Source organism: Nelumbo nucifera, chromosome 1 (assembly GCF_055504915.1).
Source record: "Nelumbo nucifera cultivar China Antique chromosome 1, China Antique-T2T, whole genome shotgun sequence".
NCBI lineage: Eukaryota > Viridiplantae > Streptophyta > Magnoliopsida > Proteales > Nelumbonaceae > Nelumbo > Nelumbo nucifera.
This window is the reverse complement of record NC_142649.1, coordinates 60,998,429-61,122,018: the sequence shown is the minus strand read 5'-3', so window position 1 is coordinate 61,122,018 and position 123,590 is coordinate 60,998,429. Positions and strand designations below refer to the sequence as shown.

General features: G+C 37.8%; 5 protein-coding genes and 1 non-coding gene across 14 annotated transcripts; 2 read left to right on the top strand and 4 right to left on the bottom strand.

Moving 5' to 3' along the window:
- The first annotated feature begins 7,295 nt into the window (after positions 1 to 7,295).
- Positions 7,296 to 33,840, top strand: LOC104594357 (alpha/beta-Hydrolases superfamily protein). Of its 2 annotated transcripts, none has more exons than XM_010254623.3 (13): positions 7,296 to 8,194; positions 15,639 to 15,720; positions 15,846 to 15,949; positions 16,185 to 16,311; positions 16,528 to 16,622; positions 21,818 to 21,941; positions 25,100 to 25,180; positions 25,437 to 25,535; positions 25,702 to 25,887; positions 31,326 to 31,466; positions 31,551 to 31,631; positions 32,426 to 32,569; positions 33,276 to 33,840. In XM_010254623.3, exons 1-13 carry the CDS (start codon positions 8,154 to 8,156, stop codon positions 33,468 to 33,470), a joined length of 1,500 nt encoding a protein of 499 aa, XP_010252925.1. In that variant the 5' UTR covers positions 7,296 to 8,153; the 3' UTR covers positions 33,471 to 33,840. The 2 variants fall into 2 exon arrangements, with proteins under 2 accessions (XP_010252925.1, XP_010252924.1); XM_010254622.3 differs by having other exon boundaries at positions 8,021 to 8,194; positions 15,843 to 15,949.
- On the top strand, positions 26,045 to 26,132 carry LOC148803334 (small nucleolar RNA U36a). Its single transcript, XR_016081802.1, has one exon. It is a non-coding gene; the product is annotated as a small nucleolar RNA U36a (small nucleolar RNA).
- Positions 33,841 to 35,679: 1,839 nt separating the features above from the next.
- On the bottom strand, positions 35,680 to 43,200 carry LOC104594358 (myb family transcription factor PHL6-like). 2 transcript variants are annotated; one of them, XM_010254624.3, is made up of 7 exons: positions 43,044 to 43,200; positions 40,245 to 40,493; positions 39,413 to 39,489; positions 39,274 to 39,310; positions 39,053 to 39,104; positions 38,681 to 38,750; positions 35,680 to 36,398 (listed from the first exon to the last, which is right to left on the bottom strand). In XM_010254624.3, exons 2-7 carry the CDS (start codon positions 40,480 to 40,482, stop codon positions 36,045 to 36,047), a joined length of 828 nt encoding a protein of 275 aa, XP_010252926.1. In that variant the 5' UTR covers positions 40,483 to 40,493; positions 43,044 to 43,200; the 3' UTR covers positions 35,680 to 36,044. The 2 variants fall into 2 exon arrangements, with proteins under 2 accessions (XP_010252926.1, XP_010252928.1); XM_010254626.3 differs by having other exon boundaries at positions 40,245 to 40,489; positions 43,044 to 43,199.
- Positions 43,201 to 60,621: 17,421 nt separating this feature from the next.
- LOC104594359 (myb family transcription factor PHL7-like) lies at positions 60,622 to 90,243 on the bottom strand. Of its 6 annotated transcripts, none has more exons than XM_088891711.1 (8): positions 90,070 to 90,209; positions 67,996 to 68,175; positions 67,508 to 67,747; positions 64,743 to 64,819; positions 64,600 to 64,642; positions 64,031 to 64,088; positions 62,939 to 63,008; positions 60,622 to 61,302 (listed from the first exon to the last, which is right to left on the bottom strand). In XM_088891711.1, the coding sequence occupies exons 3-8, from the start codon at positions 67,734 to 67,736 to the stop codon at positions 60,763 to 60,765; spliced, it is 1,017 nt and encodes a 338-aa protein (XP_088747837.1). In that variant the 5' UTR covers positions 67,737 to 67,747; positions 67,996 to 68,175; positions 90,070 to 90,209; the 3' UTR covers positions 60,622 to 60,762. The 6 variants fall into 6 exon arrangements, with proteins under 6 accessions (XP_088747837.1, XP_088747759.1, XP_010252934.1 ...); XM_088891633.1 differs by lacking the exon at positions 90,070 to 90,209 and adding an exon at positions 89,869 to 90,051; XM_010254632.3 differs by lacking the exon at positions 90,070 to 90,209 and adding an exon at positions 89,869 to 90,049 and having other exon boundaries at positions 67,915 to 68,175.
- Positions 86,696 to 87,106, bottom strand: LOC148803333 (uncharacterized). Its single transcript, XM_088895138.1, has one exon. It carries the CDS (start codon positions 87,104 to 87,106, stop codon positions 86,696 to 86,698), a length of 411 nt encoding a protein of 136 aa, XP_088751264.1.
- An 18,433-nt stretch (positions 90,244 to 108,676) lies between the features above and the next one.
- LOC104594360 (protein PHR1-LIKE 2-like) lies at positions 108,677 to 112,202 on the bottom strand. 2 transcript variants are annotated; one of them, XM_010254634.2, is made up of 6 exons: positions 111,774 to 112,202; positions 110,586 to 110,662; positions 110,439 to 110,493; positions 110,041 to 110,110; positions 109,847 to 109,916; positions 108,677 to 109,377 (listed from the first exon to the last, which is right to left on the bottom strand). In XM_010254634.2, the coding sequence occupies exons 1-6, from the start codon at positions 111,952 to 111,954 to the stop codon at positions 108,898 to 108,900; spliced, it is 933 nt and encodes a 310-aa protein (XP_010252936.1). In that variant the 5' UTR covers positions 111,955 to 112,202; the 3' UTR covers positions 108,677 to 108,897. The 2 variants fall into 2 exon arrangements, with proteins under 2 accessions (XP_010252936.1, XP_010252935.1); XM_010254633.3 differs by having other exon boundaries at positions 110,041 to 110,119; positions 111,774 to 112,191.
- Positions 112,203 to 123,590: the final 11,388 nt, after the last annotated feature.

The following is a 123,590-nucleotide window of genomic DNA, read 5'->3' as shown; positions in this document are numbered from 1 at the left end:
AGTTGCAGAAAAACAAGATTCCGATGTAATTATTGACACTGGAGATGTTTTTATATCTTGTGTTATGGATGAAAGAATTGGATTTTTTTTTTTTCATTTTCTCTTCACTAGGCTAAAATACCATCTGTCTACTTCCTCTAAGCCAAGCTAGTCAAACATACTTGGTTGTTGCAAATAAAATTGAAATTCACTAAATGAGGAACTTGATGAAGAGGTGGTAGTTGATTGTTGCCTCCCTCCCCTTATTATTGACCAAATTTTATTTCTACTATCACTTTCACGTGGTGTGGGTGTTGAACTTCTCTTATTTCTTACTAAACTTTTAGATTCTACATTGCATACATTTGAAATGATAAAGTATTAACATCATCTTTTTTTTTTTGTTCCAATTTGATTTATCATAATAAAGATTAAGTAAAACATCTAAACCTGATCTTTTAGATCTAGGGTAAAAAGTTGTAGCTAAACAATATAAATAAGAAATATTTTTTCCAATATAAAGTTTTATTTCTATAATTTCAACATCTAATACTAATCTTTTATATTTTTTCCATATTGGTGACATAAATTTTTTAATTTTTTTTTAACCCCTAAAGTTCTAATATACACAATACATTTCTATCTTTATTAATATGGGGTGAAAAAAAATCCCATGCATCGTGTACACATAAATTTAATATGTGACATGCACAGATTAATTTTCCATTAAAAATTGGTTTAACTGATTTTTAACATTTTTATTGTACAATCATTACTAGCATTATAAAAAATAAAAGAAAAGATTATTTTTAATTTCATATTCATATAAAGAATTTAAAATACTCCTAGAGATTGCAGTGCTAGTGTGTGGCCATTCTAGTATAGTAAAACTTAAAATTCTTTTTTGCAAATTCCACTCTTGATCAATAAAATGTGCAATGACACAAATATAACTAATGTTATATTTATATGTCCATATATCAGATGTAAGAGAAATTTTAGAATTTAAATTAGAAAGAGTTTAAATTAAATCTTGTTCATATAACTGAAAATTTTTTAAAGCATCATTTCTAATTGTATTCCTAGAAACTTTCCTAAATTGAGGATTAACAACATGTTGCAAAAAAATTTTCTTATCAAAGATCTTCAAAAAATATAAAGGGTTACATAGCATGTACAATATATATATTTTTTCTAATTATTGCCTTATTTTCTCTTGAGAATATTGGAAATTCCCAAATACCCCACAAGAAATCTGTATTTGCTTTGAGTTGTCATCTCTTTATCTTAAGTGAGATGCCATGTGTTTGTGGTAACTGAAATCATGTCTGCATTTTTTGCAAACTTATCTTCTTCCCTTTCTAGGGATTCCCCCCAATTTCAAACATATTCCAAACATTGCTAGTCCATCTCTTACTTGAGTGGGACTTGGCATTACTAGTAGTAGCACCAATCGGAGAAGCCATATTTGGAGCAACATTATTGTTATTGACACCAATATTTTCGGTGTTGTCATATTGAGATTGGACTTGAAAAGGATTTTGGGAAGAGCCAACCATTGTAATGAAAATTAAAATTTAGAAAAAAAATAAATTTAATCTACCACTTACTCAGTCCAATTGTCGGTATTTTTAATTTCAACTAATGAAGCTTTCTAAGCATCTCGGGCTCCCAAATTGCAATATTTGGTTTGCAGACTTGAGGCACTTGAAGCATGTTCCTCCTTGTTGAAACTTGGAAATTGGAATAAAAAATAAAATTGAGAAAATTAAAAAGAGTATGAGAGTATGTTGATTGTAGAGAGAGTGATAGAGTATGAGAGTATGTAGAGTTGTTGTGGTGAGAATGAGGAAGGGTAGGGGCATTTATAAGAAATAGGAAATTAATTTGACAAAATACCCCTTAAAAATAACTGTTTTATAACTGTTAGGAGGGATATTTTGGTCATTTTAAGAATTATATGTTATTTGACTTAAATACCCCTTAAACTAGCTGTTATATAACTGTTAGGGGGCATTTAAGTCATTTTGTTCATGATTTAAAATACATAAATACCCCCTAATGATGGTTTATAACTGTTAAGGAGGTATATTTTAATCAAATTACTCGTATCGGCAATGTTGAGTTGTGCCTTGGAGGCCCGGTCCCCTCTATAGCCTAGGCCCGACCCGGTCCAGATTCCCGTGCCATGCCTTGGCCCGGCATGGAACCGTAGCGGCCATGTCATGCCAGGCACAACCCTTGTTGTGCTAGGCCATGCCAACCTACCACCACCTCGACCCACATTATGGCTTTACCTCACAACACGTTGCAGACTTGACATCTCCCATATGTATGCTTTTATTCACAAGGAAATAAATATTCATAATACATGGCTGCAAGTGCTGTGAGGAGGAAATCGAATTTCTGTTGGTCATCAATGAAAAAGGAAGTCTCTTTTTTAATATATATTTTGTGTTTACATGAATAACATACTTTGAACCTGCTATGAATAAGAGGTGTATAACAGACTATGAAATTCAGTCATAAATAAACATGCAATTCAATGATACATTTGGTAATCAAACAAATTATTGATTTACTAATAGCTAATTATATTTTTTATAAGAGACAAGGAGTGGGGAGATAGCACGTCCCCAAATCACAAGCACAAATATATGAAGGGACCATGAAAGTAGGGGTGGATTCGAGCCGAGCCGAGCCGAATACTATCAGGTTCAAGCTTGGCTTGAGATTGTTTTACAGGGTTTGAGTTCTATTCGAGCCAGAACCTTGAGCTCGAACTCGGCTCGAGTAAAAAATTTATAAGCTTGAGCTCGATTTTGAGAAAAAATATTTTATAAAAATAAAAAATTATATATAAAAATATTTTTTATTTGATATTTAAAAAATTTAAGAATTATAATAATGAATAATTATAATATTTTTATTATATATATTATTTTCTATAATTTTATTATATTATATATATATATATATATATATATATATATATATATATATATATATATATTCGAGCCGGCTCGTGAGGCTCACGAGCCGAGCTCAAGCAGCTCGTGAAAAGCTCAGCTCGTTGCCACCCCTACATGGAAGGTCATGAATGTTAAGATAGCACTTCCTCAACGATATTTTTTAGTCTCCACCAATGTTTAAAAAATGACCCAAAATTAAAACCGCTTTGGCCACTGGTTTCTCAGTCGATGGTTCGAATGGATGGCCCATTCTGATGAAAAATTAAAAATAATTATAATAAAAGATGGCTAAAAATCATTAAACATGTCAAACAAGTCAACAGTTTGACCGTTCAATAGATCATTGATCAATTTAATGGTTTTTGGTCAGGGACCAGGTTTGGAATAAAACATAACTGTTTGCCTGAATGATTCCCAGACTGAACGGTCCAACCATCCCGATCAACGACGGTTCAAAAACATTGGTTTAAAAGAAAGGATTTTTTTTAACGGTTCGATCCAAGAGACACCATAAGGTTATAAGGTTCCTACTTACCCTGTATTATTGAGGTTGTATTTCGCGCCATTGGTTTTTCAACCTAAAAAGTGTTTTGAGTCAAAAACACAAATATATACCACCATTTCGCTTGAATCTCTTGTTTGGTGTGGATGCTGTTGTATTTAACAGAATGCATTAATAACTCTTGATTGTAGGTGGGAATAGCGGGATTTATATATGCATATCCACTGGAAGTCTGGAACTATCCAACTACCAGTAAACTTGTTCACAGGCCAGGCTTCGGGTTTAACTTACACTATGTCGAGCTCAGGTTTTGAGCTGGGCCCATTCAAATTTTGGCAAAAACCAAGTCCCAACCCGACCCATGAACAGATTTATTAGCTAGGGCCACCAGTCAGTTGATAAAAAAGAAAAAATAAAATAAAATACTTGGTCAAGGATGCTTCACGGATAGGTACGTAATACATTCCCCACACTAAAATAGTAATGCAAGTAATTAATTAACCAGTTACGACTTTTCATAGGAATGGATTTTCTAGTAATTAGATGGCTATGAGAAGCCTAAGGTCTTATACTTCGATCTTGAAATCTTCTCTATAGGCTCAGTTGGGAAAGAGTAGAAATACAAATATATAGAGTATAAAACTTGTATTTTGTATATATTTATATTATGGCCCTATTTTTTTTTGGAAAACTATTTATCAAGATAACTGCATATATCAATGTTCTTTTGTTTTTCAAGTAAATAAAATGATTGTTCTAGACAAAAAACTATTAATAAAAGGGACAATTTTGTTCTATCAAGTGTTGACAACTTTCCCTCTCTCAAAATCCAAAAAAACAATATATATATATATATATATATATATATATATATATATATATATATATATATATATTCTTTCTAAACTGAACCATACTTCGATGGCAAGGTTTTTAAAACTGACCCGGATAACGAATCGTTCAAGGGTCTAGTTCCCAGGTACAAAAAAATAAAAAAAATAAAAAAATGGTCAAAACCATTGAACAGTTTAAACAGTTCAACCGTTTGGGCCAACGGCTTGTTGACCAAATCAATATTTTTTTTTGACAAAAATTGGTTTTGGTGAAAAATGGAACCAATCACCTGACCGACTCCCAGTTTTTCCGATTTGACCGTCCGGTCAAGTCCGGTTTTGAAAACCATGTTCGATGGTGTAAGATGGTGATGGTCTAACGTCTAAGGGATTAGAATTGGCTTGGGCGAGGATTTTTGATAGATGAATACTAGGCGAGTGGAATACTGTCGGAACTGAAATTGAAGAAGATGGAATTAATTAAGTTATGGTTGAAGCCCAAGGGGATGAAGTTGGAGGAATTGATGTCTATGAGGCTCAACTCGGTGTGAAGTCCGCTCATGGGAGATCAAGATATCTTTATACAATGTTTTTATCCAAGTTAAAAGATTAAATATAAGCAATGATTAACATATATCGGGCACATTATATCTATATCGGTGTATTTAGATACGTATGATTACACTTACACTGATACACAACTATTTTAGAACATTTGAAATTTTGGGAAAGTTTTTCCAATCTTTTTGATTAAGGTTTAAAATTTTGATATGATATGTTTCATATCGAGCGTATTGTATTGTATTGGTGGTTTTAAGATACGTTTTTTTAAAGGGGTTTCGAAAACCACTCAAAAAATATAATTAAAAATATGCCCAAAAATCAAATTAAAAAACTAAAAAAATATAAAAGCGGGTTAATTTAAGTTCTGATAAGCCCCTGCCAATACACGGGGACAAACCAATATTTTGAACATACTTGAAAAAAAAAAATTAAAGAAAATGATAAAAAAAATCAGACTATCAGTCATATTGATACATCCTGAATATCGATATCCAATTTTGAATAGGTATGTCTATATTTTAAACTGCCTTTAACATTCTTTATTTTAAGGACTTATCTCCTTTTTGTGGTTAAAAAAGTCTCAATCATTGAATATATGTAGAGCACCTTTTAAAATCTTTTGTGCTTTGTTTAGAAGGCAATTATGCCACGTCAGAACAAGTTGACAACTTATTTTACCAGCTGGTTACCATTAACAAAAGGTCAATAATTCATCAAACATATGCGGCATTTTAATCACTGATTGTTATTTTGTGATCAGGGGACTTCGGTTTGATTTTTCATTTTTATTATAAACATACCTTGAGTTTTCATAAATTGATTAAATGGCTGATCTTATTGGACTTTACCGTACCCTCCATTCATTGAAACCTCAAATGTGTGAACTCATTTAAATTTTTTAAAACTCTATTTTGCTCATCTATGCTTTATAATGTATGAGACGGAGTTTAACATTCACATCTCTTCCCTATGGATGGCCAAAGTGATGTGGGCTTATGATTATGGATGGAAAAGATAATTCTGGGGTTTTTATCGTCCTTTCAAGAGGGGGGAGTATACCTAGAAGTTACAAAAATATTTTTTGTGACAATTTTGTCAAAAAATAAAGCACCTAAAAAAACACCCACTATCTAGTTATTGTGTAGTCCCATCACTTAAAATAAGTACTTATTTGATGCACATCTGCATCTGTTTGGTGAGTCTTAGGAGTTCAAATTTCCTCCTCACATGTCAGCACGTTGTAGCTACACATCAAAAACATCTCGTATGTTTGTATATTTTCATTCATGGCTAGATGCATACGACTATACGTGCATCGGTCTCATGGCGAGATATGTAAAGTGCAGACTCATAAGGGTGTTGGGAGGAGAATGCTGATGCAATCTAGAGAGATGCCCCGAGTGAAAGATAAAAAAGTTAAAAGGGAAAATTCTCAATTAGTACCCTGTATTTTGGCTCGAGTGAGAATTTGGTTCCCAAACTTTAAAATGCGTCAATCCAGTACTTAAACTTTCAAAATGTGACAATCTAGTACCTGTCGTTAACCAATCCATTAGTCAGCCGTTAAGTGACATTTGAAAAATAAAAAATGTCCTTCGAATGCCATTTAATTCTCTTTAACAGCCACCAAAAAGTTGACAAAAAACTGAACAATCCCAAATCCGAGCCTCTTCTATTCGAAAAAAGTTGGTGTCTGTTTAGAAGAATCTAAAATTTGGGACTGTTCATTTTATTGTCAATGTTTGAATGGTTGATAAAGAGAATTAGATGGCATTCTTGACTTTTCAAATGTCACTTAACAGCTGATTAACAGACTGGTTAATGACAGGTACTGGATTGTCACATTTTGAAAGTTTGAGTACTTAATTGTCACATTTTTGAAAGTTTGAATACTGAATTATGTATTTTAAAATCTGGAGACCAAATTATCACTCGAACCGAAATACATCGATCTCATAGCTAGATGCATACGACTATACGTGCATCGATCTCATGGCGAGATATGTAAAGTGCAGACATAGAAGGGTGTTGGGATAGTTTTTATTGGGAGGAGAATGCTGATGCAATCTAGAGAGATGCCTGAGTGAAAGATAAAAAAGTTAAAAGCACATGCCATGGTCCCATGGATATCCAGATTCACCAAACCGGGAATCCATATCTGCTCTTCACAGCATGACCTGCCCGTACATTATGAACATCTCCCTCCTTAAATTTTATTATTCATGGGAGATGTTCTCAGAGTGAGATGTAGCTGTGAGGTTGGTGTGAGGCGAGCTATGTCAGTAACAGATTCCAATTCACAAACCGGCACGACGGCACTTACGTTGCAAGAAATAGGATATATGCCCCGTCGAGAGAAGTATCCTACTCGACCCACCTAGGAAAAATATGTTTTCGGCGAAAAAAGAAAAAGAAAAACAAAAATGCTAAACAACTAAACAAGTTGCTGAGTTAAAATAATCCGCTGGTTTTCTTTCAAGAGGTTTTTGGATTTTGTGGTGTCGAAGCTCAGCTGTTCGTGTCTCCCTCTCTCCTCTCTCTCTCTCTCTGACATTTCCACAAACTACATTAAAGCAGTCACGGAGGATTTTAATTTTCTCTTCGCATTTCGTTTTCGTCACACGAACTTGTCGTTTCTCCCAAGTTCTTATTCTCATTTCGTCTGATTCTCGTATGGACCTTCCTTCACTGGACCGTTAAAGACCAGCAACAGACGATCTCGACTCAATTTCTAGGGTTTCTACTTTTCGGAGGCTTTTAGCTACTGCGGTCTTCGTTGGAGTTCTTCGAGCTCGATAACCCAAAAGATGGAGGGCAAGTTGGTGGTTTTTTTTTGACGACATCTATTCAGCTCTGAGATCTTAAAGTCTGACCATTCGGATGCTGAAAGGTCTGGATCTGGTAATGCCTTGAAATTAAGTGGAAATGTGATGCCTTGTTTGATATTGATTCTCTGACCCAGACTGAGGGTTTTAGATGGTGAGAACTCGAAATGTTGGGAGGTTAAGTGGCTGAGCTGGGAATTCAAGTTCTACTCTGGTTTTTAGAGGGATTTTGTGTAATTTCGCAGGTTACAGATCTGTAAATGGTGAAAAGTTAAGATGGAATTGGTTTTGAGAAGTTTTCCGGTTGAAATTTGCTTTTTCTCAAGGGAGGGTGGTTTTGTTAGTATTTGGAAGGGCCTTTAGATCTGAAAATGGTGGAGGATTGAATTTCTGGGTGTCTCAGAGACTCCGCGACTTTGTTATAGTTCTACTTTAAAGAGGTGGAGTTACTCTGAGGGATATATATGTTAAAAGGGAGATGATTGATCAATTCATCAATTTTGTCATTCGACCTCCAAGGTACTTATCTTGGCCACTCCTCATTTGAACCCTTTCTTTTATATTTCTTTCCTTTTTCTTTCATTTAGTGTAAACTAAAATCCATTTCAATACTGCAATATCTTCATGCTTCATAAGGAAATTGTAAGGTCTATGTGTTGTTTAACATGGCTGCTTCTTTAGTGACCCCGTAATTCATTTTCATTAGAACCCATTATGTTAAAAGTCTAAAACCCACCCGACTGGTGCTTTATCTACATGCTTCTCATCTCTTGTTTAACTTAGTTTCTTGATTTAGAGTGCACTATTTATTTCAATAAATTTACCATAAAAGTATGTCCACAGAAGGGTTCTTTGATTGGTTCCGAATTACTATAGAGTTATAGAGCTGTACTATACTAATATATGAACATTCTTTCCAAATTCCCATAGAGGCGTGCTATATTATTATATGAACATTTAACCTAAGTCAGTGTTTGGTTCCATTGCCGTTTCTCAAAACATTGGTGTCAGGTCAGCACCAATTAGGCATTTCTTGAAATGGAGCCTAAATTTTTGTTTTCTTGAGCCGATTATCAGAAAAATGTGTATCTCAGGTTATGTGAGAGCTGTTTATCAGAAAAATGTCAAAAATTCTGTTTCCTACATTCCCCTAGCGTTTTTATACTGCTTGGCTTGTGTGGCGCCTAATGGTGCTTAGCTGAAAAAAAACGCTAATAAATGTTTTCAACCACTTTTCTTGTTTTCCAAGACTAGAGCTGTACAAAACATTTATTCAAAAAACGGAAATGGAACCAAACATCCTCTAACCTAGTATTTTAATATATTAAACCAATTAAAAAGCATTGTAGTGTAAAATAATTCAGCATAAGAAGTGCCTGAGTATGAATGGAAAGGGACGGATGGGACTCTAAGTTTCTGGACAGTGTGCAGTGATACCTAGAAGAAATAGATAGTGTTATCTCTCTCCCTTTTGACATCGCTTAGCCCCTGCTTCAGGGAGTCTTTGGTTCTGCCAATGAAGTCTTGTAAAGATAGCACCAGGTTCTGAATTAGGACTTAGGAGTTTCATTTGATTGATGATTGAGTGAAAGCACTGACACTGGATAAACTGTATGATGAAACCTGATGTATTCATCACTCATGGCTTGAAACTTAGATGCTAAAAGATGTATTAACCCTTTTTAATTTTCAATCCAATGAGTGATGAATATATTAGAACTAATTGTGTTTTCTCAAGTGTGAATGCTCCTGTTGACTCATCACCTTTTGTTTTGCTTTCTAGTACAACAGTACCAAGTGATTGTCCTGTCACTTTATTTCAACTGTATTTGAACCACAAAACTTCATATTGGAATTTGGAACTTTCATGAATTGTGGATAAGGCTTAATATGTGGCATCCAAAAGAAACATAGTTTATATAACATATGAATATTGGATCATCCAATTATGTGCATACTGAACAGGTGATGAAACCTGAATATTCTTTTTCTTCTTTATCATATATACTTCAAGCTGCATAAATCTTATCTAGAAGTTACAATGTGTGATTATGAAACCCGACAATTTTGTGCTGGTGGTGTCAAATACCTTATTGTGGATTGGGATTTAGTTCTCAAGGAATTTAACTCTTTTGGTAGGATAGGTTTTGTATTTAATTGGGGATCTATTTTGGTGCAGAGAGTGTCATACTGTAAAGCTCTTTTTTCTCTTGATCTTTTGTATGTCTTAAACTTACAATGATCAAATTTTTAGTGACTTGCCAAAAAAAAAAAAATCTTATCCAGAAGTTACTAGGATGTTGTTCCACAATCATGTCTTATATGTTAGTTAACTTAAAAGAGAAAACATGCTATGATGGTAAGGCATGTTTGTGTTGACATAACATGTATGCCAAAAAAAGAAATTGGTGCACCACTTGCTTGGATCCAAGGTCCAGACTCCAGAGTCTGGTGACTCTGGGCTTCATCAAACATTCCTAGTGTACTTGAAAAGAAATAAAAAAAAGAGAAACAATCATGTTTACTTTCGCGTTCCAGTTATTAGGTAACAAGGTTTTAAATTTTGTCATTTTTTTTTGGAATTCTAACATTTTGTTCTGATTTTGACTCCCAGCAGAATGAAGATAAGCACAATTATGAGGAACATTAGAGGACTTTTTTTAGTCAATGGACAAGTAGGAATTTGGGATTGCTGAGTAGATTATACTGAAAGCTATAACTTACACAGTTATATGGTGCATTTAGGAAGAATAACAGAAGAATATTTGAGAACAAGTTATACTATCTTTGAATTCCTTAGGGGTGGGTTTTATCAATGCTGAATTTGTAAATGCTTGCCTGTGAATTGTTTAAAGACATTGCCTATGGAGACCTTAACAGTAACCTTCTAGAAATCCTCTAATCCTCAAATTATGATTCCCCCCTTCCCCTACAAGATCAGTGCTTAATCCCAGTCCTTGTATGGATTTCAAACTTTTTGATGGTAGCTGAATGGGGATCCCTGGCTGTCCAAGTGCAGCAGGAATTATCCTCAAGGCAGACCATGCTACTTCATGGGCTTTCATTTGACCAATAGGACAAACTAATTTCACAGAAAAGTTAGAACCCTGTTGGTTGGTCTTGGAACATCCAAGGCTCTAGAAGTCACTTCCTTAAATATTGAAGGAGGCTTGAGAAATTCTTTTTCATGGTCTCAATGTGCCAAAGTGGTTGTTGAAGATTATATTACTTTCTTAATGAAATTAGAAAAATCCTATCCCAGCTGAATGGTCAGATTAGATGGATTCCAAGGGAATTAAATATAGTGGCTGACAGATTAGATAAATCAGGTGTGGGGGGCCATTTTTATATAGTGGCAACCAGTGATTTAAAAGGCGCGCCTAGGCGCTCAGGTGAGGCACATTTTAGGGTAGGCGCCTCGCCCAGGTCCTAGGCGCAGCCCATTCAAAAGGCTCACGCCTGGTGCGCCTTGCGCCTTGCGCCTTAGCCCAGGCGTGCACCTTTTGAAAATTTGCTGCTTTTTCCCTTTTTTGATTCTGGCCGCTGGGCCGGGACTTGTTTGGGCTTGCCTCGAGGGGCGTGGCACAAAGACGGTTTGTAGAATTAGGAATGTAATCACATTAGCTACTTGATGCAATTGAGAAAAAAAAGAGATTGTGGGTTTTATATGCTTGAAAATGTTTTATATGTTTGATTTCATTTTTAAATTCTCATTTGAATATGCTTTACATATTATATTTATGTATTTTAATTTTAGATAATAGGTTTTTTAAAACATTTATTTTAAAACTTAAGTTAATATTTTTATTAATATTATGTTTTATAAATTTTTTGATTTTTTTAAATTATGCACCTTGCCTCAAAAAGGCGCGCGCCTCGCCTTGCGCTTTTAAAACACTGGTGGCAACACTATGCTTGTCTAGGTTTTTTGGTTGGGAATTGTGTTCTTTGATCTTTTTATCTGTCTTGTACATCCTCTCATGTATGACCCTTCTATTGGCCGTTGTTTATAATGAAAATTACTCTTTCTCAAAAATAAAAAAAAAGCATGTCTAAGGGATCTTGCATGAGATTGTAATCCTGAATCAGTTTCTGTTTTAATAAAATTGCACTATTACTCATAACAAAAAAGCATATGTAATTCCATACACAGATTTAAATGAATCAAGGAAGTTACTGCAAAGATATGGATAAGGATGAAAAAAATACTCTGTTTTTCTAAGAGAAGAGATTCCTCCAAAATGGGGAAATGGGAGATAGTTTCTGGCAGGGGGGACCCGTTATTTCCTTTTCTCTTCATTTGTGTTGCTGAAGCTTTAAGCAGATTGGTCCAGAGAGCTATGGTGGGGTGCTCTAAGATGTTTCCATGTGGATAATGGTGTTGAGGATGTGGCTTTGCTACAGTTTGTTGAGAAGGCCTTTTTTTGTAGGTTAATAGGGAGAACATAAAATCTCTAAAATACATCCTTACTTGGTTTGAAGTTGTATCAGGGTTGAAGATAAGTTTACAGAAGAGTGCTTGCTGTTGGATAGTTCAGAGGTGGCAGATGTTTGGGCTGTAATTTGGGGCAATTGGGGTACTGCCTACTAGATAGTTGGCCTTACCTCTAGGTGCCAGATGCAACTCAGTGTTTGGGATCCCATGCTAAAAAGATTTGACAAGAAACTGGCCTCGTGGAAAGCAAGGCACTTATCAAAAGGAGGAAAAGTGGTTTTTTTAAAGAATGTTCTCATTGCACTCACCACTTACCATTTATCTCTATTTCCAATTCCTTTTGGGGCGGCTAGTCAGTTGGAAAGGAAGATGGGGGAGTTTCTGTGGAAGGGGTGGAATGATGAATTCAAGTTCTACCTAGTTGATTGGGATGGGGTATGCAAACCTTTGGAGGTTGGGAATTAGAAAGCTCACGGCTTTTAATCTAGCCCTATTAGGGAAGTGAGGAGCCAGACATTCTTTGGAGGGAGTGATAACAGCCAAGTTTGAGTCCAAGGAACTGGGTTGGGAAACAGGTAACGATGTGAAATCTTATGGTACATCAGTATGAAAAGGCATTGAAAAAATCTACCTCAAATTTCCCAAGGAATCAGCTATAAGATGGGGGACGACCAGAAGGTTAAATTCTGGATGGATGGGTGGTGTGGGGAGCAACCGTTGATGGAGGTGTACCACTCTTTGTTTATAGCAGCTCAAAACAGGAAGGCTATGGTGGAGGAATACTACCAAATTCTTTGGTGTTGTTACTTGGAATCCAATTTTGAGGAGAAATCTAAATAATTGGGAGGTAGATCAGGTGGTGGAGATGCTTCAATCTCTTCAGCAAATCTGCCCACAGGTGGGGCAATCCGATTGCAGGCAATGGAGTTATGGAGGTGGGAAAACAAAGGCTGTTTGCCAGTCAAATCTTTTTATAAGAGGCTAAATCATTGGCGGGTTGTGATTTCCCTGCTAACAGGATATGGCAGTCTGCTACTCTGTCTAAGATTAAGTTTTTGGTGTGGACTGCAGCTCTTGAAAAGTGCCTGACTAGAGATAAGCTGATCATTAGAGACATGGTTTTGGATAATGTGGGCTGTATTAAGCTGATCATTGAGACATGTTGTTGAGTCTACTGTAGATCAGGCTGAAAAAAATGCAGAAGATAGTCTGTATTTTGAGGAGGTCGAGATTGGAAGGCTGGGTGTTGATTTGGGCTGAAGGAGTAATCTGGAAGAGAATGAGGATCAGAGTAATGGGTTAATAAGCAAGAAACTGTGTAATCTGAGATCTCTCAACACAGTTCATGTGACAAAGATATTTTCAAGACTAAAACTAGGCTTGGTAGGGGCAGGACCTACAAAAAAATACAAATGGGTATATAGAAGGGAGTGAAAGGTAATGGGACTCCTGAAACTGGTCAGAGGGGGGTGACATTGCAAGTTCAGTCACAGCTTCCCCCTACTTTGAAGAATCAACAGGAAAACAAGGTGGGTGGTGTTGATTCTGAATCTAGTGGAATCAAGCTGCCACAGGATACTGCCGTTGATGGAGAAGACTCAAGTGATGTGGCTATCCGGAAATTAGTTGATAGAGAGGTGGTGGTTGGGAAAAGCTCGGGTCTGTTTTTCTGGGGTGGTGAGGAATTTGCCAGGAGGGCCTTTGAGAAATTTGAAAGAACAAAAAAGGAAGAGAAAAAGAAAAAGAAAGCTTTTAATCAAGGGAGCAAGGATTGGGATGAGGATTACTCAATTCAAGAGGATGAGCTTACAGATGAAGACTGATGTGGGCTTCAGAAAGGCTTGCAGCTTTGGTTCTGTGGTGGGCTGGTGGTCATAGTTTTATTGGGTCTTGTAGTGGGCTTGTTCTGTTCTTCCTCTTAGGCCTTTGGGGGTTTATTTGGGGCTGCTAACATACTTGTGGTGATATCTTATCACCCTATGTTATACATATTTATTTTAATGAAAATTTCTCTTTATTCTTCAAAAAGATAAGTATAGACGACAGGCAAGGGTAGTATATTCAATTCATAATGATTTATGATATTATTATATTACTATTATGTCCAGGTTTAAGTTGCTGTCCCCACACCAAGTAGGGACAGTATTGTTATTGAATCTTAAAGAGGAATGTGTCTATTAGCAGATCTGCTGTTTGGAGAGAGTCTATTCAATTCCTCTCCTTGTTCTGCCACTCTATTCTCTCTTCTTTTCAATTTCTCTGTTTCTTTCTTTTTAACCCTAGAAGCAACCAACTTGATTATCTTCTTTTGGGTGTAAATTTGAGGAAAACAATTTATGGCTTGAAGCAGTTTCTTAGGGCTTGGTTTGGTGATTTTGTGAAGTAGTTTGGGCTGAAGCAGTGCAGAGTTGATCATTTTGTTTTCAATTGTGATACAGAGTTTGGTAAGATCATATTGGTAGTTTATGTTGATGACATATTGTGATTACAGGGAGTGAGACTTAATAGATTTCTTTAGCAATACTTCTAGACAAAGGACCTAGGAACTTTACTCTATTTTTTGGGCATTGAAGTAGCAAGGTCACACCATGGAATCAGCCTATGTCAGTGGAAGTATGTATTGGACATTTTTGAGGAGACTGGATTGTTGGGTGCTTGACTTGTTGACATTCCTATGGATCCTAACGTTAAATTGAGTGCTAAACAAGGAGATAACAAGATGACTTCCAGAGGTCTAAAATCAACTATTCTGAATTTGACTTCCAGTTATCTGTCCCTCTTCTATGGAGATAACAAAATGAAGCCAGGAATCTTTACTTACTAGTTGTCACTTGTTTTTTCTGTGTTGTGTTTTTAATCTGTCAAAATTATCTATTAAGTGGTCTAATACTTCATGTTTGAACCTTATTTCTTATCAAACACAACACTGTTCTGGGATGGAGTTGGATCTTTGGTGTGCTTTCTTGGGTTACTTCTGGTCACCTTTTTTGTAATCTCTTTTTCTTTTAATAAATTTTGTTTTACTACCCAAAAACCTTTTGTTATAATGTGACAAGTTCTCTAACTGTTGAAGACGACTTTCTCAGTGCATCCGTGTTTGTTTTCTTCAAATTCATAATCATTGAGAAGCTAAAAGATATGGTTTATCCTTTCCAAGGGAAGTCATGAGATAATCTGCTCTTTACTAATTGGATGGAGCTCTAGACATTCCTTGACAAGTGGGGTTTTCCATGCGTATATATTTTGCAAATTTATTGGTTTCTCTCCTTATAACTGAACATTTGTATATCTATATAGAAAACAAATGCAAAACTGCACCTTGATCTCATCATCATCATCATCCATGCTGTATCTCAACTATATGGGATTGGCTAAAACTGCACCTTGATATGCTTTACTATAATTCTACATTTACAACTATGCAGTATATCATCTCTCTCTTCTTGCAATTTTAAGGTGAAAGTTGTTAGGCAAAACCTTTCTTTGTCTCATTTGTTCTCTTATGATATCCTGTCTTGGCATATACAGGGCAGAGTATAATCCAGATCAGTACTTATGGGAAGCAGATTTCACTCTTGCAGGCAGAAAATACAAGAGACAAGACTTGGAGGCAAGTATGGAGTTCAATTACTTGGGCAGTTCTGGCTTTTATACTCGTGAATGAGTTTCTATGCCATTGATATATTTTTTATGGTTGCTAACTTTTCTGTACTATTTATTATTGAACCTTAGCAGCTCGTGAATGGAAGGGGTCATACATTGCAATGCAGTCATTATGTGCCATCACCTTTCCCAGAAGATACACCTCTTCCTTGTGTTATATACTGCCATGGAAATAGGTCATTTCAGGCTCTCTTGGATTGTTTTCTTCCTGAAATTTTAAGTTAATTTTTTTGAGAAATGATAACTATTTCATTTTCATTCAAACGAGAGATGTAATTTTAAGTTCATTGCTTGTTTATATAAAATTTCTCTTGTTCTATTTTTTTTTTTCTGTTTTTCTTCCCTTTATAAAAGCATATCACATATGAAGGGGCTGATATTATCTTCATTTCATTCCTGTTGATTAATCAGTGGATGCCGAGCTGATGCAAATGAGGCTGCTGTTATCCTTCTTCCTTCAAATATTACTGTCTTCACTCTTGATTTTTCGGGTTCAGGCTTGTCTGGTGGTGAATATGTCAGCCTTGGTTGGCATGAGGTTTGTTGATTTTTCTTTCTTGGAAAATACTAGGCTGGCCTCTAGCATCTAAGATTAAGCTGCATTCAACCAATCTCTGTGGTTGGTGTATGACAGTCCAATCTGAAGGCATATTGTGGGCAGTTTAGATGCTAGGGCTTGGCCTAGCACTACTATGGATTTCTCACTTCAAGAGCTTCTGGAATTTTAATGTGTTTCAAACTATCTACCTGTCAGAAAGATGATCTTAAAGTTGTTGTGTCTTACCTAAGAAGCAACAAGCAGATTTCATGTATAGGTCTTTGGGGACGATCAATGGGTGCAGTCACAAGGTATTATTTGTTCTAATATTGTTTTGAGTATGTATTTTTGCTGTGTTCTTTTCTATTCTATTTTTTGTTTCATTTCTTGCCCTGATGTTCCTCAGATTTGATTTCTCTGTTACTCTCGGGAGTATTTTACACCAAGTGTCGGAGATGCTTATTGTAGGATAACAAGTGTCAGTTATTTGCTTTGAATAAAGAACTGATGCGCTCTTTACCTAATCGTAGTACTACTCACAGAAATGATAAAAATGACACTATCAGCCCAAACAAGAAGAAAAATGCTAATAACTCAACTACTAGCTCAACTCTGAAGAAACTTAAGTTGACATTAGTTAGGATCTAATGGATACTTGGATATGCTTGGACACCACAAACAACTTGTGCAATGACTGAAGTATAAGAGGAACTTTTTCTCATATGTCATGGTTATAATTGATGAAGAAGGTAATTGACTATTGTCAGTGATGCGGGAAAACTTTCAGGTCGAATAAAAATTTTGGGATCAAGTCTAGTTGGACGGTTCGTCAATGTGGACCCTGTAGAGGAAGAGGTTACGAAATGTACTTGTTTGAAAGGAAAGCTTCAGGTTAGCAAACTAAACACAAGATTTTTTTTTTTTTTTTTTCATTTTGAGTTGCAAAGAGGAAGCAGAGGAGGTACTTTGGCAGGAATGAAATAGTCTGTTCGCATGAGCTTATGTTGAGGAATGGGGAGATGGAATCCTCTCGTGGGTGCCATTAGAAATGTTGGAGAGGGTGCTAGAAGCCTGGTGAGGATCGTGGTCTATGGTATCACTTTTTTTTTTTTTGTTTTTTGATAAATGAGAATAGTTTTATTAACTCAAGTAACAACAATACAGTCAGCCTAGGAGGAGGCACGAGGTGTTACCACCCCCTAGGACTGAACCATAACCACTGAACATACACCAGCCTGAAGCACAATTATAAATTGGCCCAAAACAGATCTCCCCTTGACACCCCTTGCTTGGACAGAGAATCAGCCATTGCATTTGCTGATTTGCTGACCCACTGAAACCTGACTGACATATTTATTGTCAGCCATTTAACTTTCTTTAACAGATCCCTGTAGCCCCAACAAGCTGTTTCTGGACATGTCAACCAGCCCACTACTACCTTGGAATCCCCTTCTACTATCAAATTATTCACTCCAAGATGACTAGCCATCTGTATACCTTGTACCACTGCTAGTATCTCTGCCCTTACAGAATCACCAACACCCACTGGTCTTGAAAATAAAGACAACATGTTATTGTCTTTGTCTCAGGATCCCTGCTATTCTGGATGTCCCTGGGTTACCTTGTCAACTACCATTAAAATTCAATTTTACCCCTCCATCCGGTGGGGATTTCCATTCAGCTTGTGATTTGTTGTTTGTGGAGACTGTAGAAGCCACTGCTGCCCAATTTCTCCTGAAGTCGTCAAAGGAGTAATCTGCCAACAAGTGTGAAGATTTCAGCCACGAGACTGTCCTTGTCAATACGCATTCCTTAATTTCAGCAAGACTTTCCTTTTTTTGAAATATTCTAGCATTTCACTCCTCCCATAACGTCCATAAGGTAGTGGCTCTGAGACATTTCCACATTAGCTTCCCTCTTTTTGTCAATCTCCCAAAGGTAGCTGGAGTGAACAACAACTTTACTTCGGAAGGCAAGTTCCACCTGCACCCAAATAATTTTTTTTTGATCAATAACACTTCCATTAAATCATCAATAGAAGATTTACAAGAGGAAGACAAACACACTTATCTTCCAAGAGCAACAAAGGACCTCAAGAAAAGGAAAAAGCACTAAAGTTACAGCTTAGCCCAAAACGGTGAATCCCTTTCTACCCCTTGTTTAGCTAAACCATCAGCTAGGGAATTAGCCGATCTTTTAACCCAACATATCTTAACTTCCATCTCCTGCACCAGCCACTTAAATTTCCTCTTCTCATTACTGTACTTCCATAAGCCATTGTTATCTTTATTCAGCCACCCTATCACCACCTCTGAATCCCCTTCAATTATTAGTTTCCTGATGTTCAACTCCTTAGTTTTCTGGACTCCTTTCAATACTGCAAAGATCTCAGCTCTAAGGGAGTCACCCACTCCAATTGGGCCTGAGAATATGGTAGAAATGACCCCATTCTCATCCCTAAAAACACCCCCAATCCCCGGTTGTTCTGGATTTCCCCTACTACACCCATCAAAGTTTAATTTCAAGAATCCAACAGGTGGAGGGGTCTAAGACACATTCATTACTGACTTGGTCTGTGTGCAATTTGCAATTTCAGCCCACTTTCTCAACATGTCATCCACAGTGTAATCTGTGAATAGCTCCAAAGATTTCAGCCACTGTACAACCCTAATATGTATGATAGCCCTCAGATCTGTTGCTCCTCTCTCAACTTCTGAGAATATCCTGGAATTTCTTTCTTCCCAAAGTGTCCAACATACTGCAGCCCTTAGTCCTCTCCACATAGTCCTTCCTCTTTTTATCCGTCACTTGAAAAAAAGAAGGGGGAAAAAAGGCCCTGCAAGTCTGAAGGAGGATTCCAGCTACATCCAAATAGGGAGAAAGCCCAATCCCAAATTGACCTCGCAAGATAGCAAGATACCAGTAGGTGAAAACCAGTCTCCCCATCCGCTTTACAAAGAATACACCAATGAGGTGACAAGCAAGTATTGGGTCTCTTCTTTTGGAGTAGATCACTAATGTTGATTCTTTCTAGATAGGCTTCCCAACAAAAACTACCAACCCTATGAGGTATTGCTCTGCACCAAACTTCATCAACAAGGAAAGGGGGGAAAGTAGGACTGGTGGACTGACTTAAGACTTTGAAGAAGGAAACACAAGAAAAGATGCCATTAGGGGTAGGTATCCAAATTCTAGAATCCGCCCTAGTGGGGTCTAAGACAATGTTTTCAAGAAGTGCAGTAAGGCTTGAAATACTGTCGAAGTTTGAGTCCCTCAAATCCCTTCTTAGACCCAAGTTCCACCCAATCCTAGAAGTGGAAGAGGATGGGGTGGTGAAAGATGAGATTGGCTCATTTTTCAAATCAGATAGAGCATACAAAGAAGGAAACTGATCCTTTAGAGGGGCACTCCCCACCTAGGTTTGTTCCCAAAATTTTATGGAGTTACCGGAATTCAAATCATACCTGCACCCAAATAATGATACAGCCCAGTTCCAAAATGACAGCAAAAGAGCACGATATCAGCAAATGGTTACAGTCCTCACCCTTCACTTTACACATAAAGCACCAATTTGGTATCCCTCTTCATGCCCAATGTTTGTAAACATTTTGAGAAGTAGAAGATGCATGTGGAAGATTTAAGAATATCAATTTTAGAAATCAAACCTAGAAAAATTTAGTTGCAGTAAGAATTCTAATTGAAGTGGATGAAGTTCATTTGATTCCAACAGTGCTGGTTTTGAAATTTGCGGGAGAACAGTTCAGTTTGAGGATAGTGGTGGAAGTGTTCCTTTCAGATGGTTCTATTTTGGTTCTTCTCTGGATTTTGCACCAGGCCTAGAAATGGAGTGGGATTTGGAGAAACGGAAGATGAAAGGTCAGTGTCGAGAGATGGAAGATGAGGGTATTTTTGGAATTTTAAATTCATCGGGTTTGGAGGTGGATGATGTTATTAAGAGACATGTTGGGAATTGTTTTAATAGGGGGTATATGAAGAGTTGGGGATCGGGAAACTAACATTGTTGGGCTGAATCAGGCTTGTGCAGGGTCAGTAAATGGGCCTCTTTCTGAACCCCTTGATAACATTGGGATTCTGTTGCTGAATGGTGGAATGGGGAAGGATAAGAAGAGTTTACAAGAGATTCTGAACCCCGTAATAACGTTGGGATTCTGTTTCTCAATAGTCAGGGATCAGGCTTGCTTAAAAACAATCAGTTTTTGATGCAGTGATGTGGGGAGTTTGGGATGAAAGAAATAAACACATCTTTGAAAATAAATTTAGGCCCCTTGGAGAATTAATTTCTGATATAACTTACCTTTGTAACCTCTGGACAGTCAATTCAGATTTGTTTGAAGGAATCTCAATCACTGATCTCAACAGAGAGGTTCACTGCTTTCTCTTTCTTCCTCACCCTCATCAAACAATCCCGAGACAACTGGTTGTTCTCAGTGATGGAAAGAAGACTCTAAACTTTGATGGGAGTGCTCTAGGTAGTCCTGGTTTAGCTGGCATTGGAGACACAGTAAGGGATGAAAGGGGCAACATATGCTGGACTTTCAGTGGTCCAATTGGATTGGCTGGCTCCACAAAGGCTGAGGTGATGACTGCTCTCACTGGAATCAAAATAGTAAAAAATCTGGGAATTCAGAACCTAACAATTGCTGGTGACTCAGCAAATACCATAAAGTGGCCAAGAAACAAGGAGGGGGGACCTTGGAGACTGAGCCACTATTTGGCAGAGGCTAGGGGCTCTTTGGACTGCTTAAGTGCTACTTTAGTTTGGATTCCAAGGGAACAAAATCATATAGCAGATGGCTTAGCCAAGTGTGGGGTGTTTTTGGATCATTTGTATAGTGACAAGCTTCCTCCTCTGTAATCTCTTGGGGATCCTCCCCTTTTCTTTTGTACATCTTCTCATGTACTTGTTCTTTCCTTAATGAAATCTGGTTACCTTTCTCTCAAAAAAAAGTTTTAAGTTCAAAAGTATAGGGGAGTTTGTGGGTTTTGTTGTTTGAAGGTTGTTATTGGGGGTAGTTTTTTATTTTTTTATTTTGATCAGCAGTAGTTTTTTCTTTTCTTTGGGGTGATGTCTTACCACCTCTGTTGTATTTCTTCTTTCCTCTTAATGAGTTTTCGTTTTTATTGTCAAAAATTTGAGGAACTAGTCAATGTTTTATGGAACATAAATCTCTTGCAGATTTACTTGTTGCTTAAGAAATTCAATAATCAGAAAACATTGTCATTCAACAGTCTGTGCCCTAGTTTCTATTGCTATCTTGGTAGATTATCTGTGTTTTTGTTATAATTGTATACCATGTTGAAACTTTCTTTAGAATAATGCTTGAATGCCATGTCTGGTAAAATATTGAGTCTGGAGAAATCTAATCTTTTACCTGGTTACTATTACATAATTTTCTTTCCCTTCTTATACAAATGAAAGGCTTGCCTGATATTCTATCTGCAGAAATTTTACTTCCACTAACTCCTTGTTACAAATGAAATGCAGCCTTCTTTATGGTGCTGAAGACCCCTCCATAGCTGGAATGGTGTTGGACAGTGCCTTCTCCAACTTGTTTGATCTGATGATGGAACTTGTAGATGTTTACAAAATCAGGCTTCCTAAGTTCACAGTATGTCTCTCTCTCTCTCTCTCTCACACACACACACACATTTGAGAAAAACTTTTTTTTCTTTTGTTTTCATGCTTTTTTGTCTATTTTGTTATTGAAAAAAAGGTTGGGACTAAATGGATATTCATTGATAACTATTCTTTTTATGGTACACTGATGTAAAGGTGTCGTGTTGGCCATATAATATAATAACTGTGATAGGTTGAAAATATGTCTTGCTGGGTATCCCTTATTTCATAAGGTTATAATGTAGGTCATAATTTACTCATGCATGGCTGGTAACAAGACTGCTATAAGAGCAGAAATTCTAGCTTCATTACAGAGATTGAGATGTGTATTCATTATAATTCCAAAGGTTATGGGTGGAGGGAGAATCACGGGTTGCTATCAGCTAGATGAATGGAGAATGTGAGGGTCCATGGCTGATGTGACATTTTATAGGAGAATCTAAAGCACTTGCAGCTGGGGTGAATACCTCATTCACCTGGACCAGAGGATTGACTGGTTAACTGGTGCAGATAGTTTGGGAGGACAGACATATATTAATATTGGGTGTTCCCATTCCTTACGGGCTGATTATGATGTTCTGTTAAGGGGTTATTTTTGTTTTTTGGGGGGGACTTTTCAATGAAGACTGCATACAGCCTATTTTTATCTTCTATCCTTTTGCCACCTGTATCTTTTTCTATTATACTTCAAGGACTTCTGTTACTAATAATAATGGTGTTAAGTCATAGTTTACCTTTGGGTTTTGTAATCATTCATGGAGAGAGAGAGACGAGAGACGAGAGAGAGAGAGAGAGAGAGAGAGAGAGAGAGAGAGAGAAGAAGAAGAAGAAGAAGAAGAAGAGGAAGATATGATTGAGAGACAAAAACCAACCCCCTTCTGGCTGCCGCCAGTTTAATTATTTATATTAACTTAATATAAAAGGAATGGGAGATTACAAGTATGCCCCTGGTGGCACTCCCTAGAAACAAACTAATAAGAAAGAAAGAAACTAACTGACTGATAGCATCTTAACACTAACAGCAACTATAAAATAACAATTAAATAATCCTCACAACACTCCCCCTCAAGTTGGGCTGAATATGTTTATCATGCCCAGCTTGTCACATAACTCATTGTGCCGCGAGTATGGAAGCCCTTTTGTGAGGACATCAGCGAGTTGTTCCTTGGAGTTGACATAAGGGATGCAAATTTCCCTTTTTTCCAATTTTTCCCTTATGAAGTGTTTGTCCACCTCAATGTGCTTGGTTCTCTCATGTAGGATAGGGTTGCTGGCGATGTTTATGGCTGCCTTGTTGTCACAGTAAAGAGACATAGGATTATGAACAACAACTCCAAGCTCTCCTAGAAGATTTTTTAGCCAAAGAACTTCAGCCACCCCATGTGCCATAGCTCTATATTCAGCTTAACACTTGATTTACTACCACACTTTGTTTCTTGCTTTTCTAGGTCACTAGGTTTCCTCCCACAAATGTGCAATACCCACTCGTGGGCTTTCTATCACCCACAACACCTGCCCAATCAGCATCTATAAAGACTTCCACCTTTAGGTGATTATGTTTACTGAATAGTAGACCTGTTCCGGGATACTTTTTCAAGTATCTAAGAACTCTCTCTGCTGCCTCCATGTGTGATTTCTTAGGAGAGTGCATAAATTGGCTTAGAACCCCAACTGAATAGGCAATGTCTGGACGAGTCATGGACAAATAGATCAGCTTTCCCATTAACCTTTGGAATTGTTTCACATCTTTCAGAGGTTCACCATCATAGTCACCCAACTTGTGGTCAACATCCATGGGAGTATCTGCTGGCCTTGCACCTAATTTGCTTGTGTCTTGTAATAGATCAAGGGAGTATCTTCATTTCATTCTTGTAACGCCACATAGCCTCTTCGGGATTTTTCAACCAACCCACCACCACTTTGGAATCCCCCTCGATTGTTAGGTGTTGTACCCCCAGCTGGTTTGCAAATTGCACCCCTTGTACAACAGCTAATAGTTCTGCCCTGATGGAGTCCCCAATTCCTAAGGGACCTGAGTAGAGCAACAAAATCTCTCCCTTCTCATTTCTCAAAGCACCCCCCATTGCGGATAATCTTGGATTACCCTTGCTACTTCCATCAAAGTTCAACTTCAGTGAGCCTTCGGATGGAGGAGACCAGCTTGTAATTGATTTGTCCTTTAGGGATGAACACCTCGCTACTGCTGACCAATTTCTCCAAAGGTCATTAAAGGAGAATTGATGAAAGATTTACAAGGTCTTCAACCAAGGTATTGCCCTATTCAGCACAGTCTTTCAATTCCTGACTGCTCTTTTCCTTTTCTTGAAAAATTCTAGCATTGCTTTCTTCCCAAAGAGTCCAAATCAAGGCAGCACGAGCACATCTCCACATAATTCTCCCTATTTTTGTAGACCAATAAAAGGTAGAATGGTTGAAGAACAATGTGAACTTCTGCTGGTAGACTCCAACTACTCCCAAACAACGAAAGTAGCCAAGCCCAAAGGTCTGCAGAAAAGAGACAAGATATTAATAGGTGGTAACAATCCTCACTGTGAGATCTACAGAGGATACACCAATCAGGAGAAATACAGAGGAAAGGTCTTCTCTTTTGTAGGTTATCTAGAGTGTTTACTTTCCCATGGAATACTTCCCAACAGAACGCCAAAATTTTTGGGGGAATTGGCCTGCACCAAATTTCTTCTGATGGAAAGGGTTGGTGAGTAGAAAGTTGAGAGATGGACTTGAAGAAAGAAGCACAAGTGAAGGTTCCATTGGGTCTAGGAATCCATACCCTCTTATCTGGCTCCTAGAATATTTTCTATTATTACATTTTGAAGTTGTTTTGACTATATGAATTCTTAAGCCCCAATGTATTCCATGACTTATTCACATTTTAGCTATCCATAGATGTTTTTCCCCTGTATAATTGGACTGTGCTTGTACCACATTTAATTAATCTACTGATGTTTCTGAATTGGAATCACTTTTAAGTGTTTTAATCCTGATAACATGGAATTCTTACTTCTCAAGCACAAGAAGTTCATAATTCTTGCTGATTACGAGGAGATTTTGTTTAGATTTAGTGAAATAGGTGTTTATGTTTCTCAATTCTCTTGGTGGCAATTGTAAAACTTGTTTTTGTCTTATCAGGTTAAAATGGCTGTCCAGTATATGCGACGTGTCATTCAAAAGAAGGCAAAGTTTGACATCATGGACCTTAACTGTACAAAGGTTTGTGTATGCATAGAACTGTTGATATAGACCCTTCTTCCCTCTTTTGTGAATAAATAATTTGGTTTTGGTAATTTTTAACCTTTTTCGTAAACATATAATTCCATTTTAATAATACAATAAGGTCCTTTCTGGACATGAACCTTACTAATGTGCAGTGCTTGGTTTTCTTCTATTTCCTGCGTAACTGCTTGAAATTTGACACAACGAGGTCTGATTATTGAGTAAATTTGTCAATGCTCCCTCACACATGCAGGTGGGACCTAAAACTTATATACCAGCTCTATTTGGCCATGCTGCTGAGGATGTATTTATTCAGCCCCACCATTCTGAAATCATCTTCAAATCCTATGCGGTATTAGTTTATTCTGTATGAGGCATTATTAATCCTATGCGATATTGTTAAATGAATTTATATTCACTTCAACTGCTCATTGATCTATTACTAAATTTGTAGTTTTGCAGCATACTCTATATCAAGAATGTGATTCTCTTTACCTCTGACTTTACTCTATGTGCAGGGAGATAAAAATATTATTAAATTTGATGGTGATCATAACTCTCCACGACCACAATTTTACTATGATTCAGTCTCCATTTTCTTCTACAATGTCCTTCATCCGCCTCAAGTTTCTTCTGCATATTCAAGCAAGCTTGAGAAGTACTATGATTTGGGGGACCTGAAGGTTGGTGCTGGTATGGATGAGGTAATGCCTTTTTTTGATCAGTAACAGAATTCACATTCTATTAATTGTGTAGAAAGAAAAAGGCATCCCCAGCCTTTTGAAGGTGTTCAAAATTGAGGGTAAGTACCGGCTAAATACCAAAAATCAATATCATCCACAAGCTGACACATAGAAACCCTGTCTATGGTTATATATTATCCATGCTTCTGAGAGAAATCCATGAAGCATAGAAGGAAAAAAATGTAGACTTCCTTGAAAAAATGACACATAGAAACCCATAAGATCATCCAGTGTTTACAGATCAGTTCCATACCTCCATACATCCCATACCAGTTCTTCCCTGTTAACTCCTTGCTTGTTGTATTGTCTCTTTCATTTGCTTTTCTTGGGGTCCATAATGCGCAGTTCATATTTCCTGCTAGAATTTTTACTTCTCTTAAAAGAAATCTAAGAGGCCAAGGACCATCCCCTCTAGTAATGAACCAGTCAATCACTACTTGGCAATCACTTTCAACCAACAATTTCTACCAACCACCTGAGGAAGCTATTTTTGAGACCATTCAGCAATTTTATTAGCTCTGTCCTCGAGGACTTGCTAATTCTCACTGGACCTGAATAGCTTAATAATGCTTCACCACTGTGGTCTCTAAATAGACTACCTATCCCAGTGTTTTAAAGGCATGGTGTGCCTTGTGCCTCAGCCAAGGCATGTGTTTTAACTATTCAGTTTTTATTATTTTTTGTAGAATCTTTCTGTGTTTTTACACCTTAGTAATGGTTTATCAACTCCTAAATTATCTTTTATTGCTGTTCGTATACTAGTAATGGTTTATAAACTTTTAAATAAGCAATATAAATACCTTTTAAATACTTGAAGCCTTAACTCTTGCAAATAGAATATCAAATAGCAAAATTTCCACTAAAGAAGCAACAAGACAGCTAATATCTTATATAATGCGCTGCAGTTGGAATAACAAAACCAATCCCTTTGCATATATGGGCCGAAAATTTGGGTTGGAGGTGCTGCTTCAAGTCCTTGCATGGACTTGTTTGGGCTTGCCTCAAGGGGCCATTATGAAGGCAGGGTGTGAATCTCTTAGGATTAGGACTGCAAAATGTTTTTGTTTTTTTTTTTTTTTCTGGAAAAGGTAAGGTAAGATTTTATTAATAAAGGAAATACAAGATACAACAGAAAAACTAGCCACAGGACTAGCCAAGGCACAAAACCAGATTACAGACTCCAAATGGACTGCTTGCTGCACTAACTCATCAGTGCTCTTTGACTTGTTACAAAAGACTACTGTTTCTTTCTGACCAGATTACCCAAAGAACAGCCGCAGGGATTGTCTTCCATACTAATTTTCCTATTTTCTTCCAGCTGAACAGAAGGTCTTTGACTGATCTTGGCATGACCCAGCATATTCCAGCTGCCCTGAGAAAATGTTCCCACTCTAGAGGAGATAGGGCAGTGGATGCTCAGGTGGTCTGTGGATTCAGGAAAGAGTCCACAAAGCCCACACAAGAGAGAAGAGAGCTGTAGGACCCTCCTTTCCAAGCTGATTTTAGAGAGGCACTTGTTCAGCACCATAGTCCAAACAAGGAAGTTGGATTTGGAGGGAGAAACAGAGTTCCAAATTTGTTTAAAAGGGAACTTATCAGAACCAATGCTGCTGAGTTTAGATGTCAGGGACTTAACTGAGAAGCAGCCATCTCCACTCCATTTCCAGTTCCATTCATCCTCATTATTAGTATCAATATTCTGACCCTGTAAAAGATCCAGCAGCTCCAAAACCCCATTCAATTCCCAGTCAAACAGGTCTCTTCTGAACTGAGGGTTTCAGACTACTGTGCTGTTGTAGAAGACATGAATCAGCCACTGAGACTTCTTGATTTGCAGCACACTGGAAAAGAAGGGGAAAGGCCTTGGATAAAGGGCTATCCAGACACCAGGGATCTTTCCAAAACTTCAGCCTATCACCTCTACCCAACTTGAATCTCACACCTTCAGGACCATTGGCAGGCTTTTAAGAATGCCTTTCCAAACTGAGCATCCCCAATTTGGGAATGGGTCCTGCGATTTCCAGTTACCCCAGTCCACCCCATATTTAGAGGCAATTAAACTTCTCCACCAGGAATTTCTTTCAGAGGCAAACCTCCAGCACCACTTACTAAGTAAGTGGGGCAGAATTTATCACCTTCAATTTCCTTAAACTCAGACCCCCCTCCTCCCCAAGCAAACAGACTTGATCCCAGTTCACAAGATGAATTTTTCTTTTCTCTTCCCATCCCTTCCAAAGGAAATTCCTCTGCAGATTTTCAAGCTTCTTAGCTACTTCAGCTGGGATAGGAAAGAGGGACAGGAAATAGGTGGGAAGGTTGGATGAGGATAGTTTTTTCTCCATTCTCTCAATAACTGGACCCCAGATAGCAGAAGAGGAGCATTTTGCCCCAAGAGGAAGCCCCAGGTACTTCATGGGAAAGAAGTCCACCTGACAGGCCAACACCCTAGCACAATCCTCCAAGTGTGAAACATGACCCACCGGAAATATCTCATCAAGCTAACTAACTGGATTCCTTTTACAAAAAGGTTGTAACTAGTGGTGACGTGTCCTTGTGTAGACATAACGGATAGCTCATGGGAGTGCTGTAGTGACTGAGATGCTTCAGCTGCTTGCCCTGGACTTGTTCGTGGGCCTGACTGCTGGGCTTGATCTGCGGACTCTGCTGGATCCCATCAACTGCCCCATCCTCGGCAGCAACCTTGACCTCAAGGTTGAAGCCTGGGTATTACTCCTTAAGCTTCTCATAAATCTCCCATGTAACATCATCTATGGGTAACCTGGCCCGTGCAATTAGGACCAAGGTTCAAAGTACTGACACACTTCTATATTTCTGTGTATCGGTACTTAAAAACATGCACTTTTATATTTCTCTTAGTTTTTTTTTTTCAAAAGTTGGTTTTTATATACATTTTTGTATTTATTTTTTATTAGAAAAGGGATTGCTGAAAACACCTGTAAACAGTTTCAGAATCCAAAAGATATGATATGATACGGCCGATACGTGGCGTATCATATTGATACTTTGAACCTTGATTAGGACTTCTTCAATGATTTTTCTTTCCTTGTTTAACCCATCGATGATCAAGCACCTTAATGGGTTGGGTTTGCAGTGTGGGGCTTATAGGGGTTGCTGAATTGAGGCACTTCTTAAGCATGGCGACGTGGAACACTTGGTGGAGTTTGGAAGTGGAAGGAAGGTCAAGACATAGGCCACTTCTCCTACTGGTTGTAGCACCTTGAAGGGCCCATAATTTTTAGGAGATAGCTTCTGATACGCTCTCTTCGCAATGGTGGACTGACTATATAGCCACTTCATCTGTGCTTGGGCCTTATGCAAATGGGCCTTTAAGGCCTTGAGGATTTCATCTCGTTCTGTCAAATAGGTATCCACTTTGGCTACCACTGTTGACCCTCCTCATAAGGTAGAAATAGAATACTTAGAGGTGGGCGTCCATAGAGAGCTTGAAAATTGGTCATGTCGGCTGAAGCATGGTATGAGGTATTGTACCACAGCTTGGCCCATGACAGCCATTTGGCCCACTGTTTGGACCGGTCACTTGTGAAGCACCTTAAGGTAGGTTTCCAGAGACCGGTTCACCACCTCAGTTTGACTGTCAGTCTGAGGGTGGTAATTGGTTGAATGGTACTCCATCTCCATAGCCTTGAAGTATTCTCCCCAGAATCTACTCGTGAATGTAGGATCCCTGTCAATGACTATGACCAATGGTGTTCAATGAATTTTGGCCACATCATTTACAAATACCCTGACCACTAGGGCAGCTGTGTGAGGATGAGACAGTGCTGAAAAATGCACGTACTTGGTGAAGTGGTCTACAATGACCAAGATGACCGATTTTCCTCCAGAGACGGGAAGCCCCATTATGAAGTCCATGGAGATCTCCCACACTTGTGGAGGAACTGGGAATGGTTGTAACAGTCCTGCTGGGGATTGGCTGTTATACTTGTGCTACGTAATGTGTAGGGAGCCTCTTATAAGTTCGAAAAACACCGGAGTGCCCCTCCCCCCCCTTCTGACTCATGAAATAAGCACATCAGTTCTGGAATATAGGTGGAAGTTGGAAGCAACACCATTCACCCCTTGTAAAAAAGAAAAAAAGAGTGGAGTTGATCACCTGGTATCCAGGAACAGAATTAGGATCCACGGCCCATGTTCTGGAATATAGGTGGAAGTTGGAAGCAACACCAGTCACCCCTTGTAAAAAAGAAAAAAAGAGTGGAGTTGATCACCTGGTATCCAGGAACAGAATTAGGATCCACGGCCCATGAGTCTTTGATGTGCATGAGGCCTTCGTCTTGCTGGGCTTCCTGTCGAATTGAATCTAACAGAGGGTACACCTGTTTAGGTAGGCCCATGTATTTCAGTTCTAAGAGCCAGGATAGAGCATCCGCGACCCAGTTTGTGGGTCCAAGCCGGTACTCGATCTGGTAGGCAAAGCCCATTATTTTATAGGCCCACTTTTGTTGATCCGGGTTTAAAGCCTATTGATCCAAGAGGTGCTTCAAACTCCGTTGATCAGTATGAATGGTGAACCTCTGGCCCAATAAGTAAGGCCTCCACTTGAGGACTGCTAACATGACTGCCATGAGCTAGTTCTTGTAGGTGGACTTGGTTTGGGCCTGGGCTGATAGTGCCTTACACAGCTCCCAATCCTGTTCCTGATGGTCAGCCTCAACAACAAACATTTTTGTGAAGTCTGGTAATGCCAAAGTAGGGGGCTTAGTCACCGTAGCTTTGAGGTCTTCAAAGGCCTGTTGGGCCAAGTCATTCCGATGGAAAGCCTCCTTGAGGTCTTTCTGTTGTATGTAATAAGCCTTCTAATTTAGCCTTTCAGTTTGTGGTTCTGAAATTATGGAATCAAACAGTGATCCATATTTTTATTCATGTAGTGTGGTTTATACTATGGGGGCAATAAGTTCTATTTGTTATCCTTAATTTCTATCGTTGCATCATTTTGTAATTATAGAGTCTTGATTGGTGGGGTGTCAAATGATTGACGTCCACCCTTAAAAGGTCATGGTATTGGTACAATTGCTGATTAGCCCTCTTAGGGACTGAATGGCATCAGATAAAGAAATAAAAAAGAACCTAGCTATTGTACATCAAGATAAATGTATTATGATACACCCTCATCTATTTTACGTCAACCATGTTTACTGATAATTGAGTTGAGTTGAGCATGAAGGTCCAACTAGCTTGCTGGTAAGGTCTCTGGCTGGTTGTAGTAATGACTTGGGATCAAACCCCACCTTTACGGGATTTTGGTGGACGGGGGTATTTACATTTGGGGGAGGGCCAACTCCTATTATGTAGTTTGAATAATGCTTAGTTAAGTTGAGTATGCGACTAATATATAGTCATGTTTCTTTTGTTTGTAGAGCCTCCTATATGAGATTATTGCTGGTCTTCGTAATGTGGGTACTGAGGCTGCCAGCTCATCATCAGCTCCTCCTAGTATTTCTACTACAAAATCTATAGGAGAATTTCTTTCTGAAATTGCACCGGTTGCAAATGTCTTGGTATGTTATGCAATTTCTGTTCATTAGTTTAATTTTACTATTATAATTTCTTTTCTTTCTTTTAAATGTTTTTTCCATTAACAGATTCAGGATTCCCTGCTGGTTGAAGATAATATGACTAATGATTTTGATAGGGTCAATGATGATGAATCACGACACTTGCAGGTGATTGTACATTTGATGCACCTTTTTTTTGTCTTCAATTGTTTCTTTTTGGTCCCATGTCTTCTGAAATTGATGTCCCACTTCCCCAATACAAATGCATTTGTTTGTACCTTAAGTTGTCTAGATTACAATATGATTTTTATTCCAGGTCTAGCTAAATCAAGGTCTCACTTCCGAATAGAAATCTGTGCTTCTTCATTCTTAAGTAGTTCGGAAAATTTGATACACATCAACCTTAAGCTCATGCCTTCGTTCTTTTTCTGTGATGCATTACAACTTAACAAGCCAAGTTGAAGCCATTTTGTTATTTCACTGACTTCCATACAGTTTTCAACAGTTTCTTATTGCATTACTAGTGTAGCTATATGTTCTATGATATCATAGTAATGTGGACTTCCCACAGTGCCTTTGTGGCTTCTCTAAACAGTGTAAAGAAAACCTCGTTTTTTATTGCATCATGATCTATAGGTATTGAGAATTTTTACTGTTTCTTGTTAGTATCTTATCTTTAGGTTGATGGTCATTTCTACTGTGGGTTCACCTTTTTTATTAGTAATAGGTCTCACATTACTTGAAAGGTGAGTAAGCTGTCTCTTTTATGGTAAGAGGACTCTGCTGGACTTTTTAGTGGTTCATATGCATGTTGACCTATCCTGTGAGAATTTTAATTCCTATGCGATGACAGGAAACATGAAATTTACAAAAGAAGTCAGTAAAGTACCTTCTATTCTATGAAGGCTAACCTTAAGTGTAAGTCTGCTTTTGAAAAGTTTTTGCCATTGCACATTTCCCAGGATAAGACAAGTGGGCAGAATGAGGAATGCTGCTCATATTCAAGTTCAAATCGAGAAAGTTGGGGAAGATGCTCTTCTCTAGGAGGCAGTGAAGAGGAATCGTCTTCCGCAGATTGCACCGGGAATGCTAACAACAAACATCTGGTATTTTCCTTTCTTCCATTCTACTGCTTTGTTCTCTATGAATAGCATATCCCCCAACACCCTCAGAAAAAGACGAAAAAGGAAAAAAAAACGGAGAAGGAAAAAAGAAATTGAATGCTTGGAACTTGTTGAAGATTTCTTCTTTCTCATAATCTTTTCCCCTGATCTTAACAGTGTGATGCTTATGCATCTTAGCTTTCAAAACAAGCATATAAATTGGAGTTGGAGTTTACATTCTTGTTTACAACGAAAGCTGGCATTGATTGGTCAGAAAAATAGAAACATAGTCTGTTGTTTATAGAAAGGATGCAAACCCTTAAATCAAGGCAAGAAACCTTAATGGAAGTTGGCATTGATTGGTCAGAATCAGAAATATAGAAAACTCTTGTTATGGTTCTCTATCCTGAGAAGTCCTGGTAAATTTTTGTAGGGATTAGACTTACGGACTGTGCATCTTATTTGAGTCTTGATACAGACCATGCAAGTTTTTGTACATGGGGCAAGCCTCCTTTATTTCATTATTGTCTTTGGTTACAAAGAAAGGGAAAAAGAAGAATCATCAAACATGTAACTGATAATTTTTGCTATCATAGTATGTGGATGTGCATTTCATCCCTAAATTGTAAGTTTGTATCTGAATGAAGTTATTCCATTTCACTGGTTTGTGTTTCATTAGGATTTTTTTTTCCTTGTGATTATTTCACAGATGACCTTGAAAGCACTTGCAACACCTCTTAGAAGAATACAAAGAAAATCATCAGAAATGCGGAAGGAGAAGAAGGTTCAAACCGCTCCAAAGAAGCCCAAGCGTGAGAAGTTTGAGAAGTTGGAGGCTTTAAGCCAGCGTATACGGCTTTGCATTCTAAGGCGGGTTAAGCATAGAAGGCATCGTTCCTCGTGACTGCCTTTGTACCATAAAATTTGTAACTGTAATTGTTTTCATTTTTCTTGTCTCTACCTCTTGTAACCCCCTCCCCCTCTCATTCTTGAAGGAAACAATAGGGATTGCTTTTGATTGTATTCAAGGGGGAACCCATGGTGCTGTGTATGTGTTTCTCAATATTTACTTGTGTTAAGGGAAAATGTTGGCATTTCCTATGCCGTTAAAGGAAGTGTTTGACATGCGGCTGTATTGGCATTGTATTTGCCTGGTAGGGCCCTGATTGCGTTAAAACATGTCCAAAAACATTGCCACTACTAGAATTAGTGATTGTCGTTTAGTGGTTGTAATATACAATGAATGCTGCGGGACTGATCTTTGGTTTCTTTGATATGTTTTTCATGTTCCATTTTCATTAGAGTTATAATGGTCAGATGGTATGCTGAAGTTATCCACAAAATGAGCAAGAGCATTTCCTTTTCCCCGTCTTCCATCTTTCATCCATAGTTTTCTTGACCAAGATGTTTAATTACTTGGCCCGTTTACTTTTTAGGAATTTACTTATCCGGGTAAATATTCATTCGGGTAACCATTTCTTGGCCTGGGTCTTTTTCCTCAAGTAAATAAAAAATGATTTTTAGGTTTTAGTCATAAAAACCATTATTAAAATGGGCAATTTTGTATCATCAAAGTGTTGACAACCCCCCTCCCGAGGTGGGAAAGTTATCCCACTAGGCACTAATCCACATGGGAGATGGATCACTTACCTGAGTAAATGATATTCAGGGAAAATATTTTCGTGAATTCCACATAAATCTGGAAAAAATGAGTATTTTGGTGACCGACTTTACCCTTTCCCAAAATCAAAAAGAAAAAGGGCCCTTAGATGTTTGACCACCATTGGATGAGTCAGGTGGTGTCACATTTTTAATGTAATACCAAATAGCAAACCAAATCGACTGAGATGAAACCGAAAATTTTGGTTAACCAAATCAGTCGGTTTAGTTTCAGTTCAGTATTTCTAAAAAATTGAAGATACCAGTTTGGTTTTGGTTAACCAATATAAAAAAATCGACAGTTAACTGAACCAATTGGTATACATGCATTTCTTATTTCTACATATATGTATATTATATATTTTTTTATTTTTAGTTTTTTATTATATATTTATATATTAATTTATAATACATATTATAAATATAAAAAAGTAAAAAAAAAAAACAAACTGGTCAATTGGTTACCGGTTTTTCAAAAACCGATAGTACTAACTTGGTTTCAAATATAAGCCCATGGTTCGGTTATCCAAATTGTGAGCACCCCTAATCCCAAGTTGTTTTGCCCTTGGCCCTTGACAGCTTACCCACTAAATTTCACTATTTAAGACGGTCAGACCATACAAGTTTTTTTTTTTTTGCTAAAACGACCATACAAGTTCTAATAGGTGTATAATTATTGCATTTTATGAATTGGATGCTCTTGAAAGAAGAAAGGCACGGAAATAGAACAATTCCTCTGCCAAGCAATGTTTTAACCATCCCGGAGGCAAAAACAGTTACAGGAAAACGGTTTGATCATCTAGGTTGAACGGGTGAACGTGAAACCATGTCATATTAGCAATATGAATATACATATATTTGTAAACATGTATTTTATCAATAAATAACGTATAATATAATTATGTTCATGTAATACATGTATTATTTTATATTTATGCTTTCTAATTCAATTTTTATATTTTTATTTATAAAAATATTAAAAAATATGATTTGAAACCATAAGAGTTTTTGTTTTACAAAATTAACAGGACAAAGCACGTACATCTTAAAACACAAATCTCTATAAATTACCCAAAAATAAAAAAAATCATCACAATCAGACGTGAGTGCAAAATTATGACCTACAGAAATTTGCACACATTTAGTGTACAACCTGTGATCCAATCACTGGGTCAAACTAATCAATGGTCCAACCACCCAAGGGCCAGGTCAGACGGTTTATAACCAGATCAACAATTTTTTACCAGCTTCTGGATTTTTCCAAAACCAAACCCAAAATCTTAGCAGGTGTCACTTCAAACGATTCAACAACCGGGTCTCATACACGAATCTGGGAGATAGCGAACTTGGATCTACCGCATAAAGCTGTCAAATTCCCCGTTCGGGAGTTTAATTTGACGCAAAATTCTGAAATGGTTGAGTATAAACGGACGGCATAACTTGGATCCATCGCATAACCTGTCAAATTCCCGTTAGGGTTCTATTTCTATTGATGTATGCATCTATAGTATGTGATGGAGAGAAAGAACAGTTGGAAGGTCAAAATGGCCTTCTTCAACCCAAGTATGAAAATAGCATAAAAAACGAACACCCAATTCTTTGACACGATTATCACACTAATCCATAGACTACATTAAAAAACTAAAGCAGCCCTGAAGTGCAAATACCCGACACACAAATTAGTCTCATGGAACACTGCCCGAAATGTTTTCAGATGCTCCTCATCATCAAGGATGCCCTGGAATAAAGATCAAAATGCTCTGTATTGCAGATGCGCAGAGCCCAAGCTTGAAACAATGTGTTTGAGAACCAACCCCAACTAAGCACATTCTGGGCCTTCACTGACTCGCTGCTTCTTCACTACCCTCTCACCTGAGCTCTCACCTGGGGATGAACTCTTGCTGGCAGAGGCATTCTTGGCTTGGGGATGTTCCTTGGAAGCATCAACTTGGGCAGGGGTCTCAAGTTCTTGATTGGGGGAGTTGGAGGTGGGAGCAGAATCTGATGCAGTGGGAGAAGGGGTACATGCTTCAGTCTTCTCAGATTCTAACAAAGGGACAGAAGTGACTGCACCAGATGCTTCTGCAAGAACATCACTAGAGCTCTTTTGTTCTTCAGTTATCTTTGGGGGTTTACTATTGTCTTCTTTTCCTACCTCCAGTTGCCTCTGGACCTGTTGTACTTTGAACATAAAAAAATAATAAATCAACGGACAGGTGCTCTACATGTCCAGACATGATTCAACAGCGTCAAGGTTGAAATTGAATACTCGAACACCACACAAACACCACATGCAGAGGCTCAAAGCTTGAAATTGAAGCAAATGAATTTTCTCTAAAATCTGAATGTAAAAATTTATATTATGCAATGAGGGAATATTCGAATATTTTTAACTACCACCAACGGAATACGACAAAATCAAGAACAGTGTTGTTGAAAATGGTTCCCTAATTTAAGTACATAATCCCCCCCTATTTCTGCCACATGATCCAAAACCACTGATAAGGAACCCTCTGGATTGACCACCTGTTCAATCCTCCAGTCAAAGTCAAAGTCAACCCATTAGAGAGACCAGAAGAACATGCGGAGCCCCAAACTTACCATATGAAAGATTTCTGTCCCGACTGGCAAAACCAGTTTCCATTGTAACGCAGACTCTTCATAGATACATTGTCTCACGACGATGGCAACAGGGCAGGTTTGGGGAGGGCTTAGTAAATTCTAGACCCCACCCACCTCCCTAAACCTCCCAACCCATACCTTCCCAAAACCCGTAGCAGTTGGATTTTGAGAATCCAAACCCTACCCGCACATGAAAATGCAAAACCCTCCCTGCATTCAATGGTAGGGCGGGTCGGGTTTAGACCCACATCTAATTTCCTATTATTTGCTGTTATACATAAGCAATAAATAAGTAAAATAACACAAATAAAAAACAAAGTTTCCAATTATTTGATTAAAACATGTAAAAAAACACAAATTATCAATTATCCTTCACTTAAAATTCAAGATATTATTAAATTCGGCACCTAATACATAAATTTTATATGCTTTCCAAAAGTATGTGGGTTGGGGAGGTTGGATTTAGCCTATATTGTACCCTACCTGTACCCCATACAGATTGTAGAATCCCAAAATCTGTCCCCACCCCAAAACCCATCGTTCAAGCAAAAACACCTACCCTGCTAGGGCGAGTACCCACTGGGTAGGGTAGAAATTGCCATCCCTACTCGCAAGGAATAGTATACTCAGTGATTTAAAAGGCGCACCTCAGGCACACAGGCGAGGCACATTTTAGGGTAAGCACCTCGCCCAGGTCCTAGGTACAGCCCATTCACAAGGTGCACGCCTGGTGTGCCTTTTGAAATTTTGCCACTTTTTCCTTTTTTGAGTTTGGCGGCTGGGTTGGGGTCTCCGCCCCCGGACCCCTGTGCCACGCCCCTCGAGGCCAGTTCGCTTGCTCACCGAAGCTTCGAGAACCCCCTATTTGGTAATGTTGTCCATTCATTCATCCTAATAAAATATCTTCTTAACAACAATTAAAACTATAAAATCATTATTTTTTGTGTGAAAGCTAAGAATTTAAGGCCCTAACATGGACTTGTTTGGGCTTGCCTCGAGGGGCATGGCACAAAGGCGGCTCGTAGAATTAGGAATGTAATATGTCACATTAGCTACTTGATGCAATTGAGAAAAAAGAGATTGTGGGTTTTATATGCTTGAAAATGTTTTATATGTTTGATTTCATTTTTAAATTCTCAATTGAATATGCTTTACATATTATGTTTATGTATTTTAATTTTAGATAATAGGTTTTTTAAAACATTTATTTTAAAACTTAAGTTTATATTTTTATTAATATTATATTTTATAATTTTTTTTTATTTTTTAGCTTTTTTTAATTGTGTGCCTTGCCTCAAAAAGGCGCGTGCCACTCCTTGCACCTTTTGCTTTTAAAACACTGGTTATACCTACCATATAGTCTAACCCTAAGGGTATCTTGAATGCCATATCAATTGTCCATATACCCGAGGGCATCTGGAACACCATCACATCTCAATTCTCAAGGTCTTCAAGGCCAAGGTACCTTAGTCCCAAGTCAAGCACATCATAGATGTATCAACTCCCCCCTCACCCTCTTTCATGCAGAAAAATTAAAGAATTCTTGAAAGCCTTCTGTTTGACTATTTGTGAATGCTACATGGCTTCCTTGTGGCTTAGGTTTTGGATCTCAAAGATGAGAGGGATTTTGAATTCAATTTGGATTTTGTCATGGGTGTAGAGGGGGGTAGAATGCAAGTTTGCTTTGTCTTTCCTTTTTCATTTTCCTTTTTGGAGACTTCAGATCATTCTTTTGTGCACCCTTATATTTAATGGTGTACTTTGATTACTTACAAAAGGGAAAAGAGAAAATTTGACTTTGAAAATGCCGGTAACAAATTTAAAGAGACTTGCCTCCAACTGCTCGTGCAGACGCTTTTGCACCTCAGCCTGCAGCTTGAGAGTGTCCATTTTTTGGATCTGACTGCCAAAAAATCCCCACATCATCTCAGACATGTCTCTTTAACAAGCAAAAAAGCAGTAAATGTGTTGACAAACTACAACCATCCAACCCTTTGTTCTACTTGATAATTTGGGATGTTATGAAGAACACAAAAGGTAACGGGAAACATCTCATGATCAATACAGTAGTACCTGGATGTGCACCAATGTAGAGCCATGGTAGGGACTTTCAAGGTGTCAGTTTTCCTAAACTTTAAAGTATTTTAAGATCATTTGCTCACAGAAATGTATGTTACACAAAAAAGAAAATACACTTCTACTTACGAGGAGCCTTCTGTTAGTTGAACCAAAGCACGTGCTTCTCTCCCCATTTTTCCTACATTTACAATACAAAATTAATTCTTCCACAAGTTTTTCATGTGAACACATACTTGAGATACTACTATTACTATGGAAAGAGCTACCTAATTCACTTTCAAATAACTTTTTTAATCAGTAATTTACTTCAAATTAATAAAAGAATGTTCTAGGTCAGAGATACATACCATGAAGTTCTGGATGGTGTGTTGCAAGACGATATTTCTGGATGCAATATAAAATAGAGTTCAAACACAGGTAGAAATATAATGTAAGTAATAAACACATGAAAGAAAGGATGTTTCAAGGATGGTTGTGTATAATTACCTGTAAGTGGCTTTTGACATGGAATGTAGTCAAACCTAATACACCCATTGCCCTGAGAACACCTTTAGGAGTGGCCTCTGTGAGTATGAAAAAGATAAAAATGAGAATATGAAAAATGGCTAAATAAAAGTCCTCATAGTTAGACTCCTTCTGATAACATGGTTGGAATTCTTTTCTTTCTTTCTTGAAAAGCTTGTTCATCCATGTTATTAAAGAATTACCACAATCCCCTTCCCCACCAGAAATCTACATTTTTGGGTACTATGTACTACCAGAAAATCTATTTGGTAATTCCATAAAGTAAATAATTCACAAAACTATCTAATCATTTCTCAGATTCAAGTTGCAGTAAATTGACTCACAAAATGAAAGGAAAGAAAACCATGAACAGGACTTCTCAAAAAGAAAACCATAATGGAGTCTGGACACCAAATTCCAGATTCTGAGATGTTGTCCTCTGAAACAGAAGGTGGGCTATGGTGCAACAGTTGGGTTGCTCCATTGCAACCTTTGTGACCAGGGTTCAAATCTTGGAAACAGCCTTTTTTATGTGCAGGGGTAAGGCTGTGTATATCTGTCCCTCCCCAGACCCCACATTGGTGAGAACCTTGTGCAATGGGCTATCGAGATCTCATCTCAAGATGTCTTCTAAAACACCTTTCTAGTCCACCATTGGGATTTCTATGCCATGCATCTAGACTTTTGAAAAAATACAATTTTGTACTGATTGACTTCACGATCACTTCCAACATCTACCAAGCATCACACATGGGACATCACATTCACAATATACCAAACTCAAATCAGATGGGCTTTGGTTGAGATAACTCACTGTCTGGACCACCAAGTTTTGCCACAGCATCCACAAAGCGTTCGTGGAGCTCATGTGTCCAACGCAACCGTTGCCTGGTGCTCAGAATTGGGCTGTTCTTGCTACTGTTGCTAGTTTCAATAATGCTCCCTCTGCTGCTAGATCCCATCGCACTGTCAGTGCTATTTAGATGCTGGCGAGGAAGTAGCGCATTGCTGCGAACAAGACTTGAACTAGAAGTAGACTTTGGTTGATGCATTTACCATCTACCTATGAATAAGGAACTTAGATTTATCACATCCATGAAGATATATTGTACAATAAACTGTCAATAGCTATTGTATATTGTATGTATGCATACAGAGACACCCACACAGAAACACTGTCACCTTTCCCCAATGGCATCTAACCGCATCGACCATATTTTTATGCATCAGTATATGTTTGCAGAAATATAATATCAGATGAAGAATACCCAGCTGCTGTATCCCAGTGACATCAGATTTTTCTGAAGCTATGTTACATTAACACTTCAAAGTGAGCGCTTTATACATATTGATAAGTGATGACACTGATATTTACATTGAAGCTGAAGCAAGTCTCAAACATGGTAAAGTTTAATATAAATGAATTTACAATACTTGGTAGTTTAGTATGTGTATAACTAATTATGAATTATTTTCATTGTCTAGTATTGTCTGCATTGACATATGCTTCTAGGTTTAATCTGTTTTCTTTTCTAACAGATAATCCATTACATAAATAAAATAAAACTAAATTATTATTTTTTATTATAAAGATAAACAATTAAAATTAACAGATTTAATCTGCATTGACATATGCTTCTAGGTTTAATCTGTTTGAAATATTGAAATTAATGGATTTAATATGCTGTTGATTTTTTTGAGGGTAGAATAATGTTTATTTTTAGGAATAATGAACTGTCATGCTTAATTCCTTCAGAGGAAAATTAATGTAAAGATCAGTGCTATTATATGCATGCTGATTAGTATATAAAGCTATGGAACTAACCAAGAATTTTTTTTATTGTAAAATTCTATAGCCTAGACAGGTGCCTGGGTGACTACATAAACCGCTATCACTTAGAATTGGCTATATGCCTTGATAACTATGAGTTTGACACCTCAGAACCATCAGTTATCTTGACATAATCCCAATATCCTTGTCAGGTTGGTCGGAAGTGACGAACAAAATAAAGGGAAGGCCTGGTGCTATTAAACATAAGAGAATCTCAGGGAGTTTGGTTTTGTTTTGAGCTCTTTCATACTGTTTAATACTAAACAAATTCACAGGTATCGATCCTCCTTATGTCCCATGGCGAATTCATTTGTGCAAATGCCCTGGGCTTGTGTTCCATGCTCATAATAACACTAGTTATTTCCAGATTCTCTAACTCAAGCCCAAACTGGAGAACTAGCACCACCATGACCACTGGACAACAAGAGCATGCATCATGGAGAGTTATGATCAGTACATCTTGGCAAAATCGAGGAAATTCATAAGTTTATGCGATCTAAGACTAATGACACATAAAAATCTAGCCCAAAATAAAAAAAAAAAACACTAAATGGCTTTAAACTCATCAAATGCCTGGGACCAAGAAAACAAAATCCAAGAATAAAGCGTTTCATCAATATACAATTCCCAAAAACAACTTTCTGAAAAGCAAAGAGAAAAGAAAAATATTAAAAAAAACAAAGGCCTATAGTACATAGGACAAATGCACGTGTACATTCATTTTCAGCTTTGGTTCCTTGATTAACCCTCAAGTAGGTTTTTCCTTGATGAACTATACACACACAATAATAATAATAATAATAATAATAATAATAATAATAATAATAAATAATTAATTAAATAGCTCACATGTTTGGTGTCTCCATTCCCAAATATGCATGGAAATGAAAACAGAAAAGAATCTGTAGAAGAAACCTAATATTTCTAAAACTAAAGGGAAGAGCAAAATCCTATTTCCTAGAACATCATAGACCAAAGCCCCTTTGGAATTACAATCTAATGTTTTTTCCACTAAAACAAGCTCATAGTAAACCATGTCACTAACAGTTGAAATTTACAAATTGGCGTCATGAGTTGGTAGGAATAGGATTCCAAAGCGAATAAGAGAAGATCCAAAAGTACTTAATATAAATCTTCCACCAAAAACCCACTGAGAGTCTTCCAGGAAAGAAATCCCACTTTCTGGATTCAAAGTTTAGCCCAGGCATGCAATTTCCGATTAAAACGACAAAAAACCATATTACAAACAGATTAGTCACACAAAGTTGCCTCATAAATTGATATTACTAGGGTTTCAAAACCAGAGGTAAATGATAATCCCCAAACTACATCAGCAAATGTATATAATAAGTAAATAAGACTCAATAATCTTCTGAGGTAAAGAAAAACCAAACTTATAAATTTCAAAGAAAAAAAAAAATTTCCTATCAAAACAACAAATAATCCACGACACTATCTCTAACAGCAGAAATCTACAAGTTCATTTCATAGATTGATACTACTAGGGTTTCAGAAAAAACGAAAATTCGCAAACTTCATTAACACTTACCACAGGCAAACAACTTTTCAACCAAACCCAAATCATCTATTCTCGGGAACCAAAAACCTAGATGCGAATTCAAACACACACACGACCTTCCACTCAAATGCAGAGAATCTAAACTCTAAAGATCAACCAATTCAAACACGAAGAAAACGCAGATCAAGAAACAAAGAACAACTGGGAAAACAATAGAGAGAGGAGAAGGGAAAAGAAGAAGAAGAAAGTAAAAGAATCGTTACCCAGATCGAGAATCCTGGAATTCGTCGGATGATAGAGGTGCTCGGAGAACCAAAACCTGAGTTTCAGAGGTTTTGCCAAGACGGGTAGCCGAGATTCGGTGCGAAAAAGGGCTCCCCGGAAAGAAGCTTAATTTATTTAACACGCGTAAGAATATAGCTGTATCTACAGTGTTCGTGTAGATTCCGTACGCTCACCGTCAGATTTTGATCTTGTTCCCCATGAATGGGTCCAGATTTTGTGTAACGTGGATCCAAAGAGTCCTGAGCCTTTGATCGAGGGTTAGTTACATGGACCACCATAATGAGGTGGTTCTTATTTGCTGTGCCATTCAAGAATCGTACGTGTCATTAAAAAGCGGGTTCAGAATCAACGGTCGGGGTGAACAGTCCACAACACATGAAGTGATCTGAGTCATCTGACAATCTAGGGATCCGATGCTTCGTCGGTCCTACCGGAGGATGCAAATCCCTAGGACGTTTCAGATCAACGGTTCAATTGTCAGAGATAAATGTTATTAGGCAAAATCCCTTTGTCCTCTTGTGATTCGGCATCTCCGTGACGGACACGGCTCGTTATGCTAGCAGTGCACAAGGACAAATTATCCTTGGCGGAGTACAAGGTGGGCCCGTATTTGCCGAGGCATTACAACTGTTGGATGAGAACTTTTGGTTTTTGAGATGGCAATTTTCCCCCCTCCCCACGGAGACCCAATGGAGATTGTTTTGACGAGGCGAAGACAAAGACGGGGATTAATAAGAATTTTCTATCAAAGTTGGGGCGGGCAGGGAGGGGATGGAGATTGAGGTCCCCGCCCGCCCCGACTTTATTTTAAAGTAAACTTATTTTTTAACAGTGTTCAAACCACAACAGAACGAGGACTGTGGATTTTAATGGCAACAACAATGGTGTTGACGGAAAGTTTCAAGCATCGAGTATTCAGAGGAAAGTTGATATCTATGTCTAGGGCTTTTCATCTTTCCTTCTTGAATGCCGATGACAGAATCGCTTTTTATTTTCTTTTTAATTCCAACAAATAGTAATGTTGTATGGATGTTTGGAAGTCTTTTCCTCTGTATCCATTGAGTATTTCTTTTTCTTTTTTATTATTTTTTTGTGCTATTTTACATTTGTTGTTTGAGTTAACTTATATTCGTTGTTCAAAAAACTCCAACCATTAATGGGAAGATAAAGTCTTCTTGCGGTTGTGGCTTTGGATTTGCAAGACAAACCCAAGACACGAGGCTATCTTCTTCTTCTCTTCCATGTGAATCTTTTTCTTCATACAAACAAAAAATCTAAAGCTATTAACTCAAATCACAATCCCATTCTCTTGGACACCCTACCCACTTGTATGCCTGGGAAAAAAACCTTCCATTTTCTCCCTATGTGGGCAGACCATGCAGCATGCGAAGAAATCATAGTTAGAAATTGGAACAAACAACCCCCTCGCTCTACAACTTTCAAAATTACAAAAATACTAAAGTTCATCAAAAGCGAGCTAAAATCTTAGAACAAAATAACTTTTGGTGACATCTCCCAAAGCAGCAAGACCAATCTGGTACCTTACAAGAAGAACTTCAAGGTTTGGAAAGTCGGTACAATTGTTGGTTAGCCTATGAGGAGGAATTATGGAGATTGAAATCAAGAGAATTATAGCTCAAAGAAGGAGACAGGAACGCCTAATACTTCCATCTCCAAACAAAACACAAGAGAAGATGGAATAACATCGAATGGTTAAAATTAGGAGCCCAATCTTGGATCTTCGGGAGAGAACAGATAGGGAAGGCTTTCCAAGAGCACACCCTTAAAATAAGTGGACAGTCCGGGGACTTCAATCCTAACTCTCTGGACAGGCTGATCCAACCGGTCATCTCAGCATCAGAGGGAGATCAACTTATTCACACACCAACAGAAGAAGAGGTCAAAAAACTCTCTTTCAAATGAACCCTCAAAAGGTGTCCGGGCTTGATGGTTTCACTCCCTTCTTCTTCCAAAAGTACTGGCACATACTAGGAAGCGACCTAACACAACTCATTGTAAATTTTTTTCACAGCCAACACCTACTTACAGAGCTAAACCATACCCACCTAGTCTTCATACCAAAAAAAGTAGGGGCAGGATCAGTAGATCAATACCGTCCAATTAGCCTCTACAATGTGGTCTACAGGGTGCTAGCAAAAGTAATGGCTAACAGGCTCGGACATCTTATTCCCAAGATATTGCCCCAAACCAGGCACTCTTCATCAAAGGCAGAAACATTGCCGATAATGTAATCTTAGCCAAGGAGATAACCCACAAAATCAAGCACTAGAAGGGGAAAACCAGATGGGCAATGTTAAAAGTCGATATGGCCAAAGCTTTTGATAGAATGGGGTGGGAATTCCTCATCCAAACCCTAAGAAAGTTGGGGTTCCCAGAGAAATGGTGCAACCTTGTCAATCAGTGCATCACCACTATCACCTACTCAATAAAACTAAAAGGGAGCCCTCTTGAATTATTACATACTAACAAGGGACTCCAGTAGGGGGACCCCCTATCACCCTATCTATTCATAATTGGAATGCAGGTGTTAACAAAACTTTTGGAGAAGGAGGCTACGAAAGGCAGGCTGCAAGGCATAAAGTTAGCCAGGCATTCAAAACCCCTTTCCCATCTCCTGTTTGTTGATGATTGCCTCATTGTCAGTAAAGCTACTCTAGATTCCCTCCTTGTCAAACCAACGCTTCTCTAATTTGACCAAATAGTTGGCCAACAAATAAACTTCAACAAGTCAGGCATTATTTTTAGCAGGAACACGCATAGAACTCATCAGAGGCTCATGGGCCGTCTAGTAGGCATGAAATTAATGCAACCTAGAATAAAGTACTTGGGCGCTTGGATGGATGAAGCAAGAGGAAGCACTGGCCCTCATGCAAAAATTCTTACAAAAACAGAAAGCCAATTGGACACTTGGAAAACTAAAGTGCTCTCTCAAGCAGGCAGAACTACCATGCTAAAAGCAGTCGCCCAGAATATACCTATCTATCAAATGTCCACATTGTTATTCCCAAAGAAGACTTTGAAGAGACTGGACCAACTCCAAAGAAATTTCTAGTGGTAGGGTGAAACAAGCAAGCAAGGAAGCCACAATATCCCTTGGAGCAGGATTTGAAAACCTAAATCTAAAGGGGGGCTAGGCCTCGGGAAAGCAGAACCAATGAACAAGGCATTTTTTGCAAAACAATTTTGGCGGCTGCTAACAGGAGAGCGAAACCTGTGGGAGGAACAAATTCAAGCAGAATACTTAAGGAACAAGTCCATCTTTAAAGTCCAACCAGGGAGATCTCACTTGTATTGGTGGCGAAACATCCTATGTATCAGAAATAGTCTCACACCACATCTTTGTTGGAAATTGGGGAATGGAACTCGCATAAACTCTCATGATGATCCTTGGATCTCAAGTCTTCCCTCCAATAAACCCCAACCCCGACAACTACAGGACCCTAGTATTAGAAATTGGGTGGTTAAAGACTTCATCACTTCTTAGGGGGTTTGGAACTCCCAATTGTTATACCATGTCTTCATAGATCCATCAGCTGAAGCTATCCTAAACATCCCTCTGACCCCACAAAGCCAAGAGGACAAGCTTCTTTGGAAAAGATCAAAGGATAGGGAGTACTTGGTTCGATCGGTTTACAGGAGTTTCTCAAATTCTGAAACCGTGGGTCCCTCTCTAGAACAAATCAGGTGGTCAAAATTATGGACCACAAAAGCCCCCCTTCAATGTCAACTCTTTGGATGGAAAGTTTTAATGAGCGGCGTAAAAATGAAGCAGTCAATTTGGTTCCTAAGACACTCAGGGGACTCCTTTTGTGTCCTTTGTGGCATTGCACTGGAAACACAGGTGCATCTCTTCTTCGAATGTCCCCTAGCAAGGGCAGTCTAGCTGTCAGCGTAAATTGGCTTTAACCTAGAAGCTTTCACCCTCTCAGGAACACCAGACTTCCTATCTTGGTGGATTGAAAGGAACCCTGAAAAGAAAAGCCTCACAGACTTCTCCTTGGCTAGACTGTTAGCCATCTTGAGGGCTATGTGGGATCACAAAAATGAAGCAACCTTCAAAGGAAAGTCCCCGGACCCCCTTGAAGTTATAAGAAAAGCCAACATGTATGTTCTAGATACAAAAGTTCAAAAATGGTTTCAGTTTCACCACCAATTTGAACAAAATGACATACTCACCCACAATCTACCCCTCGCATCTCACTCCATTGTGATAGTTGCTGGATCCTAGAATCCAACAACGACTTCAGCCTTCATAGGTTTATATATAGTCTCCTACACACACAATGTTTGCTTTGCAGAAGGACAATAATGCAATGCCATTAACTCCTTAGAAGCTGAGCTCTGGGCAATCATCCGAGGCCTGAGAAGACTTATCTTGTTGGGTATCAACCATGCTATCATTTTGTCGGATGCGAAAGAGATCTTGCAGAAACTCAAGGAAACCAGAGTAGACACAAGGTGCAATGAATAGGCGCTGAACGAGCATATCAAATTCCTTCTCCCTTTTTTTGTGGAACTTAAAAAAAATTATGTAAACATGAATGATGTAGGCCCAACTCACGATATAGCAAAAAGGGCCAATATAAATAGATCTTACATTCTAACTCCTAAACCCCTCCCCCCAAGACACAACTCATACCTCAACATGAGGGGTCTTCTTTTGTATCCTTAGCTTTCTTTCTGTGCAATGGATCTCTTTGGTTACAAAAAAAAATGCTTCCTGAAGAACTTTCTGTACATCCAATCAAAGAGTGCCATGTAAGCACTCTCTTGTGTTAAATTTTCACATGTGTGAGTTAGAGTAACAGACATTTCAAACGTATTCATTATTTTTAGTATATTAAAATTTTAAAACAATTAAAAATTATGGCTAAATTTTTTTTCCTATTTGATTCAAATATAAAACAAGAAACTTAAACAATGGAGAATAAGACTTCCGCCTTGACTTTTGATTCCAGGAATTAAATGCTAAAAGGCTGAGACGATTCTCCGACTGATAAACTAACTGGAATCAATAATCAAACAATGGAGAATAAGAGTTCTGCCTTGACTTCCGATTTCCAGGAATTAAACGCGTGAACACTGAGACGATTCTCCAACTGATAAACACGTTCTTCTTCAGCACCCCTCTTTAGAGGCTTTCTTTCTCTTTTCTCCTTCAGTTGCATTTTATACAGAGCATCATTGACTGGTTTCTGTTTTAACTCCAAAAGGATTTCTCCTTGGTTTTCTTTCATGGGAAGGAAGAGTAGGAATAGAAGAGTCAGATCTTTCTCGAAGCTCGACGATCGGTGGTTTTACTTTGAGTAGAATTAGGAAAAGCAGAGGTAAGTCATTAAGCGTCTTTTCTTCGACATATTTGCAAAAATATATTTCAGATTATTTTCTGTAATCTTAACTTTCGATGGTTGATCACGGTTAAGATCGGTTTTACTTGTTGTTTCTATGAACTTATACTAAAAGTAGGGAAGACGTTTGAAACGTCTGTTACTCTAACTCACACATGTGAAATTTTAACACAAGAGAGTGCTTACATGGCACTCTTTGATTGGATGTAAAGGTCTTCAGGAAGCATTGTGTAGGAAATCCGGACTCATTAAATCAGGGGAAACGATAAGCGAGAACCATATTTTAGCATCCGCAGGAGGTGCCTTGGCCTTGGGCTTCTTCAGTCCAGGCAATTATACCAAGCGGTATCTCGGTAGATGATACAATAACATTTTCGTGTCCGTTCTGCAAGTACTTGGCTTGGGAGCAGATCCTGAGCAAAGTCAAGTGGTTGATGCATTAGTACCCAGATGAGGAACTGAGCATAAACATGATGCATCAGTACCCGACTAAGTGCTTATGACATAGCAGAGACGAGTGTGAATGTGACGAAGGACGACCAAGCAGTTCCGGTGATGATTTTCTTATTCTCGGGACCGAGAGTTGGGATTATGAGCTTCAAGATTAGAGGTGTAAATCGCCCGGCACGAACTTGGACCAGCCCGGCATGGCCTAACACGATGGTCCACGGGCCATGCTAGGCCTAGGGTTTAAGGTCCATGGGCCAGCATGACACAGCACGACCGAGCGGTCCGTGCTGGCCCGCAAGCCGCGGGCGACACGACCCATATATATATATTTATATATTATATAGTTATATAATATTATATAAATTATAATTATATAATAATATATTAATAAAAAAATATATATTTTTTATTTTATTATACTAATTTATTTAATTATTGTATATATAAGCAATTGTATACACAAAATTCATATAAAATTAAAATTTTAAGATTTTTTGTCAATTTTTTTTAAATAAATAGCTTTGGTCCAATGCTTGGCCTGACCTAACCCAAGGCTCGGCCCACGGAACGACACGGGCCTGGGCCGTGGGCCGTGCTGGGAGGACCCCCAAAGTTTTCACCAGGGAGGGGGCACGGCCCTTAACGGCCCGCGGACCAGCACAACACAGCTTGCACTTTGCGTAGGCCTCCTGCGGGCCATGTCGTGCCAGCTCGACATGTCCCACTTTACTCCTCTATTCAAGGTGCGGGTGGAGAGGTTGGGAGGTGAACGTTCATGACCGGTGCCAAAGGTTTCAGGTATACTGTTCAACGAGTACATGTCGGAGTTGGTTCACAATTGGCACAGTGGTTGTCGTGGTGTTACTCATACGTCGAAGTAGAGCTCATACTGGACCACAAACACTCTCTCTTTCTCAATTTTTATATTTAAAAATATTTTATTAGTCATAAAGCTTCAACCGGTTGTAGGTGATGGCCTATTGAGCATCGTTTGACATGTCAAAATTTTAGTGGACTCGGAAAGAAAGTCCCTCCGAGTCCAAATGCACTGGATCCAGAGTCCCACCAGTGGGGGTGCGGGGGCAAAGCCCTCTACAGTAGTATGAATCCGATTCATATTCAGCTTATGGATTTAACCCAAATGCTAAGAGTTATGTATTTTGGGGTTTTTCTCTTGTAGCCTTTAGCTTGTGAGAGAAGTCGAATGACTTTGGGTGTATTTGGGGTTTTAGGCTTTTTTTGTGAATGAGGTGATGAATGCACAACTTTGTGTTTTTCTCCATTGTTGATTTTATAGTGAATTTTTGCTCCTCCTTTGCCCTTAAATTTGATTAACCAATACATTTGATTTTTTAAAACTGAATCGATCAATTTAATTAATTGAATTTTACGATTTTTTATTAACACTTCTAGCTACAATGCTAGACTGATAGGATGGATCACATGTATTAAAGTGAAATTCTAGCATCAACTATAAAAAAACTAGCAGGGACCCATGCAATGTACGGGAAAATCTGAATTGGTTACCGAGAAACACTGGGATGAGAAAGGAAAATTTTATATTCTCAATTTGGGTACCTGTGTTTGTTTGTTGAGACATTATCCCATAGAAATTACTTTCCAGTGTTTGGTTGATAAGAAAATTTTGCAGGATGTTTGATTTTAGTGAACTTAGTATCCAACTCACAACACAACCCTACCCTATTTATGGGATGACATGGAAAAATATTATTTGATTCTTGCCACATGGCATGCTGGCATGGTTATATTAAAAACATGTGCATTGAGAAGATTTGATGCTAATTGAGTTTTATGTTACGGGGTTAGAATAATACATTAAAGCAACAAAAAACACACATAAACCAAACATATTAAAGCAACAAAACACATTAAATAAACAATATTCAATAAATAACATGACAAGCTTAACACAGGCTGATTGAGGTTCAACAATATGTTTTTCCTCTATTTTAAATGGGGAAATTGACACACAAACTTGGAATGGGTAGTGTTAATGGGTGGAAAACGATCGAAACTATGGTCAATCCAAGGAAACAGTGGGAGATACATCAGATCTTGAATGAATACCTGTATTCACGTCATATCTAGAACACCAGTTAAATAGCAACGGATTTGGATCGAGCACATGGATTTTCTTGATCTGTAACACTAGGGTTAAACTAGGCACTAACACACCAGATTAGGATAAGGGATGACTTCTTTCTACTTGTTGACGGTGAAAAAAATCATCCGACTGACCATGATTAAAGGTGCAAGATTTTGAGAGGCCAATGGAGAGGAAATCAACGAAAGTGAATGAAAATGGTACAAAAATAAATGGAAAATGTGAGAGAAAGTTGGATCTATACTTACCGTCGCAAGAAATTGTCGAAAGTGTCGTTGGAGAGCTTGTTGTTGGAGGATGCACAATAGAAGACGAGTGCCTAAGTGTTGGTGGTCTAACAGTCTCGATAGATTTTCTTAGTATACTCGATCTATTTTTCTCTTCTCAACAAGGTCTCACCTTTTGGTATGACCCCGTGTTCTCACTTTTGGCAACCCGTGTCCCTTTATTTTCTTGGGTTTCTATCAAAACAAATATGAGAAAGGTGGAATATTCCACCAATATTCTTCCCATCCCTTTCCTTTCTCACAAACCAAATGTACCAAAAAGGAAGAAGAAGAAAGGAAAGAAAGAAAGAAAGGAAAGGAGGGAAGGAGGAGGAGGAGGAGGAGGAGGGAAGAAGAATGAAGAGGAGGAATCGACCTTCACCGACGATGATGATAGCAATGACAACTATAGCGATGATAGAAACATAGATCTTATATCTATCTCGGATTTGAGATTTGATTTCTCTCTAGCCTCCAACCTCTGCAATCTTCTTCTTCTTCTTCTTCTTCTTCTTCTCTCCTGTACCTGGATCTCATATTTGTGATCGTTCTTGTCTCAGATCAGAGATGTTCTTCTCTTTTTTTGCTTACCCATGAACCACTATTCGAGTCGAATGGGTTGGGGATTCAACCGCCCGGGTCAGTGGTTCTTTGACCAAGTCAACAGGTTTTGCCCGAGGAACGGGTTAAGGATGAAACGAAACCAATTACTTGGACAGTTTTGGGGTTGAACGGTATGACCGTCTGGGTCAACGATGGTTCAAAAACACTAGTCTACACATACTTCACATCCAATATACTTTCAGGTGGGGGCGTGTTAGAGAATAAAAACCTATTGAAGAACCTCACCTAGGAGTTTATGCTTTTAGGTTAAATGAATGAATGGTTCCTTGATACTCCATGTTCATATAGTATGGTTATTGAATATTACTATATATATGTATGCTTTTTTCTTTATGCCATTTTTGTTGAAAACAAACACTTGAATGTTTTATTAGGTCCCCGCTACTTATGGGGTTCACATGATAGGTTGTCCAACCCATTTTCTATGATTTTTTTCTTCAGCCAATGGTAACAAAACAGCAAAGGTAGAGCACTGGGAGAAATCGAGTGCTCCATCAAGGTTTGATTGTTTTGGGCTCCTAGCATCCCTCCAGGAGTGCTAGATAAAAGATGGCCCAGTCTGAATTTTGAACAACAGAGGTTATGATGTGGAAGCTTCCAATATTCCAATTTCAATTGTCACCATCTCGACTACTCTTTCAAAAACCAACATTGACATTAAAAAGGCTCAGTTTGGAAAGAATACAAATATAAATATGTAGAGTGCAAATACAGGTTTAATAATACAAAACATAAGATTTTGCACTATATATATTTGTATTTGCACTCATTCCAAATTGTTGGGGCCTCACAACAACCACCCACAGTACAAAATCACAAGGTATTTGAAATAACAACCATGGAAAATCTAATAGAAGCAAAAGACAAAATCCAAGCAAAGGCAAATAAAACAGGTGCCACAAAGAACACAATGATTTATGTGGGTCGGCCTTACCGCCTATGTCCACGGGAGAAATGAAATCTATTCTTCACTATGAAAGAAAACTGAGAACAATACAAGTACCTTGCGGCTTGCAGCCCAAACCAACCCTTAACCCTTGTATACCCGTTTTCCCTTTTCTTTCAACTCGAAGAACAAAACAAGAGAAAAACCACTCTCACACCAAGAGTACTCTGTATTTTTCTTTCACACATTTTCTCCAAAAAACCTTAACCCTACATACAAAAGAAAGCTTTTATAAGTAAAACCTCTTTAACTTAAAGAGAGACCACACCAATCGTTAGATTAAAATTAATCCAGTGGTTGTAAAATAAGACACAATTCCAATAATCTCCACCTTAGCTTATTTTTCAACCACCTTAAAGATATACTATTTGTGCCTCCAGCTGTATGCAAATACCGCAAACCACCATTGGCCTTGTAAAACATCACCAGCTACACATAATCTGAATCATTCGGTCCTGACTCTACTTGTAACTATACCCAAGCTAACAATCCTAGTTAACCTCAGAGAAGGACCTCGATCCTTCCTCTCTTCCAACAGGAATCTTCCTCTCACCATCATCTATACCTTGAAAACTTGCAACACTTGTCTCCACTCTATCTGTAAAAGAGACCCTCCGTGTGGCCACGCTACCTTGCGCATTTCGTTTTCAACATTACGTCGAGGTCTTGGGAACCACTATTCTCCCAACCAGATGATACAAACGCCTGCATTTTTCTCCCTTCATTAGGACTATACCGCTATGTGTGATTTTGATGGCTCCACCTGCAGCAAAAACCTTGCATCCCTTGGAGTCTAACTGGCTAAGTGATATTAGATTCCTGCACATTTTTGGGACATATGCCACACCACCCAAAGTGCGAACCACTCCATCAAACATTTTGATTCTCATTGTCCCAACACCCGTGATGTTACATGTAGATCCATCACCCAAGGAGACAACACCTGTCTTCCTCTCTTGGAATGTGTCAAAATATTCCTTCCTGGAGCAAATATGCATAGAACATCCAGAATATAAAACCCACTCATTTGGAGAAAAATTGCATATACCTTCGGAGACTGTGAGAACGTCTCCATCATCGTTAGATGTAATTGCCACGCTTCCAGATTCATCCCCTCCTTTTTCATGCAGGGCAATCTCTCTTCATGTGACCAAATTCCTTGCATTTATAACATTGTATCTTGCCCTTTTCCCTGGTCTTGGATCTAGACTAGCTGCTCTCAGATCCCCTATTAGACAACCTTCCTTTTTGATTCGTTCCCACCGTGACCAACGTAGAGTTTTGTCTGCTCTCATAATTGGGCTTCCTCTTAACCTCATTGGATAGAAGAGATGTAACAACTTCTTCCAGTTTCATTGTATCTTTCCTGTACAGCAATGTTATCACCAAGTTTTCATACGAATCAGGAAGTGAGGTAAAAAGCAAAAGGGCATTGTCTTCTTCCTCCACCTTGACATTAACTTTCCCTAGTTGATCCAAGATATCATTGAACACATTTAGGTGTTCTAGGAGATTCCCACCGTCTTCTATTTTCAGCCCGTACAATTGCTGCTTTAGATATAACTTTGTATTTAAGCTTTTTCCCAAATAAAACTTCTCTAGCTTATCCCACAATTTTGGTGCAGAACCTTCCTCCATAACATTAAACATAACGTTATCATCCAAGAGCAATCGAATCGTACTAACACACCTTGACTCGATGTCCTCCCAATCAGCATCCTTCATGTCTTTTGGCTTCTCATCCTTTCCCTTTAAATCTTTAGCCAAGTCTTGTTGAAGCAAGATGTCATTTACCCTTCTTTGCCATATGGTAAAACTGTCTTTGCCATCAAACCTCTCAATCTGGAACTGAGAACCTGTACCTTTTGCCGCCATTATATCTTAAGCAATTTTATAAATACCTTGTAAACACTAACTTGGGAGCTTTGATACTAATTTGTTGGAGCCTCACAACAACCACCCACAGTACAAAATCACAAGATATTTGAAATAACAACCATGAGAAATCTAATAGCAGCAAAAGGCGAAATCCAAGTAAAGACAAATAAAAACAAGTGCCACAAAGAACACAAAGATTTACGTGATTCGGCCTTACCACCTACGTCTACAAGAGAAACAAAATCTTTTCTTCACTATGAAAGAAAATTGAGAATAATACAAGTACCTTGAGGCTTGCAGCCCAAACCAACCCTTAACCCTTGCATACCCATTTTCCCTTTTCTCTCAACTTGAAGAACAAAACAAGAGAAAAACCACTCTCACACCAAGAGCACTCTATATTTTTCTTTCACACCTTTTCTCCAAAAAACCTTAACCCTACATACAAAAGAAAGTTTTTATATGTAAAACCTCTTTAACCTAGAGGGACCACACCAACCGTTAGATTAAAATTAATCAAATGGGTTGTAAAATAAGACACAATCCCAATACAAACTGAGCTTGAAAGGATATTTGTATTTGCACTTTTCCCAAACTGAGCTTAAACTGAAAGATTATCCCAATCTACTCAAAATCCACCCATGAATTTTGATAAATAACACCTTATTCGCCACTATGTTTATGATTCCAATTTATTGGTCAGTTGTTTTTTGGATATCATATCTTTTCCATATGATAGTCGAACCCTTGAAGGGAAAATCCATACGATAGTCTAACTTGAATAATTCAACTAGGATATTTGTAATGATCAAAATCAGTTAGACTCATTTGGGAGTGCAAATACAAATACATATATTGCAAAACCCTATATAGGATATTTTTTATTTTAATTCTTGTATTTGCACTTTTTTGGGTTCAGTTCGAGAACAATACAAAATACAAATATATACAGTTTAAATATAAGATTTAAGAATATAAAATGATACAAAATATAAGATTTTACACTATACATATCAGCGTTTTCACTTTTCAACCCGCTGTTGAGCCAACTAGTTGAACCACTTGAACCATCACTTGGTCAAGATTATGGGTCTGGTTTTAGTAAAATCCGGTGGATGATCAAAAACCATTGACTTGGTCAAAAATCATTAGACCTAGACAGTTGGACCATTGACCCATTTGACCTGGCTGGGTCATGGGTTGCACACTCAATGTGTATGCAAACTTTGTACTCTAATGTTCGATTGGGATGATTTTTTTATTTTTTTATTTTTTTTTATTTTGGGCAATTTTCGAGGTCTATGCGTTCCAAGGGCCATATGCGCCTTGCTCGTTATTTTCACCAAAAACCTTTTTTGACCTCAAATTACAAATTTTAATATTTTTATAAATAAAAAAAATTAAAACAGAATTAAAAACATAAATTAAATATAAAACAATACATATATTACATTAGAACATAATTATATATTATTTGTCGATAAAATACATGCTTATGCATGTGTATAGGTGTGGTATATATATGTACTAGTGTTTTAAAAACGATTCGGTATCCAGGTCCTTTTTTAAAACACTAGTACATACTTCCAAACGGAGGTTTAACCAAAAAAAACCAAAATGCCCAATCAACAAGGTGAGGGTCTGACTATACAGTCAACGATGGCTTAAAAACATTCCTATGGACTAATTTAGAAGAAAGCAACCGACAAAAGAGATATTTGAGGCTGCCAACCTACCATCGATTGATTTGCGTGTTGGAATTGGGGGGTTTCAGTTGACCTTGAAGGCATGGGATGGGGCTGTTAGTTATTATTCATGGAAGATTGAAGAAAGGGAGAATCACTGTTTATCTCACCTCAAAATTTATAGTTCCACCGTACAGGTGGATGAATCGTAACCGTGAATTGATATCAAATTCACGGACATGATGTGATTTATAGGGAGAGAGTTACTATTAGACTATGTGAGTTGTAATTTCAGAATTCTGGAATGGACTATAATGCACTTCTCCCAAAAAATCGTGGGCTGAACGATCTAACCGCTCAAATAACCAGTGAAACCATAACCATAACCATAACCCATTGAACTTGAACTTTCCAGAGTTTTCGGTCCAATATTGAAGAGAGATGACAAGATGGTAGGTAGGATTCCACGAAAAGACACTCTACATATATTTTATATAACAACGTTTGGACATGTCATTTAATGTGTACCATGTCGCGTAATGGGCAAATAAGACCAAGAGTTGCATAAATTAATTGTTTATTTATCATTCAAGAAAAATATAGGTAAATATTGCTCACATTGTTTGGTTTGCAGTTTGGAATTGGTATGTGCCATACACCTGATTCTAGTTCAGGCGTCTGTCTTGAATTTGTTCTCTGCACAGATTATATGACCAATAAATTTTATTCAGAATTTCCATTGCTCAACAAAAGGGGGCAATAAACAGAAGTTTTTTTTTTTTTTTTGGAATAAGGCATTTGGAATCGGGATTCTAAAATCTGGGCCATGTTTGGATTAAATGTTTCTTGAGAGGTGTTTTTTGAGAAAACAGTACTGCATTGACATGCCGTTTTCTCTTTCTCTCTCTCTCTCTCTCTCTTTTGTTTGGGACCATTGCTGGTTGCTGCTACATAGGTGTTTTTTAATACCACATCAGCATATAATTGATAGCAACAGTAAAAAACGAGAAAATAAAAAAGTCATTTTCTAAAATCACATTTTTTTTTTCTGATTTTCAAGACATTGTCTGAGAAAAAAGTTTTTCAGAAAAACATATAACCAAACTTTAGGCGTGGTACGAAGAAATGGATTTCAGATGTGACACTGATGTGGTGCCACTTTTCAATAAAAAAAGAGCGTTGGTTCCAAACACTTACCCAATCTGCCCAGCTGGTTTTTCACCATGGTCCGACCTTCTTCTCTACTGGTCCAGCAAAAAAACCAATATCCTTTCAAAAGTGGGCCATGCCGGGAATATATATTTTAAGGATATATCCTACTAGATTGTTTTCCTCTGGTGATTGGCATCTGATTTGTGACAACCAAGGTTTTGGTGTTTTCTTTACCTCCAATGACCTATTTTTAGAGTAAGGTAAAGAGGGGGAAAAATTCTTAGTTTGGTTTATTTTCTCTAAGGTTAATGTGTTTGGTTTGACAGAAAGTAAGAAAGTAAAAGAAAATTGTTAAACCAAATGTTAAAAGTGCAATCGGTGGGTCAGTCCGTGGCTCACCGAATTAACAAAATGGTGGCCCACCGACTGAGCCCAATTAAAATCGGTGGTCCGCCGAGTGAGTCCACATTTTCATATTACTTAGCGGTGAAGACAATTTTACTGCTTAAGTATTAAGTCTTCAAAATATCTATTATACCCCTCTACAAGTATAAATAAGGGTCCCCTCTTTTGTTTTATTCGTTCCATTTTCATTTCATTGTATACATTGTATACAGTGTGTTGAGAGTGTTGAGAGGAGTGTGGTGTTGGGTACAGGTGAGGTCATTTTTATTATATTTTCTCTTGTTTATAGTGAAGAAGCAAAACTTCGAGCTGTTGTTTGTGAATATAGGCAATTTAGCTAAATCATGTTAAATCTGATATTCTTTCTTCTTTCTTTCTTTCTTTTTGTTTCAATTTCTTGCTATCTGCATTTGTTTCTTTCTGTATACATACAAATTATATTATCCACTGTGCCATTCCAACAATAGAGAAAGTAATTTGGTTTTACTTTTTGTTTCTTATTTTCTGTCAAACCAATAAGACTAGAGACCATGGTGTTTGCATTCCAGCTGATGACATTCCAGCTAATGTCAAACCAATAAGACAAAGCAAAAATCGTGTTCGTACCCCGAGAGCATGGCATCCAACTATAGGAAGGGAATATCTCTTCATGAATTTAACATATATAAGTAGAGGAGATGATCCCAATATGCCGTTGGATGCTGTGTTCTCAAGTGTGCACACGATTTTTGCTTTCAAGAAATCCATGCTTAGAACAAAAAGGCACATGTTTGGCACAAAATTCAGAGAATAATACTTTTGGTCTACAAGAAGCTTAAAAGGTCCTTTTCCATTTGGTATTGTGTAGACTAAAAGATCCACAAGCATGCGAAAAGACAAAAAAGCCAAAAAATCAAGAAATTTCAAATGAAAGTTTTTGATCTTTCTGTATTGTGTAGACTAAAAGATCCACAGAAACAAATCAGTCTTGATCTTTAAAGACAAGACCCCAAAAATTCAGTGCGTCTCATTTATTGAGCTATTGAAAGATCTACCTAAAAAGACTTGCCAAACAATCTCTTTGTTGAGTGTTTCAAATACACTAAAGGCCTTGTTCATTTGCAACATTGCAGCTTACTTACCCAAGTACCTGGTAAGTGCACTAAACCCATGTTCTTTTGATTTTTAGGATTCGTAGGTAAATAATAAAATAACATTTCTACCCATAAAAACTAATTATTAAAATGGATAAAATGGTCTTATCATGTTTTGTAAAAATTTCTCCAAACTGGGAAAGTTACTTATTCACCTAGGAGATAAGTAAGTTTTACCCAAAAAAGTAAAAGTAACTTTACTATAGGGCCCATTGCTTAATGCAAAAAAACATAGGAAAGTTAGTCAATGGGAAAAAGTTACCCATTGACCAACTTTCCCATGCATATTTAGTGCAAACGAATGGGGCCTAAGTACTACATGAGAATAGGACAAGTGAGTCATAAATGCTTTCCTGGTTCTACGAAATGCCCATCATTATAGGGTTCGGATGTAGTAGGCACGTTAGGTAAGCACAATGAGTAAGCACGTAATAGCTGTGTGACACATGTCCCGGTTAATGTGCCTTTCATCCAAATTTTTTACTCTGTTAGATAGAAATTATCCATTATTTTATTATCTTTGTCAAAATAATTAAAAATAAAAAACAATAAAAAAAGAGAACGTAAATGAGTTCTAATTCCCAACACGTTTAGGTTTTCCTTTTTCATTGTTTTTATTTTTAATTATTTTGACAAAGATAATAAAATAATGAATAATTTCTATCTAACGGAGCAAAAAGTTTGGATGAAAGGCACATTAACTAGGACATGTGCTCACTCATTGTGCTTACCTAACGTGCCTATTACATCTGGACCCATCTTTACATTTCTTCCAATGCCTCCTGCTGCAATACTACGAAATGTAATTGCAAATTGTGCTGTTTCCATTTCAAGTTGAATCTGCTCCAGCAAACATGAGATTTTTGAACATTAAAGTTGAATCATCTATGTGATGCTGATGTGACAATGATTCGACCTAAAATGGTAAAGCTAGAAAAATCCTTAATCATGTTTTTATTTATGCAAAAATGAATACCTTGAAAAATTTTTAAGCAGAAAAATCTACGATGCCAGAAAAACATGATATCACAAAGGCTTTCACCAATCAAAACCCCTCATGAATTTTGATGAAAACCCATCTGATTGATTTCCCAATAGCTGAGATAGTCACACGGTGGCCCTCCAAATGAAGGCATATAATCAAACCCACGTAAGTACAGGCTCTCCATTGTAAAGTCAAGTCAATGGACCTCAGGTGCACTCTGCTGTCCCCGCCCCCTTAATTCCCATCCTCTGTATCCACTATCCAAAGGAACATTGGGACATCTCCTGTACTGGTATGTTACATTCATGGGGAGATGTTCTGGGTATGAAGTTAGATGCCGTGCTATTAACCTGTTAAAATGCTTTATGTTGGTAGCAGATCTCGTCACCCTCCGTGGTAATTGAGACTCACCCCTAAAGAGTAGAGCCTAAACATGAAAATAGAAGCTAACGCCTAACGGTTCCTATATTGATTTTCAAAGAATTGGCTTACCAAATGGAATTTCCCAGAGTTATATGCTGTGAATTGGCTAATCTGGTAAGATGAAAAAGTGGTATTGGTGAATCATGAATAACCACAGTTTTTTACCTGATATATAAAATGTAATTAAACATTTGAAAAGACAATGAAAAATATAGCATTGAAGTGCAAACTGCATGCAAGGATGCATATACTAATATCACAGATCTCTTAATGAAACATTCTCAAACTGATCTCCATTGCAGTGTGATCTCCCCGACGAGGGATCAAGCTGTTCTCTGATTGGGAAACCCGAGCATGGCTGCTGGAAACTAGAACTCAAGCTTGATTCCAGTATCTGGTGTGTGAGGATCATCTCAGGTTTAGCAGATACTGCATCCATCCCCACCCGCTTTTGCTTCAGTGGCCTCTCACCTTTTGGGCTTTCAGAAGGGGAAGTGACATGGCAGACGGAATCTGGTGTCAGTGGCTCGTGATATGAAGAGATGGACTCGTTGCAGGAGAGACTCTTGGCTGGTGCACATTCTTGGGCGGCCTTGTTTTGGAGGGGGCACTCAGAAGTTGGAGCTGGAGTTGATGGGTCGGTCTTGTCAGATTCAGGAAAGTTGCTACCTGAGATAGGGGGAGGGATCATCAAATTGGACTCCCCAAGAAAACCACTCAGCCTTTGTTGCTCTTCGATTATTTTCTTCAGATACTTTCCTTGGGCTTCTATCCTCAATTGTAGCTGCCTCTGTACCTGTTCTTCAAATGAAAAATATTGCAAGGTCAGAGCTACTCCCCTTACAAAAGGAAATTTTCCGACACCAGTGAAAAGGAAAAGATAGCATGCACTTTAGAACTTTCCTTTCCCAAGGAAACACAAAGAAGGCTAATTTACCTGATACATTGGTGGATAAACATATAAACAGACAGGAAAGTCATGGCAGTACAAAGATTTATCATTTATATTCTTCAAAATTGTTGGATGAATTCTACATCTTCCTCTTACAGCAACATATTTCTGCTTGAAATATTGGATAATTAACCTAGTCATGCTGACCATAGCAGAAACTATATTTGGGATCAACACCATGTGACATGAGAAGGGGCACCCTAAACCTCAGGGAAAAGTAGGGCTGCAAACAGACTGGTCCAAATCCAGATAGGGGCATATCTGACTCCATTCTGATAAGAATCTGGGGGATCTGAATTCAATTCAATGTCCAACAGATATATGGAACACGGTTTTGAATTTGATATCCAGATATCAATTTGAATCTTGATTTGGTTTTCTTGTTTTGCTAGTTCAAGAGCAATTTGATCTTCTTTAAATAAAACATATTCAAGAATCTCCAAAAGTGAAAAAAATATAATAAAGTTGTAGTGATTCAATCAAGAAAGAGAGAGTATAGAAAAGAGAAAATTCTAGAAGAGAAAAATTTAACTGATATGGGCATGTGCCCTTTCATGCATATCTGCATAAAACTAGCATAAATCTACAAAGTCAAACATAAAACAAAAAGAATATATGTTGTTAATAGAAAAAATAAATTTGTATAAACCCAAAATCTGACTTAATATTAGAGAAATTTAACTTTAAATTCCAAAAAAAGTCATTTGTATGTCTGTATCAGATCAAGAATATCCGAATTTGGTACAATAATTATATAGATCATATTTTTTCAAACCTGAACCATTTGGAGACCTAAGGAAAAGAAAACAAGACTGATGATATACCTTTTAAAGACAATCATTTCACAAAATGTTTTTTCCCTCCTTTGGCAGATGTGAAATGTAAATTTTTATCCATGTTTTAAGTCAATGGCAGTGCTTTTGACTAAGATAACCTTGGAATGTCCATAGGTGGCACTCTTTAATTAATTTAGAACATGTTAGACTTCTATGAATCCAGAGTTTACACCATCTTAGAGGGCATTATGTCCTGCTCTTTGACTTCATGAATCAGAGATAAATCATAACAATTTACATATCTCAGATTCAATTGCTTGGTGAAATTGTAAAATCTCAGGCTGATTGCTTAGCCAAGCAAGGGGCAACTAGGGAACAGTTGTAATATATTTTAGTTTTGATGGGTTGGAGAGGTTACAGCTCGTGTCTCTCCAAGTATCTTTTGTAATTGTTATCTGTTTCTATCCTCTTCCCTAATAAAATCTCTCATTTATCAAAAAAAAAAAAAATTGTACAATCTCAGGCTGACAAGGTAGGAGTGCAGGTCCAAGTCTGAGAGAAGTCACTTTGTGAAAAAAGAAAAGAAAGCCAAAGGTTAGGTCCACATCCAATTGACCCAAAAGGCCCCAGATAGTTCAGACCAACATTGGGTAATGGCCCTTCTTAGATAGGTATTGCCAAGAATCGTAAGGAAAAAGACTTGCCTCCAATTGTTCATGCAGCCGTTTTTGGACTTCCATCTGCAACTTTAGTGCTTCTGTTATTTGCATACCACTACAAAAAGGTAAATAAAACAAATTAACAATAAAAAATGGTAAATAAAATTCTTGACCTGAGATCATAGATCTCTTAAGTAAACCAGAAAAACTGCATAGAATACAGATAAATAGCTCCACAAGATGACTGCAATTATGATTATTATTCCACAACTGATTTCCATATTCTTTAAGGATTAATGTAATGGATTAGGTTGTTAGGGTTATCCATCTAATTGTGGACAAGTCCTAAATGAGTGGTCAGTTTGGTGGGCAGTCAACCCAGTCTCCAAATACATCAAGTAAAAATTGAATTGCAGCCCAGTAGGGAAGGAAAGCATGAGCTAGTCAGTTTTTCACATTATAAACCAGGTTTGGTAGTTGCCCTCAACACAGAGAACAGGTGCTTATTGTAGGGCTGTCAATGGGTCAGGCCTGACCCGATGGGCCCAAACCGATCGGGCTGGTTCTAGTTCCAGGATCTGTACCAATGGGTCAGTTCCAGTTCCTAATCTATTGTCCCGATTATTATCAGTTCAGGATTGGTTCTACCCAGTCCCGACCGACTCAGACCCAACCCAAGCCATATATATTAAATGCATAATATATTATATATATATATATATGTATACTAAATTATAATATTTTTGGCAGGTTTATTATAAGTGGTCCCATCAGGTCAGACCTGATTGTCCTGAGAACCGTTTGGTTCTGGGTCTAAAATTACCCTATAGGGTCTGGTTTGGTTCTTGGACCTTGACATTTCTTGTTAGGTCGGTTGCGGTTCTACCCTGTACTGACCCAGATCCAACCCGTTGACAGTCCTAGCTTATTGAGACTATTAATTGGGTGAGGAGTGTAATCCCAAACCCCATATAAGAAGAGAATGGAATTGAAGTAAGAACTTAGAATAGGCATCCCTGTATATTTGTACAGCTAAAGATTTGGTTTGACTTCCTACTATTCAGCTTCCACAAAAATGTAAGCACTTTTAGAAATTTGAACCACAAAAGGAAAAAGAAATACAAATCTTTTACTTACGAAGAACTACTAATGGTAGAAAGTAATTCACTTGGCTCTTTCTTCTCAGACTTCTTAACTGCATTCAAAGGCAAGTATCACAAAACTATCTTCAGAGGAGAATCTATTTTAGCATACTTTTTTGATAGCAGAAACAACTGAAATTTATTAATAAATCAAAAAATGAAAAGATACATTGAAAAAAGTGTTAAAGCAACATCTTGATACAACTAACTATAGATATTCAAAAGGTACGACATTTGGCATTTCAAAGGCAAGTATCATAAAATTATCTTCAGAGGAGAATCTATTTTAGCATTTTTTATAGCAGAAACAGATGAAATTTATTAATAAATAAAAAACAAAAAGATACATTGAAAAGTACAACATTTGGCATTTCAATAGATTCCAAAAATCAATCACCAAACTCTGATCTAGGTGTCTGGGAAAAGAAATTTATTAATAAATAAAAAATGAAAAGATACATTGAAAAAAGGTGTTAAGGCAACACCTTGATACAACTACCTATAGATACTCAAAGGTACAACATTTGGCATACTTTTTACAGAACACCGGGATGCTATACATACCATCAGATGTAGACTCTGGGAGATATTTTGCTAGCCGGTATTTCTGAATATACAAGGATAACATCATTAGTCTTAAAAAAACCAATGAATATGAAGAGGAAAGAACCTATCAAATGAAGGTACTTACTACTAGATTAAATTACCTGTAAGTGGCTTTTGACATGGTATATAGTCAAACCTTGTACACCCATGATTCTGAGAACACCTTTAGGAGTAGCCCCTGTAGAAGAAGAAAAAGAAACCTCTTATGACATGGCATGATTATACACAAGCACCATCAATAACATAAGCTGCCTGCTCAGTTGAGATTTTCAGAATTCCTCATTTTTAGTTGAGTTTTCTGAAGAGTTTGATCAAGTCTCATGCCTTCAAATTTTACTACATGTTGAACTGGGCATTGTTCTTCTCTCTTGATATCCAGCTTTTTGGGTAGCCAGGGTTTCACTGAATGAAAATTTCACTGTTATTTATAAAAAATATCAGGGGATATGAATACAGGAAGAAATATCCCCAATGCAACATCAAGTCATTTATTGCATGAATCCAGAAATTGATAGACAACAATGTTTTAAAAGGCTTACGCCCTGAGGCATGCCTCCAAACAAGGCATAGGGGAAAACCTTGAGGCGCATGGTGGAGGTGTACACCTCAGGATAGTGGAACACCTCACATCACACCTCTGCACTTTAAAACATTGGTAAAGAATGATGCTAGGGTCTGACTTATGAAGCATAAGCTAATCACAGAAGACTGTTTATTCATTTTTCTCTCCCTTTTTATCTTGTATGCAAGGTTCAAAGTATCGGAAACGCAAGGTGTATCGGAAAGACAATTTTAAGAGACATATCGGGATATGCTTTGGATACGCATAGATACGGACGAAAATTTAAGATACGTATACATATGTTAGGAAATTCAAATACATCCTAAAAAATATATTACAAACAATAATTATAAGTTTGAAATGATGTAAATAAGTTATTTAAATGTAAAAATCCATATTTACAATCATTTAATTGTAAATAATTACAATTAATAACTATTGAAAAATGATGGATTAAATAAAATGTTAAAAACAAAAAAAAACTAAAATATGAATCTGTATACATCAATTTTCAAATAATCAATATAAATGTTATGTGTGTACATCAATTAATGTTAATATTTATTAGTATATAAATTTTAATAATTAATTCTAGCATTTATTAATAAGTATCCATTAAGAAAAGAGAAAATTTACTTAAAAATAATAATGCATATGACCATAACAAAAAAATGGGCGTGGCCTAGTGGTGACTTACGGTTGTTAAAACCTAGTAACTAAGGTTTGAATCTTGCCATTGTTTAAAGTCTAGTTTTTATACTAACAAAATGGAATTAATGAGACAGGATCATTAATTAGCAGAATTAATGAGAGAGTATTATTAATTAGTGGAATTAATAAGAGTATCAATAACAAAACGAAATTAATGAGACAAGATCATTAATTAGCGGAATTAATGAGAGAGCATCATTAATTAGTGGAATTAATAAGAGAATTCAAATTAGGTGCTAAAATTCAAATTTAAATTTAAAGTAGGAGTAATTGACTAATTAATTCTATAGCAGTAATTAAAGAGATTAATGAATGAAGGGCACCAAAAAAAAATCAAGTGTATCAGGCTGTATCGGACTGTTTCGGACCCTTATTGGCCAATACAGAGCCGAAACAGCCCGATACGGGCCTGTATCGGTGTGACAAATACAAAAAGAAATGGAACGGATGATTTCTACACGTTCCACGTATCGGGCTCTTGTCAGAAGACTCAGAACGATACGTATTGGCCTATACGGCCTGATACGTTGTGAAAATTTGAACCTTGCTTGTATGGCATTAGCCTGTAATCTAAAACAAGAGTCTGGATCTGCCACAATTTAGTTGCTATAAAATACTGGTACACTGTACATGAATAAGGAATTTCCACCTGTCTTAAACTCGTGCAGCACCTTGGGTGCATGCAAGCCCAAGCACATATCACTAAAGCCTACTTCTTTGGACGAGAACATTGAAGGGAGGAGAGCACTTCATCCTCTTCATTTACACACCATGGCCAACCCTGAAGAGAGAGGAAATTCTCTCTGCCACTGGTATCTGAATCCCCTTCTCTCATTCCATGGACCAGTCCTCTGGTATGAAAACAAACTGCATGATACCAGAAAGTGGTTTATCCCTTAAGGATCAGCTCCATATGTGAAACACCCCAAAGATGGGTTGATCACATCTTCCCATAATCAGAAACTGTTGGGTGGTTAAAGCTTGAATTCTTGGAGATATCTTATTTCAAGACAAAATTACCTGTATCTACAGGAACAGAAATGTAACTATAGGAGGCAAATGAAATGTTTGTAAACTAGACAGTCCTTCCTTCTCTGCCCAGTACTACGAGTTCTTCCAAAGTATCTGTTCATGGAGTTGACGGGATTGAAGAATCCAAGTGCAAATTTTTTTCTTGCAGGAATAAGATTTTTCCTATTGGCAATCAATTGGTTTATGTAGTGGTGTCAACTTCCCCCTGGCATGATATTGCATAAAAGCAGGATACAAGGAGAGGAGAGAATCATTCACTGTGCTCTCACCCTCACCCTCACCCTCTCTCTCTCTCTGCTTCTTCCCCATCTCCTACGCGCAACCACCACTTTCTCTCTCTCTGCTTCTATCATGTGTGTCTTGGTCTCCATGAGCTCCTATAGGTGTCTCATTGTGGTTGGTGTGCAAGCAGTTTAAATTCCAGCAGATTTAGACTCCTAAAACAAGCAACCTTTCATGAAATATTTCTTGAAAGCTACCAGAAAATAAGAAAATAACAGAGGAAGCTATACAGCGAAAAATGGATCTTTGAAACTTAAGAATGGAAATAAAAGAACATACTGTCTGGGCCCCCAAGCTGGGTCACAGCATCCACAAAGCGTTCATGAAGCTCATTTGTCCAACGTAGTCGTTGCCTGGATGCTATGGTAGAGCTGTTAGTGTTGTTGTTGAGACTACTCCCTCCACTGCAGTGAGCCACTGCACTGACACTATTATCCATGTTCTGTGCATGAACTAATAAGTTGCTGCTTGCTAGATTTGAACTAGGGACTGCCTTTGGTTGAAACATTTATCATTTATCTATCAACAAGAAACAGAAATAAATGGTGAAAGTGCACCACATGCATGTTAAGGGAATGACAAAGATATTAAAATTGTCAGGTAAAACATCAGCAAGAAAAGGAGTAACAGAATATCATGAACTGAGAAGGAATAAATGTCATGACATCTCTAGCTCCAGTACCCACCTTACATACAGTTGGAAAAGGAATGACCGAGACATTAAAAAAGTAAAGTAAAACTTCAGTCGAAAAGGAGTGGCAGGATACCAGGAACTGATAGATAGTAAAGGCTATGCCTTCAAACCCTCATGAAGACCAAACTTCATCCATTCAATAAATGGTCAGGTAATCTCCAACAATGTTGGCTCTAAATAGAAAAGCTATACATCTTGTACTTCAGCATTTAAGTATTCAACCATGCTCCATCGCACCAGTCTATCTCAGTTCCTGAGACAGATGTACAAAACCAAGCTTCAAAGTGAAAGCGTGAAGAGGAGCAATTCTCAATATCCAGGTTATACGCATGTGAAGTTACTATTTGAATCAACCCAAGTCATCAGACATACCAAACCTCTAGAAAATAGTAAAAAGTAAATTCAAGCTAGGATATTTAACAATATTTGAACCCAAACATAGTGAATGGAAACTTAGTCAACCAAGACATCCATATGAAGAGCCCAGATCTGCTGGATATCAATTTGCTAGTTTCATTGCCAGAACCTGAAGAGCAATTCATTGCATGTCCTAGAACTATGTGAATGCAGGCCACGTGTGCTACCTGCATTCACACACATTCACTTTCCATGATTCATCCACATCTTCATGATTCGCTCATTCAATTTAAAAAACATAGAACATCTTTTGCACATAGTCTGCATTCACATGGTAAGAGAATAGTTGGCACATTTCTTTTGGGATCTAGCCATGGATCCAACTAATAGGTAAATAGAAGCAATGTTTTAGAAGGCGTGGGAGGTGTATGCTTGGAGGTGCATCTATAGGTGAGGCGCCCCCAAAATGCCCTGAGGTACATGCCAAAGGCACCACCGATATCTTTGAGGCATATGCGTCAGGTGTTTGAGGTCTTATAATTTACAATATGATTCATGATTTGAATTGTGAATCCCAAGGGTTTAGATTTAAATCTTATGTTTCCTTTCATGCACTTAAATCCTACAATTTGATTCGTAAGTCTTACAATTTATATGATACCTGTAGTTCACCAAGAATCAAATAAATTCATCTAAGAATTAATTCTCTACTTTGTCATTAATGGAGACTTGTTTTTTGAGAAATGGTGAAGATTTTATTTATAAATGGATAAAAAAGACTGTTGAGGGAGAGATTTCCTTCCCAACCAAGGAAAATAGCAATGAAAACTTCAGTATAAGACAAAAGTCTTACAAAACAAAGCCACTTTCCCACAAAATACAATTCCAATGATTAGAGAAATGGCTGAACTAGAAATCACTAAATAGATTACTGATCAATGCCCATTTGATCAGGCTTCTTTCCACTTGACCCTGCAGCTTATTGATAGGAAAGGACTGGTCTTCAAACAAACACCATTTCTTTCCTTCTAGATACACCAACAGACGACAAAAGTAATTATGTTCCACAAGACCCTGCCCCTTTTACTAAAAGCATTCAGCTGCCAGGAGGATATTAGAGTTTCTATGTTAGGGGGGGAGTTCCAGTTCACACCAAAAAGCTTCGAGGCATGGAACCACAAGCTGTAAGAATAATTGCAATTGATAAGGAGATGTTGGATGTCATCCTCAGCATGTCCACACAAGCAGCATCAATTAACAATGCACATTCCTTTCTTTTTCAGTGTATCGATAGTCTGTATTCTACCTTTAATAGCTACCCAAAGGAAAAACAAGACCTTCGAAGGCACCTTGACACTACAAAACCAAGTTCATGGAGGAAGATCAGCTTCCAGACAAGTTACAAGAAAAGGCATCGATTTAACAGTGAAAACACTAGATTTCTCAAAGGGCCACCAAATTCCATCTTCAATCATAGGCTGCAGCTTAACCTGTTCTAGGGACTGGAACATAGCTAAAAATGCATCCATATCCCAATCATCATCTACATTCCTTCTTAGCCGAGGAGTCTAAATTATCTGATTGGCATTGGTTTCAAAGCACTCACAAACTCTAGCATCCTTATCTTGGGCTAAAGCACAAATAGATGGGAAAGCAGTGTAAAGGGGGCTATTACTACACCACCAGTCCTTCCAAGAGAGGATTTTTCCACCTGATCCTGGTTTTGAAAGAAGCAAATTTAAAGGAGTCTTTGTTGTGAATTATTTCCTTCCATAAGTCTATTCCATATGGCTCGTTCACTGAACCTGATTCCCACCCAAAACCAGCTTCCTCATACTTTTGATCAAGGTACTCGTTTGAGCATCACTTTTAGAAGCAAGCCTCCATGACCACTTAGACAGTAGAGCCATATTGACTTGTTTTAAAGCCCTAACTAGAAAATGGTTTATTTATGTTATGTAAGACCAAACATTGAGTTTGTTTTCCATCATATGTAGGTTAAAAAGCCATTATATGTGGATTATTTGAATTTCAAGTCAAGCTTGATTATATCATCTTAGGCTTCTATTGCAAAAGTGGTAAATTCTATTGTTTTAGGTACATATATGGTAGATATAGATTAAAAATAGGGTAAAATCACTTTTTATATTTATCCTTTTAGTATATCAATCTTTATTTTTTGACAAGTTTGTCAAAAATAGAAATTATCTTATGATTTATGATACAGTTTACGATTTGATTCAATTCAACTTTCATTACAATTTATGATACAATTATGATTTTGAGAACATTGATCAAGGTGTACACCTCACACACGTCTCTTCTTCTTCTTCTTCTTCTTCTTCTTCTTCTTCTTCTTCTTCTTCTTCTTCTTCTTCCTCCTCTTTTGGAGGCTTATGCCTCCTTGTGCTTGGGAAGCTTACACCTCTTACATTCCGAACTATGTCTCACACTTCTGGGTAGTAGAACACCTCGCGTCACACCTCTGCATTTTAAAACATTGAATAGCAGATTTGGACTCTACATATGGAGTTCCATATGGAAGTTGATCATATGGAAATAATAGAAACCATCAGTTTTGGACTCCAGTATGATATAAACATATCCAACAAAATAAAAGCCATCCACACCCCACCCTCAAACCATAAAAAAGGGAAGCAGGAATATTTTCCATATTGAACTTGCTTCATTGGTCCAGGCTCCTATACAAGCCAAACCAGAGATCTCTGGTTGAACTGATCAGCTATTTTCTATTTTGTTTTCTTTATTTTTTCGAGACTTGGGCCATATTTGGAGGATATGGTTGGTGCAGCAGTAAGTGCAACTCAGTGAGTCTAAGATCATTGAATATTGGAGTGTAACTGCTGACAACCTGCACACTGAAGATCTGAGGATAACATCCAAAAAGGGGCAAAATTAAATTCCATGACAGCATTCCTATGGTGTGCCTTGGCATGTACAAATTGATAATGTCAATATATGTTTTTATTTTACTTTAAGCTACTGCTGTTAGCAGAACTTTTAGGTTGAAAAATAACCCAGAAATCGAAAGAGAAGAGAGAAGAAGAATAGGAGAGGAATGGGGGCAGAATGTTCTATTACTGCCGCCCTAAGCAGTATTATTTATATGTGTTTAACAAAGCATTAGGTAAAAGGACAAAAATGCCCTGCTACCTATAACAGTACAAGAAAGCAAGTATAAAACAAAAATAAGCAACAAAAAACTGAACTTATGGAATCACAAGTAAATATATCAGATCTGGTCCACTGTATCACTACACTCCCCCTCAAGTTGGGAATAGATGTTGATCATTCCCAACTTGCACAAATCTGATTCCAATTTGACTTTGGTGACTGCTTTGGTGAAGAGATTAGCAAGCTGCAAATCAGAGGCAACATAGGACAAGAAAATATCTTGAGAAGCAACTTTCCCTCGGATGAAGTGATGGTCAACCTCAATATGTTTAGTTCTGCCATGCTGGATGGGGTTGTGAGCAATATTTATAGCAGTTTGATTATCACAATACAATCTCAATGGCTTCTCATACTCAATCCCTAGTTCCTCAAGAAGAGATCTCAGCCATAACACTCCAGCCTCATCATGAGCCATGAACCTGTATTCTACCTCAGCACTTGAACGAGCAACAACATTTTGCTTCTTGCTACGTCATGACACTAAGTTACCTTCAACGAAAGGACAGTACCTTGAAGTCGATCTTCTATCATCAAAACATCTGGCCCAATCAGCATCAGTATACACCTCGATTTTCATATGACCATTGTTTTTAAAGAGTATACACGACTTAGACATCTCTTCAAGTAAGCAAGGATTCTTTCCACAGCCAATAGATAAGTGGTTCTACGAGAATGCATGTATTGGCTGACAACACTAACAACATAAGATATGTCAGGACGAATAAGACATAGATAAAGGAGCTTTCTGACTAATCGTTGGTACATGGCTTTGTCTTCAAGAGGCTCACCCCCTTCGACACTTATATTATGATTCAATTCAATAGGTGTGTCTGCTGGTTTAACTCCTAGTTTCCCAGTGTCCTCAAGGAGATCAAGGATATATTTCCTCTGTGAAATGAAGATACCACGTCTAGAGTGGGCCACTTCAAGTCCCAAGAAATATTGCAGGTCACCAAGGTCTTTCACTTCAAATTCCTTATTAAGCAATTGCTTGAGAGAATCAATCTCATCACCATCACAACCGGTCACAACAATGTCGTCAACATACAATGCAAGAAGGGTGAGAGAAGCACCATTTCTCTTAATGAAGAGAGTGTGATTGGAGTGGGCCTGTACATAACCAAAACTTTCAAGAGCCAATTTAAATCTATCAAACCAGGCTCTTGGAGATTGTTTTAAACCATATAGGGCCTTTTGCAATTTGCAAACTTTCTTCCCTATAGCTTCATCATAAAACCCAGGAGGTAACTCCATATACACCTCCTCCTGCAAATCACCATTAAGGAAAGCATTCTTGATATCCAGTTGAAACATAGGCCATGAAAATTTTGCTACAAGGGATGGCAGAAATCTAATGGTATTCATCTTGGCAACAGGTGCAAAGGTTTCTAGGTAGTCAATGCCATAAGCTTGAGTATACCCTTTTGCAACCAACCGAGCTTTATACCTTTCAACTGAGCCATCTGCATTATACTTCACAGTGAACACCCATCTGCACCCAACTGGTTTCTTCCCTTCTGGCTTGTCAATTAACTCCTAGGTCTTATTTTTAATGAGAGCACCCATCTCTTTCTCCATTGCATTCTTCCACTCAGGTACTGCAAGAGCTTCCTGGATAGACCTAGGAATAGATATAGTAGAGATACATGCCGACTAGGACCTATAGGATGGTGAAAAACGATCATAGGTGATAAACTGAGATATGTAATGGCCAGTAGATGAAATGCACCGACGCTTCCCCTTGTAGACTGCAATGGGAAGATCAAGATCATCTAGAGGGGGTAAGGGATCAGAAGGTGAAAGTGATGTATCAATAGGCAAGGAGGGAGAAGTACCTGAATTTGGAACTGCAGAGGAGAGAGGAACTGGCCTGGACTGATTATGAGCACCAAAATCAACATGCCTCCACCTCTTGTGGTAAACTCTCAACTCCTTACACCTCTGACAAGAACCCTCATTACACAACTCTCCTTCGAGAATAGGAATAGGCAGAGGAACTTCAGGACAAGGACTATCCCTCTCACTATTCTCCCCCTGAGAAGAAACACCTGGGTAATAAGGGACATCCTCAAAAAAGGTAACATCCATTGACACAAACCGAGAGCTAGAATGAGAATCATAGCAGCAATATCCCTTTTGATTCTGTGCATAACCAATGAATACACATTTAATAGCCTTAGAATCAAACTTAGAACGACGAGGTCCCAAAATTTGAACAAAACAAGTGCACCCAAAAGCTTTAAGAGGGATGGTATACAAATCTTTCTCAAGATGCAATAATGAAAAATGAGCTTCATATCCAAAACACAGGAAGGGATTTGGTTGATGAGATACATAGCTGTATTAATAGCATCCCCCAAAAAACAAACGGGAACATTAGAATTCAGCATAATGCTTCTTGCAACTTCCAGGATATGCCTATTTTTTCTCTCAGCCACCCCAATTTGCTGAGGTGTATGAGGACAAGTACTCCGATGAACAACCCCATACTCAAGAAAATATGAATTCAGGTGTTTAGTGAAATACTCTTTGCCATTATCAGATCTGAAAATTTTGATTCTAACTTCAAATCGAGTGAGGACCATTTGATGAAAAGCATGGGTTAAGGTAGGAACCTCATCTTGAGAACGCATAAGATAAATCCATGAGAAACAGGAGTAATCATCAACAAATAGTAAGAAATATTTATACCTCCCATAGTAGGAATATGATATAGCCCCTACACATCAGTATGCATAATTTCAAAAGGAGCATTGCTTCTTTTATTACTCAAAAAATAGGAGGATCTACAATATTTTGCAAACTCACAACTCTCACACTTCAAAAAAGACATTTGAACTAACTTAAACAAAGCAGGAAACAAGTTTTTTAAAGACCCAAACAATTAGGCCAAAGCATAATCTGACTCATAGACTGAGAAACAAAAGACTTTGCAACTCCTTTATCACTCCAGGTTGGTGGTCGAGCAAGTATATTCTATTCATCTCATGGCCAGTCCTAATCACCTTCCTTGTCACTAGATCTTAGAAAATACAATGGTCAAGAAAGAAGGTTATTGAGCAATTTTGGCTTCTTGTAAGATTACTGACTGGAAATAAATTAGTGCTAAGCTTAGGTACATGCAAAACTGAGGACAAGGTAATGGCATCGGAGACTCTAATGTTTCCCTTGCCAAAAATAGAAACAAAGGAGCCATCAGCTATCGATACTTTATCTCTGCCTGAAGACAAATTGTATGAAGTGAATAATGAAGACAAGCTTGTCATATGATATCATAGTTGTCGAGGCAACGCCTAGGCAATAAGCCCTTTAAGGCTTACATTGCCTAATTGCCAAGCAATTTTGTACTATGTATTGTAAAATACTTTTTTATTCTTTATTTTTTGACATTATAATTATAAAATAGGCACTATTAAATTAAAATATTCATTTTGTGTGTTTATATACTAATTTGTTTTTATTATTTTCTTATTTGCTAGGATTTAATCAATACAAACATTGCTAAATGCTGTATTGAACCCTCAAAGACTTCAAAACCTAAACCAATAAGTAAGGAATAACCTAAAATTTTATCTAATCAACACATTTTCTACTACTACTACTACTACTACTACTACTACTACTACTTTTTCTTTTCTTCTTTTTCTATAACAAAAATTAGGGTTCAGCCCCTATATTTTTTGAATTTTCTTTTCCTTTTTTTTTTCTTCTCATGAATATGTTGATTTTTGTTAGTGTTCAGCTGAACTGAGAAGATAGAGAAAGAAGAGAGAGAAGAAGAAAGGAGGAAGTGTCGAACTGCGAAGACAAAGAGTCTAACCCAATCGACCATATATTTAAACTTAGGAAATAAGTGTACAAGGATATAAATGCCCCTGTCTAGACAAAAGGCATATAACTCATACACTACTGATATGGAAAAGACTGAAATGCCCCTATTTAGTTAACTATAACACTCCCCCTCAAGCTGGAGAATATATATCATATAATCCCAACTTGTTACATATGTAGCTCGCTCTTCCTGAACTTTTCCCTTACATGCTCTGTCCTTATCACCATTGATGACCTTTTCCCTTACAGAGTGACAATCTACCTCTATGTGATAAGTTCTCTCATGGAAAACTGGGTTGGATGAGATGTGAATTGCAGCCTAATTGTCACAGTATAGCTTCATGGGTTTACTTATTAAGAACCCGATTTCTTGCAATAGATTCTTCAACCACACTAGTTCACATGCAGTGTATGCCATGGCCCTATATTCTGCTTCTGCACTACTCCTTGCTACCACAGTATACTTCTTGCTTTTCCAAGTCACAAGATTTCCTCCAAGAAAGATGCAACTCACGACCTGGAGCCCCTTCAAATACCACACAATCCTAAGAATTGCATCCCAGTGAGGTACTCAAGGACTTTGCATAAACTGGCTTACCACGCTGACAGCAAATGAGATATCAAGCCTAGTGATAGTTAGATAATTCAGTTTTCCCACTAGCCTTCTATACCTTCTAGGGTTATCAAACAATTCACCTGTGTCACTTCCCAACTTCACATTTAGTTCCATGGGAGTTTCAGCTGGTTTAGCACCTAGCAACCTTGTTTCTTCCAACAGGTCAAGTACATATTTCCACTTACAGAGGTTTATGCCTTGCTTTGATCTAGCAACTTCTATACCCAGGAAATACTTCAACTTCCCAAGATCTTTTGTTTGAAAGTGATCTTGTGGGAAAGTCTTCAATCTATCACTGCCAGTTATGACTATGTCATCCACATAAACTACCAGCAAGATCTTCCTGGCCATAGAGTCGTATCTAAATTCTGAATGATCAACTTGACATTGTCTCATTCCAAACTCCTTCACCACCTCACTAAATTTTCCAAACCAAGCACGGGGAGACTATTTGAGCCCATAAATCACCTTCTTGAGCTTACACACCTTACCATCCTCCCCCTGAGGTTGTTGCTCCATGTACACCTCCTCTAGAAGATCCCCATGGAGAAAGGCATTTTTAATATCAAGCTGAAATAAAGGCCAATCATGCATGATAGCTAAGGAAATCAACACACGTACAAGGGCAACCTTTGCAACTGGAGAAAAGGTTTCGGCATAGTCTACACCATAAAGTTGAGAGTACCCTTCTGCAACTAAACGGGCTTTCAAGCGTTCCACTCTCCCATCTGGTAGATACTTAACAACATACACCCATTTAAAACCAACAACATGCTTACCTGGGGGAATAGTGGTAAGTTCCCATGTATGATTGTGATGAAGAGCAGAGAGTTCCTCTTCCATAGCTTTTCGCCACCCTGGCAATGTAAGAGCCTCCTGAACATCCTTAGGTATGGATACAAAGGACAATAGGGTAATAAACTGGCGATGTGAAGCAGAAAGGTGAGATACAGAAATATAATTGGATATGGGGTGTAGCGTGCAGCTACGTTTACCTTTCTGCAATGCAATAGGGTCAAGATCAGAAGCCAATTCAGTTGTGGAAGGTGTTGGATCTGCTGCCGGAGTAGAAGGTGATGGAGGTGCTGGTCTCTGTTGATGAGTATACACTTGACGAATTGGTGGTCTTTCAGTATGTTCCTGCAATGGGAATGGGGGAGACTCAGGAACAAGGGGAACCACTGGAATGGAATTATCAACCGGAAGAGGAAGAGGAACCTCTGTAGGCAAATGATGGATATCAGAACCAGAGAAGCATGGCACCGATTCAAAAAATGTAACATCAAGACAAACAAAGGATTTCCGAGTAATAGGATTGTAGCATTTATACCCTTTCTGGGTCCTAGAGTAGCTAAGGAAGATACATTTAATGGAGCGAGCATTCAACTTGTCTAAACCAAGACCAAGATTTTGAACAAAGCACACACACCCAAAGATCTTGGGAGTCAGGGGGTATGGAGACAAAGTAGGAAACAAAGTAGAGAATGGAGAACGACCATCAAGAATGAACATGGGCACGTTGTTCTAGGTATTGCTGAAAGGAAGAAAGAAAATACTCTCTACCTTTGTCAGAAAGAAGAATCTTACGTGAAACACCAAATTGGGTACGCACTTTAGCATGAAATTTTTTGAAAATGGAAAATAATTCACTTCTTTCATTAAATAAAGCCATGTCATTCTTGAACAGTCATCAACAAAGATAACAAAATATTTGTAACCATTGTGCGACTCAATTCTATTGGACCCCAAGTATCTGGATGAACTAAATCAAAAGGACTCAACATAAGACTATCAACTCTAGGACTGAAGGAAACCCGATGGTGTTTCCCATACTGACACGACTCACACTGCAAAGACAATAGACGACTCAATGATAGAACAAGAAGCTTGAGAGATTTAAGAGATGGATGGTCGAGCCTACAATGTCACTGAAGAGGAGTCAAGGAGGTTTGAAGCGCAACTGTAGAGCCTCCACTATCAAGATAATACAATCTGCCAGCTTCATGCCTTCCACCACTCTTCTTCCCCGTCGTTAGATCCTGAAAAACACAAGAGGAAGGGTAAAAAGTGATAGAAAAATTGAGGGATTTGGTTAGTTTACTAACATACATAAGATTAAAAGGAAACTTGGGAACGTATAAGACAGAAGACAAAGATAGAGATCAAGTGGTAACATTACCAACACCGTAGATGGGGGAAGTAGATCCATTGGCAAGGGTAACATTATTTGATGTAGAGGTTGGAGAAAGGGAGGAAAACACACATGGAGTCCCGGTCATGTGATCAGAGGCTCCAAAGTCAATTATCTAGGGTGAAGGTTTGGATGCTAGGCAAACTATACCTGAATGAGCAAGGGTGGCGGTGTTCTAATTTGAAGTGGCCTGAAGAAATCTCTCATACTCCTCTCTGGGAATACTCATCATCTCCTTCCCAGAAGTAGTTGTGATTGTAGAAGATGCTGGATCAACTGGTTGAGTATCACTAACTTCACTACCACCAACAACTGCATGATTAACCCATGTGGATGGTGGGCCATATAAATTAAAACAAAAGTTAACTATGTGTCATTCTCTCCCACAGTGTGTGCTCTTCCTTGTTGTGCTCCCCCTTCCTCTGCCACAGCCTCCCCCTGAATCATGACCTCCACTGGTACGACCACCCATAGGATTACCACGGCCTCCCTTAACTGTACGGCCACCTCCTCTTGTGCCCATAAGAACCACCTCGAGTACTAACCAATGCTGATTTGTTGAAAGTTGTGTTTCTCTCTGCGGGGCTAAGAGATCCTACGGAGACGAGCAAACACTTCTTCTAGAGTAGGGAGAGCAAATCCTCCCAATATTTGTGCTCTAACAGGTTCATACTCTGCTTTCAGTCCCACCAAGAACCGTGTAACATCAAGTTGTTCCCTTTGTTGTTGCTGAATTTTAATGTCCGGTGTTAAGGGATGATTGATGTTAAGTTCATCCCCAATATTTTTCATACTGGCATAATATTCTTCAAGAGTCTGATTTCCCTGCTGCAAACTGAAGTATTCTTGATAAAGCTGATAAACCCTTGTAGTGTTGTCTTGTCTAGAATAGAGTTTCTTGGCATGTTCCCATATATCCCTTGTTGTATCTAAAAACATGAAGTCAACACTGATTTTAGGTTCCATATTGTTCCACAACCACATCATGATCTTAGCATCCTCTTGCTCCCAATCACTAAAACCCGGGGATTCATCACTCGGTTTCTCCTCCCGTACATGTTTCACTTTCTTCTTAGCCTTCAAAAACACTTCCACCGACTTGGCCCACGGAACATAGTTTTCACCGTTGAGTTTGATGGATGTCATCTGGACACTTAAAAAATCAGAGGAGATCATCACACTCGATTTCTGGTCACCATTCGAATCACCCACTGATGCCATCTCAATCTACGAAACCGGTTCTACCTGTCACACACACAAAAGAGAAGTTTCAGCCACTACACTACTGCTCTTCAACTTTCACACCAGCACACTTATAGTCACCACAAGCTTGCCCTAGCATGCATTTGGCCACCTTGAACACCACTGATCCGAACAGGCAGATTTAAAAACACAGAGAATCCCTCTTGAAACTACTCATTAGATGGTTCAGACCACAACTACTACACCTACTCGACCACCACAACTGTCACTCACAGACAAAAAAAAAAATTCTTGTTCACTCGAACTGCTACAGTCGTCTACTGTCACCAGAAGTTAACCCACCGAAACCCTAGATGTTGCCACAGAAACCTGGGTTTCTTCGCAGTCCTCTAACCCAGATTTCTCACACTAGAAAAAAAATGGAAAAGAAAGAAGGAGAGAAGAAAGTTGCAGTTGACTTCTATTAGTGGCGCTCTGATACCATGTTAGTTTTCAGCCGAACTGAGAAGACAGAGAAAGGAGAGAGAGAGAAGAAGAAGAAGAAGAAAGGAGGAAGTGTCAAACTGAGAAGACAAAGAGTCTAACCTAGTCGACCATATATTTAGACTTAGTAAATAAGTGTACAAGGACAAAAATGCCCCTATCTAGACAGAAGGCATATAACTCATACATTATTGATATGGAAAAGACTAAAATGCCCCTGTTTAGTCAACTCTGTAGAGAACACTGATGTGGGCCCCACAGCTGTGGTCCCACTCTGTCCGTAGGGTAGAATGTGCCCTAGTCATCCTAGGGTTAGCTGATGGTCAATCTGTTATTCCAGTTGTTATTTATATTTCAGTTTTATATTGTTTTATGTGTTATGTAAATACCAAGGGCAGATTTGTCCTTTCATGTAACTAGCATAACCTATAAATACTAAATAGAAGTGGCGGCAGCAGAACATTCAAATTCTGTCCATTTCAATTCTTGTGTCCTACTGCTCTCTCTCTACTCTTTCTCCTCTCTCCTCTATACCTTTTTCTCCTTTTTCGAACCTGAAATCTATTAGGGTTCAAGACTGATAGCAGTCTTGAACATCTACTTGGTATCAGAGCAAGGTTAGGGTTTCTCATGTGAGTCTAGTCCAGCCGACCACATGAGAATCCCCTAGGGCTGGAAGCTGAGAAAGTGGAGTTCGTGGACTGATTCTTGGAGATCGCCCGAGGGTTTAGCAGCTGTTGAAGACGTGTCACGGTTGTAGAGTGTTGGTGATCAGGAAGAATCAGAGAAGACTAGGGTTCGGGTAACCTTGGAAGGCAGCGAATAGTTTTTTCTTGTAAGTTATCTATTTTCTAAGAGAAGTACTATCAGAGAGGATAGGTTGGACCTATCTGGAAAGGGCGGCCGAACCATTCTAGGGTTTTCTCCCTTCTATTCTCTAGGGTTTTACAGCAAACCCTACTGTTGGGCCGAATTGCCTTAGGGTTCTTTTTTCCTACTCTAGGGTTTGAAAGTGATCTTGCGGCAAACCCTAATAAGCTTGTGGCAAGCCCTAATGTTAGACTGAATCCTACGATTTACCTGGAGCTGTCCTCAAGTTTTGTTAGCATTGATCAACTTTTAGGGTTTCATATTAACCCTACTGCAAGTCTATCTGTACGGTACTGATTGGAATGTGCAACTGAAATGTTTTCTTTAAGGACTGATTAAAACCCTAATTCTGCCAAGCATATCAGACCTGCTTCTAAGCTGATTTTTCAGATCCTTTTGGGGTTTTCGAACTCTTTTAAGGGGTGAGAACTGTACGGACTGCTGCTGTTGTGTTTGCGAGTTGGTTTCAGATCAGATTTCCACCTGTTTTGTGCACATACACTGTGAATACAGATTGGTCCTACACTGTTTTGATTGTGATTGATAGTCCAAGTGCTGTTTTTGAGACTTGACCGAGATGGAGTTTAAAAATCAGGCAGAAGGCAGTTTGGGGAACAATAGTTATGGTAGTGTTTCTAAGACAGGTGGTCAGATTACAACCATAAAGTTTGATGGATCAAACTATTTGGAATGGGCCCAATCAGCTGTGATGGCTATTGGGGGAAGAGGTAAATTAGGGTACCTCTTGGGAGATGTGAAAGAACCCCCCAAGGGAGACCCTACGTATACCAAGTGGATCCAAGAAAACTACTTGGTTATGACATGGCTGTGTAATTCTATGCAGCCTCATATTAGCCGAAATTACTTGTGGGCAAAGACAACTAAGGAGATATGGGATGTTATGAAAGAAACTTATTCCCAACCCCTTAATGTTGCCAGAGCATATGAATTGAAATGTGAAGTGAAAAACCTTAAACAAGGAGAGAAACCGATTTCAGTATACTTCTCTACCTTGCAGTCTCTGTGGCGTGAGATTGATCACTTAGAAACTCTTGAGTGGGAGAGTCCCAAAGATGCACAGATATATAGAAAGCAGGTCGAGACAAACCGGGTGTTTGAGTTTCTGGTGGGCCTAAATTCAGAGTATGATATTGTGCAGCAACAGATTTTGACTAGAGACAGTGTGACTCTTTCTCAGGCATACTCCTTAGTACATAGTGAAGAGACCAGAAGGAAAGTTATGATGCAACCTTAGCCTCTCACACCAGCCTTTGTAGCTGTCAAACCCAAATCAGGGGGTGATTCAGAGAAGGACAGGAGGAAGGAAGACAAAAAGGATGTGGTATGTGAACATTGTAAGAAACCCAAACATACAAAAGAAACATGTTGGAAACTGCATCCTCACTTGGTTCCGGCAAAGTTAAGAAGCACGAAGGGCAATGCTCATGTGGCCGTTCAGCATCCTCATTTGGCACAAGAGGAACACCTTTAGAGACCTTAGCTGCAGTTCGGGCTGCCCTAATACAGTTAGAAAAGGAAGTTGGAAGTTCAGCTTAGCCACCGTAGTCACCATCAGCTCCTGCCACATCTGCCTTCGCACATTCAGGTACTCGAGCCTCAGCCTACCATGCCTCAGCTCCAGGTACTACTGAACCTTGTTGGGTAATAGATTCAGGTGCATCTGACCACATGACTAGCTTGCCTTCACTATTTACCACTTACCATTTGTCTTCGGGTAGGGATAAAGTATCTATTGCTGATGGCTCCCTGGTCCCTATTTCTGGGAAGGGTGACATTAAGTTATCAGATACTATCTCCCTGTCATCTGTTTTGCACGTTCCTAAGCTTGATACTAATCTCCTTTCAGTCAGTAGTATTACCAAGCATATGAACTGCTTAGTAACCTTCTTTCCTGACCGATGTGTTTTTCAGGACTTGGAGACGAAGAAGGTGATTGGGACTAGCCGTGAGACGAATGGGATCTATCTGCTCGGGGAGAGGTCTCGTCAGGAAGAGTCAGTAGAGAAGATGTCTTTTGTTTCTCAGAGTGTGAGTTCGGTTATGCTTTGGCATAACCGATTGGGTCATTTGTCCTTTCGGTCCCTAAAGAGTCTGTTTCCTGCTTCATTTGAGTCTATTGAGTTGTCTCAGTTGTAGTGTGAAAGTTGTGAGTTTGCTAAACATTGTAAAAAGTCTTATTTATTGAGTAATAAAAGGAGTAATAATTCTTTTGATATTGTGCATACTGATGTTTGGGGGCCCTACCACATCCCTTCCATGGGTGGGTACAGATATTTTTTGTTATTTGTTGATGATCATACCCATTTTTCTTGGGTTTATCTCATGCGTTCACGAGATGAGGTTCTTGCCTTGACCCAAAACTTTCACCAAATGATCATAACCCAATTTGATGCCAAGATCAAAGTTCTTAGATCCGATAACGCAAAGGAATACTTTGCTAAAGCATTTACCTTCTTAATCATGGGGTTATACACTAGAGCTCTTGCCCTCATACACCTCAGCAGAATGGAGTTGCAGAAAGGAAGAATAGGCACATCTTGGAGGTGGCTAGAAGTCTTATGTTTATCTCCAATGTCCCTATTCGCTTCTGGGGTGATGCTATCCTCACGGCGGTATATCTTATTAATCGGGTTCCTTCCCGGGTCCTTGATATGAGATCTCCTTTTTCCCTTCTATACCCAAGTGAGGAGTTGTTTTCTATTCCCCTTAAAACATTCGATTGTACCTGCTTTGTTCAGCTTCTCGGACCCCATCACTCCAAGTTCGAACCCAAGGCCTCCAAATGCATTTTCCTTAGTTATGCACAAACTCAAAAGGGTTATTGCTGCTATGATCCTATCTCAGGGAGGAAGTTTGTCTCCATGGATGTCACTTTCTTTGAGGAGACACCCTATTATCCTCGGGTTTCTCTTCAGGGGGAGAGCAGTGAGAGTGGGGGTTTTAGTACTTTTCTTCAGGGGGAGAGAAGTGAGAGTGGGGCAGTTCCTTTACCTATTCCATTGGGCGATGAGAGCTGCAATGGTGAGGGTGGTCAGAGGGATCAGGAGTTGAGGGTCTATCACAGGCGATGCAGGCAAGTTGATCCCGGTCATCAGCAGTCCAGGCCAGCTCCAATCTCATCTGCAGCTCCAAGTCTAGGTATTATAGCCCCAGGGCCCACAGACTTCCTCTATTGTTGCCATTTCACCTCCTGCAGATGACCTTGACCTTCCGATTGCCATCCGTAAAGGGAAACGACATTGTACCACATCTACAGCCCACTGTATTTCCCAGTTTTTATCCTATGATCGCCTATCTCCTACCTACAGGTCCTACCTTAGTTTCATTGCCAATGTCCCTATTCCAAGAACAGTGCAAGAAGCCCTATCCGTCTCGGAATGGAAAGATGCAATGCAGGTTGAGATGGATGCCCTATTGAAAAATAACACATAGGAGCTAGTTGATCTGCCCAAAGGAAAGAAACCAGTTGGCTGTAGATGGGTATTTACCGTGAAGCACAATGCAGATGAATCCATTGAGAGGTATAAAGCTCGATTAGTTGCAAAAGGGTTCACCCAGACTTATGGTATAGATTACTTGGAGACCTTTGCCCCGGTAGCCAAGATGACTACCATTCGAGTCCAATTATCCCTTGCAACAAGTCACACTTGGCCTTTATACCAAATGGACGTGAAAAATGCTTTTCTGAATGGAGACCTGCAGGAAGAGGTTTACATGTGTTTGCCTCCTGGATTCTATGATGCAGAAACAGGTAAGAAGGTCTGCCGGCTCAACAAGGCTTTGTATGGTTTGAAGCAGTCACTTAGGACTTGGTTCGATAGATTCAGACTAGCCCTTGTGAAGTTCGGTTACGTACAGGCCCAGTCAGATCATACTCTATTCATCAAGAGGGTAGAGTCCTCCTTGACACTACTTGTAGTATATGTTGATGATATTGTGGTGATAGGGAATGATAGCCATGAGGTTGAGTCCCTTAAACAGCTCCTTCATCAAGAAAATATGTCCTAGATCTGCTGGCAGAAACTGGAAAGTTAGGTGTCAAGCCTGCGGATACACCCATTGAACAGAACCACAGGATTAGTGCAGAGAGTGGGGAGCCTCTTGAAGACAAGGTTATGTTCCTGCGATTGGTAGGAAAGCTCCTATATCTCTGCCTCACTCGGCCAGATATTACTTATGTTGTTAGTGTTGTCAGCCAGTACATGCATTCTCCTAGAACTACACATCTTCTTGCGGCAGAAAGGATATTAGCATACTTGAAGAGATGCCCGGGTAGGGGTATACTGTTCAAGAACAATAACCACATGAAGGTTGAGATCTATACGGATGCCGATTGGGCTGGGAGTGTTGATGACAGAAGGTCTACCTCAGGATATTGTGCTTTTGTGGGAGGTAATTTAGTCTCTTGGAGAAGTAAGAAACAAAGTGTTGTCTCCCGATCTAGTGCTGAAGCAGAATACAGGTCAATGGCTAACGGAGTGGCTGAAATCCTATGGCTGAGATCTCTACTTGAGGAGTTGGGTATTGAGTATGAGAAGCCCCTGATGTTGTATTGTGATAATCAAGCAGCTATTAATATAGCACATAATCCAATGCAACATGACAGAACCAAACACATTGAAGTTGACCGACATTTTGTACAAGAGAGGGTCTCATCTCAAGAAGTATGCAACTAGCATACTTGAGGGGGAGTGTAGAGAACACTGATGTGGGCCCCACAGCTGTGGTCCCACTCTGTCCGTAGGGTAGAATGTGCCCTAGTCATCCTAGGGTTAGCTGATGGTCAATTTGTTATTCCAGTTGTTATTTATATTTCAGTTTTATATTGTTTTATATGTTATGTAAATACCAAGGGAAGATTTGTCCTTTCATGTAACTAGCATAACATATAAATACTAAATAGAAGTGGCAGCGGCAGAACATTCAGATTCTGTCCTTCCTTTCAATTCTTGTGTCCTACTGCTCTCTCTCTACTCTTTCTCCTCTCTCCTCTATACCTTTTTCTCCTTTTTCGAACCTGAAATCTATTAGGGTTCAAGACTGATAGCAGTCTTGAACATCTACTAACTCTAACAATTTTCTACACTTTAACATGAACTCTATACTTTTCTTATGAAAATTATGAATAATTATTAAGGAAATATGGCTATGGTACCTAGGGAACTACCTTAGGATCTATGTTTTCTATATAAAAAAATCCATTGCCTAGCGGGCGCCTAGGCGACTAGGTGCCCCCCTGACACCTAGCCTCGCCTTGATGCCTTGAAAACTATGTATGATATGATACACCCGAGTCTATAATCCAAGTAGGGTTAGTGTTACCTGGAGTAGAGGCATGAAAAGCAATGGCTCTTGTACCTAAGTGGGCAAAAGGCCAAAAGCTGATGTGGGGGAAGGAGGTGCAGTGGTAGCAGAGGTAGGATGAAATGATCCTACAAGTCTAGCTTCATTCTCCAACTGAGTCAAAGCTGCCTTGACTACACCTAAGGCCTCCAAAGAAGTAGACCGAGGTCCCAGAAGGGAAGAACCATTTGATGTAACAGCTCCATTTGCATTTCCCTTCTTATTTTTAAGTCTTTCTGGTACAAGATTGGGGATGAATCTTCCAATTGTGTGCCTAGGTATTTTGCAATACTCACAAAACACACATTTTTTTCCTTCATTCTTCATCTCTTTCTCCCTCTCACCACTATACTTATGTCTTGCAGCTCCTAATGTTACCTCCATTTGAGAATTTTGTAGCATAACCTCCCTCCTACTCTCTTCACTGTGCACTAGGGAGTAGGCTTGAAACAAGGTAACATTTTCCCTAGTGAGAAGCTGTTATCTAACAATGTCAAAATCAGAATTCAGACCCGCAAGAAACTCAAAAACTCTACTTCTCTCAACCAACTTATTATAAGTTGCTGCGTCCTTATTACTCTCCCACTCAATTGTTTCAAGGTGATCTATCTCGTGCCATAAGGATTTTAGAGTAGAGAAATAAATTGATACAGGTTTCTCCCCCTATTTCAGATTGTTCACTTCAGTTTTCAACTCATAAACCCTAGCCACATCAAGTGGTTGTGAGTACGTCTCTTTCATATTATCCCAAAAATCCTTGGCTGTCTTTGCCCAAAGGTAATTTCTGCTAATATGGGGCTGCATCGAGTTGCACAACCATGTCATCACAAGATAATTTTCTTGAATCCATTTTGCATAGGAAGGGTCTTCCTTGGATAGTTCCTTAGTGTCTCCAGTCACATAGCCTAACTTTCCCCTTCCTCCAATGGCTATCATGGCAGATTGAGTCCACTTCAAATAGTTTGAACCATCAAACCTGATTGTGGTAATCTGAAAAGGGTTGTTATCAGTCATACTAACAGCCCTTTTAGCAACTTCTCCAGCAGGTTTTTGTTCACTCCCAAAGAACTCCATGCTGAGCTCAACATAGAGAAGAAAAAGAACACGCTCGACTCCCCTTTCGAATAGAAAAAAAAAAACAAAACTGAGAATAGGGACAACAATCTAGTAGATATATTGCTTTTAAAGGAAATCGTAGAAACAGTCTTGGAGAAAGATGAAAAAAAGAGCAGCTGCTCCTCATAGAGATTTCAAAAACCCTACCTCCTGTTACAAAACTTTAGGAGAGTTGAAAAGACTACCCAGAAATTTCAGGGTGGCACCTTCAACCTGAGATTTAAACCCTAAATCTCACCTCAAATTAACTTTTTTATGATTCTTCCTGACTGCTAGGCAATCTCCAAGAACAGAAGTGTCATGGGCAAGCTTCGAACTCCACCAATCTCCAAGAATCGGGCCACGAAGAGAACTAAATCTCCAGCCCTATTAAAATCTCATGTAACCCGGCTAGGAAGAGCTCACGTGAGATTCATGAGCAGAACTAAACCTGCGCTGATACCAACTTGAAGTTACTGCTGTTAGCAGAACTTTTAGGTTGAAAAATAACCCAGAAATTGAAAGAGAAGAGAGAAGAAGAGAGAAGAAAAGCGAAGAAGAATGGGAGAGGAATGGGGGCAGAATGCTCTATTACTGCCACCTTAAGTAGTATTATTTATATGTATTTAACATAACATTAGGTAAAAGGACAAAAATGCCCTGCTACCTATAACGGTACAAGAAAGCAAGCATAAAACAAAAATAAGCAACAAAAAACTGAACTTATGGGACCACAAGTAAATATATCAGGTCTGGTCCACTGTATCACTACAGTTTTTTTAGATATAATATATTTATGATGCTAATGGAATTCTTGCTATTCAAATTTGGTACAGTTGCTGCTATTGCATCTTATAAAACTTGATTTCAGATTCTGAGTACTATTTATTTGGTACATAAGGCCATAACTCAAAGTTGGTTCTGGCCATCTGGAGTCTTGGGAGGGGTATACTTATACTGGATACTGTCCTAACCTTAGGCACTTTTTCACACAAAGTGGCCACTCTCAGACTCAAATCCACATTACAATGCTTACCAGCCCAAGATTTTACCAGTACATGTAGTACTATTTATTTGGTACATAATTTGTACTATTCAAAATACTAGAACTTATTGTATATTTATTGTTTAAATTGATCCATTTTCTCCAATAATTTAGATGGTTCTTCTCTATGGGGTTCAATATGGTTGAGGTTGAGGTTGTTTACTAGATTGTGACCAGATAGATTTATGTAAAATAGGACTGCGGCCCCTTTGCAATTTCATTAGCAAGACTAGATCATTCATCATTGGTATCCAAACTAAACATCTTGCTTGAATAGATCATGAAAAAATAAGGGATAAGAAGGGATTTTCTATATAGAGGGAATTCCCTCAAGAGTACCAGAATAATGGAGGTTCATCATGTTTCTCTTACAATGATATTGCAGATCTCTCAGAGAGGGTTTTCTGGGTTTTGTTCCCTAGTCTGCAGACCTGACATTTCACCTTTTTTCTCTTACTTTCAATAAAATTTACCAACTAATTATCAACCAATTGAGATTGTTTCATGAATACCTAGTATCTACGTAAAGAAAACAAGAAGTTAAAAAACAGTCACTCCAATAAACTTTATTAGACCTCACTAAAATGATTTGCTGACCAGAATATATGGAACAATTGTCTCTTAACATATAATTCTCATCGGAAGTCAATATGAAGTGATGGACCATTCACAACTTCAAGTAGTAGATAGATTGAGGCAAACAAGCTAAAAATAAAAAACAAACAAATAAATAAATATGCATCTAAGAAATGGAATGAGAAGCGCTAATGGAAGATTTGGTTTATGGTAATTGGAAACTTAACATAAAATAAGCCACCAAATAGATGATAATAGTTAACATGATTCTCCACTTGAAAGAACAAAATGCACAAGAAAAATGTTGGAAGAAAGGAGAGTGTGATGCCCGGATAAAGGAGAGTTGTGTCAGGTCAGGAACCAGCATAAAAACCTTTCAACTCCATTTGAGTATCAATCCTGAATTGCTTGCTATATGCAATTTTAGGGCATTAGACATGGTTCTTGATAGGGTTCAATGCCTAAGACAGATTTCGTGTAGCTGACCCCAAATAGTTGGGATTAAGGCGTTGCTGAGTTGAGCCGAGTTTTATGAAAAATATATATATGAAAAATATGATAAAGGGCTTTGGTTTGTCCATCATTGAATCTGTGATTTTTTTTCCTGAGAATTTAATCAATTCCGCAAAATAACCAGGGAAAAGGAGAGAGAGAGAGTAAAGGAAACATTTCCAGTAGAGATCTAAAAATTTCCAGGAGAAGAAGTAAAGAACGGAAATACAAACAATTTTTAGCGTTAGAAACCAAAACCATAAAAAAAAATGGTTCCCCCATATCTTTCCACTAAAATGATAAAAAAACAAAAAGAAAATAAATAACACCCATGATATTAATAGTAGAAAGTTTCACATTTTACATCATAAATTCATGTTTTCACATTTCAGTAAAATAAAGTCCCCGAACGCATAAACTCTGTCCAGTGATAAATAAGTTCCAGACATAACCCAGTTCATAATTTCTTCTTCAAATTCAAAATTTAACCAGTCTGTGTGAAAAGCTGTCATGAAAACCAGCAGAGAAGTCTACTACCAACCAGAACCAGTCTATTCACCAGGCATCAAAGAAAAAGAAAAGAAAAGAAAAGAAAAGAAAGCATTTTGAATTCACAAAACAAGCATACCCAGATAAAAAATAGTGTGCTTTCATCAATCCAGAACTATCCCAAGTATAATAACGTGAACCCAGAAAATTCTGCTTCCGAAAAGTTCGTGAGATACACACTTAACCAAAGAAGAGAACAGTAGCAGGGGCGAGAAGGAAAAAGAAATGTGTATTTGTTGTTTGTATTAACCATTGAACTGTCAATTTTCTAAATGATTACCTTGTTTTGAAGTGAAAATGGTCTGAAACGAGCATAGAATTCAACAGCTCACACCAATCATAACGCCTGGTCTTCGCCCACGAAAAGGCAATGAACTCAAAGCTGCCCGCGGTCAGGTATTCGAGCTGCCCGAAATACCCCTTCAACGTTACCGGAGTCTCTGATGACCAGTATGATTGACGGTACGGAATCTTCCCTGAAATAGCCTAGTCCTAGTGAAGATAATTCAATAGTATAATATTTTAATTTTAATTTTTAGGGTACATTGATGAAAATTGTTGCTGAAACCTACACAAAAATTTGGTAATTGCACATCCCTTTCTTTTAAAAAAAGGCATAAATCATTTCTCCTTCTTTAAAAAAAAGAGACATAAAAATATTCAAAATACCTATATAATTACTTCTCACAAAAATATTTATTTTTTAAATTTTTTCTTGTTATGAATCATTATCCCAAAATTTCTCTTATTTTAAGTTGATTTATTTCCCCCCCCCCCCACACACACCACATAGTCTACTAGTAGCCCGTGTGGCTATGGGCTGATTAGTCATTCTTTCAAAAAAAAAATATAAACTTCAGTTTAGTTCCCTGAACTTTGGGGTAGTGTCAAATTAGTATCCAAACTTTTAAACGTGTTATTGTAATGCTCAAACTTTCAAAAAGTGTTAAATTGGTCTTTATGGTAATCAATGTTAGTTATCTCATCAGGTGATGACATATACAACTTAAAATTTTTGATAATATCAAAACTACCCTTCAAAAGAAGACACTGTTCATTATCTTCTACCTCGAGACTTCATTGAAAATATACTAGCCTTTGTTTTTCTCTCCGAAAGAAATTTCTAATGTTCTCCCACAGAATCTCCGATATCCGGATTTGTCTCTCTAGCGAGTAACTTCTCTCTTGTGGTGTGAGTAACTTCTCACTGCAACAACCGATTCACCGGAGAGATTCCGGCTAGCTTCGAGAACCATGGGATATGCATGGTAACGCCCATCATGCACAACTCTAAACACAGAAGATGGGATGCCTTGTGACAACGTCTGTGTCATGATGCCATTGCCTCGATATATATCCAAGATGAGCAAATTTTGCTAATTCCAAAGCACTCCATGCTCAGAAGAACAAGAAGAAGAAAGATGCAAAGGGATGCATGCAACTATGCAAGAACTAAGACTGTCGTGGCTACAGAAGTACTACTGAAGCTGATAGCATGTAACGTTGTTCTTGATTCATCAATATTAATAAATGGGTTACCCATTGAATGTGGGCACATACGGTGCAGACAGATTGGACCTAATAATTAACTAGGTTAACACAAATTGAGGACAATTCATTCCACCTTCCAAGTAGTAGGCTGCATTTTCTTTTGACTTGTGATTTGTGAAGCAAAGTAGATAGTCAAGACTTTGTCAGTAGCCATACGATGGGTGTATCCAAAGTCGGCCTGTAATTCATATTCATGGTTACATAAATGATAGCTGGTGATTTACCCATTTTTTAGCTTCTCCAAATTCTTTCTTCTAAGCAGCTAAGTGCTAACAATTGAAATAAAATGATTGAAGAATGAGTTATTATTTATACCTTTTTAATAGGTGATTATCTATACAAACTTACAAAGGATCAGCAACATTAAATGAATTGTTTGCGATCTCCACTGGAACCGAAAATAAAATGCACTTTCCGATCTCCATTGGAACAACACCATTAAATGAATTGTTTGTGACGATCAGCAATATCATACGTTATGATTTTTTTTTCATATTAATTACTTAAATTTTAAATATATCATAATTAAGATATAAATTGAAAATGAATAAAGGTAATAACATGACTAAAAATAAACTTAAATATTTGTATTAAATGTGTACATGCAGAAATTTTAAATTACATTGTTACTATTATTACTACTACTACTACTACTACCAAATTTTGTATTCAATTTCTGTCTTAAATAAAAATAATTTTTATTTAATATGATGATTATATAACATTAGAAATGCTCCAAAAATCTCTTTGTCAAAACTCTGTAATTTTTTATTTTTTGTGTTCAATCTTTTTTTAAATACTTATTATTCAATTATGACATCATGAATTTATTTGAAAAGTTGGATCATTGACCCATCATTTAGACAAGAAAATAGATTTACTTTCGGATCAATTTTAAATTATATATTTCATCTACATTATATAAATAATTTTTGCTTATTACACTTAATTTTTGTTTGACATAATTAGTATATAATTTTTTATATATTATTTTGATTACTTGTACTTTTTTATTACTTTTTAAATATTTATTATTTAACTATCTTATCATCAATCAATCAACTTGACCTAAACCACTAACCCATGACCCAAAGAAAAGTTTGATTTCTAGGTTGACATTAAATTTTGTATTGCATTTCCATTATTGATAAAATTATATCTTATGTATAATATTTATTTTTGTTCAATATAATATTATAGATGTACCCAATATTTTATTTTTTATAAATATATAACATTATATCTTATGCACAAAATTTATTTTTGTGATTCTTTGTATTTTCTATTTTTTTAAATTTTATTATTTGACTATAACATTATTTTCATTTCTAGGTTGATTTTAATTTTGGCATTCCATTTTCATCATTTATAAAAATGCTTCTTACATTTCATACTTATTTTTGTTCAGTATAATGACAATTTGGTAAGAATATATGATGTAATGGACTAGGAAGGCTTTTATTGTTCAGTCCACCTCATAAATCTTTATGAATTTGTATAGTTGGGAATAGTAACAAGTGGGAGTGGGCCTTGGGCTGAGTTGGGCCATATTTTTTATTTTCTTTCTTTTTTTTTTGTTTTCACTACAAAAAAAAAGCAAAAAACAAAAAATAAAAGAAAAAAGAAAATTTGGAGAAAAAATGACAAATTCAATGATTGTAAGTTGTAACAACAATTTGAAAAAAAAAATAATCTTAAAATTTATTCTATATGAATAATCAAGTTCATGCAATAAAAATATAAACTAGTTAAATAAAATTGAAAAAAAAAAATACAATGAAATTGAAAATGCTCTAACAAAATAGAAAATAAAAATTTACAAATAACTTACAAGGTAAAAATAAAATTGATGAAAATCTCAAAATTTATTATAATCTAAATTTTCTTCAAGTCTATCTTCTACATCAAACTAATCTTTTAGACAAATGTACATCTCCAATGTTTCACCAATCACCCAGTTCCTCCTTTCACCCAACACTCTATTTCCTACACTAAAACAAGATTCCAATGCTATTGTAGATACCAAAGGGGTTGATCACGTGCCATAGCGATAAATATAGGATAATTATTTTCTTGTACTTTCCACCAAGTTAAAATATCAAAATTTCCTATGTTGGATAGCTAACAGACTGTTAGATGTCTTTTCAAATGGCCAGTGCCAATTAGGGGTGAGCATGGTTTAGTTCGGTTCAGTTCCAAGTTTTTGGAATTAGAACCTACCTTGTGAAGGTCAGTTCTAGCCTTGGTGGTTTCGGGGTCAATATATAGTTTAAAAGTTATATTATCTTTATTAATTAAATTTAGTAACTTAATATGTATATTATCATTATATGGTTCAAAGCTTATAATTTAAATTTAAATTTTGTAAATATTACCTTTTACATTACTTATATTGTACACATTCAAATATTAAAAAAAAAACAAATGATCAAATAACTTAAGTAACTCAATGGTCAAGTGAGATCATGGCCTTTGTAACTATGAGTGCTTGGGTTCAAATCTTCACATCCCCAAAAGTATTTTGGGGTTTATTTCAAGGCAAGGCAGGTTCCACCAAGGCCAACCAAGGTCAGTTCGGGTAGGGTAAACCCTTAGACCCTAGAATCGACCTAGGTGGGGGTCGGTTCCAAGAATTTGGAACTAAACCCTACCTTGTGACAAATTGGGTAAGGTCGATACCAAGGTTGGTTTGGGTAGGGTAAACCCTTAGGCCCTAGAATCGGCCTGGGTGGGGGTTGGTTCCAAGAATTTGGAACCAAACCCTACCCTGTGGCAAACTGGGTAGGGTTGGTTCCATTCGGTTCCGGGTAGAACCTACCCATTTGCTTACCCCTAGTGCCAATACTACTCTGACTTTGATAGTAAAAATCACATTTACATTTAATGCAAATTGCTCTTATGCCCTTTCCCAATACATCCATCATAGTAAAATAGTTTCAAACATCACCGATTTTCTTTATTAGTACCCTAAAATTACTAAAGCCAACATTAGATTGGGTTTGAAAGGAGATATGAGAGGAACCAACCATTTTAAATTTTTAATAAATATTAAAATCTAAAATTTATAAAAGAAAATTCAAATAACCCAACAATTGCACTTCGGTCCTCGGAGTCTGGTCTATTGATTTGGTATTTCAACTTGAATGCAAAGCTTTTAAGTCTCCCAAATTGCCAATTTCAACTTGAGACACTTGATCAAGCTTAATTTCTTGTTGAAATTTAAAAAAAAAATTAGGAATGGCTACGAGGAGAGGGTGCCCTGCCTCGCCACCCTATCCTCGGTGGTGGGGCGGGGCACCCCCTCCTCATTCCTACCTCATAGTCAAGATATTTTGCCCCATCCCCACCCTATCCTCGATGGCTGGGCAGGGCACCCCCTCCCCATCCCTGCCCCGTAGTCAAGATATTCTGCCCCCATGCCCAGTGGTGGGACAGGGAATCCCTAAATTTTCCTTACCCGAGGCAACCACCTAAATATTATTTAATTTATGGAAAATTTACAAATAGGATTAGGAATTTGGGGGTATTTTAGGAATTGAATTAATACAATTTGGGGGTACTTTAGAAATGGAATTATGGGATCCTGGGATTTTAAGTATTTAGGGAAAACTTAGAGATATTTTAAAAAATCAATATTAAATCTAGGAATATTTTACTAATTTACCATCAAGTTCGGGGAATTATATGCAAAACCCGTCTTCACCCCGTCCTTAGCTAGGAGCAAAAATATATTCCTCATCCCCACCTTGTCCCTGTTTAAGGTCAGGGGAAACTCACCCCATTCGAGGCGGGGCAGATCGCGGCCTTAGTTTTATGGGGGAAATTGTCATCCCTATAAAAAATTGAGAATATACTATAGAGTAGTATAAAGTATAGTATGAGAGTATAAGAATGGGAGATTGTTTTTGATTGAATGAGAATGATTGTTGTTGTGATGAAAATGGTAAGGCTTGAGGTATTTATAAGGGTTCGAAATAATTTAATTGATAGAAACATCCTCCTAAACTAGCCATTTATAGTTGTTTATAGAAGTGTTTTGGTCATTTATAAAGTTCATTTATCGCTTTACTTGAAATGTCCCCTAAACTAGTTGTTTATAGATGTTGGGGGCATTTTAGTCATTTTCACACCCCCTTTTGTAAAATACACAAATACCCCAAAAAATAGTTGTTTATAACTGTGGGGGATTATTTTTTCCACTATACCCCCTTATGACGGGTATAAAATGACTACAATTGACGTGGCCAATGACACATGACATGTCGTGTGCATGTGAGCCATGCCACCATAAAGCCCACACAAGTCGTAGGCCATGTTGTGTCAAGGGCCAAAAATCCTCAGCTTATCCCAACTCAAGATGTCATGCATGCTAGGCACAACCTGCTTGTAGATGGCCCAACCCATTTTACACCTCTACCATAAATTTCCCTTCATTTTAATCTGAATGTGTATTAGGAACATCTCTCATGAATAATAGCATACTAGAATGGGAGATGTTCTTGATCTATGGCTAGAACATGCTATGAGGTCGGTATGAGAAGCGCTCTATGAGGTTGGCGTGGTGTTGTCGTTTCAAGCAAGGTTTTAAAATCCAACCTAAAACTGGAACCATTCTAGGCACCAGTTTACAGGTCGACAATTCGACCATCCAATTCGAGCAGACAGGCCATTCTGATGAAAAAAAAAATCCAAAATTTTAAAAAAATAATTAAAATAAAAAATGGCAAAAAAATGTTGAGCGGGTCGATGGGTAGATCGCCTAGGTCAACGGATCGTTGACCAATTCAACGGTTTTTGGCTAAGGATTGGTTTTGGGGCAAAACGGAACCGGTTGCCTAGATTGTTCTCGGGCCAAACGGTCCGACTGTCCAAGTTAACTATGGTTCGAAAATATTGGTTTCAAGTACACTAGGCGTCATGGAGGTGTTTTGAGTTTAATGGTAAAAATGCCTATTTGGATGGATTGTTTCAAGAAAAAAAAAAAAAAAAACTGAAATGCCTTAGAAAGTCCCCAAGGCGTTTATTGGGGGAGGGGGTGTTTATCAAAAAAACATTTATATGGAAAATAGTGCTTTAAACTCTTTTTGTTCTTGTTGATTGGTTGGGCATTTCAAGTAATAGCCCATAAAGTTACTTTCCAACTCAACAATAATAAATGTTTCTCATGTTTGGCTGTTTGGTGGGACGTTTCATGAAACAACCATATGGGTGATTTAGTGTGACATTTTTATTTGATATTTGGGTGCCATTGAGTTGATTTAATGGTCCAAATTATTCATGCTTGCGCGTAATGGCCGATTTTGAGACCCAACAGTGGATCTTGGATGCAAACCACATCCAACGGTCAAAATGACTGGTATAGGTCCTTAGTATGAAATTGATATCTAACAGTGTATCTTATATGAAGATTATCCTTTTTTTTCTCCTAAACTTATCTCAGCCTTGGCCCGGCCCAGCTACTTGGAGTCCGCTAACTGCCATCCCCTTGTTCTTTTCTTGCATTTTTGAGTATATGTTTTAACATAAAATAAAAAGCATGTTTTGTGCAGAAAGCTTATTGAAGTTTTTTTACTTTTTTCTCTATGCATAGGAGGGAACGGGCACTTTATAGAATTAAAATATGGAGCTCTTGGATCTCTCTGTATCATGGTTTTGAAAAAATAACATGGAAACGGAATTCACTGGTTTCAGGTTGATGGTTCGACCTTCCAATTTGAATGGATGGCCTGTTTTAACAAAAAAATAAAAATAAATAATTAAAAATAACAGTAAAAAACCATTGAACGGGCGATGGGTCGATGGTTCAATCGTCCAGGTCAATAGGTCATTGACTGATTCAACAGTTTTTGGCCAAAGACCGGATTTGGGTAAAATGGAACCAATTGCCTAGATGGTTCCTGGACTGAATGGTTTGACCATTCGGATCAACGGTGGTTTAAAAATCATTCTCTGTATAGTGACTGGTGTAGGATCTTTTCTTGCAATAGAATGTGAAGACAGTGAAAACAGTCATGAATGAAAGTGAAAGTGAGAACTTCGATTAAATTTAATCAGATAATCACCACTCTTTTTTGTTTGTCTAAATAAAATGGGTCGGTAATCTTTTCTAGAAGGCCCATCTTGTTTCATAACTTGGTTTGGGTTAATGGAGAGAGTTGGTTCTAAACATAGCATCTGATAAGAAATTCCTATTCAATAAACATATGAAGGCTTCATCTCATTTATAAAATTAGATTCATGGGGAGAGTTGATTGAAGAAATAAGATGCATATCTGTGCTTAATCTCTCTCCATGGGAGGAATATGGTTTCATACTTTCATGCCAATGTTAGGTTTTAATCTCTGTTAAGTGGACTTACATATTCAGTGAAACAATTGCATTGATGGGCTATCTTGTAAGTGGGCTAAATCAAGTGATTCATTTATGCAAAGCCCGTAGACTTCAACAAAAGGGTATGGGGCTTAATGAGTGGATACCACATTTTGGCCCATATAGGCTTAATGGGATCCTATTAGGTCAAAATATAAATGCTCCTAGGTTATGGTTCCCAATATGTTAAATCATCTAGCCGCCCTCCTTGCTCTACCCCATTAGAGTCAAAGAGCTAAGAAAACCTAAGGAAGAAGGAAGATTTAACTGATGAAAGCCACACCAGTCGACCAACCATTGATTCATCACTCATTCCGCAAGGGTTTCAACTACTACGATGGATACAGGTATTTACGTTTAAACCTCCTTGATAACTGCAACATGATATTCTTTGGGGTGCAACATGGCTTCTTGTTCTTCGTATATTGAATGGTATTGGTATGATTCTACAACATTAAGGATTGATTTGCTCCCCCTTTATTTATTCTAACAAGTGGTATCAGAGCCTTATATCATGTTGGGTTATTAGGATTACCGTTTTTTTTTCTTTCTTTTCTGGATCGATTTCTTTGTGGTTGCATCTCAATTGAGGATATAGTCGTTCGACTGTGTGTGTGCTTGTTGAACAGCCATGAAGCAAGGCTGTTTCGACCCAAAAAAAAAAAACAAAGACGCATTGTGATGATTCAATGCGGTTTCAGTCGACCAAAAAAAAGGGGGGGGGGGGGGGAAGACGCATCAGTGTTGCGATGGTCTCTGGAACCAAAAAAAAAAAAAAGAAAAAAACAACGACGCATCAGTGTTGCGATGTGTCTCTGGAACCCAAGAATGAATTTGCATCAGTGATTCGATTCGTCTACAAAACCGACTTAATTTTTTTTTTTTTTTGGAATCGTGATTTGCATGCACGTAAGTAATTTGCATGCGTCCGTTTTTCTCTCCTTTTGCATGGAAGTAACCTTGAACATTTTTGACTTTGTCATGCATGCGATGAATACAGTTTTGGATGAATACTTTTTTTTTCAAATTAAATTGATTGAAGCAGCATGTTACCAAAGTAGCCTCTGCAGTGTAAAATTAATTTGATTTGGAATATAAAGATTTTGTGTGTTTATTGTCCATGCGAACATTGATCGGCCCAAAGGAAGGTTGATGTTTGGTCGGGCAGTGAACACACATGCGATGATGAATATTGATATTGTAAAGCTATTATCCATGTGAATAGTAGTCGGTCCAAAGAAAGGCTATTGTTTGACAGGATTTATTATCAATGTTTGAATGTTGCATTGAGAGTACCATTTACAATTGATGTTTTTGTGCAAACACTAAATGTCAAGTTGTGCTGGGTATCTTGCCTTTGTAATTTATATTATTATTGATTATATGTTGTTTTTGTTCTCTGTTCAGTTTCAGCAACTGCAAATAATGTTTCTGCTCAAATCAGTGCCATTCCCATGCTGAATGGTACAAACTTTAAGATCTGGAAAGAGAATGTGGAAATCATTCTCGGCTGCATGGATTTAGACCTTGCGTTAAGGACGGAGCGACCAATCCCGGCTGAGGACAATTCCAATGAGGCCAAAGTTGAGAAATGGGATCGCTCTAATCGCATGAGTCTGATGATTATGAAACGTTCCATTCCGGAAGCGTTTCGGGGCTCTATTTCTGAGAGCAATAATGCTAAGGAATCCCTTGTGGCGATACAACAGTATTTCACCAAGAATGAGAAAGCGGAGACTAGCAACCTTTTAGCTACTCTAATTTCTATGAGGTACAAGGGAAAAGGAAATATAAGGGAGTACATACTGGAAATGTTGAACCTTGCGGGTAAACTAAAGGCACTAAAGTTAGAGATAAATGATGATTTGCTCGTGCATTTAGTTCTCATTTTTCTTCCTGCACAATTCAGTCAATTTAAGGTGAGTTATAATACTCAAAAGGAGAAATGGACTCTTAATGAGCTCATTTCTCAATGTATGCAAGAAGAAGAAAGAATCTAGAGAGAAAAGACGGAAAGTGCTCACTTAGCATCAACCTCTCAGAATAATAAAAAGAAGAGGACTAAGGATACTGCAAATGGAACACCCACGCAGAAAAAAGGCGAAGAAGCAAGGTGATGGATTTACCTGTTTTTCTGCAAGAAAGGAGGACACATGAAGAAAGAGTGTCCCAAATACGCCGCCTGGTGCATAAAGAAGGGTATGTCTCTCACTTTAGTTTGTTCTGAGGCTAATTTAGCTTCTGTACCTATAGACACTTGGTGGCTAGATTCTGGCGCTACTACTCACATAAGTGTGTCTATGCAGGGTTGCATTTGGAGCTGACCGCCAATTGATGCTGAAAGATTCGTCTTTGTAGGCGATGGCAATAAAGTTCTTGTGGAAGCTGTAGGACATTTTAGATTGATTTTAAAAACTGGTTGTTATTTGAATTTAGTTGAGACGTTTGTAGCTCCGTCATTTAAACGGAACTTAATTTCTATTTCCTATTTAGACAAATCTAGTTACTTTTGTGGTTTTGGAAATAATAAAGTTAGTATTTCTCTAAATTCAAATGTTATTGGTACCGGTATTTTAATTGATCGTCTTTACATGTTAGAGACTATTGCTTCCCATAATACAATCCTGCATGCAAGTACTAAAGGTGCAAAGCGTAAATTAACCGAGAATTCCGCTTCCTTATGACATAAGCGCTTAGGCCACATCTCTAAACAAAGAATTCAAAGGCTTGTGTCGGACGGAATTCTTGATTCCCTTGATTTAACGGACTTCAAAGTTTGTATTGAGTGTATTAAGGGAAAATTGACGAACACAAAGAAAATATGTGCTAATAGATGTACGGAAGTCTTAGAACTGATACATACGGACATCTGTGGGCCATTCCCTACGCCTGCATGGAATGGCCAGCAGTACTTCAGTACGTTCATAGACGACTTCACAGTACGCGTACCTATACTTAATAAGTGAGAAGTCTCAATCCCTGGACGTTTTCAAGTCTTATAAAGCTGAAGTTGAACTTCAACTTGGTAAGAAAATTAAAGCCGTCAAATCTGACCGTGGCGGGGAATACTATGGCAGATATGATGGATCAGGAGAGCAATGTACATGACCCTTTGCTAACTTTCTAAGGGAATGTGGTATCGTCCCACAGTGCACCATGCCGGGTACACCTAGCATAAATGGTGTTGCTGAAAGATGAAACAGGACACTTAAGGACATGGTAAGAGCATGATTAGTCATTCTTTTTTACTTGTATCACTTTGGGGAGAAGCATTAAAAATTGCAGTGTATATCCTTAACCGAGTACCCAGCAAAGCAGTAACTAAAACCCCATATGAGTTATGGACTGGGAAAAATCCCAGCATAAGGAACCTACACATTTGGGGATGTCCAGCTGAAGCAAGGCCTTATAGGCCCAACGAAAGGAAATTGGACTCTAGGATAGTTAGTTGTTACTTTGTTGGATACACGGAACGTTCTCAAGGGTTCAAGTTATATGATCCCACCACCCGCTCCTTTGAGACGGGAAATGCGAGATTTCTTGAAGATGTTGAGTTTGGAGGGGAAGAATTAAGGAACATCTCTTTTGACGAAACAATTGTCTTGCAAGAAGAGAAATTCATTTCTCTTCCTGATATTATTATCGACAGTGATCAGACAACAATTCCTGACACTGTTCATGAAGCCATTCCGGTTCAAGACAACAATGAAGTTCCTTCCATAGAGCAAACTCAACAACCTCAAGAAGTGCCATTGAGGAGATCCAACAAACAAAGGAGAAGTGCGATTCCAGATGACTATATCGTGTTCCTCCTAGAACAAGAAGATTCGGTAGGCTTAGCGGAAGATGATCCAATCACCCTTCGCGAAGCCCTTCAAAGTTTTAATTCCCAACATTGGATCAATGCCATGCAAGAAGAGATGAAATCCATGAAATACAATGACGCTTGGGATCTTGTTGAGTTGCCTAAAGGCTCGAAACCCATTGGTTGCAAATGAAAATTTAAAACCAAAAGGGATTCAAAAGGCAATGTTGAAAGATATAAGGCTCGTCTAGTCGCCAAAGGTTTCACTCAAAGGGAAGGCATTGATTATAAAGAGACATTTTCTCCGATTTCTTCGAAGGACTCCTTTAGGACAATAATGACACTTGTAGCTCATTTTGATTTAGAGCTACAACAGATGGATGTAAAGACAGTGTTTCTCAATGGAGACATTGATGAAATGATTTATATGGTTTAGTCAGAAAACTTTAAATCCAAAGATTCAAAGTCTATGGTCTGCAAATTAAAGAAATCCATCTATGATCTCAAACAAGCTTCTCGTCGATGGTATCACAAATTTCATCAAGTGATTACCTCATATGGTTTTGAGGTAAATGTGGTAGATGACTGTGTATACCACAAGTTCAGTGGGAGCAGGTTTATCTTCCTAGTACTATATGTCGATGACATATTGCTGGCGAGTAACGATATAGGCTTGCTGCACGAAACCAAGAAATTTCTCACTAAGAATTTTGAGATAAAAGATCTTGGGGATGCCTCTTTTGTGCTAAGCATACAAATACTACGAGATCACTCTCGAGGTGTTCTTGGATTGTTACAAAAGGGCTATATCGAAAAGGTGCTAAGCAGATTCGGCATGAAAAGTTGTTCGCCAGGTGATACGCCTGTGGCTAAAGGAGACAAGTTCAGTCTCAGTCAGTGCCCCAAAACAGACCTTGAAATAAAGGAGATGAAAAAGGTTCCCTATGCCTCGGCTATAGGAAGTCTGATGTATGCTCAAGTTTGTACCCGTCCCGATATAGCCTTTATAGTGGGACTGTTGTGCAGATATTTGAGTAACCCAGGACAGTTTGGAGATCATTGGGTGTTCTGATTTTGATTTTGCGGGATGCCAAGACAGCAAACGATCCACTTCGGGCTATGTTTTCATGTTACCTGGAGGAGCTATATCTTGGAAAACTGCCAAACAGACGCTCATAGCCCCTTCAACTATGGCAGTAGAGTTCATAGCTTGCTTTGAGGCATCCAATCATGGGATATGGCTGCGTAACTTTGTCACGGGGCTGCGAGTGGTTAATGGCATTGAAAAGCCATTAAAGTTATTGTGTGACAATAGATCTACAGTTCTGTATTCCAATAACAACAGGAGTTCTGTGAATAAACATATTGATATCAAGTTTCTATATGTTAAGGAAAGAGTTCAAAGTGGTCAGATTTGCATAGAACATATAGGGACAAACTCCATGATAGCGGATCCGTTGACCAAGGGATTGCCACCTAAGGTCTTTCATGAGCACACTGCTCGTATGGGTATAGGCATGTTTTGTGATACCTTGATTTAGTGGGAGTTTTCTCTTCTTTTGCTCTTGGATGTACTATGGATTAAAGCATGTTTGCATGTCTACATTTACACATAATAAAGTTTATGATTCTTTCCATCATCTATATCTCTGAATATGTTTGTGATTTTTGATTGATCTCTCTAAAGAATAAAGTTGAACCATTTGGAAATAGGCATGTTTTGAGATCACATTGCATGTAATTTCCATGCCACTCATCCATACTTGATCTATGTCATTGAATGCATTGATATGGTGAGCATGAAAGGCTTAGTCACGCATATATGTGATGAAAGCCGTCATGGTCTCATATTAGTACAGGAGATGGACCAGATTGAAACTAAGGAGAAGTCTAAAGAAATTAGCATAAGAAGTGTACACATAAGGAATTCTTTCAATATATTTGTTTCAGTTCTCATATGTAGCCCAAGTGGGAGATTGTTAGGTTTTAATCTCTGTTAAGTGGGTTTACATATTCAATGAAACAATTGCATTGATGGGCTATCTTGTAAGTGGGCTAAATCAAGTGATTCATTTATGCAAAACCCGTAGACTTCAACAAAAGGATATGAGGCTTAATGAGTGGATACCATATTTTGGCCCATATAGGCTTAATGGGATCTTATTAGGTCAAAATATAAAGGCTCATAGGTTATGGTTCCCAATATGTTAAATCATCTAGCCACCCTCTTTGTTCTACCCCATTAGAATCAAAGAGCTGAGAAAACCTAAGGAAGAAGGAAGATTTAACTGAAGAAAGCCACACCAGTCGACCAACCATTGATTCATCACTCATTCCGCAAGAGTTTCAACTACTGCGATGGATACAGGTATTTACGTTTAAACCTCCTTGATAACTGCAACATGATATTCTTTGGGGTGCAACATGGCTTCTTGTTCTTCGTATATTGAATGGTATTGGTATGATTCTACAACATTAAGGATTGATTTGCTCCCCCTTTATTTATTCTAACAACCAATCTATTCCTACCCTCTCTTGCCTAGTACCCGATCTCCAAGTAACTAGCAAGAGATAGCAGCGACAAGAAATTGGTTATAAAGTTTGCAAACAAATTAAAACACTGATTCGTCAATTGAGAAATCGTTGGTGAAGGTCCTTGCCGGTGTCAAGCTAGGAGATTAATGGTTTTGATGGCATACTTACCGGCGTCCATAGCCACCAATTTATTGTGGGAAGAAGCCCTCTCTGTGAGTCTGACGATGGCTTATCCTCTTGGTCGAAGAAGTTTGTCTGACACAACCAACTTCATTTGATCATTGAAAATATTACATGAGAGGAGCTGCTAGAGTCATAGTGCATACTTAACTGCCTCATACAAGATGTATAAGAAAAAAGATGGGCAGTTTGGTTATATTGTCTATTAAAATGTACAAAACATATAGACGTAAAAGTTGATATGAGATTTTTGATGCTGCTGCGATGTAGCTGTTCGATCCATTGCATAGCTTGCCGATCTGTATTTACAAGATCCACCAAGGTAGAGCTATCAGAAAAGACCAGAAATTGTGTAATGTCACGTGATAGTGCTGCTTCATGGCCCATTGAGAACGCTCACATTTCAGCATCGTAGCTGTTGAGGGCCCAGCATGGACTGCCTTCTGCAATGAGTAACTTGGCATTGGGATGTTTGATGATGAACCCTCATCGTGCATTCCCTGTAACTAGATCAAACGATCCATCAATGTGCAAGGTGGGTGTGGTGAGATGGGGGAGTGAGATTGAGCACTTGTAGAGGGAACTATTTTTTGGGTGCAGCATTGAAAAGCTATATGAACAACAGGTGGAAGATCTGGGATGGTGTTTTCAAAAATAAAGCAGCTTGTTGCGTGCTTTCCAAATGAAGTAACTGAGCAAGCTGAAGTTGCTTAGACTTAGCTGGGCATGGGACTTACCAAAGTGGATGCACTTGACTCATACCAGTTTGATAGAATGGCATGCACTGGTTGGGGTGTTAAGGATGCTGGATTTAACCCAATTTGTGATTTACACCAAACAACTCTTGCGAAGGGGCACTGAAAAAAACATGAAAAGTTGTTTCCTGTTGTTGCTTACAGAAGTTACAAAGCTGATCTGGGAGGTTAAACCACTTGTGACATTTGCCTTTAGTGAGTAACTCATCCCATAATAGCTTCTAAAGAAACATTTGAAACTGATAGGGCACTAATTTTCCATAGCAACCTCCAGTTGAAGTGTGGACTTGAGCTCAAACATTGTGCGCGACTGAAAAAATGGTAAACTGACTTGACTGAGTATATACCCGAAGCGTTGTACTTGCAAATGAGCAAATCTGCTTGTTGGTTGGGTTGAGGTGTGACTGATTGAATGTGGCCAATGGTAGATTCGTCAAACAATTGATGAAGTTTATTAAGATTCCAAGTAAAGTTAGGGTTCAATAGTTCTGCAACTTTGATGCCAACACACGTCAGCACCAACTAAGCTCTACATTTCACGAAACACCTAGCCATTGGGGGAAGCGAGAATTTAACAAGAATTCACATAAATTAATGCACTTACATTTTTTCACGTTTATTAGATAAATGTTGAAACCAAACAGTGGTTTCATACCCAATAAACACCAACGTTGATGTGGTGGCATTTATTGAAAAAACGCCTACGAAACCAAACATCCTGCAAATCATGAGCAATAGCCATGTGTTTCTTCAAACACTTAGCTAACATTGCTCCAACATGGATGTTGATATGGCATGGGTGCATCCTATCTAGTGCATCACGATGCAATGGTTGAGTTTTTTCTTTGGACCAAGGAAAGAGGAAACCCTATCAAAACCTCCTTTTGAACAAGGGGAGGGGAAACCCTATAAAAAATCACCAATAACCATCTATAAAAAACACTTTGAACCAAATGATTTATAGGTGAAAACGTTGCCACTATTCCTACATGACAACAACAACACTAAAACAACAAAAGTGGTGTTTTGTAGCTGTAATGTGGTATTTCAGTTTCCTCTAGAAAACGCCTCACTCGAAGCTATCATGATGTCAAACACCATCTAAAATGGTGTTCAATATTAGCATCCTTTATCTAAAATGGTGCTCAATATTAAAAAACCGAAAAAAAAACCCAAACTAAACTGATAAAATCAAATCAAAAAAATCTGATGAATCGAACTGATCAGTTTGGTTTTGGTTAACCAATATGAAAAATCAGTGGATAACTGAAATACATATCCATGTGTGTATACACGTATATATTATTTATAATATAATATATTACATATATTTCTATTATTACTATTATATAATTATATAATTATATATATATTTATTTATTTATAACATATATTATAAATTCAAAAAAACTGAAAGACAGAAGAACCAAACTATTCAAAAACCAATACAATCAATCAGTTAACCGATTGGTTTTGGTTCGGTTTCAGTTTGTAGTTTTCCAAAAATTGAAAAATTGGTTCGGTTGGAAAAAAAAAGTCCTACAGTTTGGTTAATTAAACTGTGAACACCCCTACATATAACCTGAAATAATTTATCACTTTTCAAGGTGTTTCTGTGATTGAGAAAACGACAATGGTATTAAACAAACTCCAAGACTTAGGGACATTATTACTTTATAATATCATAATATTTTAATCATTTTCATTATTTCTATTTAAAGTACAATTTGAGGGGTAAATTTTTAAAATGCACTGAACAACTTCATAGTATTCAGATGTCTACAAAAGTAGAAAAACAAATTTTTTATATATTGCTTTCAAAGCTTTTTAGAGTTTTTTTTCTCTTTCAATTCAAAATTCAGATGTGCCGAATGCCACCTTGTATTCATTTGCATATATAATTATATGTATACATTACAAAGATACACTCATTCTATATTTGTAATTTTCTTTGGAAGGCACTAAGGCAAATTCCATTCAACAAGGACTAGTACAAGTCACAGTTACTAAGATATAATAGAGGATAAAAGTTCTGGGTTATTGAGACTAGGTGAAGTAATTAGAAATCAAGCATTCATGCTTGGCTAACCGGTGAACTGCTTTGTTTGACAAGAGTGAATTACTTGTACTTAGGAGAAACCACGCACAATATAGTAAGCATTAAGCACATTCAATGAACAGTACCAACCGTCAAAGTGGCATTTGCAAAGTGTCATCTAATTCTCTTTATCAACCATCCAAAGTTTCAAACATTGGACAGAAAATGAACAGTCCAAAATCCTTACCTCTTCAGTTCAAGAAAGCAACTTTTTTAGTGTCTGATGTGGTGTTGGGTATTGAAACTGATTTCATCAAAAAAATTGAGAGAAAAGTTGAATCCAGCACAAACTCCAAGTTCTAATGTTATTTCTGTTTATTCCTAGTTTCAAGACTTGAGTTATAGGTGCCATCAAGGTTTAAAGTATCGACACAGGGTGTATCGGCTTATGTCGGTACTTTTTCTATGTTTTATTTATTTATTTTTTTAAAACTGGTTCAGAGAGGTCGGTTTAAATCCCAACTCTCAACTACCCTCTGAACCATGGTCTGACCCAATACAACCCCTCTAGAAACATATCCAAAAGCTCCCGACACAATGCAGGCCGATATGTATCAATACTTTGAACCTTGGGTGCCATTAAACACTACTTCAGAGAGGAAGTAAGATACGTGAAAATTGGTTTTTTTTTTTTTTTTACAAAAATTAATAGATACAATGTTTCCAAACGCCATCTTAATGATGAAAATGATATAAATAGGCATAAGATTCCTGGATATTGAATTTGAATCCTTATTCTCAAATAGTGAATATGAATCAATTTGTAAATTGCCAATTATTCTCTTTGTATTTGAAATTTGAAAAAAAATATACAAAGGGGTCTTGGATTCCTGAAGCTGAAACGACAGTGGGGTCCCAAATACTGTACCAGAATCTGGTACGTCCGTAACTAGATTGGAGATTTTTCGATGACCATCTGTAAAGAGATGCTACAATCAAAATCTGGATGATTGCATGGCTCTTGCCTAAAAAGTGAACGTACGCATCTCACCATGCCTTTGGGCAGTAGACTGTAGACCCCTCCAGTACGCAGTCTCAGTCTATTGTAATCCAACGGTGGTCTACCCCCTTTGGCAGTGCAATTAAGACCATCAGAATCTCATAATCAGAGAAGCAGGCTGCAAGAATGGACAAAACCACCAGTACAATGAAGCAGTAGAAAAAAGAGGTTCCAATTTTACCCGTTGGATCAGCCTCTCTGTTCTTATTGTAGATTCCGGGTTGCAGAGCTTTGAAATTTGATCAGTGATTTGATGTTAGAAACTTCTAATCAATCTCACTTGAATTCATGGGGAATAGGCAATCAGGACTGATTAAGTTCATTTGACTGAATTTTGTAATCAATCCCAATTGAATTCATAAAACTGAAGAAAATATCAACTACCAATCCTAGCTAGAACTAGAAAAATTTAAGCATTGACGTACATAAACATTGATTACTTGCAGAGCTCTATACTACATCAGGATAAAGACCAAAGAACCATCCACCTGATAAAAGACAAATTAAATGAAACGTGTATTCAAATCCAATTGATATTTGGTACGCAGGTTAACTTGATAGCCATTTAGCCACTACAAATAGAAAGGAAGGCAATTAAGAACAATGTCGCAAAATTAATTAGGCATTAAAGAGAATTTAACAATTTGATATTTGAGTGATTAGAAGCTACAAATTTACAGCTTGGCACAATTTAAATATTTAATCCCCTTCTCTACCCAGCATTTTACATATCAGAGCAGCTAGCCATTATTAGACTATTTTAATTTTAAGTGCTCAAGTGCTAAAAAAAGCAGAGAACAAAAAGGCACCATTTCTCATATTTCTCCAAGTCTGCCATACCCAGTAATCACATGAGGATCAATGCGAGTTGCATCAATGTCTTGGGTTCTTGTTGAAGCCTCACTCCAAATTAGAGCATCTGTTGTGTCCAAGCTCCGCACCCTTTTCTTACATCCTGCTGGAGAACTCTCTAAAGACAATCCTGCAGGGCTTCCATTTGTAGTCAGGCAGCTTTCAGTGGAACAATCAGCTCTAGGGGGCTGCAGATTAGGAGGCTCTTCTTCAGGGACTTGCACTCTAATTGCCTCAGCCGGACGTAAAGAATAGAACCTTGTAGGTTCATGAGAAGAGCTTGTTCTAGAAGCCTTTGGTGCTGATCCTGGAAGCTCATGCCCTTCTGCATCAGGAACCAGACAGCTGATGGTTTGGCCAGCAAGCAACTTGCATGCTCTTTCAAGCATAGATTCCACGTATCTTCTTTCTGCATCCTTGCATATCTGCAAATGCTTTTCAGCCTGCAAACAAAAAGGTAAAATTAGGTGAGAAGATTTCAAGTGTTGATTTGGTAACTGATATCCCAGGAAAACCGTTGATTTGGTAACTACTAGTAACTTATTATATTATACATCCATGGGATCATGATGGTTAATCATTTACTCTATTTTTTATTATTTATGAACAATAGTTACAAGACTTGGAAGGTAAAGGAAGGAAAATTATAACCATGAACTGTGTTATCCTCTAGTTCCCTACCTATTGTCCATCCCCACCTGAACAAGATCCATTTCCCATTGCCAAGGCCAGCTTGACATGGAAATTCATTACTACCAACAGTGCTCTCTTCCCTTTATTTTCTTGTCAAAATTCTACGGCAACCACAAAGCCATTTCCAATTCCCAAGACCCACATAATTAGCAAAACAATTTCAAAGCTTCCAAAGAAATCCACTGCAGAGTTGATATTCAAAATGAGGAAGGGACTTACCTCAACTTGCAGATGCAGTTTCCTTTGCACTTCCATTTGGGCTCTTAGTGCTTCCTTAACTTCATAACCCCTAAGTATGACATGGCCCATAATGTAGGAACTTTAGCTCGTTCAAACACTGAATGATAGAATGTGGGTGCATATACATCATGATAAGAGCTTCATAGAAAAGACAGATGGAACATGTATCTTACTCATTTAAATCAGAAGCAGACATGCCAGGAGAGGAGGTACCGTTGTGTGGGCTTTCCAAAAGGTATGAAGCTGGGGTTCCTCCAGTAAAATGGTAAAACAAGTCAGATTAAATGTGAAAATTTTTCTACTCAGAGGTCATTCATTTTAAGTTGTATATAAAAAAACTTTTTCATAAGAGAAAGGGAAGTATGATTTACTTCTCTTTTTCTATAAATGAAAACTGATTCCCAGCTTGGATTTTAGCCAAATGAAGTCCATTAAGCAAAGTTCAAGTCATACAACAATATTAGGAATATCTATCACATTTTTTTTCTGGCAAAATGGACAGAAAGTATGGAAGAATAACATTTCATAAATGCTGGTGCATGACAAAAAGAATGAGTTACAAAAATCTTACCATCTTTGGACGGCTCAGTCAAATCCTTCCCTGATTGCTTACCTAGTCTGTATTTCTGTTATGCAGATTGTATAACACAATTCTCAATACTATTTTCATTTGCAACTTCCAACATAAAACTAGAGAAATCGAGTAATGGAAAGAAACCTGGAGGTGACTCTTCAGATGAAAAAGTGTTAGTCCCTTGACGCCCATTGTCCGCATGATAGACTTTGGAGTTGCTTCTGCAAGTAGAAATCAGTTATTTTCTTAACAAGTAATCCGAATACTAGAACTATCAATTAAGTGCAAAGCTATCATATATGCAACCAGACTTGCACAGCATGGGGCCATAGAATAAGTCCACAGCAAGAAAATGCAAAGCAAATGTATTCCCATGTAACTATACTAAATTGAAAAGTGTTAGTAGTCTAAAAATGTTGAAGACCATCCAAATAAGGAAGAAAACAAGGAACCGGTTTTGCAACCATGGCTCAAACTTCGGTTTTCTTCTCAATGCCAAAAGCTTCATTTTATTATGATCCGGACAAGAGCATCACCAGGGTATCATTTTCACCAAGGTATCATCTCTGCTTTTCTTTTCTAAAGTCCAGGCCAGACTTGTAAAGTTGAAAAAGTAAAAGCTCCAAGTGAAATAATATGTTTCTGGAAAATACAAAATACATTTGTGGGAATAATAAGCCCAAATAAAAGCAATTTTGAAGCGAAGAAAAGAACACAAGCACATAGAAATAGAATAGATAATTTGTATATTAAAGTATATGCACGCAAACAACAAATAGGAGAAAGGAGAAAGGGGAAGACATGATTTTTTTTTTTGTTTTTTTTGTGGGGGGGGGGCGGATGGTTGGGGTTATGAATTATAGTATCGATTTCATTTAGGACTTAACCTAAGAAAATATGCTTATGCATAACAATTTGACTCGAAAATAGTTAACTTAGCAGCTACCAAATCATCCATTGATAAATACCGAACCAAATCCCTAAAGGAAAAAGAAATGGCAAATAGCAAACACACTCAGACAAACAAAGCACAGTAAACTGAGAAATGCATTTCAAACACTCTTTAATTACAGAAAAATTAAATGTAAGTTAGCACAAATAACAGCAGCAACACCAACTCTCTAATTACAGAAAATTAAATGTAAGTTAGCACAATAACAGCAGAAACACCAAACTGCCATCAAATGATGGAATCAACAATAAATAAACGAAACCCATTTCACAAAACCCAAAAGAGACAAAACCCATTTCACAAAAGAAGCCAGTTCTGAGCAGACTTCATTTATTGTAACGAAGATAGAAGATTAATAGAATAAACGGAGGAATACTGACTATCGGCCCCTCCGAGCTGAGTGACGGCATCAACGAAACGTTCGTGGAGGTCAGCAGTCCATCGCAGCCGTGGTTTAGGATCCGAAGTCAGGACCAAGCAAGGGTCCCCTCGGTGATTCGAGCCCTGAATCTCTTCCTGTGGAACAACCGCTTCGTGGGGTTGGATCAGACCAGGAAACATCTCTCGCCAACCCAGAACTCACAATCTGAATCACAGGGCTACAAACAAGGTAGATTAGAAGACCCACGAGGCCAGAACCCAGAAGAGAACTCAGATATGAGGATAGTCCCAACTCCCAAAATGTCGAGAAGCCAGCCACAACAAAAATCAGGAGTCGGAAATGGACCGATACGTGAAAAGAAACCCAGTTCGGCTGAGAGAAAGCTGAGGGAAAGAAATCCGTATATCTGGCAAACTTCTCCACCTTTTGTTTGATTGTCTTACCTCAGCCTCAGTCAAAATACAATTACAACGTGGGTTTACCTGAAAAAAATTAAATAAATCAACACAAAAATGTCGAAGCTTGATGAAATTCTAGGTTACCTCGCCCCCACACCAGACACACAACAGTAACACACAAGGTTGGGGGGACCCACGAAAAGACATGGTACAGTACAAGATCAGACATGGGTCCCACCTTGTCTGTAGGGCGTGGCACCAAGGGTTGCATGAACTCCAAACTTCCTTCCTTCCTCCCTTCTCTTGTAAACTCATCACTCACTACTACTCACTAGTCTATCTTTTACACCAGTACTCTGAGGTTACGTGAGAGGGATCCAGCTTTACTGAGAGTTGGACCAATTGAAATGACGGGAGGTTGAAGATTTGTGATATATGGAGCATTTGTAAGGCAATAAGGCATTACCAAATAAAATTGTACGCTTAGGGCCTTAGCAGTTTGCACTTACAATGAATGGAGCCAAGAACAATAAGAGAGAGAGAGAATGATTTGCACACGGCATGTCCCTACCAAACCAAACAATGAACCCAAATCAAAGAAACAATAGAACCACTGTTGGTTATGATTAAAGTCAAGGCAAAATCTTACAAAACATTTTTTTTATTAAGGCAATGTTTGGAAGTGCTTAAAAATAAAAAAAAAGTGTTTATTTGGGTCATTAAACATTTATTGGTATTTGAGAAATAAGCACAAAATAAGTACTTATTTTAAAAATAAAGACTTATTTTTTAAGTCCAAATTTCTAGCTTTTTTTAAGTGCTTATACAATAAGCATTTATTCAAAATTTTTCTTCTAAAATTATCCCTACTTGAATTTTAAAATACCACTTATAGAATTACCCCTAGCTGAATTAAAGCACTTTTACAAAAGTACTTTTATGAAGGCACTTTAAAGAAAGTACTTTATAAAAGTACTTTTACAAAAATACTTTTATAAAAGTGCTTTCATAAAAATATTTTTTTAAAAGTGCTTTTGTAAAAGTACTTTTATAAAAGTGTTTTCATAAAAGTACTTTTGTAAAAGTGTTTTCATAAGATTACTTTTATAAAAATGCTTTCATAAAAGTATTTTTATAAAAGTTCAAAGTGTTTTTATAAAAATACTTTCAAAGGGTATATTTTGAAAATTTGAAAGAAAATCAAAGACAAAATAGCCACAAATGCTTATTTAAGTGCTTATTAGCTAGAGAAAAATATTACCAAACGCCCAATATAAAATAAGTGTTTATTTTTTAAAATAAGCACTTGAAAAGTGCCAAATGCAAATAAGTGCTTATTCAAATAAGCACTTATTTTTAACTTAAGCACTCCCAAACATGGCCTAAATGATATAGCCACGGTCACTTTTTATTTTTATTGGGGTATGGGACTCCATATCTCTTAATACTATGACACCACAGTGAATGAAAGTGCAATAAAAAGTGAAGGAGAAAATATAGGAGATGAAAGATATAAAAAAGGGACATGTTCAAATTTTGGTTAATTATTAATGATATGGGTAAATGTATTTACTCGAGTAAGTATAATAAATGTATTTTATTTTTATTTTTTAACATAAATATTATCTAAAGTAATTTAAATAATTAATCATTTTTATCCATAAATTTCGCTATTAGAAGGAGCAATTTTATTCAATAATATTTTGATAATTTCTCTCCGAGATTGACATATAAAATATCCATAGATATTTTATAATGAAACAGACTTGCCCAAATCATAGATAATGTGTGATTGAAATTGCAATCAAGGAGATAACAGGAGAATGAGGGAATAATTATTAGTTTATAAGATCCAAGTTAGAAATCAATATAATATAGAGCTTACAAATACACTAACATGGAGAACCCATGTGGTTGGTTTTGTAAGCACAATAATGTAATGTATACTAATTATAGTTTATTTGGAAGGAAGAAAGGGAAGCTAATAAAAAATAAATTTATTTTATAACGTCAGTGATTGTCTTTTATCAAAGTAAAGCGGTTGGCTAATAATGATATTAAACAATGAGTTTATGCTACTCTTTGGACTTTTTTCACTCTACAAGAACAAGAGTAGTGGACAAAACTAGATACATCTTATCATAGTCCCACCTTGTTCCTAGGGCAAATTTTCTAAGAATATTGTTAACTCATTTGTTTATTAACATTCCTCTTGTTATAAAAAACAAGTCATTTGTTATCCCATAAATGCATAATATCACTAAATCTCTGTTCGTTTTTCAGTAAGTTATTTATTCGAGTAAATGCACCTACCTGGGTAAGTGTTTTTTAGGAAAGACTTACCCGGATAAGTGTATTTACCCATCTTCTTTTATTTCCCATGTAAATAAGGCAATGACCATTTTAACGATAAAAATTCATTATTAAATGGGGTATTTTTGTCCCATTCAAGTGTTGGCAACTTCCCCCCAAGTGGGAAAGTTATTTACCCCTTAGGAGATGGGTATCACTTATCCGAATAAGTGATATCCAGGAAAATAAACTTTCCCTAATCCCTACATAAATCTGAAAAAAGAACATGGGATTCTTGGTCAATGGGATTTTTCCCATCGACTAACTTTCCCCACTCTCAAAATCCAAAAAAAGAACACTCATGGAAACAATCTCTCTCTATGTAATTCATAAGGGCTCCCCATAGGCATCCCACAACCCATCTCCCGTGAATTGTGAATTGGGAACATCTCCCGTGCTTGTATGCTCATAGGTAAAGCTGCATACATATGTCCCTCCCTAGACCCCACATTGGTGGGAGCCTCGTGCACTGGGCTGCCCTTAGAAAATTGGGCTAGAATATAATGATCTAAATACTTAGAAAATTGAGCTAGAATATGGACAAGAGTATAATTATAAAGTCTATTTACATGACAAAAGTGTACTGGCCCAAGAGAAAATAGTAAGGATTTAGTAGAGTAATCTGTTTGTAGTGCTTGAAGAACCAGGTGAGAATCCGAACAAATCAATGAATTATGCCATCCCTGTTGCATCGTCTTCTGTAATCCTTCACAGATAGCCATTAATTCTGCCTCTTCAACAAAACCTTGAGAACAATATATATATATATATATATATATATAAGCATAAGAAGAAGATGGAGGAAGAAGAAATAATACCCACATGACTGAGAAGAAAAGAGATTTGATATAATTGATAATCCATTAAACAGAAATAGTATTTGTCTAAATTATTCTTCATTCTTGGCATACCAGACATAATAGGAAACCATTGCAAACCAACCAAGAATGTCATGAGTGAGATATTTTCCAGATATAGAAGTTATTAAGTGACCAGTACAATTTACCCAAGATCCATTAAACACACTTGAAAGACATAAATTCCATTGAGACCCAAAGTATACAGCCGAGGTAACCAACCGAGGGGTGTCATGTTGGTATCTTAGCTGGTTTAATTCAGTATTGACGTAGAATCAATTCCCTCAACCACTGATTTGAGAAAGGGGAAGGGGTTATTAGTGGTGTGTCATGTGTGATATTAAATACCAAAAAAAAAAAAAAAGTATACAGCCAAGAAAAAAAAGGGTAGGAGAAAATTAATGTTCAACGGTCTCGAGAGCATGTTCCCATATAAGGTTGTGTTTGGAAATGATGCAAATGGAGTGTAAATTCCGGTTCAAGGTAAATTTGCACTCTGGTTCACTTATGTCTGTGTTTGGCAATATTATATTTATGCATTGACAAATGACATACCAATGCATATTTACATTGATAATAAGATGTAAAAGTATATCAATATAAAAGAAGTAAATTTGCATTCAAGTGGGCTTTTGATAAAAAAAAAGCATATGCTTTGTTGAAATTCATGTTTGCATCCAATACAGCTAAAAGTCTATTTGATAAGAAGGTAAATTTGTCATTGCAAAACTAACCCAACTTTGCAATTTATATGAACCGTTTTATACTCTACATATTTACTTTCACACTTACATGCATTGTTTTCAAACACAGCCTAAAGAGGGGTGATTATTTGTCCAGAGTTCAATTTCCAAATCCATTTGAAGTATATTTTTTGTTGATCAGATGATTCAGAGAACAAATGTTTTCTGGATTCCAAATAAGCTTTTTTCTGAGAAGACTCCTTTCTTATCCTTTGTCCAGATTCAAGAAATTTCAGTATCCACTGGGTTATTGAAAATGAGATCAATCATTGAAGGGGAGAAATATTGTTGCAATAAAAGATTATGTCCCAATGACCCACATGAGCAATGAATTCAGCAATCTTAAATAGCAATAAAGATAAAGAGATTGGATTTTCTATTATAACATAAGAATCACGAGATCTAACCCAAGGCACTTGTCCAAGGATTAACCAGATAATCAATCTCCAAGTGAAGTTCTCAAAGAATGAGAGCCATAGATTTCCAAAACACACAGAAGATTTAATCCTAAAGGGAAATAGAAATTTATTTTTCAAATACTTGCTTCTCCAAAGAGAAACCCATAATTTCTTATCCTGAATAAAAAACTGCTAAGCCAATTTCTTAAGAAGGGCTTTGCTCATAAGACCAGTCAAGCATACCCTAGACCACCATTCAATTTGGGTTGATAGTTTTTCCCAAGAGCTCCATCGAAATTTATGTGGTGAATCAGAAGCAATAGCAATCCACTAAAAATCTCTTTTTGATTTTCTCATAGCTTGAAGCACCGACCGTATAAGCACTTGCCATAGATAAGGCAGAAGCCTTCTATTATCTCGATTTTGATTTCAAATCGTCCAAGTTAAAATGAAAGATTAGATTTAAATTAAGATTCCCCATATGCAATTGGTGCCTAATTATATTGTTCTTTGACAATAGGGATGGATATTTTTTTGCTAATAAGAAATCCAGAATTTCCACAATTAACCCACTTGACCCAATGACTATTGGAAATATAGAAAGTAAATGTGCATGAAGAGAAGAGAGACTCCGATGCTTTGAATCTGACCATCGGTTTCAACCTTTAAAGAAGTCTTATACAATATAGACCTCATCAATACTTGGAATGGAAACTTCCTTTGCAACCCTTGTTTATCCAATTTCCCCTCATGTCTATCTTTTCATGTACATCCTTTTTGAATGAAATTTTTGTTATATCTTTCATTAAAAAACGAAAAAATTGGAAGAGACTCTTCCAAGTATTATTTTATTAGGAAAATTCCTGATTAGTATCCTCTACTTTGGGTTTAGTGTCACTTTTGTCCCCAAAATTTAAAATGTAACAATTTAGCACCCAAACTTTCAAAATGTGTTAATTTAGCACCTACCGTTAATCAACCATTAATTAGTTGTTAAGTGGCATTTGAAAAAACACAAATGCCCTTTGAGTGTCATTTAACTTTCTTTATCAATCATCAAAACGCTGATAAAAAATGAATAGTCCCAATTACTTGCCTTTTCTATTCAAAAATGTTAGGGTCACTAGAATGCCTATTGAGACATAATCCCAATTTTTTTGAATAGAAGAGACAATGATTTGGTATTGTTCATTTTTTGTCAATATTTGAATGGTTGATAAAAAGAGCTGATTAATGGTAAGTATTAGATAGGCAAGTTTTGAAAGTTCAGATACTAAATTATCGTTTTTTAATGTTTAAGAACTAAAGTGACACTGGACCCAAAGTACAGAATACTAATCAGAAAATTTCCCTAAATATTGTTATTTTGTTTATATTTGAGAGACCATTTTTTACTGAAACATTTCTATTTGTTATATTTTCCTTTTCTCTACCTTTTCCTTCAAACCAAACACTGTAATAATAGTTTCAGAATTTGACTTTTGACATAGTCCTGTCACATCACCTATGTTGCCGACACCCGAAAACGTATACATATCAGTCCATACCACCACCTACGTTGCAGTATTTTGAACCTTGTGCCAAATGAGTATCACTCATTAATAGAATTGATTCGAATTGGGTAACGCAAACTGATCATATATATGCATGGCCGATACGTTTATCAGCTAACACAGGTCGATAGATATTGATACTTCAAACCCTATACACCCCATGAGATTACAGATGTATATGCTTATAGCTTACTTGTTCTAAAAAGGGCAGCAGAAAAATATTTGGACTGTGTTTGCTTCTTCAAGGTAATTAATTTACTAAGAGCTTATCAAATCACTCTTTCATGGATGCAGATATGGAATACCACAACAGAAGGCCACTACTTGGTGCAGTGGAAAAATATTTGGACTGTGTTTGCTTCTTCAAGGTAATTAATTTACTAAGCAGTCGCCATTGTTGCCCATTGCAGGTTGCTGTTGCAAGAGTTCTCTCCCGGTGCTCAATACAGTTTACTAAGCGGGATGGTATCATGATTGTTCACCAGTTGGCTAGTGAACTTGGGTTCAGTCTTCACAAGACCGTGTTTACACTGTCCTCAGCCATTTGCAGCTCTGCATTAGAATATCTCCCCATGAATAAAAACATACAAATATGGAAGTATTCCCGATACACATGGACACATGGTTGCAAGTGGTTGTGATTACAGTGTGAATATGGTCTTGTGAGGACTGAATCTGATCTCTTGGCTTGCCATGCTGTTTCTCTAAAAAGACTTCATATTTGGTATGTTCCGCTGATATTTCTCATTGATGTATTGCAAGAAGACTTGTACCCTGAGCATTTGAACCAACGAATCAGCCTCTTTTGGAAAAGTTCTAAATCAGTTGCAATATCATAGTTTACAAAGAAAAGAGTGCAGATCATAAAATGTGTCAGGCATGCCTAAGAGGACATTACATCCATAAATCACTAACATCTCTCCATGAATGACAACACACATTTCCAATGTGCAACTGTAGTGTCCGAGTTTGGATCAGGTAGGCACACAAGGTATGTGTTTGGTAAAACTTCCATTTATTAACTAAATGTTTGTATTTAATTTGTCTTAAAAACCGGGAAAAGTAATAATGCGAACCATTTATGACAAGTAGGCACCACTTGGTGCCACGTTAGCAAAACAATGAATAAATACCTAACCGAAGCTTTCTCCAACGGTAAACATGCACATAAATCGATGCCAATTTTTATGACTATCTATACATACAGATCACCATGATGGATTAAATGATGCTAAATATTGATTTAACGATGACATAACAACATTTTGATAAATGCTTATCACGAAACGCCCATAAAACAAAACACACTCAAGATAAACACAATGAACAGTAAATTGTGATACCTGTCCCATTAAATACCCTCAACCTATCCTCGTAACGATTTAAACAAATTTTAAGACAGCTATCAGAATATTTGTCGAGTACTTACTGAATGTGCTCACAATAATGTGGCTGCTGAATTGGTCTCATGATGTCCTCTAACCTATTCATACTTTGTGTACAGCATGTGCACCCAGCAGATCAGTGTAGCATTCCTTTCCAGATGCACAAGTTATTTGCTGCTAACAGTAGCTAATTTTTGAGGGTGGGCCTTGGTGCAAACAGCCTCTCCCAATGTGTACAACATTTGCACCCAGCAGACCAGTGTAGCAGTCCTTTCCAGATGCACAAGTTAGTTGCCGCTAGCAGTAGCTAATTTTTGAGGGTGGGCCTCGGTGCAAACAGCCTCTCCCTATATGCACGGGTAAGGATGCGTACATCTGTCCCTCTCCGGACCCCATATTGGTGGGAGTCTCATATACCGGGCTGCTTTCAAAACCCGACCGGACCAGACGGTCGGATCGGAAAAACCGAGAACAGTCAGGTGACTAGTTCCATTTTACCCCAGAACCGTTATTTTGCCAAAAACCATTGATTTGGTCAACAAACCGCTGACCTGGGTGGTCGAACCATTCGAACTGTCCAACGGTTTTGGCCGTTTTTTATTTTTGTCAGAACAGGCCTTCTGTTCGGTTCGAACGGTCAGACTGTTCAACCCAGAAACCAGACCCCTGACCGGTTCGGTTTTAAAAACCTTGCTTACAGTGGTGGACTCATCTCACTCATCTCTAAACTATCCAAAGATAAAAGTTCATAGGAAAAATTGAAAGTAAAGAAACAATCAAGTAAAAATGGCAGCAGTGGAAGAATCAAAGTAACGAGAAGAATGTAAAGGATGATAAGCATAAAGTTGATGTGAAAAAATGTAACACCATTTCCAAAACCTAATATAATCTACAGTTAGTACTTGATAATACAACATCCACCTACACTGAGAGAATGTATGTTTTCTTCTCTCATCTTTTATACACAAAACTAATTCCTGATCTTTCTTTACAACAACCTTCCAAACCCACATCAATGCATAACATCATCCCAAGCAAATAATAAATATAAATAATATGAGGAAAGACTCAAATTGAGATCTTTTTTCCAATCGAACTTGATAAAGTCAGACATAAGCAAATCATTGGAACCTAAAATGGTTCTCCCTTATACTATGATCAAACGACCCCCCCCCCCCCCCCAATAGCAGATACACACACTTACACGGAAAGTTAGAATCAATATGAATCAGTGCCAATGCCATGAAGGCAGTTTGGGAGAGGCCAGCAAAGAGACACCTGTCACATGGGTATTGACTGGCACAGGAGAAAAGTAGGACACAAGCTCCAAGAACACTAGCAGCAGATTTACCCCCTTGTCTTGGCCCTCTTCATGCCAAGACTGTTGTGAAAGGGGGACACAGAACCAGAGAGGTGTGAGCCTTCTTCACGGAGTGTACCATTGAGCATTGCTAGCTCTCGGAGCTGCTGCTTCTTAAAGAAATCCTGAGATTCATCCTGGATAAAAGAGATTTTTTTTGAAAAAGATTTAAGACAGTGATAGAAAGCAAAATCATCCTTTCTTGATACATGATATTTAGTAGAATGAAGGGAAAATTACCATGGGCTTGAGCAAATCTTCAAGGATCTCACGCGCTTGCAATAGGCGAGCATCAACTATTTCAACTGGCAATTCTGCCTCAACAAGTATGTGGAGAGGTTCATTCAAATGCTCATATCCTGGTTTTCCTCTCATCATTTCTTCCTACCAATATTACCGAACTTTTGTAACAATTGATGTTGATTTTTTAAAATTAAAACAGAAAATAACAGGTCTTCTAATATTGTCAAAATTGAATTTGAAAGAACACACAAAAAAAACAATAATAACTGTGATGTGCTGAAAGGTAGTTCTGGTAGAGAACACTGATGTGGACCCCACTGCTGTGGTCCCCACTGTGTTCGTATGGCAGCATAGCATATGTTTTTTGTTAGTTGTGTCAGTGTTAGTTGGTAGTTATTTCAGTTTGTTGTTACAGCTTGTTATTTCAGCTTTTTTATTAGTTTATGTGCCATGTAAGCAATAAGGGCAATTCAGCCCTTTTACAATTAGTCAACATATATAAATATTAAGAGTGGGTCGACAGATCATTATGATTGACCCTCTCTCTCTTTTCTATAAACCCTTCGTGTGCTTCTTCTTTGCTCCCTCTCTTCTTCTTTTCTTCTGAAATCTTTCTTTTTGCTTTCGAATTCAAGACTGATTGTAGTCTTGATCGACTACTTGGTATCAGAGCCAGGTTAGGGTTTCTCATGTGAGTCTGATCTAGTCAACCACATGAGAGTTGCCTAGGGCTGGAAGATTAAGAGGATCCCTTTTTCAGCTGATTCTTGGAGGTTATCAGAGACTGTAGCAGCTGTCCAAAGAGTGGATTGTGTCCTTGATAATCAGGAAGAATAAGAGGAAGATAAAGAGTCCAAGATCAGTTTCTTAATCAAGACTGAAGGTGGCGATCAGAATTTCTGTTCAAAACCTAAAACTGGTTGCAGTGAAGGAGGTCTTATGTTAGTCTAATTAGATTGACTACATGAGAATTCCCTAGGTTTAGAAGTTTTTCAACAAAGGAGAGTTGGCTGATTCTTGGAGGCTACTGGTAGTGTGCGGCTACTACTAAGAAGATTGTAGAAGGCTGGGAGAGTTCCACTAGTCAAGAAGAATTAGAAAAGGCTTCGGATCCCCAAGATTAGGGTTCTGCATTAGACAGAAGGTGGCGGCCAGAGATTTTCTTTCATAAAGTAAGTTTTTTTTTGCTTGATAATAACCTTGAAAGAATCATCTTGGTCTATTTTGAGAGGTGCGGCTGGAAAACCTTTTTTCTTTCTAGGGTTTTGAGAGAAAACCCTAAAATTCAGAACTGTCGTTGGTTTCAGATAAGATTTGAATTGGTTTCATACAAAATTCTGTTTTTCCTTGTTTCTGGAAGAGCTAGGCCGGCTATTATCAATTGTTTAGGTGTTGTTTTTCTATTACAGTAACTTCAAAAGTTTTTTATTGCTAATTCTTGACCAAGAATGGAGTTCAAGAATCAGGGGGAAGGTGTTTTTGGGACTAGCAATTCTAGTAACATGTCTGAGAATGCCTTTCAGATTACAACTGTGAAGTTTGACAGATCCAACTACTTAGAATGGGTCCAATCGACCATGATGGCCATTGGGGGTAGAGGAAAACTTAGCTACCTGTTGGGAGATGTGAAAGAACCATCTAAGGAGGACCAAATGTATACCAAATGGGTTCAGGAGAACTATTTGGTTATGACATGGCTGTGCAACTCTATGCAGCCACATATCAACCGGAACTATTTGTGGGCAAAAACAGCCAAGGAAATATGGGATGTCATGAAAGATACTTACTCCCAACCCCTTAATGTTGCTAGGGCCTATGAATTGAAGTGTGAGGTTAATAACCTTAAGGAGAGAAACCAGTCTCCGTTTACTTCTCTACTTTGAAATCTTTGTGGCATGAAATTGACCACCTAGAAACACTTGAGTGGGAAAGTCAGAAGGATGCGCAGACTCATAGAAAGCAAGTTGAAACTAATAGGGTTTTTGAATTCCTAGCTGGTCTGAATCCTGACTATGATATTGTGAGACAACAAATACTAACAAGGGACAGTGTGACCTTATCTCAAGCCTACTCCTTGGTGCATAGTGAAGAGGCTAGGAGAAAGGTTATGATGCAGATCAGCCATTCCCACCAGCCTTGGCAGCAGTTAAACCTAAGTCTGGGGGTGATACAAAAAGGGATATAAAGAAGGAAGTTAAGCGGGATCTAGTGTGTGAACATTGCAAGAAACCTAAACATACTAAAGACACATGTTGGAAGCTGCACCCTCATCTAGTCCCAGCAAAACTGAGGAACAAAAGGGGTAATGCCCATATGGCTGTCAATATCGATTCTGCATCCTCATCGGGCACAAAAGGCACGCCCCTAAACACCTTAGCTGTTGTTCGGGCTGCCCTAACTCAGTTGGAAAAGGAAGTTGGGAATTCAGCTCAATCATCTCAGTCATCATCAGCTCCTTCCAAGTCAGTCTTTGCTCATTCAGGTACTCGGGCCTCAACTTACCATGCTTCAGCTCCAGGTAACACT

Excerpts from the sequence above, each read along its gene's own strand:
- LOC104594358 (XM_010254624.3), bottom strand. The coding sequence starts at position 40,482 with ATGCATCAACCAAAGTCTACTTCTAGTTCAAGTCTTGTTCGCAGCAAT. Across the intron at positions 39,490-40,244 it reads AAAACTTGGTGGTCCAGACA|AGGCCACTCCTAAAGGTGTT; the intron begins GTGAGTTATCTC and ends TCATACTCACAG. Across the intron at positions 39,311-39,412 it reads ATGTCAAAAGCCACTTACAG|AAATATCGTCTTGCAACACA; the intron begins GTAATTATACAC and ends TATTGCATCCAG.
- LOC104594360 (XM_010254633.3), bottom strand. The coding sequence starts at position 111,954 with ATGTTTCCTGGTCTGATCCAACCCCACGAAGCGGTTGTTCCACAGGAA. Across the intron at positions 110,663-111,773 it reads TCAGCTCGGAGGGGCCGATA|AAGCAACTCCAAAGTCTATC; the intron begins GTCAGTATTCCT and ends TTCTACTTGCAG. Across the intron at positions 110,120-110,438 it reads GACTGAGCCGTCCAAAGATG|GAACCCCAGCTTCATACCTT; the intron begins GTAAGATTTTTG and ends ATTTTACTGGAG.
- LOC104594359 (XM_010254630.3), bottom strand. The coding sequence starts at position 67,736 with ATGTTTCAACCAAAGGCAGTCCCTAGTTCAAATCTAGCAAGCAGCAAC. Across the intron at positions 64,643-64,742 it reads ATGTCAAAAGCCACTTACAG|AAATACCGGCTAGCAAAATA; the intron begins GTAATTTAATCT and ends TTGTATATTCAG. Across the intron at positions 64,089-64,599 it reads CCCAGAGTCTACATCTGATG|TTAAGAAGTCTGAGAAGAAA; the intron begins GTATGTATAGCA and ends CTTTGAATGCAG.
- LOC104594357 (XM_010254622.3), top strand. The coding sequence starts at position 8,154 with ATGATTGATCAATTCATCAATTTTGTCATTCGACCTCCAAG. Across the intron at positions 25,536-25,701 it reads TCATCTTCAAATCCTATGCG|GGAGATAAAAATATTATTAA; the intron begins GTATTAGTTTAT and ends CTCTATGTGCAG. Across the intron at positions 32,570-33,275 it reads ATGCTAACAACAAACATCTG|ATGACCTTGAAAGCACTTGC; the intron begins GTATTTTCCTTT and ends ATTATTTCACAG.
- LOC148803333 (XM_088895138.1), bottom strand. The coding sequence starts at position 87,106 with ATGGAGTTCTTTGGGAGTGAACAAAAACCTGCTGGAGAAGTTGCTAAA.